Source organism: Brassica rapa, chromosome A02 (assembly GCF_000309985.2).
Source record: "Brassica rapa cultivar Chiifu-401-42 chromosome A02, CAAS_Brap_v3.01, whole genome shotgun sequence".
NCBI lineage: Eukaryota > Viridiplantae > Streptophyta > Magnoliopsida > Brassicales > Brassicaceae > Brassica > Brassica rapa.
This window is the reverse complement of record NC_024796.2, coordinates 22,294,742-22,438,920: the sequence shown is the minus strand read 5'-3', so window position 1 is coordinate 22,438,920 and position 144,179 is coordinate 22,294,742. Positions and strand designations below refer to the sequence as shown.

General features: G+C 34.1%; 10 protein-coding genes, 3 long non-coding RNA genes and 1 pseudogene across 35 annotated transcripts; 8 read left to right on the top strand and 6 right to left on the bottom strand.

Moving 5' to 3' along the window:
• Positions 1-6,500, top strand: part of LOC103853846 — a 7,402-nt pseudogene extending 902 nt beyond the window's left edge.
• Positions 6,501-11,930: 5,430 nt separating this feature from the next.
• LOC103853682 (protein NRT1/ PTR FAMILY 5.2) lies at positions 11,931-16,299 on the top strand. Of its 2 annotated transcripts, XM_009130592.3 has the most exons (5): positions 11,931-12,645; positions 12,742-12,959; positions 13,801-14,366; positions 14,587-14,985; positions 15,244-16,299. In XM_009130592.3, exons 1-5 carry the CDS (start codon positions 12,531-12,533, stop codon positions 15,707-15,709), a joined length of 1,764 nt encoding a protein of 587 aa, XP_009128840.1. In that variant the 5' UTR covers positions 11,931-12,530; the 3' UTR covers positions 15,710-16,299. The 2 variants fall into 2 exon arrangements, with proteins under 2 accessions (XP_009128840.1, XP_009128841.1); XM_009130593.3 differs by lacking the exons at positions 11,931-12,645; positions 12,742-12,959 and adding an exon at positions 13,005-13,712.
• A 6,838-nt stretch (positions 16,300-23,137) lies between these two features.
• Positions 23,138-26,730, top strand: LOC103853680 (protein NRT1/ PTR FAMILY 5.2). Its single transcript, XM_009130590.3, has 4 exons — positions 23,138-23,272; positions 23,370-23,587; positions 24,091-24,656; positions 25,493-26,730. Exons 1-4 carry the CDS (start codon positions 23,158-23,160, stop codon positions 26,349-26,351), a joined length of 1,758 nt encoding a protein of 585 aa, XP_009128838.1. The 5' UTR covers positions 23,138-23,157; the 3' UTR covers positions 26,352-26,730.
• LOC103853681 (transcription elongation factor 1 homolog) lies at positions 26,343-27,566 on the bottom strand. Its single transcript, XM_009130591.2, has 5 exons — positions 27,401-27,566; positions 27,062-27,186; positions 26,905-26,975; positions 26,788-26,809; positions 26,343-26,697 (listed from the first exon to the last, which is right to left on the bottom strand). Exons 2-5 carry the CDS (start codon positions 27,172-27,174, stop codon positions 26,526-26,528), a joined length of 378 nt encoding a protein of 125 aa, XP_009128839.1. The 5' UTR covers positions 27,175-27,186; positions 27,401-27,566; the 3' UTR covers positions 26,343-26,525.
• A 10,073-nt stretch (positions 27,567-37,639) lies between these two features.
• LOC103853679 (28 kDa heat- and acid-stable phosphoprotein) lies at positions 37,640-39,391 on the top strand. The gene is made up of 8 exons (XM_009130588.3): positions 37,640-37,903; positions 38,227-38,267; positions 38,370-38,450; positions 38,536-38,622; positions 38,716-38,750; positions 38,830-38,915; positions 39,008-39,073; positions 39,162-39,391. The coding sequence occupies exons 1-8, from the start codon at positions 37,837-37,839 to the stop codon at positions 39,194-39,196; spliced, it is 498 nt and encodes a 165-aa protein (XP_009128836.1). The 5' UTR covers positions 37,640-37,836; the 3' UTR covers positions 39,197-39,391.
• A 10,805-nt stretch (positions 39,392-50,196) lies between these two features.
• Positions 50,197-71,995, bottom strand: LOC103853675 (WUSCHEL-related homeobox 8). 16 transcript variants are annotated; one of them, XM_033284045.1, is made up of 8 exons: positions 67,756-71,995; positions 67,309-67,660; positions 66,694-67,221; positions 66,552-66,614; positions 66,351-66,410; positions 53,547-66,156; positions 52,820-53,419; positions 50,197-52,453 (listed from the first exon to the last, which is right to left on the bottom strand). In XM_033284045.1, the coding sequence occupies exons 6-8, from the start codon at positions 53,836-53,838 to the stop codon at positions 52,188-52,190; spliced, it is 1,158 nt and encodes a 385-aa protein (XP_033139936.1). In that variant the 5' UTR covers positions 53,839-66,156; positions 66,351-66,410; positions 66,552-66,614; positions 66,694-67,221; positions 67,309-67,660; positions 67,756-71,995; the 3' UTR covers positions 50,197-52,187. The 16 variants fall into 16 exon arrangements, with proteins under 16 accessions (XP_033139936.1, XP_033139937.1, XP_033139932.1 ...); XM_033284046.1 differs by having other exon boundaries at positions 66,492-66,614; positions 67,176-67,221; XM_033284041.1 differs by having other exon boundaries at positions 67,176-67,221.
• A 227-nt stretch (positions 71,996-72,222) lies between these two features.
• On the top strand, positions 72,223-84,853 carry LOC103853593 (protein FAR-RED ELONGATED HYPOCOTYL 3-like). The gene is made up of 3 exons (XM_033284016.1): positions 72,223-76,282; positions 76,479-83,520; positions 83,597-84,853. Exon 1 carries the CDS (start codon positions 72,292-72,294, stop codon positions 74,362-74,364), a length of 2,073 nt encoding a protein of 690 aa, XP_033139907.1. The 5' UTR covers positions 72,223-72,291; the 3' UTR covers positions 74,365-76,282; positions 76,479-83,520; positions 83,597-84,853.
• On the bottom strand, positions 78,644-98,877 carry LOC103853674 (protein FAR-RED ELONGATED HYPOCOTYL 3-like). 7 transcript variants are annotated; one of them, XM_033284022.1, is made up of 3 exons: positions 93,614-98,877; positions 93,377-93,531; positions 78,644-92,972 (listed from the first exon to the last, which is right to left on the bottom strand). In XM_033284022.1, exon 3 carries the CDS (start codon positions 88,548-88,550, stop codon positions 86,637-86,639), a length of 1,914 nt encoding a protein of 637 aa, XP_033139913.1. In that variant the 5' UTR covers positions 88,551-92,972; positions 93,377-93,531; positions 93,614-98,877; the 3' UTR covers positions 78,644-86,636. The 7 variants fall into 7 exon arrangements, 5 of the variants coding, with proteins under 5 accessions (XP_033139913.1, XP_033139910.1, XP_033139912.1 ...); XM_033284019.1 differs by having other exon boundaries at positions 78,644-93,531; positions 93,614-93,652; positions 93,753-98,877; XM_033284021.1 differs by having other exon boundaries at positions 78,644-93,468; positions 93,614-93,652; positions 93,753-98,877.
• Positions 98,878-99,209: 332 nt separating this feature from the next.
• On the bottom strand, positions 99,210-102,343 carry LOC103853673 (rac-like GTP-binding protein ARAC2). The gene is made up of 7 exons (XM_009130584.3): positions 101,516-102,343; positions 101,049-101,136; positions 100,822-100,931; positions 100,664-100,727; positions 99,781-99,845; positions 99,629-99,694; positions 99,210-99,521 (listed from the first exon to the last, which is right to left on the bottom strand). Exons 1-7 carry the CDS (start codon positions 101,612-101,614, stop codon positions 99,408-99,410), a joined length of 606 nt encoding a protein of 201 aa, XP_009128832.1. The 5' UTR covers positions 101,615-102,343; the 3' UTR covers positions 99,210-99,407.
• Positions 102,344-102,776: 433 nt separating this feature from the next.
• LOC117131997 lies at positions 102,777-103,403 on the bottom strand. Its single transcript, XM_033285277.1, has one exon. The coding sequence runs from the start codon at positions 103,401-103,403 to the stop codon at positions 102,777-102,779; it is 627 nt and encodes a 208-aa protein (XP_033141168.1).
• Positions 103,404-104,170: 767 nt separating this feature from the next.
• LOC117131737 lies at positions 104,171-111,114 on the top strand. Its single transcript, XR_004454967.1, has 2 exons — positions 104,171-108,751; positions 108,839-111,114. It is a non-coding gene; the product is annotated as an uncharacterized LOC117131737 (long non-coding RNA).
• A 5,246-nt stretch (positions 111,115-116,360) lies between these two features.
• LOC117131740 lies at positions 116,361-119,943 on the top strand. The gene is made up of 2 exons (XR_004454971.1): positions 116,361-117,050; positions 117,327-119,943. It is a non-coding gene; the product is annotated as an uncharacterized LOC117131740 (long non-coding RNA).
• A 2,650-nt stretch (positions 119,944-122,593) lies between these two features.
• LOC108870819 lies at positions 122,594-132,371 on the bottom strand. Its single transcript, XR_004454970.1, has 2 exons — positions 125,231-132,371; positions 122,594-124,772 (listed from the first exon to the last, which is right to left on the bottom strand). It is a non-coding gene; the product is annotated as an uncharacterized LOC108870819 (long non-coding RNA).
• A 250-nt stretch (positions 132,372-132,621) lies between these two features.
• On the top strand, positions 132,622-137,087 carry LOC103853672 (GDSL esterase/lipase At5g45960). Its single transcript, XM_009130583.3, has 5 exons — positions 132,622-132,992; positions 133,071-133,201; positions 134,713-134,946; positions 135,469-135,739; positions 136,718-137,087. The coding sequence occupies exons 1-5, from the start codon at positions 132,623-132,625 to the stop codon at positions 136,912-136,914; spliced, it is 1,203 nt and encodes a 400-aa protein (XP_009128831.3). The 5' UTR covers position 132,622; the 3' UTR covers positions 136,915-137,087.
• Positions 137,088-144,179: the final 7,092 nt, after the last annotated feature.

The following is a 144,179-nucleotide window of genomic DNA, read 5'->3' as shown; positions in this document are numbered from 1 at the left end:
AATAGTATTGATACTAGTATAAATTACTAAGATTAATAATTTACATAGATGTATATTTTTTACACATTTTTCAATCCATAATTGATTACCTTATCCTAGTATTAATTAATGTTTTATATCAAGTGTACGAGGCATTTGAGAGGATGGCCTACTACGGGATATCTAGCAACCTAGTGATTTATATGACAACCAAATTGCACCAAGGCACTGTCAAGTCGTCGAACAATGTTAACCAATTGGGTTGGGACTATCTTTCTCACTCCCATTTTGGGTGCTTACGTCGCAGACGCTCATCTCGGTCGCTACCTTACTTTCGTAATCTCGTCCGCTATCTATTTTTTTGGTATGTAATCTTCTGTTCTCTAACCAATAAAAACGAAAAATACAGAAAAAGCTAAATTAGTATATCAGAAAATAAATAAATAAAGGTAAACATAACATATTGGTCGTGACCACGTGAATCATGTGGTATGCTTAAAGATGTGAATCATGAATGTGATTTTAGTATGAGCATATACAGGAAAATAATAAACCTAGTGGTTAGAGTGTCTAAAAATTGTTAAAGTTTTTTAGACTGAGTTGTTGCAAAATTTGAGAAAGATTAAAGCACTGAAACAACCGGTTTAATATTTTTGTAATCACAGGGGATGTTGGTGTTAACTTTATCAGTATCCATACCGGGAATGAAACCACCTGAATGTTCTACGGCTAGTGCTGAAGACTGCGAAAAGGCTTCAGTTCTACAGTTAACCATTTTCTTTGGAGCGTTATACATATTAGCGGTTGGTACAGGCGGTACAAAACCTAACATATCAACAATAGGAGCTGATCAATTCGATGAGTCGGATCCAAAGGAGAAGATACAAAAAATCTCATTCTTCAATTGGTGGATGTTTAGTATTTTTTTTTGGTACTCTATTTGCCAACACTATTCTTGTATATGTTCAAGATAACGTAGGTTGGGGCTGGGGTTATGGGCTTCCAACTTTTGGACTTGCTATTTCCATTTCTGTTTTCTTGTTGGGCACTCCTTTTTACCGCCATAAACTCCACATGGGAAGCCCTTTCTTGAAGATGGCGGCTAGAGTCATTGTGGCTTCATTTCGCAAAGCTAGAGCAAAGATGCCGCATGATCACACACGCGAATTGCCTTCACTGGAATATGAGCGGAAAGGCACCTTTCCGATCCAATCCACTAAAAGTTTAAGGTAATGATTCTTAGTATATCCTCAGTATATCACCGTACAATTCGAGTCCGTTCTAAACATAGTGAGGTAAAACATTGACTTTAGGCCTCCAAAAGTTAAGAGTTAATATACATAAATACATGGCTCCAAAATTGTTAAACAACTAAATTGTCTAGAGACCTCAAATCACAGGAACAGTTCTACATATATAACTAACAATGTATTGCAGGTTTTTAGATAAAGCTTCACTCAAAACAGGAATTACCGGTCAGTGGAATCTTTGTACAACCACAGAAGTCGAAGAAACAAAACAAATGCTAAATATGCTACCTGTCATGTGCGTAACTTTTGTCCCAAGCGCGATGATCGCTCAAATCAACACTTTGTTTGTCAAACAAGGAACCACTCTAAACGCAAGGATCATCGGAAACTTCAGCATCCCGCCAGCGAGTATCTCCGCCTTCGTTACAGTCTCATTGCTCGTCTCCATTGTATTATATGATCGAGTCTTTGTCAAGATAGCCCGAAAGTTCACTGGGAATCCAAGGGGCATTACTTTGCTGCAACGAATGGGAACTGGTCTTATCTTCCACATGCTTGTCATGACCGTTGCATCTTTCACCGAAAGGTATTTTTAAGATGCAAAATAAAATGACTGTTTTGCATAAATATTTAGTTATAAGTACGGCTTACATAAACGGAATGATTCCATAGAAAAATGTAGTGTCACTAGCCATTCACAGGGCAATAGATGTATGAGATTATAACTATCTTTAGGTTAATTTAAATAAAAATAATTTCGATAATTTGAGGGATATGTGACCTATGTATGGTTATATAAATTTGGAGGTCAAGACAAATGTTTCTTAAAACCGACTATAGTAATCCATATTTTCTTGTCACACAGTTCTTTTATATGGCATATTTGTTACAGGTATAGACTCAAAGTCGCTGCTGATCATGGACTCATTCACCAAACGGGAGTAAAACTACCATTGACAATCTTCGTGTTGCTTCCTCAATTTGTGCTTATGGGTATGGCTGATGCATTCTTAGTAGTTGCAAAGCTCGAATTTTTCTACGATCAAGCTCCTGAGAGCATGAAAAGTCTTGGCACATCGTAATCGTTAACAAGTCTAGGGATCGGGAATTTCTTGAGTAGTTTCTTGTTGTCCACGGTTTCTAAGATAACAATAAAACGTGGAAGAGGATGGATTTTGAATAATCTTAACGAGTCTAGGTTGGATTATTATTACTTGTTCTTCGCGCTTATTAATTTTGTTAACTTCGTCTTGTTCTTGGTCGTGGTTAAGTTTTATGTTTATAGAGCTGAGGTTACTCATTCAGTGGATGTGAAAGAAGAGGAATCGAAGGTGATGGGTATCGAGGAGGATGAATGATATAAAATATTGTTCTTTTTAATACAGTTTTCTGGTTTCAGTTAATTTCAGTGATTATCTATTTAATTAACCCCATGTGCGTTTAACTCCGTACTATTACTAGGTGATTTTCCATTGATCATAGACAGATATAAATATTTTAAAATGTATAATATATAATAATTAACTAGTATTTTATTTTATTATTATGTTTTAAATCGTGTTGTAATTCATATGTATAAAAAATAGGATAAGAGTCATCTGATTTTGCTTACAATCAATTTGATCGATTTAATTACTTTTTAACTATATGAGATTTGCTTTCATGAGTCCAAATAAGCTAAAATCAAATTATAGCATTTAATTTGGTTAATTGTCTTGGATTCATAATATATTTTCGTAAAAAAATGAATAGTTTGATGTATATTATTTTTGAAAACCAAATAGAAAAGTGATGGCGGTTCGGAGTTGCATAAATGAACAAAATTGGTAATATTTTAAAAGTCTATGCATGTATATAAATATATATGACCAAACAAATCCTAATAATTTGTTAATATATTGTTTTCACTTGTTGATTAGTTTTAAGTTGTTTGTAATTTGCATGCATAGAAATAAATAAAAAATGATTTTAAGTAACAATATATCAGTGAGTTAATTGGACTTTGAGTAAAAGAATCATAATTCACTTATTCATTGTCTGGCGTGTATAGTATGTATTCATCTAAAATGAACCGCAACCTTTTTTTTGTTCCAGTTAAGTTAAAAATGGTTAATTTTTAATGCATTATTTTAGTATTAAGTTTTAGATTTATAAATATATTATTTTATTTTTAACTACAAATACCTATTTTTCTTAAACTAGGTTTTATGTATAAAAATATATACATATATTTTGAAATTTATAGATTCCATTTTTTTACCTCAAACAAAAATTCCTACCTTAGCCCGAACTAAAAAACCGGAATCCGATCCGAACCATTATAAAAAAATTATCCAAATGGGAGTTAAGAGCTTGCTACTTTGGGATTTGGATATGACCCGAACCGAACCGAAATCCGAACTAGAATCTGAATATCCAAAATTAGTTAAAATGTTAATGTTTTATATAGTTAAGGTAATTAAGATGTTTTAGAGTATTCGTTTAAAACATTGTAGTTTTTATATGTTATTTTGAATAATTTAGTTAGTTTAGGTAGTTTAATTGATTTTTAATTAAGTTTTTGAATTATTTATATATTTTGGGTATTTTTCACAAATTGTTTAGTTTTTTTTTTTAAACAAATTGTGGAAGCTTTCAGACATTAGTTATAATCCGATCCTAACCAAATTCAGAAGGAAACGAACCAAAGCAATATGATAATTAGCAAAACTCGAATGTGACTTATGAGCATAATACCGAAAATCAAAAAATCTGAACCCCAAATACCTAGGCCTACATTAAAAATCTAACATATATATATATATATTGAGTATACAATCAGTTTTTTGTTAGGAACCAGAACATATATGATTCCAAAATCCAGAGAGAACATAACCTAGGTTCACATATGGCTATTTTACTCGATCAAATACATAAATAATCTAACTTATTACTTATTTTTGGAATCAAAAGATATTTAAATCTCAGGCTTTTTTATTTTCTCGGGTTTTCCCGTATATTTGAGGTTTTAGTATATTTTGGTATTTGATATATTTAAATGTATTTTACTCTTCATTAAAAATGAGGGTAAAAGTGGTTAGTGTAAACATGAAAAGTGGTACTATGAATGTGCAAAAATTAAGATTTCTAATTTATTAAGGTAAAAATGTATAAGAAAATAAATAGAATATTATATAGCTACTGAATAAATTTAATTACATTTTAATCAATTAAAAATTTAATTTCATGTTATAATTAATATATATAGAGCATATGATTAGTTAAATGAACAGTAATTATATGATATATATAAAAGAAAAAATGTATTTATTTTTCTATATTTTAGCAACATCATTTATTAAAACTAATTATAATATGAACAAATTTTTTTAACTGGTTCTAATATGAACCAAATTATTATCAAGATAAAATACACAAAATAATTTTAATAATGTTAGTTAAGCCACATAAAATAAATATACACAACTAAAATCTCTCTTATTAGCGGTAAATAACATTCAATTAATTTATAACTTTTTAATCAAATTTAAAATAAAATATGCGCTGTCACGTAGGTATTAATGATCTAGAGAGATTATCACTTTTTGATGGAAATGTTGTATACCTATTTTTGTTTAGAGGCTTACAAAACTTCAGCACATAACAGGGGTGATCGTTGGACTGTAACTGTAGAAAATTTACTTTAAAATTTAGTTTGTAGAAATTTTTCATTTAGCTATAATGGATATAGCTTTAAAATTTATTGCTACAGAAATATATATATTTTTATTTTATTTTGTAACACACAGAGATATATTTTCTACAGCTAAGAAAATGGAGATTTAGAAAATAATTTTGTTATAGCCAATTTTTTTTCTGGCTTTTTTTGAGCAACCAATATAAAACATGATTGGTGACTTAAAAGCTACAAATTAAAACTAAAATCAGCCCTTAGTGCCCAACTAATCTCCAACATTTTTTAAGCCAAAGGAGACCTCATTTCCGCGTACAAAATCTTGGAGACTCAAAACAAATGATAGAAAGTAAAGGACGAAAATAAGATCATGGTTGAACCTGACTATTTGTTTTGGTGATTTGGCTGAGGTGTTTTTTCCAATAGAAAAAATAATGATGAAATTACTAATAAGGATTGTAATGGATTCTTCCCCTACCACTATTGCAACTTGGTTTGCTATTTCTGCTGGTTCAGCTTGAACCACCTCCCTATACGGTGGTGAATGCCTTGGTGATGGCTGCGGCAATTAGTCATGATGCGCCCGAATCAGAGGCAGAAACAAATCAAGAAAGCTTGGCTTATGAGTTTGGATTAAACGAGATGAGCTTGAGGAATTATGAAAAATATGTTTATAAGAATGTTTCAGCCCAAATAAAAAAATGCCCAACAAGAAAATACAAGTCGCGGGCTTATAATATATCAATCTGACGGTAATTCAGAGACCGTCGACCATGCAAAAGGACACAAACAGACGAAGAGTTTGGCGACCAAAAATTCTCAAATTCGGTCAAAGTCTTGGTCTTTGGTCTTTAGTCAAGTCTACAATATTTATGAGTTTTTAAGTTTCTAGGTTTTGACTAAACCTTTTGTATGCCAACCTTTTGTATGACTTGCCTATTATATAAAGGTCATTTGATCAATGAAATAAAATAAGTTTTGAGTGAATATTTTTAAAAACCTGTGAGAGAGATTCTCATGTTTGTTCCTTCGGGAACTTTTCGATCTTTGGTGGATTCCGAGATCAACTTACTTATCAAGTGAATTTCATTCTCATTTGTGGCGCCATTCTACCAACCAAAGGGTGTTCATTTGGTGTTTAAACAGTTCAGGTGTTGGGTTTCATATACTCATCATTGGTTCTGCATCAGACTTCATATGGAGGTTCCATCGCCTATCTTCTTGTTGAAACGTCGATAGCATCATGCATTGGGTTTAATATACCTCTTGATGGATCTAAACGACCCTTAGAAGCTTAAGATTATCCAAAATATTTCGGCTGAGTGATCCTTCAATTTTAGGGCGTATCATGTGGTATCAGAGCTACTCAACCGGTACTTGTCTGTTCATATTCTCATCTCTCCATCTTCTTCATCCATCTTCTACCTTTCATCTTCTTTTCTTTATAAAAAAAAGAGTTCTACGAAAAGCCAAGAGATCATCCCATCTGAAAGCTAAAGAAAGACATATTTGAGGGCAAATCTTTTTAAAGGAGGAGGGAATGATGCGCCCCAAATCAGAAGCATAAACAAATCAAAAAGGCTTGGCTTATGGGTTTGGATTAAACGACATGGGCTTGAAGATTTATGAAAAATATGTTTATGAACATGTTTCAGCCCAAAGAAAAAAAAGACCCAACAAGAAAATGCAAGTCATGGGCGTATAATATATCAATCTTACGGTACTTCACAGACCGTCACAATGCAAAAGACATGATCAGACAAAGAGTTTGGCAACCAAAAATTCCCAAATTCGGTCAAAGTCTTGGTCTTTGGTCTTTGGTCTTTGGTCTTTAATCAAGTGTACAATATTTATGAGTTAGTTTTTAAGTTTTAGGTTTTAACTAAACCTTTTGTATGCCAACCTTTTGTATGACTTGCCTATTTTATAAAAGCCATTTGATCAATGAAATAAAATAAGCTTTGAGTGAATATTTTTGGAAATCTGTGAGAGATTCTCATGTTTGTTCATTCGGAAAATTTTCGATATTTGGTAGATTCCGAGATCAACCGGCTTATCAAGTGAATTTTACCCTCATTTGTGGCGCCATTCTACCAACCAAAGGGTGCTCATTTGGTGTTTAAACAGTTCATGTGTTGAGTTTCATATACTCCTCATTGGTTTTGCATCAGACTTCATCCAGAGTTCCATCGCCTATCTTCTTGTTGGAACGTCGATAGCATCAGGCATTGGGTTTAATATACCTCTTGTTGGATCTACACGACCTTTAGAAGCTTAGGATTATCCAAAATAGTCCGGCTGAGTGATATTTTAGGGCGTATATGTGGTATCAGAGCCACACAACCGGTAATTGTTTGTTCATTTTCTCATCTTTCCATCTTCTTCATCCATTTTCTACCTTTCATCTTCTTTTCTTTATAAAAAAAAAGGAGTTCTACAAAAAGCCAAGAGATCATCCCATCTGAAAGCTAAAGAAAGACAGATTTGAGGGAAAATCTTTTAAAAGGAGGAGAGAATGATGCGCGCCAAATCAGAAGCAGAAACAAATCAAGAAGGCTTGGCTTATGGGTTTGGATTAAATGAGATGGGCTTGAGGAATTATGAAAAATATGTTTATGAACATGTTTCAGCCCAAAGAAAAAAAATACCCAACAAGAAAATACAAGTCACGGGCTTATAATATATCAATCTGACGGTAATTCAGAGACCCGTCGACCATGCAAAAAGACACGAGCAGACGAAGAGTTTGGCGACAAAAAATTCCCAAATTTGGTCAAAGTCTTAGTCTTTGGTCTTTAGTCAAGTCTATAATATTTATGAATTTTTAAGTTTCTAGGTTTTGACTAAACCTTTTGTATGCCAACCTTTTGTATGACTTGCCTATTATATAAAGGCCATTTGATCAATGAAATAAAATAAGCTTTGAGTGAATATTTTTGGAAATCTGTGAGAGAGATTCTCATGTTTGTTCCTTCGGGAACTTTTCGATCTTTGGTGGATTCCGAGATCAACCGGCTTATCAAGTGAATTTCATCGTCATTTGTGGCGCCATTCTACCAACCAAAGGGTGTTCATTTGGTGTTTAAACAGTTCATGTGTTGCGTTTCATATACTCCTCATTGGTTCTGCATCAGACTTCATCTGGAGGTTCCATCGCCTATCTTCTTGTTGGAACGTTGATAGCATCAGGCATTGGATTTAATATACCTCTTATTAGATCTACACGACCCTAGAAGCTTAGGATTATCCAAAATAGTCCGGCTGAGTGATCTTTCAATTTTAGGGTGTATCAAGTCACTTGTCACCTTAGTAACTTTTTCCTTAAATAGAGATGTACCATAGCATACATTAGGCTATGAATCTTTTAGCTGTATCTTTAATTTCAGTTGTACAGAAGATAATCTTCCCTAATGGCTTTTATATGCTTAGTTGCTTACCTATCGTTTGCTTCATTATCTTACGTTACTTGTTCCTCAAGAAACCAAAGAAGAGCTTCCTTATGACAAACTGGCCCCTTATCAGGATGCTTCCGAGCCTGCTCGCTCACCGGATCTATGATGTCATTGTGGAGCTTCTCGAGAACTCCAACTTGACATTTCAATTCAAGGGCCCATTGTTGGCTGGTATGGATATGCTGTTCAGTGTTCACCGTTGATCCCAGCTAATATTCACTATATATTACACTCAAACTTCTTGAATTACACCAAAGGCCCTGAGTTCAAAGAAGTCTTTGATGTTTTCAAAGATGTGTTGATCAACGTGGACTCTAAGGCTGAAGCTTTGGAAGAATTATAGAAAGGCTGCTCAAGTAACACTCAACCATCAGAGGTTTCCCAAACTTGATCAGTGAGTGTCACGAGAGGTTCAAGAACTGGCTTGTGCCTCTTTTCGATCATTTTGCAAAGCAAGGGAGGATAAATTAAGAAGCATATATAGTCTCTGAAGGACCCCTATGCTACCTTGTTATATGTATTTTATGATGCATGAGATGATGAACCTCTACCTGATATTACGTATTTATGAAAATGTATTGATAGAATCAACGCACAGTTGATTTAGTATTACGTACATAAATATTACTAGAGTTAAGTCCGCCTTACACGCAGACGAATGAACAAAAACAATAATATAATATTTTAAATTTAATATATAGGTTAAAAAATAGTTTACTCACAATTAAAAATAATATTAATCTTCAGTATTTGTTTTTCATTTTCTTGTTAGAAATCACATGCTTGTAAATTTTATTTTTCAATTAATGTAATTATTTAGATTTTTATTTTGTTCCATTTTATTATAAAATAAGTAAAATAAAAGATGAAAAAAATTCAGTAAACTAAAAATGCTCAAAAAATTACCACTTAAATTCAATACAAAAATCATTATATATTTCTCCATCTTATACATTTTGTTTAATATTTATTTTTATTTTGAAATGTTTTATTATATACTATGTTTGAATTATTATTATTATTATTTTATTTTTATTTTTTTTATTAAAATTGTTTAATGTTAAGAGCTTTCTGAGACTATTTTCATTTTAGAGGTGTAGATCTTTTGATACATTTTTCTTATTTTAAATCATACTGTTTAATTTCAACGTTTATTATTTTCTCAACTTTTTTAAAACATTTTCATACGAATATTGAATTTGTGCTTTGGAATTCACGACATAATATTTTTATTTATCACATTTATTTAGATATAATAACCTTTGATCTCTTGTTTATATCATGAGAATATTTCTTTTATCATTTGTTTACAATTTTGTTTGTCGTATGTTATTTTCTGTTTTTCAAAAATTGTTCTTGAAGTATTCATTTTGATTATGTATTATTTTTTGGTTATAGGGTTTCATAAATTTCTTGTTAATTTACGTTGGTTTGAGTTTAGTGAAAAAAATGCATCACATTTACTCATTTTTTATTTTTATTTCAAAGTATAGGAGTTTTAAAAAGATAGGGCTTTTAGAATATTTTCTTACCAAACTTGGATGAAACTTTACAATGGCGCTATACATATCTTTATATACATGAGCTCAAACAATCTTGGTCTTATCTTCTATGGACAGCCTGTCTTGTGACCAGTGTTCAAAAATACGGCCTACGCGGCCGCCTATACGGTCGGTATACGCTATGCGGCTATATAACGTACGGAATTCAATGTTCTAAAATACGCTATGCGCTCTCTATGCGGTAACATGGACATATGTATGCAGTTAAATGAATGCAGTTAAGAGTAATTGAACCCAGCACCTCTAGCACTAGTAATTTCTCTTAGAACCACTAGGCTAAAGTCACTTTTTATAAATATGTGGCCGCGAAAATACTTATTATCGTGTCAGCTGGAAGCTCATGCTTCTTTTGCTTGTGGTCAGGGCCGACACTGAACTGACGTCAAGATGAAGATCCTGAAGTTAAAAACTTTGCTCCAAACAGTTTTGCAATGTTTCCAACCTTTATAACTTGATGCATATAATATATATCAAAATACATTTGTTGTACACGCTTTTATTAGTTTTGCTTTTAAAAGAAGGTATTTACAGTTATAAATGTTTTGTGCCAGTGAAGTAATGGTTGAAAAATCTCTATACATATGTCATTTTAAAATAACATCCAACTTCTATATATAGTCAATACATATGTCCATGTTATATTCTAGACTAAATATTTTCTCTCTTAAAAATTTAGAAAACAATTTTTTTAGTCTACAAGCAAATGTTGTAGAGCAAGTATGCATTATACAAAATAATATATATTTAAAATCCATACACAAAAACATAAAAGTTGTTATAGGCATCTTTCTGACACATGCACACTCCACTATGAATAAGAATTAAAAAAAAAACAGTATTGTCATCAAACTTTATCACAAATCCACATTTGTACATCTATAATTATGAGTTGGACAATTAGTTAATTTGATACAATACCAAAGTAAGAATAATCGAAAAACAATTATACCACCGCATACTAATAAGTAAGACATAACAGATAACCAAATTCTTGAATCTTAAAACAAATTTCAACTCGAGCATTTAGTGAATATCAAATTAATTAATATCCCGCCCGTAGGGCGGGCCGACCCTAGTTACTCATATAAAAATGTTTTTACAACAAAACAAATCGATGATATGGCTATTGAGTTCAAAACAAAAGAATTTTAGTGTCATAGATAGTTACAACAAACCATGTTATTTCCTACAGCGGGAGTGTTTGGGACGGATTGCGATGTAACAAATGGATCGCATCCAATGATTCTTTTAGAGAAAAAAACATTTACTCACAAGAATTGAGAGCCACAAAAATTAAAAACCACAAGAAAGAGTTTACAAGACGAAGAACGAAGTGGAGGAAAATTAGCGAGTCAGCCTGTCCTACGAATGTACTAGGAAACATCGTATTACTGCTAATTATGTTAAAAGTTTTTATTAACATGTTTTATGTAATTTATGATTCATGTAATATGTTACGTTGATTTGATATCAATAAAGTTAAGATGTTCCCAGTCAAAGAAGCTGCCATATTCCTTCATGACATCTGGTGCACTGTCGCCTCTTCGCTGGTCCCTCCTCGCACCCTGACCTTCTCTTCCTTGCCTCTGAACCCATTTTTGACATTCTTTCAGGTTCTCTGTCTCAGATCGTTTCGGGAGAGATCCCATTTACTCCGAAAGTAAAAATGGTGGATCTTCTCCTAGTTTGCTCATCTACTAGGGAATCTATCTGATGTTCAGGCAGATTTGTCTATTGATCTCGGTGTTCTTTGTGTTGCCATTAGGATTTCTTCCAATTTCATATTTTAAATTGAAATGACCGTCGGTAACTCTCTTTGATCTCCTGAAAATATGGTTGCAACCAGGGCCAGTTTTGAAGGTATCCATACAAAATATTTGAATGAAACCATTATTTTGTGGAGCCCCTAGTTTTTAAAACATCATATTATTTATATACATTAATATTTATATAATTATATATAAATGTAAAGATAAAACAAAATTTAAGAATATAAAGTTATTATGTATAAAATTTATAGAAATAGAGTTTGTGGTATTACGATAAATAAATATAATCATAAACTAAAAAGTATTAAGTTCACAATGTATTCAAACTAAAATAAAATAAAATAAAAGTATTTAACAAAGATATCATCAAATTTTAAATGAAACTATTTATTTTTTGAATAGGGCCCTTGATTTTTCCGGATCGATTTTGGTTGCAGCGGGTGATCTGCCACTGGCAGAATTAAAATGATTAACGTTGTGCATGTTTTCTTTTTGCCACGTAACTGAATATGTTTATATATGTTACACATGTATCTAGCTATGTTCTCACGTGTTGGGCTAAAAATGTACTATTTTACCTTTGGACTTTACGAAACAAAGAAGTTGACAAAATAATATTAAGTGGAATCAGAACCTCTTCCCCATAAAATTTTAAAATGGAGTGTAGTCTATTAATTTTCTGAACTCTCTCGGAGTCGGACGATAGTATTAATTACGTCGGAAGGTTGGCATTGTGTAGTGCATCATTTTCGTTTTCTATATATTAGCTCTAGTCACCCAAACATCCATGTTAGAAAAACACAGAATCTACCTAACAAAAAGAGATCTAGAGAGAGAGAGAGGAAATGGCATTACAAGAGGAAGGAGATGATTACACAAAAGATGGAACTGTTGATCTTCGAGGCAATCCTGTCCGGAGATCCCAGAGAGGTCGTTGGAAAGCTTGTTCATTCGTCATTGGTATTATTATTATTTCCCTTAATTTTAGATATAATATATATATGCTTAATTACAATGTATATATATGGTTGATATTTGGAATGTTAAAATGTTTAGTGTACGAGATGTTTGAAAGAATGGCTTATTATGGGATATCGAGCAATCTAGTGATATTCATGACTACCAAGTTGCACCAAGGCACGGTCCAGTCCTCAAACAATGTAACCAATTGGGTTGGGACTATCTTTCTCACTCCCATCTTGGGTGCTTACGTCGCAGACGCTCATCTTGGTCGTTACCTAACTTTCGTAATTTCTTCCGCTATCTGTTTTCTGGTATGTAATATTTTATCCTCTAACATATAAAAGAAAGAATACAGAAAAACTAACTAATATATTCTTTGTGTGGTGTTATTTTAACCAGTTATTCTGGAATATCAGTAAATAGAATATTTAAACATTGGATCACTTCTCGGCACAACCGTATGAATCATTCCCGTTATCCTCCAAATATTAAAGAATTATTATATATATATATATATATATATATAAAAGTCATATGGCCCTCTAAATTGTCAATTTTTTTAAGCTCGGCCTAAAAATATTTATAGTTTATTAAATCTCAGATCTAGCTCTGTATAGACAACAAAATGGTTGTGATTACGTGAACCCTGTGGTATGCCCAGAAACATGAATCATGAATATGATTTTTTTTTTTTTTTTTGGAAGAATGTTAAATTTTATTCCTCAAAAAAACCTTGTTACAAAAGATGCTATCCTTATATCAAACTAGAGTTAAAACTCTGTGCAAAGACTCCTATAAAGATAATCAAAAGCTAGTCACACTCTAGTACCAAACCTGAGTTGCAAAGCATCTTTCATACCCTTTGCTCATTTAGCTCTCAACACACTAAGTTTATTTCTCACCCCCTTATCGGTCAACTTCTTCAACACAGATATAGGCATTAGCTTCTCCCCATGCCTAACTCTGTTTCGTTCTCTCCATATTTCATATATTGCAATGTGAAACGCATAACGGAAACAGAAAAGCCTCTTTCATGGCATATTAGTGGTTAGAGTGTCAAAATGGTTAAAGTTTCTTAGACTGTATTGTTGCTACGTTTGAGAAAGATTAAAGCACGGAAACAACCGGTTTACTGAACTTTCTGAATTACAGGGGATGTTGGTATTAACATTATCAGTATCTATACCGGGAATGAATCCACCAGAATGTTCTACGACTAGTGCTGAAGACTGCGAACAGGCTTCAGTTCTACAGTTAGCGCTTTTCTTTGGAGCGTTATACATATTAGCGTTTGGTACAGGCGGTACAAAACCTAACATATCAACAATAGGGGCCGATCAATTCGACGAGTGGGATCCAAAGGAGAAGATGCAAAAAATCTCATTCTTCAATTGGTGGATGTTTGGTATTTTCTTTGGTACTCTATTTGCTAACACTATTCTTATCTATGTTCAAGATAATGTAGGCTGGGGCTGGGGGTATGGGCTTCCAACTTTGGGACTTGCTATTTCCATTTCTGTTTTCTTGTTGGGCACTCCTTTTTACCGCCATAAACTCCCAACGGGAAGCCCTTTCTTGACGATGGCTCGAGTCATTGTGGCTTCATTTCGGAAAGCTAAAGCACCAACGCCCCGTGACCCAACACGCTTCCACGAACCGTCTTCACTGGAGTATGAGCGGAAAGGCACCTTTCCGATCCACTCCACTCAAAGTTTAAGGTAGTGATTTTAGTATATCCTAAGTATGTCATAATGTACAACTAGAGTCAGTTCTGGGGATAGCGAGATGAACTATTTGCTTGAAGTCTCCAATTTTTTAGAAGTTAATATACATACGAAATTACTAACCAAATATTTTGTTATGCTTTTTAATAAACGGTCTAAAACCCCTCAAAATCTCAGTACCGACTATACAAATGTAACTAATGGTGTTTTGCAGGTTTTTAGATAGAGCTTCACTAAAAACAGGAACAACCGGCCAGTGGGATCTTTGTACAACCACAGAAGTCGAAGAAACAAAACAAATGCTAAATATGCTACCTACCATGGGCATAACTTTTGTCCCAAGCGCTATGATCGCTCAAATTAACACTTTGTTTGTCAAACAAGGAACGACTCTAAACACAATGATTGTCGGAAACTTCAGCATCCCACCAGCGAGTCTCTCCGCCTTTGGGACAGTCTCTTTCCTCGTCTCCATTGTCATATATGATCGAGTCTTAGTCAAGATAGCCCAAAAATTAACCGGGAATCCAAGGGGCATTACTTTGCTTCAACGGATGGGAATTGGTCTTATCTTCTACATCATCGTCATGACCGTCGCATCTTTCACCGAAAGGTATTAAGATTTTAAATAAAATAATTACTTTGCATAAATCTTTCATAAGTAGGGCTTATATCAACTGAATTCACACGGCCTGACCCGAGTTTTAGAAAATCATAGACACTTCTATGTTAATTTTAAATCAAAAAATCTGGACAGTTTGAAGTCATGCAACCTATAATACGTCTTTAAAATCTAGAAGTGAAGTTAGATTTATATTTTCTTGTATTGATAGTGAACTTCACAGTTTCGTACTTGGCATATTTGTTACAGGTATAGACTCAAAGTCGCTGCTGATCATGGACTCATTCACCAAACGGGAGTAAAACTACCATTGACAATCTTCGTGCTGCTTCCTCAATTCGTGCTTATGGGTATTGCTGATGCTTTCTTAGTAGTTGCGAAGCTCGAATTTTTCTACGATCAAGCTCCTGAAAGCATGAAAAGTCTTGGCACATCGTATTCGCTAACAAGTCTAGGGATCGGGAATTTCTTGAGCAGTTTCTTGTTGTCCACTGTTTCTAAGATAACAATAAAACATGGAAGAGGATGGATTTTGAATAATCTTAACGAGTCTAGGTTGGATTATTATTACTTGTTCTTTGCGCTTCTTAATTTTGTTAACTTCGCCTTATTCTTGGTTGTGGTTAAGTTTTATGTTTATAGAGCTGAGGCTACTCATTCAGTGAATGTGAAAGAAGAGGAATCAAAGGTGGTGGGTATCAAGGAGGATGAATAATATAAAAATATTGTTCATTTATACAGTTTTCTGTTTACTTTTAGTTTCAGTACATTTACTTCATATTTTCATTATATATAGATGTGTTTAACAAGAAAATGGTAATTTAATTCTTGGAGTCTTTGAAATTCACACTTTTGTTCTCCAACTCTTCAGTATGACATAATATCAGAAGTGTGTAATTTTCTTGGACGTCTAAAACTCTACGTTACGCAGTAAACATGCATCATTAGTCTACTTTCCCCAAATCTAACCCTAATCATTTTAAGTTTTATGGGTAACATCTCTAGAAATTTAGGATCTAGTCGATGATTTGTTGTTTTAACTTTTAACCAACGAGGAGTTGGTCTATTGGCTATCTAAAATATAATTACAAATTTAAGAGGAAGAATCAAATTAAATGCAATCTCTCTTATTAAAACGAAATATTCTCTTTGGTTCAGTTTTTTTTTAAGTTTTTTAAATTAAATATATTCTTCTATATAGTTAAACTCACCTTTAATTAATTACTATTCATCTCTTTAATTTAACTATTGTTACTATTTTAATGTTTCAGTTGCTAATTATAGAAAAGCTTTAAGCCAATGGAAGAGACAAATAAATGTAAATTTGGAAAAGTTAGTGGAGGAGCTTAAGGAAAAGGTGGAGGGTCTATATTTGAATGACGATGTTACTTTAAAGAAAATACAGATGTTCTAAAGGAACTATCTACTGTTCTCAAGGCATAAAAGATGTTTTGGAGATAGAAAAGTATGGTTCTCTGGTTAAGGAAAGGTGATAAGAACCCAAAATACTTCCATGTGCTAGTGAAGCGAAGAAGAGCAAGGAATAGTATCACACAACTCCTAAATGAAAATGGAAATATGGTGGAGAATGTGGAAAGATTAGTAGCCATTGCTACTAGCTATTTCAGGAAAATAATTGAATCTTCTAACCCGAAGGATATAGTTGATGCGCTAGCAAAGGTCTCGATAACGATTATTGGGGCAATAAATGAGGCCCCTACAGCACCAGTAACTGAATGGGAGGTTAAATTAGCGCTTTTCGCTATGCACCCAATAAAAACCCCAGGACTAGATGGAATGACAGTCTTCTTCTACCAAAAATTTTGGAATATTGTTAAAGAAGACTTAACTCGTATGGTTAATCAGTTTCTTTTTGAAGGAACAATGGCGCATGGGTTAAATGATACCAATATCTGCCTAATCCCTAAGACGACTAAGCCGAATGAGATGAAAAAGTTTAGACGTATCAGTCTATGCTATAAAATAATATCTAAGGTTTTATGCCAAAGATTGAGAAAGGTTCTTCCACAACGGATATCTGAAATTTAGTCAGTTTTTGTTTCGGGAAGACAAATCACAGATAATATCAAGAGAGCTCAAGAGATGTTCCATATGCTGAGAACCAAGCCAGGGGGAAGAGTTAAGAGAACGGCTATAAAAACGGATATGAGTAAAGCATATGATAGGATGGAATGGTCATTCATTGAAGTTGTCATGCGGAAGACGGGTTTTTCAGAGATATGGATTGATTGGATTATAAGATGCATCACCTCGGTCAAGTACAATGTTCTTATGAATGGAGAACCAAGGGGAAATATTATCCAAGGAAGAGGTTTATGTCAAGGAGATCCTTTGTCTCTTTTCATATTTATTCTATACACGAAAGCGCTCGTGAGCCTTCTTTATCATGCAGAGAACCAAGGGAAGATAACAGGGATGCGAGTCGCACGCGCTAGCCCTCAGTATCACACCTTCTCTTTTCTGATGATAGCCTTTTCTTTTGTAAGGCACAGCCTCGTGAAAGCGAAGAAGTTATGAAAGTAGTCAGAAAATATGGGCAAGCATCAGGGCAATAAATCAACTTTGATAAATCCTCATTACTCTTTGATAAGAGGATTCCAGCAAATGATCGACAACTGATTAAAAACACACTTGATATCCAAAACGAAGGGGGAATGGACTCCTACTTAGGAATCCCAGAGGATATTAATGGCTCCAAGTGTAAGCTATTCGCTTTCTTAAAAGAAAAACTACTACACAGAGCGATGTTTTGGATTGGTAGATGGCTATCAAAAGGAAGAAAGGAATTTTTAATGAAATCTATTTTGATAGCTCTTCCGACGTATGTCATGTCCAGCTTCTTGCTTCCTTTGGAGATATGTGAGAACCTTACAGGTGCCATTGCACAATATTGGTGGAGCTCAAATCCACCAAACCGGGAAATTCATTGGGCTAAATAGGAAAATATGTGTGCACCTTGAGAGGAGGGGGGAATTGGTTTTTACCATGATCTATGAATTCAACTTAGCTCTTTTAGCGAAGCAACTTTGGCGTCTTGTTCAATTTCCAGATTCATTAATGGCGAGTGGGAAAATATTATCGCCTGAGTCTGTCTTTGCGAATTGGTGCAGTGTATAACTCATCTTATGTGTGGACGAGTATTAAAACGGCAAGGAAGCTATTACTTTTGGGTATCAGGAGCAAAGTGCACTCAGGATATGAAATTAATGTTAGGCAAGATCCATGGATTCCCTCAACTCTAGCAAGACCGGCTCAGTCCAGGGCCCCAATAGTACATCCAAAGATGATTGTCAGTAGTCTTATTAATTTTGAATCAAAGGAGTGGGATGCTCGAGTAGTGGAACAGTATGTAGACCAAGAGGACATATCGATGATTCAGAGTCTAGCCATAGGCCCTACTCATCGACGTGATACCTTTTGCTGGAGATACACCAAAACTGGTCAATATACAGTCAAATCTGAATATTGGATAGCTACAAATATACTGACAGATGTCGACGAAAAAGAAGTTCTAGAGCCCAGTATAACCAAATTTCAAGTCTTTGTTTGGAAACTGAATGCACCACAAAAGATTTGTCATCTTATATGGCAATTAATCTCATGACAGGTAGTGGTCACAAGGAATCTGGTACGTCGCAATATGCGATTGGATAACTACTGCCCAAGATGTGAAGAGCCAGAAGAAACTATTACTCATGCGATCTTCGAATGCTCACCGACCTTACAAGCATGAGCACTATCTTCAACACCATCAAGCTCTCAAACATTCCCTATTTCGAGTAACTACGCCAACATGGATTATCTATTTTTGAAGAAGAATAATATTTATGGAGCCATAAGATGATAGAGACCATTATCCTTGGATAATTTGGTATATTTGGAAGGCTAGAAATGATAAGCTATTCAGAGGTATAGATAGGGACCCATTGGAGCTTGTCAGATATGTAAAGAATGAGTGTGAGGCCTGGTACAATGCAAAGGATACTATACATGTTCCTCTACATGCACAAATTGTTGAAGAAACACAAGCCTTAAGTTTGGGTAATATTTGTATGTTGGATGGTTCACGGACCTTCACGGATCAATTCAGTGGAATTAGATGAGAGTGGAAGGATAACATGGGTCCAACTTATGGGGACACATAATTTAAGGAGGTGTGAGATAGCACTACACTCTAAACTGGAAGCGTTAAGATGGGCAATTGAGAATATGCTACAACACTCGACCTGTCAGAGATTTGGGACAGATTGCAATGATAGTAGGCCCACAAGTTTGGCCAAATTTTTCAACTCAGCTGGAGGTCATTCAAATTTTCCAGATGTGTTTTCCAGACTTAATCCAAAAGCGCAAAATGAAATTGATGATTCACTAGTTAAGAATATCCGTTCTTTTCATAGATCTTTTTACTTTATTGGTTGTTTTATTCATGTTTAGTTATCTAGATTACATCAAATTTGATTAGTAAAATAACTGTTTGTTACAAAAAAAATATATTATTATTTGGGCTTAGAAAACGTAGACAAACTATTTTAGAAATAAACATGTTTACATATTATGCAAATAAACTCCAATATCTCTCTTATTAAAACATAACTTTCTTTTTGGATTCAACTTTTCTTTTATAAATTTTTAAATTAAATATAATCTTCTACTATACAGTTAAACACACCTTTAATTTGACTATTGTTACTATTTGGGTTTAGAAACGTGTGCTAACTATTTTAGAAATAAACATGTTATAATAGTATGCAAATACACCCGAATATTACGTGAAAGCAGTGTGCAAATATGTTGGGTCCAATAGATTATGTCATATTTATGATATACGAGAGTTAACATTATGACATCTCCATTATTTAAAATCCAAATCAAAATAATCATGTTTGTTAAAAATATATATAATATCGATAGGGTTATAAAGTAATTGTTCACGTTCAAACGTTTTCAAAATTTAATAAAATTAGTAGTACTAAAATTTCCAAGTTAATCTTTTTTGTCCATCTGTCGACAATTATAATGCTATGAAAATACACACATAGTATGATTTTAACATTGGAACATAAGAGTATACATACATAATCTCTATTAAAATAACCGATAAATTATGTAATATTTTTTTTATTATGTAATAAACAAAAAATTCAAAACACTAGCTCATAACTTTGTGTTATAACTAAAAAACAACCTGCTTTTTCAAAGTGCAGGTCATGATATAGTTAGCAGAATTAAATTTGAAGATAATTTTTTCTTTAAAAAAAACGAGAGAGCAAGAGAGATAGGACCCTAGCAACCAAAGCCGCTGTCATCCCGACTTTTGCTCTGGCGGTTGATGCTTCTCACCGCTGCCGGAAGCAGTATCTCTTCCTCTCCTTTTACTTCTTTACGGTACTAATCTCGGTATCTCGACATCAGTGTTAGGAGCAGCTTCGGACCTGAGTTTTTGGAGTGATTCAGATGGGTTATTCTGTCGGATCTCGGTGCCCTAGTTCGAATGGAGATTAGATGGATGCAGGGCTTGTTGGTTTCACTCTGGTAGTCTTGAGCTTCTCTGTAGGGCTCGGTTACAGGTGAAGTTCGGTGGTCTTGGTCAGAAGAGAGAAACTCATGTTTATGGCTGTTTATAGGATGTCTAGGTTATGTTCATGTGTTAGTCTTTAGTTCTAGAGAAGCGGTTTTGAGTGGGTTTTTGGTGGTTGCGAGGTTGTGGTTCTTTTCTCTATCTCTCTTGTTTGTATGGCCGAATATTATGTCTTGTTCGATTGTATTTCAAATGTTTTAATATAATCCTTAGATAAAAAAGAGAATTTTTTTTATTATATATTTTCACACATATAATTCACACTTAAAACTTATAAACAAAAATATAAGCAAAATATTAACTAGTTACTATAATTTAGTTTTTTTATTAATATGCATCAGAAATTTAGCTATTACTCACTTAACCAGCTTTGGTTAGAAAATAAATTAAATATTTTTAACAATTTGAAAAGAAGTGTAAGAGAGTAACAAGTAACCAATGTAAACAAATAAAAATACATTTTCGGGTTCAATTATTTTTACTAGATAAAAATTTACAATAAATTAAAATAAAGCCTCAAGATAGTCGGTGGATATAATTCAATCAAAATTTTGACCATCTCTCATGTAATTTGCTATTTTCTCAAGAATATAAGAAATCTTTAATATAAGTGTAATTAACTTTGATATATTCTTCTAAAATAATATTTCTTTATATTTCAAATAAAAAAAATGTTATTTATTTCCCTAAATATAGAGGACAGAGTAGAGGTCTATATTTTATAGAAAGAAATAAAGATAGATTAATTAGAGTACTCTCAATCTAATAACGTCACTTACCTAGATATTTGAATCATTACATATATTTTGCTTATATTTGTTTATACCGTTTCCTTAATTATTTGGTGAATCCTCTTGTTTGGGTGTCTTGTTCTTCTGATCTAGATTATACTATGTGTCTGTAATATAGCCTTTGGTTTAAAAGGCTATGTTTCTTTCTCAAGAGAATTATGTTGATTCTGCGGGTTAATTAGACATATATTCTGGTGGCTTTATCTTTTGAGGGGTTCTTGTAACTCGCTAGCTATTTTATTCTGTAATTTCCTGTTTAATTATCATTGTTATGTGTTACAAAAAAATTTACCATCGTTATATTTTAGAGAAAAATGACGTGATTTTTATTTAGTTTAATGAAAGTAAGATTGGAGAAATATAAAAAAATAAATGTAGTAATATTTTTGAAATTTAATGTTATCATATCTGATCAAGTGTATGAGTGCACAACATCACTAGTTTTTAAGTTCCATAACATTTAAAAATAGAAAAATAACAAAAAGTAAAATGAAGACCTTCTGTCATATGAGACTTTGCTAAATCTGAGAAAGGCTGATTTTACATGTGTATATGTTGAACAAAAAGTTTTCATGCGCCATGCAAAAATAATAATGTCAAAAAAGTACATTTATAATAATTATTTTTATATTTTAACTTTAACAGTTTGAAAGAAATAAGATCATGAATGTTTTATTTTTTATTTATTTAATTTAAATATTTCAGTATGATTCTATTTAAATTTCAAAAGAGTTAAGATTAAATTTATAAAAATATATTTATATCATATTGTATTTAATGATTACTTATTTTAATATATTTCTTACCACCAAGTTTAAGTATATATATAGTGAAATATAAATTCTAATAAATATTGGATTTTTGTTTGTTTTAGTTAAGTACATTAAATTGGAAAAAAAATTGTACTTAATGAACTGATAAATTTAAATAAAATTTAATCGCTTAACAATTAAAAATTATTTGATTAGTATTGTTTTAGCTTTGTATTTCTTGATACACACTTACAATTAATTTTGGTAAAATATATATGGGTTATACAAAATGTGATATGTAAATTGATGTGAAAAATTATATTGGTAATTATAATATAGCTTATTTTTATTTTTGTGATAGAAAATATATATTTATTTAATGGTGAGATATAAGTTATTAGTTATTAATATATTTTAATATTTTCCAAAAAAATAAAGATGTTTAATGGTGATACAGGAATTAATAGTTATTACCATATTTAAAATAAATTACAAAATTTATTTGTATAAGGAAAATTTATACATGGCACAATTAAGTTGATATCATATTACATTTTGAATGTGGTGATAACACATATACAATTTACTTCACAAATAATGTTTAGGGAGGGTCAAAGACAAATTTGTTAGAGATTTTAGTATAGTTTTCTTCTTCTAATATATTAAAATATATTTTAAAGACTCATTCTGATCTCTAAGTGATAATGGTGCGCTGACACCTGTTAATAACATTTTATTGTATGTTTAGTCAAAATCATTTTATTGAGACTTTAGTATTTTCAATAGTACTTTTAGTAACATAATATTGACCAATGGTTGTTTCCAAATAACAATCCTGAATTAATTGTATAAGTTATGTGACTCATCAAGGGTTAATGATTACTCAGCAATTTATGTAAAGATTATGATTGTCCAAGTGTCTCATTCCCTCATTTCCTCTCTCTACATATACATATATAATACATGAGACCAAGTAACAACTCTCGAACAAAAAAAAGATAGAGACAGAGGGAGGGAGGAAATGACATTACAAGAGGTAGGAGATGATTACACAAAAGATGGAACTGTTGATCTTCGGGGCAATCCAGTCCGAAGATCCCAAAGAGGTCGTTGGAAAGCTTGTTCTTTCGTCATTGGTATGAATTATAATTTCCCTTATTTTTAGATATCTGTGTATTATATGATTAATTACAATGTATATGTGATTGATATTTTGGAATGTTAAATGTTTAGTGTACGAGATATTTGAAAGAATGGCTTATTATGGAATATCGAGCAATCTAGTAATATTCATGACTACCAAATTGCACCAAGGCACGGTCCAGTCGTCTAACAATGTGACCAATTGGGTTGGGACCAGTTGGCTAACTCCAATATTGGGTGCTTATATTGCCGATGCCCATCTCGGCCGCTACATTACTTTTGTCATCTCTTCCGCTATTTACTTCTTGGTACGTATAGCTTTTCTTGTTACGTGTACGTGTATAGTTTTGATTTTTTTTTTCTGAATTGATATATAGTTTTGATATTAAATAGTATAATTTATAGAATATACTATATTCCCCTATATTTTATCAAACAAACTAAATAATCCCCCACGAAACCTTCATAACCTACAGCATGAAACAAACGTGCAATGCTTGACTGTATGTAGTTGGATCGTAAAGATTTTGGTCAACAGTTGATCTTTTGAAAGATCAATACATAGTTTATTAAATTAATTTATATTTCATTCAAAAAAAAATGATTGTCACAATCAGTTTATTGTATTTTACCAAAAAGACATCCTATGAGGGTGAAACCATAACCAAAATTAAAAATAGTTGAATGATTAATGAATACACCGGTGACTTTAATAACGTCGTGCCGTCATGACCGGTTTATATAATCATCAATAAGATTACACCGGTTAACTTCAAATCAATTTAACCGTTTTTGTTTGTATCATTCCCAGGGAATGGCGTTGCTGACATTATCAGTATCTCTACCGGACCTTAGGCCACCGACATGTACGAAGACCAATGTTGAAGACTGCGAAAAGGCTTCGGTTTTACAATTAGCCGTTTTCTTTGGAGCGTTATACATATTAGCAATTGGTACAGGAGGCACCAAACCAAACATTTCTACAATAGGAGCAGATCAGTTCGATGTCTTTGACCCAAAGGAGAAGATTCATAAACATTCATTCTTCAATTGGTGGATGTTTAGTATCTTCTTTGGTACTCTCTTTGCCACAACCGTTCTTGTTTATGTTCAAGATAATGTAGGATGGGCCTTAGGTTATGGGCTTCCAACATTGGGACTTGCGATTTCCATTATCATATTCTTGGTAGGTACTCCGTTTTACCGCCATAAACGCCCCATGGGAAGCCCATTCACGAAGATGGCTAGAGTCATTGTGGCTTCACTTCGTAAAGCTCAAGCGCCTATGTCACGTGATCCCACATGCTTCCATGAGCTCCCTCTGTTGGAATATGAGAGCAAGAGAACATTCCTAATCCATCCTACAAGAAATCTAAGGTAACGAATGTGTATTTGGTCCGGTTCGGTTAGGACATTCATTTTGGATATTTATTTATTCGGTTGAATGTAGGCATGTATGTTCGGGTTTGAATCGGATTTTTGGGTTTACCCTTCCAGGTTCCATTTAGGTCTCATATATGTTTGTGTCTAATTTGTTTACTAATACTTTGGTTCATATATGATTTATAAATTTGCTTAAGATCTTTTTTGGATCCAAACTCATTTCGGATTCAAATAATGTCATATCATGTTTTAGATATCATATTAAAATAAATACTCCTTCCGTTTAAATTTAATTGCCGTTGCAGAGTAAATTTTTCGTTTCAAAATAAAAGTATCATTTTAAAATTTTAATACAAAATTATTTAATATTATTTTTTCAGTTTATTTTCTATTGGTTAAAATATTTAGGTGTATATATGTTTTTATTATGAAAATATACAAAATTAAATATTTTCTTAATTTGTGTGCATAAATCTAAAAAACAACTAAAATAAAAAGGAGGAAGTGTAAAATTAAGTATTCAAGTACTTATTTAGGATACCAACCTGGTTTTTTAAAGCATGTTTTCGGGTTTCTTTCGTATTTTCAAACTTTTGAGTTATTTAGGTTTGATCAATATAACAACACTTCTAGTTCAGATATATTTTTATATCACCTTACATAATCTATTTGGGTACTCTTAGAAGTCTAATCGGACATGGAAGTTTTTTTGTTCGAATTATTTTTGAACTTTGGGTTTCAGATTTTTTTTGCACAAGCCTAGTTGAATGAGTTTCTTTTTGTTTGGTTACATTCATTAGAGTAAAGATATAACTATATATGTGTTGCAGATTCTTAGACAGAGCTTCACTCAAGACCGGACCAACCAATAAATGGAGTCTCTGTACTACAACAGAAGTAGAAGAAACAAAACAAATGTTAAGAATGTTACCTGTCCTGTTCATAACGTTCGTCCCAAGCATGATGCTCGCTCAAGTCATCACTCTATTCGTCAAACAAGGAACCCTCCTCAACCGTCACATCACCAGCAACTTCAGCATCCCACCCGCAAGTCTCGTAGGGTTCACTACATTCTCCATGCTCGTCACCATAGTCATATACGACCAAATCTTTGTTAAGCTCGCCAGAAAACTAACCGGAAACCCAAGAGGCATCACATTGCTTCAACGAATGGGAATCGGTATCTTCCTCCACATCTTTATCATGATCATTGCATCAGTAACAGAACGGTATAGGCTCAAGGTCGCTGCTGACCATGGACTAGTCCACCAGACCGCTGTACCACTACCCTTGACCATTTTCGTGTTGCTGCCACAGTTTGTGCTAATGGGTTTGGCTGATACTTTCTTAGAAGTAGCTAAGCTTGAGTTTTTCTACGATCAAGCACCTGAGAGTATGAAAAGCCTCGGGACATCTTACATGACCACCAGTTTAGCAGCCGGGAACTTCATGAGCAGCTTCTTGCTTTCGACAGTGGCTCGGGTGACGAAGAACCAGGGAAGAGGATGGATTCTTAACAACTTGAATGAGTCGACGTTGGATCACTATTACATGCTCTTTGCGGTTATAAACTTGGTTAACTTCATCTTCTTCTTGATGGTGTCTAAGTTCTATGTGTACAGAGCTGAAATCACTGATTCAGCAAACGAAAAACAGGAGACAAAGGTTCTAGATAACAACAAGGAGTAAGGGAATGCATTCAGCTTCTTGATTTTGTTTTGTGTTTTACTAAATGTAACGATCACAAACTGGTCTTCTGTCTATCATACACTGAGAAAACAATACAGATTGTTCTTGTAATCTCCTCAGACAGATAGATACTAGAGTACAAAGGCAAGGACTTGCATGGTTTTTCGATAAAGATTAATCGTCTCGGTAGTTAAACTTCCTTTTGACAGACACACGGTCATCTTCATCATCTTGCTCTTCCTCTTCCTCTTCTTCATATACTTCTTCTTCTTCGGCTTCTTCTTCTTGCTCAACATCATCTTCCACAGTGTTAACCCTCTCACACTCGTCAATCCATTCGCTATAGCTGGCATCGCATATTCGAGCAAAGCAGATGATTTAGAAAAAAAGAGTGAAAGAACAAAAATAAGATACCGTTGCAACACATTGAACTTACATGTCTATAGCTTCACTCAAAGCTGCAAGAAACAAAACATGTAAAGTAAAAAACCAATTCTTGTACTGATAAAACAACAACAATGTCTTAAAAGAATTGAAAACATGAAAAAGAAACCTGTGATGGTGGTGCTAAAGCTTTCTTCACAGATTCTACAAGTTGCAATACCAATCATCTCCTTCATGTTACTGATTAAAAAAAAGCAGAGGAGTATTCAACATATACAGTTTAACAACAAGAGTTGAGTTCGTTAAAAGGTAAGAAAAAATCATACATTTGGCATTCGACACTAGAGCCGTGGTTGCAGAAAGGACAGCTAAAGACAGTGTCAAGCTTGTCCATACGCTTAGTAGTAGCAGGCTTCGCCCTTGACTTCCTCTTTCCCATTGCTTTAAGCACCTTTGGCCACAAAGCAGATAATCACAAAGAAGAAGAAAAATCAATACTTTATCATGAGGATACCTAATCTCAGAAGGATCAAAAGAAATCTCAGTAATTGCTGATTTTAACCTAATAGATAAACAAGTTACCCAGAAGAATTCGACGAATCTCAAAAGTTTGATACACAAATCTAAAGAATCGAAAAGCCCAATGAATCAAGAGATAGACAAACCTGTAACTCCGCAAGATCGATTCCTCGGGAAGAGCCAAATACGAAACCCTATAAGATAGTGCGACGAAGAGGTGTGATTTGGGGAAGAAAAATAAAAAGGGGATTGTTGCAACTTGATATTTTTCTAAAGACTCTCAGGAGCCAACGACACCGTTTTGTAAAGAAAAACATCTTATCCTTAATACAAATCACTTGGCGAATCAGAATCTGACACGTGGCAAAACTTAAAAAAAACTAAACAATCATTAAAAAAAAAACAGTTACTTAATCAATGAAAACTCCATGATGTCTATTTTAAAAAACTGTAACAATTTAAATCCTTAAATTTTTCTGATCAGTGAGGGGGCGACTGGTTTTTCCGCTACCACCCCGCAAACGCAGCTTTTGCGGTTGGTAGCGGTTGTCGGCGGTTTGTAACAATCACTCAAATCGCTCTAAACCGCTTCAAACCACTCTGAATCTCATAAATTCAAAAGCTGGCTCCAGCTAACGTTTACGGTTGCGGAAGGGTAAAAATTTTTTTTTTTTTTAAAATAATATATATACAAAAGTAAAAATATTTAATAAAACATTTAAAATTGAAATATGAAAATATTAAAATATATCTATTATATTTTAATTAATATTATAAAATTTTATAATAAAAACAATTTTAATAAATTTTAAAAAATTAAAATTATAACTTTCTAAATATAAATTTTATATTTATTATAATTTTATGATTTTTGATATTTTTATAATTATTTTAAATGTAAATATTGTTAATTTATTATTTGATTGTTACCGCATTTGGTAGTTAACCAGTCATAAGTCACCCGCAAACGCACCAATTTTTAACCGCAGTACCAGTCGTACAAAATTCTTAAAACCGTTAGAAACCGCAACCGCCCGCATCCACAAACTCCCGCAACCGCAACTGCAACTGCAACCGCTGCGTTTGAACCAGTCAGGCCCTAAGTACATGGAACAAACGGTTCCATCTTTTATATTTTAGTTAACTGATTTTCTAGTCTGTTGGCTACATTTTGTTTCCCAATCGGCTTTTCTTCTCATATTCTCAATCTTTTCATATCTTCATCACTTCGAAATTTTATATTCTTCTCAAAGTAATATTACCTTTTTTTTGTATGATTCTGATTGAAATTATTTTACTATATTAGTCATAGGAGGAGGAAAGGACAAGGAGGCTCCACAAAAAGATTTTAAAATCAGATCATGTGAATACTGAAGTAAATATCTCATCACTTTCCTTTCAAATATCAATGGAAAGTTTTCATGTTACTGAGTTTTTTTCTTCTTATTAATTAGTTTGTCATGGATATATGGAAGAAATAAAGGCTACCACTTGCTACTAAGGAACATGAAGATGTTATATCGGCAGTGCTGGGTAGAAGAAAATTGAAATAATATTGTCAACAGATATATTTTGCCTATTATAGTTGTAAATTGTTATAATTTTGCTGTATATATAATCCTCAGTTTTTTTTTTTTTTTTTTTTTTTTTTTTTTTTATAATCCTCAGTTTAATGACTATGCCAATATAAGTTAACATTCTTCATCATCTACTGACACCAAAAAAGTACTACGAGACAATCTATATGGTGTTAATACATTCTAAACCTAAAAATATAGTTTTAATACATTATACATGTTAAACAACTTATATAATTATAGTTTTAATACATTCATAAAAAAGATTAATATTTTTTATAATCAAAATATTCTCATGTATAACATGGGCTCAATACTAGTCTTATTATATAAAGTAGTGTTTTCTCTCATGTAAGACTGCCACGTCATTAAATATATAGCTCTGAGAATGATACGTGACTCCTTTGTCAAAGCGCTGCGTTTCATTTACTGTTATGTCATGGACTTTGTTTTTGGGCTTCATCTTTTACTTCATTCCAGTCCGATAGCAACTACTAAACGTTGGTCGTCTTCCTCGGCTGCACACCAAGTTTAGGGTTCATCCTTCTCTACGAACTCCGGCAACGACGACTTTTATATACTTTTGCTGACACTAACTATGGAGTCTCTGGAGATTGAGATGCTAAAATGGACATGTGGGATCTCTTTCTGGGTCTTTAATCGCAACATTTAGTTTTCCGACATAATTAATCGAAACGTTCTGAGTTACAGATTCGTCTCCTTTATTGTCTTCTTAAATCCATCAACCCACATTAACCACGATCTGACATTCAATGTATCTTTCTCTTCTCCTAATCGGTGTATCTACACCTATAAAAAATTTAGCCTTCTACTCTTGAAATCATCATCTGGTTCCTTAAAAACAACAAAAAAAACTTATTTATTGATAATTTATTTGTTATGAATATCATAAAACTTCCCTTGCCACAACTTTGATTGATAGGGCTTTGTGTTGATGATATCTATTTGGATGCTATTATCTGAAAGATCTACATGTATATCTTATGTCTTTCTCTGTGAATTATGTTATGTTTCAAATAAAAATATCTTACACCTTTGATTTCGTTTGTCAGTGATCTCGATGCCGTTTCTGATTACCGAACAAGCTATTGACTGACACTGTGAACGAAAGGCTGAAATCAGATTTTTGGGTTTGTGGAAATCTGATGGTCGATGTGTTAGATCGATTCAGTTATATTGTTTCCTTCATTATGTGTCTGATGAACCCAAGCCGTGTCTTGTTGTTCTGGAAGGCATGCAGAGTCTCGGCTCTTCCTTAAGAATTCATGTCTTCTCAGGAAATGCTCCAGATGATGATGTATACATGTGAAACCAGTAGAAAGCTAAGCTCTACATGGACCTTCACGCCCACCAAATGGCAGGTTTCATACTTTATGTCCTTTTTCTCTCATACTCTCTTATTGTGTAACTTTTATTGATTCGTCGATATCGTTTCTCTATAGTTAGATGAGTTCCAACAAGTTTTCCAATCTAGCTACGACAATGGTTTGAAAGACAAAACTCGAGACATGCATCCTGAGTTTACTTTCGCTATGGAGACTCATGTTGCGAAGATAGAGAAGTCTCACGAAGAAGCTGGCAAAGGAACTCTGAGATAGGTTCGCTTGGACGAAGATTATCAAGATGAGCTTGACCTTTTGTGGACTGAACCATCTAACTCTGAAAGGAAAAATTTTTCGAAAAATGGTGTAGAAGTAAATCAGCTTCTAGGACATAGAAGGACAATGAGTGCTACTGATGATATCGGTGCTTGGAACATTGCGTTTCTGATGATGGGGTACTCCAGAAAGCATCTGGTGAGCCAGTTCCAGACACCAATAGAGGAAGTGATGTTATGTTATGGAAGCACTCTGATGACTCTTATAAACCCTGTTTCTCATCTTCACGAACATGGGAACATATCAGAGAAATAAAACCTACAGTCTTTTGGAGTAAAAGTGTTTGGTTTGCTCAAGGAGTTCCAGTTCTTTTTTATCGTTTGGTTGGCTGTTAAGAACATATTGGCTACTGGAGACAGAATGAGAGCTTGGGGGTGTTGCAACAAGGTTGTGTGCTATGCGGAGAGCCTGATGAGACCCGTGATCACATCTCTTCGCCTGTCCGTACTCGTTTACTATTTGGGACAAGTTAGCAAACAGATTGAGTGGGAACAAGACTGATCCAGATTGGACAATCACTCTGCAGTTTGTGGCTGGGAATAACTTGCAGATTATGGACAAGATCCTACTCAAAATGGTGTTTCAGACATCCATCTATCACATCTGGAAAGAAAGAAATGGGAGGAGGCATCAGTCAGTGTTGATCAAGTAGTTCGTATTATTGACAAGGCGGTGCACAACAGAATAACGTCTCTCCCTTACAGGGCCGACCATAAGTACACATGCTTGATTGAGAGATGGTTTGTTGTCTCGGACAACACCTTGGTAGATTTTTTCACGATTTTGCCTTGTAAATCTTATAAAAGGGCACATTAGAGTCTTGTAAATGCTCATTCTTTTTACACTATCAATAAATTTCAAATTTCATCAAAAAAAATTCCAATTTTATAAACTTTTTTTTTATATTTTAAAAAATTCATGTTAGTTAAATAATTTTCTTAAGATATTAAAAATCAAATATCTTCTCTTTTAATAAAAAAGAAACTACGTGATTATAATTTTTGATAATTATACAGTTTTTATATTATAAATTCTTAATACTAATACTATTTGAATGCCTCCAAAATTAATATAAATAAACAATTGATTTTCCTATTTATAAAAAATATGTCTTTATAGGAAAACAATTCCCGTCGCTTCCTTAAAAAAGTTTGTTCTTCTTTGGATATATGCAAAATCAAAGTGAATACATGAGGTTTTGGGAAAATATCTTAAAAGAGTTGTTTCCTTATATTGAGATGGTTTTGATTGACGATGAGATCAGTTCATCATATTTTTCAACTTCTGCTAATTCTACAATTATAAAAATTCAAATTCCATCCTTCAATTCTATATAACTTCTAGCTTATATTCTTATTATTTCATAGAAGATTCGTATTCATGCGACAATTGAAGGTGATCACTTGGCTAAAAAGTTTAAGAATAAATTGGTAGAAGGTGAATCGAAAATAGTTAATGCATTTAAGTCAGTTTTTTTTTTGATGACCCTGGTATTCAGATGCCTTCGAGAGAGACACGACTAACGTCTAATGACCGTCCACCAGAATTTAGCTGGAGATCCCGCCGAAGACATCCAGAAGAGCTGGAGATCACCCTATTTTAATCCACGAGTGGCCACGCGTTGCTTGGACCAGAATTTTTCCATATTAGGGTCCAAAGGTCTTTCAGGACAATCACTACCATTTAAGTCAGTTCTTACACCGGTGATTTTTGAATTTTAGAAATAATTATCATGGCCTAGTTGAATATATTGCAAAAAAATATAACACTGCAACAAAAAAAAATATAAATAAAGCTTTAACTAAAATAACATAAAATACACGGACAAATAAGACTAAAACTAGTAAAATATTATTCAAAATTATTATATACTGGCTTCTTAAAAATATTTATGTCCGCGCATGAACGCGGATGAATCACCTAATGAATATTTATTAGAACGAAATATGTGTATATTAACATTTTATTTTTAAAAATGTGATATGACATAAAACTAATTGTGGCATGTAAACAATATTTTTTTATAAAAATTCATATTTTTGGAAGTATTTTAAGAATATGGTAGTGACTAGTACACATATAACTATTCAATAAGTTTTCTTTATAAGAATTCATATTTTTGGTAAAAAAATTGAAACACTTTCTTCGGGTTCGATAATTGGCTTGACCAGGGGAGACTCATCGACATTATGGGAGATGCAGGCACAATCTACTTTGGAGTACCTCGTAACGCTCGAGTTAGTGAGGTTGCGAGTGGGGGCAGTTGGAATATTTGGGGCCGACGCAGCAGGTTGTTTCCAGTGCTCCATCGGCGAATAACTGAGGAAACAATCCCCTGTTCTGATGGTGGCTTGGACTTAAGGTTATGGCGACACCCAAACAATCACTTTAAGGACCATTTCTCTGCTGCAGAGACTTGGCAACAAATCAGGGACAGGCGAGTGACAGTCCCTTGGAATAAAGTTGGTTGGTTCTCTCCGGGGATCCCTAGATACTGTTTTACTACTTGGCTAGCTGTGAAGAACCTGTTGTCTACTGGCGATAGAATGCGAAGCTGGGGAATACATCATCATTGCACTTTATGTGGGGAAAGAGATTAAACAAAAGATTTTTTCGCATGTCCGTACAGCTACACGGTATGGGATAATGTTGCAGCACGGTTGCTAGGGCAGTTGATGGACCCATAATGGTCTGCTACTCTGATGTCCATACAACGCACACGCTTCACTCCTCTGTATGCAGTGAGAATGGTGTTCCAGATGACTATATACATCATTTGGAGGGAGCGCAATGGGCGAAGGCACCAGAAACCTTGGTCAACAGCTGCTCAGTTAACGCGAAACATAGATAAAACTATGCACAACCGCATCTCTTCACTCAAGTATAGAGGTGATCACAAGTTCGAAAGGCTTATGCGACGGTGGTTTGAAGTGGCACCTTAGTATTTTTTGCAACATTTTACACTAGTTTCCTTTTGAACTTTAGCTTATATATTCATTAGCTAGTTTATTCTTTTGTAAATGCATATCCTTTTGATCAATAAATTTGAAATTTCATCAAAAGAAAAATTGAAACAAAATAATGATTAATAACTCATAAAACAAATTTATATATCACCATTAATTAAATTAAATTTATTAAAATTAAAAAAAAATCAATATTTTTGAAATATAGTAAAATATCTATTCTATTAAAACAGCAGTGTGACCCATTGATAAAAGGTTATGTCCAACTATTTATTTTTTAATATTAATAACAACTAACTTTTTTAATTTAAATGTTGTATAAACACTTTCTACATTAATTATGCAGGATCCACTACTCCCTTTTTTATTAAACAAGACCCACTATTCCCTAAAAACTCTCGACTAATAAAACCTACATGAGATAATATTGTGTACGTGGAACAGTTTTAAAATATATGCTTTTCCTATATGTAAAAAATCATATACGTATCAAAGGTGGGATTTACTTATAAATAAAATCAAACATGATTCAGAAACATTTATTTAACCAAACAAATCTGTTTTTTTTCAACATATTGTTGAAAACCTTACTTAAAACCCACCAAATTTGTAACTAATCAACCTTTAATAACTCTAAATGCATATAAATATTATCAATAAATATAATTTCAGTTATTTATATTTTAATTTTGACCGAACTGATCCGAAAAAATATTAGCTTCAACAATTTAGAAATTTGAGTAAATATTATCAATAAATATAAATATTAGCTTATAAAAATCTCGAAATGTTTTAAATATAAATATTATCAATATCAATAAATATTAGCTTACAAAAATATTTTATACTGAAATATATAAAATATGGTCTATATTAAATATGATAAACAGTCAAATGATAATTACCTAATGATAATATATTTATCTTTTCTTAGAAATATTATTGTTTAGATGTATATTGTTTTTGTTAGGAGAATATCATATATGAGTAAGTTTAAGATGTTTAGTTAAATTTTTAATGAATGGTCTAACATAGACTTATATATGGTAGATAAAAAAATATGACTCTATTTTAATAGAGTTGAAATTTTATATTTGTTGAAATTTTTTTGATGATATTGTACAAATGATATATTAATGAATTATTTTTGTTTATTTATTTAAAATGCAACATCAATATCAATACTATTAAAACAGGAACATGCCCTATTGATAATAGTTGAGTCCAATTAAAAATCATATACATCATCTAAATATAACTACAAATATAACTATAAAATATAACTGCTAACTTTTACGTTTGTGTACATGTGGAACCAAGCCCAACTGACGCTTTTAAATTTGAAGGATCCACATCTATATAAAACATAACTGCATTTACATCTATATCTCCGTAACTACTTTCTTATTGGTCAAGACAAATTTTGTAACTTCATGTCCAAAATTATCGGTGGCCACTTCATTCTAATTTTTATATTGTCCCACAGTTATATATTATATAACAATTATTCTTTCCTTTTGGGTTTTACCAACATTACATTTTCAATAATATCAGCATTTATCTGTTCTGTCATTTTAAAGAGTAAGTATATTTTATGTTAACTTCTTTTAGAAATTTAATTTTTATAATTTCTTTTGTAATCATATTTATATTTTTTAATCATATATATGTATAAATCTTAATCAAAATCTATTATATTTTATAAAATAATAGCAATTTAAAAGTTATAGAAACATAAAAAATAAAAAAATAAATGTAGAACATACAAATATGATTACAAAGAAACATGTATACATACATATAATTACAAAGAACCGAACATATAACTTTTTAGCTACTATTATTTTATAAAATAGATTTTGATTAAGATTTATACATATGATTACAAAAAAAAAACACAAATATAACTACAAAAAGAAACACTAATATAAAAATTAAATTAAAACAAAAAATGTACCCGCCCTTTCAAAGGGCGGGTGAAAATCTAGTACATATTTAAATAAATATGGTGATAAGTATTAGAAGGAAATATATGTAAATTACGATATTACAAAACGAGATAATGACCGTTCGATCTATAGATTAACACGATCTTTAAGTGCACCGTAATATAGCAACTACTAGAATCTATTCTATTAAAACACAAGTATGACCAATTGACATATGTTCAGTCTAATAATTGCTATGTTATCAAATCTAAAAAATAAAACATAATACTTTAAAACTGAATTGAAATTAAAACTGCATTTCCATAACTACCATCTATTGGTCAAACCATGTATTTTGTAACCTCCTTTCCATAATTATCGATGGCCACACCACTTCTTTCTAATATTTATATTAGGCAACTGTTATATAAATGATAATAATTATTCTTTTCTTTTGGGTTTATATCAAAATTAAGTTTGCTTACTTCCTTTCAACAGTATTCTATCAAAATTTTCTTTTGTGTGTTATTGGATAATCTGAACCTTTTTCTTTTTAGAATTTTAACCTTTTATTTTATTAATAGAACACATTATTTTATATAATTATGTATACAGTTACATTATTGACATATCTTTCTATAATTGTATGCTAATTATTCCTTATAATCTCAGTTAAAAAGTATAAAATTTAATTTTTATATCACAGACACTTTATATTTGTTAAGAAATACAAAATAAAAACACTTATTATAGTGTCATTTTTTCACCTTTAATATTACAAAAGAAAATATATACTATTTTCACCGACTATTAAAATATAATATTTAGTTATAATAAAATTTGGTATATTTAATTATTTTAACTAATTATAACTTACATCTCACCTAAAAATTAGGATTTATTCAACTAGACATTAATTTATTCAAATTTTAAATATTTTATATAAACATTAAGTTTATCAATTAACAAAGAGCAAGATGTTAAAATAGGTTTTAACGGTTTTAATAGAAATAAACATTCATATAAAATCATTTAGTTTAACGGGATTAAAATAGGTTATTCGATCAAAAATATTTATTAAATGTTATATCTATTCTATTAAAACAGCAGTGTGACCCATTGATAAAAAGCTATGTCCAACTTAAATTTTAATAATACATACTTTTTTAATATAACTGCAATGAAATATATATATATATATATTATGTAACCCCCCACTTAAAGTGCCTAATGATCGGCAACCACCACTTTTTGTAACTGTATCCATATATCTTATTTTTGTTATGTAACCACCATTATTTTTACTGTTTAAATCCCAACAATTTTTTCGATGATGTTCATGTATTTCATTTTTCCTAACATAATCCCAACTATTACTCGGATTCTTTATTTTAATTAATATTTTTTATTAAATATTTTTACTTTCACCCATAAATTTTTGAAAAATTATTGAAATTGTTTTTATTATAAAATTTTATAATATTAATTAAAATATAATAGATATATTTTAATATTTTTATAATTTCAATTTTAAAATTTTTATTAAACATTTTTACTTTTGTATATATATTGATTTAAAAAAAGAAAAAAAATTATTCTCCCGCAACCGCAAACGGTAGCTGGAGCCAGCTTTTGAATTTATGAGATTCGGAGCGGTTTGAAGCGGTTTAGAGCGATTTGAGTGATTGTTGCAAACTGCCGACAACCGCTACCAACCGCAAAAGCAGCGTTTGCGGGTGGTAGCGGAAAAACCAGTCGCACAATTAATAGAATTTATGGTACATTTGTATTTTAATATTTTTACATAATTTAAATGAATATCCATATTTGAACTGAACCCGTAATGATCCAAACTGAATCCGAACTAAAATTTATAAATATCCAAATAGGTTTTAATCTCTCATCTAAAGACCAATATCTGAATAGTCGGAATCGAACCTGAACTCTTATCCCTACATGTAGTATATAATATGAATATATGATCACAGATAAAAACATAAATATGATTACAAAAAAAATACATATATGATATAAGGAAAGACACAAATACATATGGAACTTGATTTATTTAATATACTTACAAAAATTATCTATTCTATTAAATTCATATCATACAAAAATATGATTCTACAAACACACAACCATATAAATTATATTAGACAAAAAAATTTAAAAACAAAACATATACCCGCCCTCTCGAGGGCGGGTCAAGATCTAGTCAATACTTAAAACACACAAAAGTGAGAGGCGCCTTTAGGGTTTTCGTCTGGTAGTGGTGTGACCGTAATAAAAAAGAGAAGACGAGATCCCCTCCTCCACTAATTTGAATCAACAAGACCCAATTCTCATTATCGAATCCGATTCCGTGTTTCCTTCTTTTACCAGTTTTTTTATCTCTTTTTCTCTTGCGGAATTTGAGTTTTGTGGAGACGATGGGAAGAGGCAAGTTCAAGGGGAAACCTACAGGCCAACGCCGATTCTCTAGTGCTGCTGAGATACGTAAGGTTTCGTTTTTGTGTTAGATAATCATTGGGTACACGAAAAGTTTAGGTTTTGATTTGCTGTTGCGTTGTTTCGTACCGAATGTTTGTGTTTGATAGATAGGGTTTGGTTAAGTTCTGCTACTCTCTTTGATGACTTGATTCACTTTTGCTTGGCTTTTGTAAAGTTTCTGGCTCGGAGGATCAATAGGATTGTCTTAATGTGTTCAATTGAATTTGACTCGGAGGATCCAGTTTTTTGGTGAATTTTGGGTTTATTTTCTAGGGATTTTATATATTTCAAGATTGATGTTATATGTTTTTCTTTTTGGTGTTATGCAGTTGCTGGCACTTCTGCTGCACGTCCTCGCTCGTTCAAGCAGGTACTTTTGTTGTTTTTTCTTACATGTTTTATACGTTTGTTTGTTTGTTTACGTGTGTTGTGAATGATTTGTTTTTTTTTTTCTGTGTGATGATATTATCAGAAAGAAGCTGAATATGAAGAAGATATCGAAGAGGAGTCTGAAGAGGAATCTGAAGAAGAAGAATCCGAAGATGAATCTGATGTGAGTGGAAACCTCCTTGTAATGTTATGTGGCCTTGTTCATCTATTATCATTGCTTTACAGTTTACCTTGTATAATAACATCAGGTGAAGAAGAAAGGACATGAAGCTCTAATCGAAGTTGATAACCCTAACAGAGCTAAGCCCAAGACCTTGAAAGCAAGAGACCTTGATGTAAGCTTATCTGTGTAATCACTTTCTGTGAGTCTCTTCATTTATATAAATATGCTTGTCTTAATAACTCTGTTCTTCCTATTTCTTGATTAGGCAAGTAAAACCACTGAACTCTCAAGGCGTGAAAGGTTTGTTCCTAGTACTGAACATTCAACATTTGTTATTGAATAGCTTCTTAGCAGTTCCATCTTATATGGTCTTCTGCAGGGAGGAGCTAGAGAAGCAGCGAGCTCATGAGCGATACATGAGGTTGCAGGAGCAAGGCAAAACCGAGCAAGCAAGAAAGGATTTAGGTAAAAAAACAATGGACCTCTTGTTCTCTTTCTTTGTTACCAGATGAGCCTATTGATTATCTTATCCCTTGTGTGCGTTTGTGTGTGTACAGATCGTTTGGCCCTGATTCGCCAACAGAGAGAAGAAGCTGCCAAGAAGCGAGAAGAGGAAAAAGCAGGTAAAACAAAACATTATTTGTTTTTAAAAATTCAGAGTCTATTCCTTACTGTTTCTGATCTTATTTTAATGTCTCACTTTTGTTGTAGCGAGAGACGCGAAGAAAGTCGATGCTCGCAAATGAGCCAAGTGTTCAAGCACATCGAAGAACTACCCTACTTTATAACTAAAACAAAACAAGACTCAGCGACTAAGATGTGTTGTTTTTTTACTTTTGTTCATTTTCAATTGGTAAACAGATACAGCCTTTGCCTATTTACTCCGTGTGGATCTTAATACATTTAAAAGTTATTAAAGTCTCTTAGACTCTTTAGCATCCGATTGAAAAACTATAAACAACATTGGCTCGATAATTCTTGCCTATCTCTTCCTTATGCACTATCTTCATTTTTTCATAATCCATTTCTTTCTCTTCTTTAAAATACTTTTTGTTCTTCTAAATGGTTTCCCAATTGATGCATACATATTTATTATCTGCTAGACCTGAGAATTTTACTGGAATCTAATCCGAAAATCTGATCCGAATCAGAACAAAAATAAAAAAATATTTGATTGAGTTCTGTATTCAAAATGTTTGGATATATGAAAAGCAAAATATTTAATTGGGTTTTGTATTTAATAAGTTTGGATATCTTAATGATACACCCTTAAATTGAAGGGTCACTCAGCCGGACTAGTTTGGATAATCCTAAGCTTAAGCTTCTAAGGGTCGTGTAGATTCAACAAAAAGGTATATTAAATCCAATGCCTGATGCAATCGACGTTCCAACGAGAAGATAGGCAATGGAACCTCCGAATGAAATCTGATGCAGAACCAATAAGGAGTATATGAAACTCAACACCTGAACTGTTTAAACACCAAATGAACACCAACAAATGAGGATGAAATTCACTTGATAAGCCGGTTGATCTCGAATCCACTAAAGATCGAAAAGTTCCCGAAGGAACAAACATGAGAATCTCTCTCACAGGTTTCTAAAAATATTCACTCAAAACTTATTTTATTTCATTGATCAAATGACCTTTATATAATAGCCAATGAATACAAAAGGTTGGCATTAGGTCTGGGCAAAATAACCGGAACCAAAGAACCGAACCGGAACCGAACTGAAATACTCGAAACCGGAACTGGACCAATACTCTCAAATACCCGAACGGTTCCTATATTCTTATATCCGAAATAACCGAACCGAAAACCGAATGGGTACCCGAATATATAAAAATATTAATTATATATACATATAACATAACTAAATATATATTTTTAATTTAAAATTCTATTAAAATCATCTGAAAATAGTTGAAGATAACTAAATTAATATAAAGTATTTGAACTACCCGAAAGTATCTGAAACTATCCAGATAGTTTTATCCGAAATATCCAAAGTAATCCGAAGTATCATAATTTTTTATCTAAATCATCCTAATTATTTGATATTTTACCCTAAATAACCGATATTTTATCCAAATTATCCGAATTACCCGAACTATCCGAACTATCCGAACCCGAACTAGATCCAAATGAAAACCAAACTTTTTCCGGATATTTTCTGGTCCCTACATTTACTATCCGAACCGAACCGAACCCGAAACTATCCGAACCGAACCAAACCAAAAATAGGTCAAGTACTAAATGGATACTTTAGCTCCTTTCCAAACTACCTGAAACCCGAAATACCCGAACCGAACCGACACCCGAAATGCCCAGGCCTAGTTGGCATACAAAAGGTTTAGTCAAAACCTAGAAACTTGAAAACTCATAAATATTGTAGACTTGACTAAAGACCAAAGACCAAGACTTTGAATTTGACCAAATTTGGGAATTTGTGATCGCAAAACTCTTCGGCTGATCGTGTCCTTTTGCATGATCGACAGTCTCTGAATTACCGTCAGATTGATAAATTATACGCCCATGATTTGTATTTTCTTGTTGGGCGTTTTTTCATTGGGCTGAAACATGTTTATAAACATATTTTTCATAAATCTTGAAACCCATCTCTTTTAACCCAGACCTATAAAGCTAAGCTTTCTTGATTTGTTTTTACTACTGATTCGGGGCGCATCATATCCGAACCTGATCGGATATATTCGAAATCCAATGCACAATCCGAAGTCATCTGAACATATATATACCTTAATCTAAACCTACATCTTTCATTATTCATTGTAGCCAAACTTTTGAAGTCGGTTAAGGTCCCTAATATTTACGATCTGAAAGCTAATCCAAAAGATATTCAAATTAATGAAAATGGACACTACAAAAAACTTACTCTCTTTGTCTTCTTCTCTATGGACGAGAGGGAAGAATCACATATGATTCATTTTCGAACATTTTTGTTTTTGTTTTTGTTTGAGTTAGGTGATTAAGGATCAGTGATACATGGATGCTTTTGAGTTTGTTTCATGATTTAAATTTATAATTTATAATTTTTGCATTTAAGCATTTTTTTAAGAACTATGTAACTTTGTAAAAATACAAAACCCGAATCCAATCCAAATTACGTACTCGAACCTGAACTACAAATATTCAAAACCTATCCGAAGTGTAAAAATACTTCAACGGGTTCTATATTTCTATACCAAAATATATGTACCCGAAATACTAATATGAACCTGAATGGGGTATCTAAACGTATACCCCTAATCAACTAATTAAATATCACACCATCTTCTGATTAGGAAACTTCTACATAGTGATTGATCACTCCTAAATGTTTATGTAAATATTTTGTATCCACTAGATTACCCATCGGCTTTGACGTTATTTCTTACACATGACATATATCTAATGCTATATTATATTTAGCTAATATTTATCTAGATTTTAGGTTATTTCATGTCCGATAAATTTGTGATGAAATATTTAAATGCATCTCATAATGTAATTTACTTTCGCATGCTTAGTCAATGAAAATTAATGGTAAGAATGTTAAAAAGTATTTAGACTTGTTTTCAATGCATGTTTGAGTGTAATTAACTAATGTAAATTGATATTAAATACATGATTAACATATGAATAGATGTCATGAAATGAATTGATTTACTTGTATGATTTTAAGTTGAAGAAGCTAGCTTGTTAGTTGATCATTTAATTGTTATAAAATCCACCTTTTTTGCTTAGACAACTAGCATATCTATTTTTGCTGTAAAAAAAAAACATTGACAACTTGCATTCTCTTTAATTTGAACACTCTAGGTTGGATTGACTCTTACTATAGCAACTCGAATTGTACTTTCAATTAAATTATCCTATTGACTTTTTATCTATCACGTCCCCTATTATGGATCAAAATTTGAAGTGGAGTTTGTCTATTGATCCATCATGCAGTTCTGCTCCAAAATCAAAGGACCATTTGTTCTTTGAATACTACTTCTGTTGGCAGCTTTGGTCAAGAGCGGCTTGACGACCTGCGCTAGTACCTCAAATAACCTTGAATAACTTGCTCATTCAGCTTCAGACATTAACTATAAATAGGTGTTGTAAAAGCTTAATTCTCCTATGTTGGCAAAGCAATAATATTTTTTTGGATGGAACGCAATAGTCGTTTCTATCGTCAGACTTTCAAGTCCATCGATGCAATATGTAATAATTTCAATCGCCTAATAAACAACCAGTTGGCAAGCTTTCGAGGTGATAATTCGGCTCTCTCTTCGACACTTATGAAACTATGTTGATACGCCCTGGATGCTAATGCAACTATGTTGATACGCCCTCGATGCTAATGCAACTATGTTGATACGCCCTGGATCGAGCATCAACCTCTTTGGTTCATGAACACGGTCCAAGGTGGCGTTCTTGTTTACCAGCACGACCAAACCGAGGTTTTCATGTCGGATCATGCCAGTCTTACAGCCCGTGTCATTCAATCTGATCATTCCGTCCATGTTGATCATAATTTCCCTTTGGATCATGCTGATCAGACCGTCCGTACTGACCCATCCGATCACCCCGACCATACCGCATGTGCTATCCATCATATTGACCCACAGACGTCCGTAATGGAGGTCAGTCTGGAACCACGACCTAGAGATGGATTTGATCGACCCACTTCACTTCTTTCCCAGCCAGTTCAACATTCTAAGACTGATAGTCAAGCCATATTCAACTTGAGACGAGAAGAATCCAAAGATGTTCACAGATTTTCTCTTATGGACATTTTGGTGCGTCATGCATATCCCGAAGGCTGTCCTGACGTCCTTGCTTCAGTACCCGACCCATTGATGGATTTCTCTCATCCATATTTCACTAAGGAATGGAAACTCAGATGTCTGAAGACTTGTCTCACACTAGTACACATCTTGGTCATGAAAATCAACCGGCGGGTCATGTGGAGTGTCCGGCGTGTGTGTTGATCGTCCCGTGTATGTCATATCCTTCCCATCATGGACCTGCACGACCTGAATGAACTTGAACAGGAGACGAACGAACATCTTGACTAGTCTTTTCCATTTTCCGTGCATTGACCAGATCTAGTCAAGTTTATATTTTCTATGTCTTGTTTTTACACATTTCTCTTAATTCTCTTTGACTAAGATTTCTATAAATATATAAACATTTCTCATAATCTCATAATCGATTTTTCCTTATTCTTTTTATTTTATACTCTTTGTTCTTTGCTTAGAACATTTTTAGTTTTCTTGGTGAGGTTAGCTCCAAGTTAAACTCCTCTTTCTTGTTGGACCGGTGCGTCACATCCGGCAACAGATCGAGTTTGCTTCCTTGTCGGACCTGTGCATATCAGGCGACAATCAAGCACCCTGGTAGTATCATTGGGCCATCCGCAACCCTTTGTGTCACCGTTCATCCCATCAGTTCTCGTTCCTTTCGGATCGAGTCCATATCTTTCCTTACATGTCGAGTATTCTTTCCTTAGGGCGCATCATAGGTCTCTTAACAACCTAGTTCTTGATTTGACCAATTCATAGTCTTGTTAAAACAACAAAATGATCTTCATGGTTCTATGTGAATCTATGTAGTTATCTTTGTGGGTTTGATTATTGTTGAAGGTGTGTTTTTCACCCCCATCAATGTCCGGCCCGACTTAATCTAAGGCCCATTCGCACGAAAAGCCCAAAAAATTAAAAGACAACAGATAGAAAGCAGTGACTCAACGGCGAGCCGAAGCCCATACTCAAGGCATGCATGCTGAACGGTCAACGAATACAGACGACAAAGTGATTCACATTTAATACTTTGGGACGAAGCGAGGTAAACCCACGTCACAGAGAATACATGACTTCACCTGATAAAGACCGAATATCTGACCTCATCAATAAGGACGACGAGCTGTTTTTTTGTCTTATCTGATCTACACAATGGCTATAAAAGAAGGCTTTTGCTGAACGAGCAAAGTATAGACTTTCCTTGAAGAGAGATAGACAGATTGTAGAGAGAGAGCTTAGCGAACCAGATCTTTATTTGTATCTCGAGCTCACCTCACATTTGTAACCTCTTTTTGACCTTGATTTACTTCTAATATAAAACCAAATTTCTGACCCACTATATTCTTAATCATTCATTAATTTTCATTTTGAACTCAACACTCAACCTTTGGTGCTTTTTGTGAGGATCGAACCTTGAAACTAACCTGATGCTCGTGACCAATGAGGTGTTGGCCTAGTGGTAAAGGAGTTTCTAGTAGGCACTTTGCCACTCGGATTCAATTCTTATTGAGAGAGATTATTTATAATGCTAGGATTAACGGCAAAGAGGTGAAACCACTATTAAAATCGGTGCTGCTGCTAAGTTGATATGATCGTTAAAGTTCTTGACATATGGCTTTCGGACCTTAATGTATATGGTTCTATTTGATCTTTATAAATATAGGTTGGCAATCCACTCAATGAGCCTTGCCCTTAAAAACCAATCCGACCTAGGTATGGAATAAACTTTTTTCTCTTCTTTTGCATTTATGAAACCAGTTACAAAAAAAACATATATGTATAAATAGATCCCCAAATTGTGAAACGAGATTGTGAGAACATATAACTCACTCTTTTACACCAAAGAAAACTAGTCCTTTTACGATTGTGAAATTGATTTCAGAATCCCAAATGCATGTTCATCATAACATAGTTTTCTTTGCGCTGCAAAATATTTGTATGGCTGACTTTTTCATAAATAGTTTACACTAGCTAGGTCTGTAAGTTCATAATTATGCATTTCTCGGTGAAATATCTCTTATACATTAAAAGAAAAGCATTACAACATTTTAAAGTCTCTAAAGATTTTTGGTGCGAGAAGGCTTTATCTCTCTTATTTATATCTCTAAAACTCCTCTCTAAAAAGAAATTTTTTTTATCTATCTTTTCGTTTGCTCCGGCGGTCTCCACTGTCGGAGGCTTTATTTTTATTCTGCTTATCTCCTTTGCTTTTCGGCGGTCTCATCTCCTCTACATGATATGTTGGCAGCCCTGAAACGATGAAGCAGAGCAGATTGGGGTTTAGATCTACTTCCGTAGGTTTGTCTTCGGCTACTGCTCGGTGGAGATTTGGTGTTGTAACGAGTGTAGATGGTGTGAGCTGTCGGAAAGTCAGCGTTTTGGGTCTCTGGAGGAATGTGATACGCCCTAAATTAGGGAAGGATCACTCAATCGGACTAAAGGGATATGAACTCCCCAAAAGGGAGAACTGATGGATTGAACGGTGACACAATGGGTTGCGGATGGCCCAATGATACTACCAGACTTCAGTTGGTGCTTGATATGACTCACAAGTCCACCAAAAGAAGGATTTTTAAACTTTGCCTGATATGACGAACAAGTCCAACGAAATAGATATTTGTTTACTTGGGATAACCTCACCAAGAAACGAAAAGTGTTCTACAAAGAACAAAGAGATAAACTCAAATAAAAGGAAAAATGAATCTTTATTTCGTGGCTTATAGACCCTATTTATAGGATTACAAGTTGTAGAAATCCAAAGAAGAATGTGCTAAAAACAAGTCATTGAAAATATAAACAAAGACTTGACTAAATAAAGTCTTTGACTGAAACTTGAACTGCCTCTTGATATAGCCACGACCAGGAATTTGAAAAATGAAGAATATTCTCCTGATATGGGCCAAGAAATGTCTCTTTAAGGCCTTGTCGAAATCCATCTTTTTTCCTTAGCCAATTTTTATCGGTTTCTCCATTTGGTCCAAACAAGTATGTTTTTGATTCTTTTGTGTAAACCATCAAGCCCAAGACTTTCTTGGACATTTAGAACATGAATAATCACCTTTGGCATGATTGAATTGGTCGTTGGTTCATCAGAAAGAAGGTTAGCTATTTCCAGCTTCTCGGGTGGTCTGAATTCGCGAGAACTGAAGATCTCCTGATTTGTAAATGGCATAACTGTCACATGTGAACTCTGTTTGATCTGATTCTTCTTCGAAAAGCTCCGTAATTGAGTTGAGAACATTCTCCAACTAACTTCATGCGTAGAAGCGCTGGGGTTTGGAAGATATGCGTCAAACAATGAACATATATCTTTACTGCTTCCCATGATCAAGCCATGCATGTCTATTTTGCCCGGTGCGGTATCCAAGGGTGCATCAGAATGGATCGGTGTTTTCAAGTTTCTCGATCTACTCATCCGTGAGCGGTGCAGGCGCGTGGTCGAGTGTGGGTGTCTTCTCTCTCCATATCTGGTATTGGAGAGGAGTTGTCCGGTATGGAGGATGGTGTCTTTCTCTCAGCGTCGAGTGGTGGATGCTTCCTCTGTTTTCGGTCAAGTTGGGCTTTGGGGTCTGTTCCAGAGGCGTGTGCGTCGCGGTGAAAGCTGCTGTGTAGTAGCTGTAGCTCTGACGTTCATCGTGTGCTGCTGTTGGTCTTAGCGTAGAATGGGCCGTCTATGACCTTGTTTCTGTTCTGCACCAGCAGCGACCCTGTCTTCTACCTCACCGTTCACGCCGCTTTAGATGTTGTTGCTTATACCATCTCCAATGGCTTATTCTATTTTTTACTCTAAAATAGAGTAACTCTATAATAGAGTTTGAATTTGCTCCAATGGTACTGTATTTTCGAGTAGAAAATAGAGTACGGACAAAAAAAAAACAAATTACTCTATATTTGGAGTAAACCTATTTTTCACTCTATTATAGAGTGAGAAATAGAGTACCATTGGAGCATTTTTTACTCTAAACTCTATTTTAAAGTAAAAAACAAAGTGGGATTGGAGATGCTCTTAGTCTGTGTTGACAGCTTTTCTTCCTCTCCATTTCTTTGGAATCCTTTGTGTTTCTCCTCCACTGCTGTGATTCCAGGGGAGCAAGTAGGAGCTAGCTTACGGTTCTCGTGGTTAGCATGAGGCGATGATCTAGGCTCTCCTTTGGGTCATTGGAGTGCCGGTTCTTCGAAGGAGACTCATGTTTAGATTGGTCATTCCAGCACCTTTGGCGGGTCACTTGGTCCTCACTGGTGGACTAATTTATAGTCTTGCTTGCAGGCTTGGAGGAGCTTCGTCTTTATGTGGCCTCACTGCAACCCATGTTCTGCTTAGGGTCGCATTACTTCCGAAGTCGATCCGAATAAATGTGACTCTGGCGATCTTGTTATGACAAGCCAGAAGGTGCACACATAGCTCTCCGGTGAAATATGAGGTTTGTAGCTTCTGGTTCCCGATCTCTTACTTCCAGTGGTGGTTTGGATGCTCGGGTTTTCAGTTGAATGGTGATTAACAAAGCTCTGTGGTGTCGGTATCAATCATTTGGAGCAGCGCTTTGGGGAAGCCGCAAATTATCAAACATGGTCTCATGTTACATCAAAGATACTCTTAACATTTGGCGATGTTCTTTTCTCAGTCCAGCTCTTTCTTCTTGTCTATCTTGTTAGCTAGTATTTCTAATTGTCCATTGTCTCCTAGATTTCCAGGTTGGTTTCCTTCTCCCCCTTCTGCGTTGTTTAGTTTTCTTTTTATTTTTCTGCTTCTAGTTATATGTGTACCTTCTGTCAAAATTAAAATTTTGGTATTAAATTTAACATTTACACCAAAAAAAAAGAAGAAATATGTTGGTCTACTAAACATATATTATATACTTCTCATTAAAACTAACCATAAATTAATTAACAATCAATAATTAATAGTTTCATACTTTCCTTAAATAAAAGCTACACAGTTACCAAAAGTAAATAAAATATATATTTGACAATTAATGATTTTAATAATAAAGATTTGATAACAGTTTTCATATCCTAAATTATTTTTGCTTAATTTTATATTATTAAAACAAATTAAATAATCATATTAACCATATAATAAAGTTTAGATTTTTCGTATATGTTATATTTTAAAATTTTAAAAATGAGTAAATTACAAAAAATGTTAAAAGTCTCACATTGAAAATTTTGTGATCAATGGTATAAATTTTTTGAAATTAAGAACTTAATATTTAATTTCAAAATTTGCATTGAATTTTCAAAAAGATTATAAATTATTAAAATATTAAAAATCCACATTAAAGGTTTTGTTATTAATGGTTTAAAACTTTTGTTAAAAAATAAAACTGACCATAAATCATATGATTAGAAAGTTTCATTTCATAGATATTCATATTGAAAATATAGTATATATGTATGTTAATATTATTTAAATTTAATTAAATACAATACAAAATAGAGAAAGTAATTGTTTAAATATATTTACCACAAAATGATTGTAAATAAGCAAAGTTATTTATTTAATCTATGTATTTTTGTCAGCTTAATTATACACGTAACGGTTAATAGTTTTTCAATTATTTAAGATATATATTTATTAATTTGTTTCCTAATATGTAAAAATGTTAAACAAATAATAATACTAAAAATAAGGAAAATTGCGATAAATACCACATTCATAGTACCACTTTTCGTGTTTACATTAACAACTTTTACCCTCACTTTAAACGAAGGGTAAAAGACATTTATACACATAGGATTGACTAATTTAGACTTAGGGTTTAGAGTTGAAGGGTGGGGTAGGATTTTTGGAATGTGAAATTTAGGATTCTAATATATATATATGAATAAATACTTAAACAAATATAAAAAAAATTAAAAAATACTTTCAAACATAATTTTCGATTCAAAAGTAAATTTTGCAAAAAGAAATTCGAAAAGACAATTAAAGAAATAAAATAAAAAAGTTCAAATTTGAGAAAGAATAATCCGGAAATATAAAAAAAAATTATTATTATTTGTTTTATTTAAAGTATTTTTGAAAATATCTCTTTAGTAGTGGTAAGGATGAATAATGACACCATGAAAGTGGTAAACATGAAATTCTTCCTAAAATAATGTGTATAAAAATATGCATCCCGCGCAAGGCGTAGATTTTAAACTAGTTTAGTAGTTAATTGCAATGGTAAAGGATCCTCAGGCGTGGCCAAGCTTTTCGACGATATTGGAGAGGATAGAGACGCTACAAATATGCTTCCCGGAATTCAACATCATTCACGTTCCACGAGCGCACAATCAGATTGCAGATTTCTTGGCTAAGACTGCTAGATCTTTTCATAGGGAGTTACATTTTATTGGTTGTTCTATTCCGGTTTGGTTACCCAGACCACCTCAAGTTTGAGTAATAGAATGGCCTTTTGACGTCAAAAAAAAAAAAAAAAACTAGTTTAGTAGTTTTTTGAGAAATTTTTATTTTTGAGTACTTTGGTAATTTAACACAACTATTAGTTTCATAAAAGAAAGATTAATAGATAACTTAAGACTTATTATTGGGTTCACCCCCTAGGGTGAACCTCTAGGTTCACCAACCAATAGGATTATATTATTTCAAATTTGATATCTTTTATAAAAGGAAACAAAATATTGTCAAATTATATTATGTTTTTAAAATAAAAAGATAAAAGAAAATAAAAATAGTAGTAATTACAAAAAAAATATTTTTAAGAAAAAACTAAACCTTAAATCCTAATCCCTAAACCCTAAATCTGAAACCTAAACCCTTGCGTAAACCCTAAACCCTTGGATAAATCATAAACTCTAAATCAAAAACACTAAACACTAAAACACTCAAGGGTTTAGGATTTTAGTGTTTTTGATTTATAGTTTTGATTTACCCAAGGGTTTAGGGTTTCGGGTTTAGGGTTTACCCAAGGGTTTAGGGTTTCGGATTTAGGGTTTAGGGATTAGGATTTAGGGTTTAGTGTTTTGCTGAAGACGTTAACAATATTTTTTTTAAAAAAATTTCTTTTCTTTTGTAACTACTATTTTTTTTTACTTTTTTATTTTAAAAACATAATATAACTTGACAATATTTTTTTTCTTTTTTAAAAAGATATCGAATTTGAAATAAAAAAATTCTATTGGTTGGTGAACCTAGGGGGTGAACCCAAGAATAACTTAATCCAAAGTAGATCAACTACAACATTTTGCTTACATAAATTGAATCTAAATTAATGTATTAAGTTAAGACAATATGTGCATATTTTACACGTATCTATGAAGATGGTGATCAGACAAGTTCATGAATAATGAACACATGTTCAAAGACATATGTGCTGAAAAAAAAAAGGTTCAAAGACATGTATTTTAGCTTATTGTTTTGGCATATAAGAATATTGTTTTAGACATCGTGTTTTAGGATTGTCATCTGCATACGTTAGGCATTTTATATCATTATAATTATGATTACATGAACTGCAGATTTAGCTATTTTCTCATATTGTTTACAAACTAACCGACCGACCAATCAATCTGCTAGTTCTGAGTTATTTATTTACTGTCTACCTTAATCATTACTGCTTTAGATCTATTGTGTGCCCTCGCTCGTTGTGGATTCGATTCTTAAGTACTACGATTGAACTTCTTATTTGAAATAGTAAAAGTCACACCTTAGGATAATTTGAGTAATGTCAATTTGTTCTACTTTATTATGGCCTTGTTGTGACTTAAACCCGAGAAAATCAAAAATTGCTTGGGAAGAATGATAATGATCCTTACAGCTTGGATAAAGAGGAGAAGGAGACAACATTGTTCTGAGATTTTGCGCAGAATCGAACATAACTTCCTCTCTTTGAATCATACAAAGGATGAAGATGTGATTCTATGGAAGGAAAGAAACATGTGGAATCATATAAGAACAACCAAAACAACGGTTCCATGGCACAATTGCCTCTGGTTCAGCTGCCCTACACCAAAGTATCAGTTCTGTACTTGGTTTGCTTTGCACGACCCTCTTTCCATGATGTGAAACCATTACTCAACGAACTGGAATGACATCGTCAATCTTTGTATCGCAGAAGAAGCTTGATAGAGTCTAACTCTTCCTCACCTGCTATGTCATACATGCAACCATCTACGCAATCTAGAGAGAAAGGAATGCTAGGAATCATGGAGATACCTCGACACCATGGGAAGTAGTCTTCCGGAACATTGGCAAACTTGTCAAGAATAGGATAATGTCGTTGAACTCTTCTCATGTGCTAAGGGATTTGCGACGGCTCATCAAGTATGGATTGGAGCAGTGACTTAGTTTAGTAACTGTTTTCACGAATTTCATAAATTAAGTCATGAAAAGTGGCTCATGCTGTAAAAAGTACATTTTCTTTTGAATAAAATTTAACATTTTATTCAAAAAAAAAATTACTATACCCAATGTAAAAAACAACTCAAAGAAGATTTTGGCGGACCATTTAAAAACAGTGAATATTTTTGAAATTCTAAGGAATGTTTTGTTTGTTGTTTAACTATATTCCAATAATTGAATCTACAGATCGGGAGAATAAGCTAATCCTAAAGTTCATCTTTAAAAAATCCAACGGGTCCTCATCGTCCTCATCTCATATTTTTCCCCATTAATAATTAATATACGTTACATTACAATAACATACCAAATAAGAAATTCCGAGAACAAAATAAACTAGAAATGCACAACTGACATTGACTGGATAACATTGGGAACAAACATTAAAAGCTGTAACTAAGTTCCAATTTTTAATTAAATCTTTTTCAAAGTCTTGAAAACACAAGGTAACCAAATAAAATTGAAGACATCTCCTTATTATATTAGATATTCGTCCTTAAACCCCAGATCTTCGATCTTCATTTTTAAAGCTGCAAAATCCAATACAACCCTTGAGTAATTAAAAACAAAAAAGACTCAAACCATATTTTTAAAAATAATTTTGCTTATCACACTAAAAACTTACAAGATAATAAACAGCACCGTTTTGGAGAGGTTGAAAAGTAACTCCAAATTCGTCTGTGAGAATAGGCTGCCCAAACGAGTTTATCAACATAGCGTTGTTTCCAAAAGCCTCTTTGACGTTGAATAGTCCTGCCGCCACATCGAAAGGCATGTCGTTGATGAACACCGTCAACCTCACTGGAGAAACATAATCTCCGATATCTCCACCACCGGATGATACTATTATTTCCCCGTGCACAAACAAACCCCATGAGTCTTTAATCGTCATCATATTGATCAATAAAAAACGTTTTAGGTAATTCATGTGTAGAAAAATATAAGCAATTTACTCTAGAGATATTCTGGAAATTAAACAGTACGTGGTCAAAACAAAAAGACCAAAACGTCATTTCCATAAAACACGTATGCATGCGTTACTCGGTCAAAAAGAAGATTAATTAGGATAGTTAAATAATATTTATTTACCATATATTTACGTATTTCGTTATGCAAAACATATGCATATACATATTTGAATAAACAATACTATAAAATATTTTTTTACCCATCATTTTTCTTGGGTTAAAAAACATTCCTTGAAAAAGAAATAATAATCGCTGGTATGTATGATTGATTGATTACCTTGTGATTGATTGATGGTTAATGGAACAGTAACAGGAACCGAATTAGGGAAATAACCATTTTCACCGCCGCCAAAGTCGATCTCCGGAATATTCATATTAAGGCCGTTACTAGTGCCGGCTAACTCCAACCTCTCCTCAGCTACCACCGGCACAACAAAACCACCAAAACCAAACCCTGATTGGGTCAAGCTTGGATTATTATCATCCGGATATAAAAAACTAGCCGGTTCAGTTATCACCAACTCATTGTTTTGACCCGGAAATAAACCGGTTTCATGGTTAACCAAACCAAAACAAGGATCAGTAGGATTATCATTAGGAGTAATGATTTTTTCCTTCCTGGTCTTGCTAGGGTTACAACCGAGCATTTTAGGGTTTTTTTTAAGAACACGTAGCTTATGTTTTGCCCGTGATTTCCGGTTCTGAAACCAGTAAAAAACATTTGCGTCTCCGATCTGACCGTATTCCTGAAGTCGAGTTCGGATCCTTTGAATCTCTTCTCTAGGTGGATTAACAATACCCGAATTGAATATTGATTCGAGTATCCGAATCTGCTCCGGTTTAGGATTCCATCTCGGTTTAGGATCCGGTACACGATCTGATTCACAGATCCATTTACAAATCATCATGCATGTCTTAACAAACATATACAACATCATATAGCTTGTTTCTAGTCATACGCGGTTAATTATATACATGAAAACAACAAAGTATAATTAAATAACCTGAGGAAAAAGGAGAAGGTGTGTTGCAATTAGAATAGGGCATGCTAGATGGAGTCTCCATGTCACGATGATGATGTTTGTTGCAGGGTTTGGATTTGAACATGCTAGGCCAGTTTTTGTTTGAGGAGGACATGATGATATTGGTGATATGATGATTATGAGAGAGGTATATATATATATATAGAGAGAGAGAGTTCTTAGCTAGGGTTGATCTATATAGGTTAAATGAGAATAACATAGCTACTCTCACGTTATATATAAGCCCCTTTACCAACTCTTCGGTGTGCATCATTCATAATTTAATGGGGAATAAAACGTAACTACAGAGAAAAATACAAAAAATAGCAAAACAATGAATATTGTACGTATTTGTCAAAAGGTAAGGAGATTTATTTATCGTTTCTTCAATAAGTTGAATATGGTATTATGTCTACGTTCGTTTCATTTTTTTATTTCAAACTACGTAATTCGGATTAGAAACACCCCTTGGAATGGATTTGGCTTTTATTGTTTCTTCAGTCAATTGTATTTTCTGATTATTAGATTTAAAAATCAATTGATATGGATTTTCCTGTACCAATTTCACAACTCAAATAATCAGAAATATTTGGTTTTTTATCTCTCTTTCTGTAGGCCTATTAGTGAGTGGTAATTTCTTAACCAAGTAAACTCATTTTTTCCAAAAATGAAACACGATGGATTTTTTTTCTAAAAAACGATGAATTTACTTTTGGATAATTTTGTACTTTATTTTCTTAGTTTATTAACACTGGTTGGTTATATAAGGGGACGGTGGGGGGTTTTGGATTGACTCGAGGGATCATAACTGTTCTACTCATTAAATATTTTGTTATCAAATAAGCGAAAATATAAAGACGGAAAATTATTTAATGATTGTTTATTATAGTTATGCTTAAAATGTAGTTAGATGAAAAACATAACTGATGAACAAAAAATAATCCTACAAAGGTAGTTTTATGGAAAATATTTTAGTAATTAAGAGGATAATAAATTATTTGTTTTAAGATTGTGAATTAGAAAGATACAAAATTGATATATGTACATTATGACTGAAATATTTTTGTAAGAAAGTACTGAAAGACTTTGAGCCAAATTTAGTTACCGGTTTTTTGGTATTTACCATATATTTTCACTTCAACAAAATTTTGAAAATGGTATTAATGGTTTTTTGTTGTTTTATCTCACTAAAAAATAATCATAAATTCCGTTACACACAATTTCGAAGGAACCCTAGAAAGCCTAAACATGAAAAATCCAGGGTTAAAAGAACATGAAAAATCAAACTGCAAAAAATTTCCGTTACACGTTTTTCCTCTTATCCATGTTCATACATCTTCATCTACCTTATTTAAGTGTAAGCAGTTTTTTTATACGTTAAATTATTAAAATAAAAATATGATTATTTATGTAAAGGCCATGGCGAAAGCACTACAAAAGAATAATGATAAAATTAAGATATATGTGGAAAAGAAGAGAATAACGGATTTGATATTATATTAACAAATTAATTTTAACAAGAAAATATTGTGAATTTCAAAATTTTCTGGTATACATCATCAGCTGGTTGAGTTCCAATTGTTAGAACTTATTTATTTGTTTCTAGTTGAATGATGTAAAGTCTATGTTAATAATGATTTTTAAAACATACTATATACTCTAAGTTGATTGATGCTGATCACATACACAAAACGAAAAAAAAAAAAAAACAACTACAAATTTCATCTATTATTTGAAAATTGTAATAGTCTATTATGATTCAAGAACCAGTACACCACCATCTAATATTAATGGTCTATTTATAGATTATGGACTTTTTCTCTATAATTTTTCCGACTATGAATAAATATATTAATTTAATATAATACTTTTAACACAAAACTCTTTTTTTGTTCAACTAACACAAAACTTAAAGTCATGATTTTACGGTACACTCCATTTAGAAGGTTTCGTAATACACTAGAGCTACAAACACAGAGTTGATGGTCGAATTTTCATGTAACCGGGCCTCGTGGTCTGTGGTCTGGTGGTTAAGAAACATCGGCTGAGGTGTCCGCCATCACGAATTCGAGCCCCGGCCATAGCGGATTTAACATGGTTTCCGTTTGGCTTCCAGAATCTCTTTCGTCAGTTCCGGTTGGACGCGGTGGAATAGCCGGACTAAATGAGAGGTCCGAATACCTTAATTATCAAAAAAAAAAAATCATTACCTGGAAAACCATCATTCCTAAATTTAGTTTAGAGAGATGATTAGTAATATGTTTAACTATGAAGTTTTCACGAATTTTTTTTATAAACAGTTATATTCCCTTGCACTACATAAATAATATAAAGTTTTATTTTTCTTTCATATTGTATTATTATGTCTATAGTTAAAAGTGTTGCGTAGCCCAGAATAATTATAAGCTGCAGAACCGATCGAGCCTCATCCTTACGGTAAGAAAAAAACGGAACTAGGTAACGTAGCTCCCTTCTCCGACTCTATTATAACCATAAAAATTAGAATGTTGCACTTGAGAAAAAAAAAAGTTACTCCATCTTAACATTTCAACAAAAAAAAAAGTTACTCCATCCCTCAGACGATAGATTTTTGTTGTAATGAAAAATTGAACTGCATCTAAAACAATAATCGAATTTCAACGTTCTGTCACATCGTAACCGTGCCTTATGACTAAGATGCAGAGAAAAGGAAGGTAAAATAAGACTATAAGAGTGACAATCATATAGTGAATGTAAATAGTTCATGTGGCTAAGCAACGAGTAGAGTGGGCATTATACATAGGGAGACAAACATATTTATATCTTTTTGACTTGACGCTATATAATTTTTACATTAACCATTCCTACACGCTTCTTATTTCTTATTTCTTCTTTCCTTCTTATTTACTTCTATATATATAAAACTCAGATTGCTTCTCTTTTAGGGTGTCCACCTAAGATTCCAGTTCACTAATTCGTGTATCTTAAAATCGTCATGTGTCCCGATCCTTAGAACACTTCGTTTCATTTAATTTGGTAAGCAATATTTATGGGCTTCGATTAGAATTGGATTTTATGTTTTGCTTAATAAAGCTCATTCACTACAAGAAAAAGAAGTGATAAGCGACAACCATATTAAACATAAGTTTATCGGAAACGAGTTTTTCCTATCATTTTTTGACAATCCTAATTTCATCGAAGTTTGGGTCTAGAAAATCACCATTTGTTGGAAAATTCTCGGTAAGTTACGATAACATATATTATCAAAAATTTCCATCGGAAAATCATCTGAATGTACCGATGACTTTTTGAGTAATCCACCTCCGATTAATTTCCGGCAACTGAAAATATTTATACAAAAAACAATTATTTTAACTAAATTATAACAAATATTAAAAATCTTCATATATTTCATTGCATAATAAATGTAAAAATTCAATAACAAAAAAACTCAAAAGGAAAGAACGGATCTCCTATTGGCAATAAATTTGATAAAATTGGTGGTGTATGATGCAACGGTGGTGATAGCGGATGAGAAGTGAGCAGAATGGAAGTAGTGGTAAACAGAGTTGTAGTGGTGGTCGTGCAAGCAGTTGCGGTGGCTGGATACAAAGAAAGAGGTAGGAGTTGTGGCAGCAGCGATGAAGAAGTTGCGGTAGCAGCGGTGAAGGAGTTGCGGCAGTGGCGGTGCAAGGAGTTGGGACAGAGGCCCGGCAGTGGCGGTGAAAGATGTGCGGAGTTGCGGTGGAACCATGAGTTTCACGGTGGTTCTTTTGCACAAGAAAGTAGATCTAAAAAGAAAAGAGAGAAAGATTAGGAAGAAGGAAAAGAAAGCTATGAAATTAAAGAGATAGTGCTGAAAACTCTTCTTCATCATTCGTTTGATATATAGATAAAAATAAAGACGATTAATAAAAAAATAGTTTTATGCTAAAACACAACCATTTTGTTCAGAATCTTTTTTCCATTACACGTTTCATTTTGATCAAACTAAAACAAAAAAAAATTATATATATTATCGATTGCAAAACTGTAAATATAATTAGATTGATAAATCTATTTAATCACCAAACCAAAAAACCTATTTATATGTCTTTGTTTTTAAGACTGGAGACAATAATTCAGTTATTCTAAAGCTCATTAACAAAAAAACAGTTGTAAATTAAATTATTTCTTACATAAAAATTTTAATGAACAAGACAAAAGACTATTTTGATCATATCTAACGTTTTCTTCTATTCGTGTAGCTTGCTTTCTTGAATATAATTATTCAGTTATGGAAATTAAATAATATTAGTACAAATAATTTTAGTTCGTTCATAATAAATAAAACAAAACAAAATTTTTAATTACCTACCGTAATATATTTGTGTAACCGGTTCATTGTATATTTAAGGTATATTTAAATTCATATGAAACCAAAACTTAATTTAAAATTATAGAAAACAACATAACCTCCATTAGTACATTTTAATATAGACTCAAATTTTTGTAAAATGAAACAACATGAAAACCATTTAAAGCGCTCACGTATATCAATACCACAACTTTATAACATAGAGACAACTATTTTTTTTTGGACAACATAAACAAGTATTGTAAACAAGAAAAATATATAATCTCTCCTGACCTAAAACTTTCTAAAAGACAAAAAATCATTATCACACATTTCTTGCAAATGAAATCTTAAAACACAAACCATAAAATTATACAAAAAATAATAATCTAGATCACAAGTAAAATATATCTCGCCCATAGGACGGGCTGATCCTAGTTTATTATATACGAGAGGGTTTACTGGGGGTATGACTATGTTACATATAATATAAATTACATATCAAATTTGCAATAATTTAAACTCAAAATTTTCTCTCTTTTTAATATCCAATCATATATATATGTGATGTTGAGCAAGACTGTGATTTTAATAAAGAGTTAACTAAGCTATAGTTATGATCCTAATACTCTTTTATCTTTACATGTTTGTGTTCTCAGAAGAATAAATTGTTAAACACAATTACACAACTGACTAAAACTGGTTTTCTTTTCCAGTCACTGAATTTACAATCAAGTTCTTACGTATGGTGTCTTAGAATCTATATGTAATCTTAGAATATATATTTGAAATAATTCTGCTTACGATGATGGTTTGATGACTGTTGTTGTCCACCATCAAACAATCTTCTTGTCATGAAAGTTAGCATCTATAGCTTTTTTAGGCAACCATCTACAACAAACTTATATACTTAAAACCAAATGGTGTACGGAACCAAATAAGATTATTGTATCTTTATATTCTCACTTGTTTTTCTTATTTTCTTAAAAATTATTTTTTCGACCTATAACAATGCCCATAAAACACTAAAAGCCTTAAGTTGGATGACCCATTTCCCCGGAGAGAGAATGTGAAAGCTTCAGTAACCATGCACTATATTTATCTGATTCAACAGCGGATCCGAACTCGGGTCTCTTAGAGATCCATGGACCGCCTTGTGCCATCGGACCACTAACGCGTGGTTAAAACCTTAAGTTCTATTGTAGAAATCTATGTTACGCATAACCAAGACCTGAATATTCCCTAAAGAGAGCATACATAGGATTAAAAGTTCATAGTTTACAAATATGTTATCAATGAGTAGATACATCAATACGATATTTAGATGTAAGATCAAGCATCATATATTAAAGCAATACTACACAAAACATACAGTTCTTATAAATTATTTTAAGAAAGATGTAACATCGTAAGATGTTATTATGAATTTAAAAAGTTAAAGAACTTAGGCCAAAAAACAAATTTAAAGAGTTAAAAATAAAAAACATACACTGTGTAAAAAGAGAAAATCCATAGTTTAGGCTCTCTGTTTTATTATATACTAGTGGTTTGTCCGCGCTTTGCACGGGATGTCAATTTTTATTATAAATTTTTGGTGTTGTATATTAATTTTTATATTGTAAATTAACTATTAGAAATGGTAATTGTGCTATAGTTTATTTTATTTATTTATTTAGTAATTTGTACTCATTGGAAAGTATCCCTAATTCTAGAGAACAGAGATTATGTGATGGGAAATGTGCAGGTTTCACCAATGAATTTGAGCTATAGTCTAATAACATGTATTTGGATTGTGTTTTTTCATGAAATGTAATTTGGTTTATTTATACAACATTACCCTTTTCCAGACACAAACCATACAGATAATATATTACTTATAATTAAGAATGATAGTTATTTTTTTTTGACCAAAAAGACGTAGTAAGTTTGAATGATACAGACGAAGAAGTCAATAAGTGTTTGGAGACGGGTTGTGTTGGGCGATTCTTAGCTCTTCTTAGTTTAAACCTTTAAGATTGGTCTGTAATATGTTCTCTTACTCCACCAAGTGTTTTGTTAACTACTGCTAGAAAAAATATAAGAATATATGTATTAAGACAATGTTCTATATATTTGTTGTCAAATGGTATATGTGAAGAGGCATACGAAATTTTGACATAAAAACAATGTTCTATATATTTGTTGTCAAATGGTATATGTGCTGAGTTAGGAGAAGTTGTTATTTATATATTTGTAAAAAGTGAGCTTGCTTGAGACATACGAAATTTTGACACAAAAACAAAGACCCTAACATAACGGGTGGGAATGAGTTGTAGTCCTATTTCATTATTATGCTAAATTTGAGAAACACTCCAGCGTAGCTGTAGTCGACATGAGGGTCATAGACTCCTTTGAGACTTTCCTCAATGCGTGTCTTCTTTACAGAGTGTCCATCCTCTATAACTGTTGGCTCATCCGTAGTCATTTCAGGATCAATAATAGGTCGAGCACGTAGTAGACCTGCCTCGCCTCTGTTTTCTTCAACCATACCATGACTATTGAACCTTCTACTGGTCAGAGAACACTGTTGTACACACCATGAGAAGGATTTGTTGTCATTACCATTAAAAATATGCTAGTCACATAAGGAGGATAAATACGTAAGTTGTTAGTTGTTGAATTGAAGTCACCTGGAGCGCAAAATTAGCTATTGCCAGGCGCTGGTGACAACTGAAAATGCGTGAGACAGGGAAAGACTGATGTTTGAAAGAGAAATTGAATTTCTAAAGCGGAAAGTGAACGTCCTGCCTACAATATCTGGAGGCCTTGTGGGAGGACCCTGACATGTGGGTCTTCAATGCCTACGTGTTGTATCAAAGTAAACAACGTCAAAAATCATGAGAAGATATACAGAGAGATAATGGGTTACTTGGTGACTGATACAATGACCAGTGACAATTTTGCAGCATAAATATTGGTCAATTTTGTCATCTCAGGGTCAAAAGCACCAAACACTGCAGAGTCAGGCCCATTAGAGACAGATCATAAAGGATCATAAGTTAACGTTAGTGTGCTAACCTGAGGCGGTGAATTTAGCACATAGTCATTAAGCTCTGATACTGTTATAGATTAAATCTTATTTGACATCTCCATATTTTTGTAAGAAGTAGAGGAACAACCTTACTCAATGTTACAGATCCTAGGTTAAGGAATGTGTCAGAGGCGCTAACTCCTAACCCTTTGACGTAACTCTGACTGGCTGTACTCATTCAGAAACATATGGCGTGGAAAAGAAACAAATGGCATGGCTTAATATGTGAAAGAGATTCCACTAAGAGAGATGCTCAAAGTACAGACGACGTGACGAGGAGCCCATAAAACTTGCTCTATTTGAATTTATTGCGTACATTCAAGCTTTACAAAACTAACTAATTAGAAGTTGCAAAGTGCCCAACAAAAAACAAAAAAAAAAGAAAACCAGAACATGAGTGTGAGGATATAAGTCCACCTCCTACTAATTTAAGGTTGATGTTCATCACTAAATAACCTCAGGCTCAACACTAGACGTTACTAATTTATTATAGAGAAGCATGGCAAGTCCGTCAAAAACACTAAGACAAACTGTGGTCTGTGGTGTCCCTGCATAGTGGAAGAGATGAAATGTAAAACATTTTGATATATTAAAACTAACATTTGTCTTAAAAAGGTTAACAAAATGAAAGTGATGTCATTGTTAACCTGTGACTTCTTATATTAGGCATAATACGTTGAGTGCTCTGGGTCTCTTCATTGTAAGTGGTTTTAATATCCCTCACTTCACCAACAATATCTGAAACCAAAAAGTTGTAGTAATGATAGTTTCATGTGGGATGAAAATTATTTCTCAGGAATGGCTGAGAAGAATCGAAAGCGAAACTATTAGGATAAGGATAACTATACGTTCCTAGTTCTATGGAGATTATGTTGATCTCCTATTATCTTAAGGCATTACGGTTGTATATATACTTTACCTTGATCATCAATAATACACAAGCTATTACATAATATTTCATGGTATCAGACGCTGGTAAATATAGACGTTTGATTGGGCGTCTCATCTATCTCACATTCACTCGACCAGAGCTCAACTACATAGTGCATATTCTCTCTCAGTTCATGCAGAAACCACGTCAGGAACACTGGCTTGCGGCTCTGCGAGTTGTTCGATATCTAAAGGGCAGTCCGGGACAAGGGATCTTTCTCAAGTCGGATTGTGATATGACCTTGACCGCGTACTGTGACTCCGACTGGTCTGCGTGTCCACTGACAAGACGGTCGTTGAGCGCATATGTGGTTCTCTTAGGTGACTCGTTAGTGTCATGGAAAACGAAGAAACAATGTACGGTATCACGTTCTTCTGCAGAAGCGGAGTACCGTTCGATGGCTGATGCTACTTGTGAGTTACAATGGATGAAACGTCTTCTTGCTCAGTTTGGTTTTGCTCATAGGCGACCAATGCGGTTATTTTGTGATAGCCAGTCTGCGATTCATATTGCGAAGAATCCAGTGTTTCATGAACGGACAAAGCATGTTGAGAATGATTGTCACAAGGTTCGTGATGCCGTTCAAGCGAAGATCCTTACTACTGAGCACATATCTACTAAAGAACAACCAGCAGATCTTCTTACTAAGTCATTGCCTACGCCTACTTTTCAGTATCTTCTTTTCAAGTTAGGCATTCAAGACATTTCATTGCCAACTTGAGGGGGAGTATTAGGATAAGGATAACTATACGTTCCTAGTTCTATGGAGATTATGTTGATCTCCTATTATCTTAAGGCATTACGGTTGTATATATACTTTACCTTGATCATCAATAATACACAAGCTATTACATAATATTTCAGAAACACACCTGGTAAATCTGTGTTCGTATTAGTCAATAATATGAGTTGTTCGTAATCACTAAACCTGAAAAACTCCACGTGGAGAGGGTTCATGGTTTCTGCTATCTTGTCAAGTTTTGGTATCTGCGTGAATCGAATAGCAACAGGGCTGTCAACAAATCTGAAGTTTTGGTTGTTTCTGGTGACATCAAAAACTCTCATCTCATAAAGAGATTCTTCCTTCAGAATTTGTTTGAAGGTATTGAGCAGTTAATGTTGGTAGACGCTTGGATAACCGTTGACTGTGAGCAGGTACAAAAGAGTACAAAATCAGTGAACGTTAAAGGAATAAATAAAATAAAAAGAAATCAGAAGTACCGTTTGAATTTGTTTTTCTATCTGGATGAGTCATCTAGATGAAAATGAGAGTTTTGTTTGTTTAGTCACTAAAAGTGCAATTCATTCAGATGGAACATCCGGATGACTTTTGAAAATTTAAGCTTAATTTTAAAGTCCATTCAGCTAAACCAATTTGGATCATTTGAATGGGGATTGTTCATTCAAAATAGTATAATGTCTATTATATCTCTAATGTAATTCACAAATTACAAACCTAAACATAATATCATTTTTGTCACATACAAAAACACGTTTGTCCGCGAAAACCTAAAAAGTATTTTTTTTCACACCAAAACCCCAAAAATGCATTTTTCCGCAAAATTGCAAAAACGTGTTTTCCCGTCAAAATTACAAAAACGTGTTTTTCCGCAAAAACCAAAAACGTGTTTTCATACCAAAAATCACAAAAAACATGTTTTCACGCCAACACCCCAAAACACATTTTTCCGCCAAAACACAAAAACATGTTTTCCCGCCAAAATTGCAAAAACGTATTTTTCCGCCAAAAAAAAAACGTGTTTTCCCGCTAAAACCGAAAATCTCGTTTTTCTGCCAAAACCGAAAAATCTCATTTCCCGCCAAACCCGAAAAATCTCATTTTCTCGCGAAAACCGCAAAAATATGTTTTCCCGCCAAAAATGTGTTTCCCCACCAAAACACGATTTCCCGCCAAAAACGTATTTTCCCGCCAAAACCGCAAAAACGCGTTTTCCCGCCAAAACCGCAAAAACGTGTTTTCCCGCCAAAACCATAAAAACGCGTTTTTCCGCCAAAACCGCAAAAACATGTTTTCTCGCCTAAACCGAAAAAAACAGGTTTTCCCGCCAAAACCGCAAAAACGCGTTTTCCCGCCAAAACCGCAAAAACGCGTTTTCCCGCCAATAATGAAAGATCTTGTTTTCTCGTCAAAACCGAAATTTTTTGTTTTCCCATGAAAATCACAAAAACGTGTTTCTGTCCAAAACCGCAAAAAATGTGTTTTTCCGCCAAAACCGCAAAAACGTGTTTTCTCGCCTTAACCGCAAAAACGTGTTTTCTCGCCTTAACCGAAAATTTATATTTTTCCGCGAAAACCAAAAAATCTCGTTTTTCCGCCAAAACCGAAAAATCTTGTTTTCCCGCCAAAACCAAAAATGTGTTTTCTCTCTTAAACCGAAAAATCTTTTTTTTTTCCCGCCCAAACCTCAAGAAGAAAATTCGTTAATTTTGAAATAATTCCAATGTAAATATATTAAACTAAATAATTAAATGTAATATAGTTAAAATTAATATCAAACATATGATTAAACCAACACAAGGATATTTTGGTAATTTGTTTACTAAACTCATTTGAATGAAAATGAAAATAAAGAAACAAACATAAAATTCATTTAGATGATTCATCTAGATGAGTATGTGGATGGACAAACAAACAATCACAAAAATCTTAATGGATCATCTGAATAGATCATTTTTTTTTTGTCACAAATCTGAATATCATACAAATGAATCATTTAGATGGAGATGACAAATGGTGAAACAAACAGCCCCGAGGTCATTGGAATGGAGGGATTTGGAGAGGGCTCTCAGTGAAGAACTGAAGATGCGGTTAAGAGGACTTTGGGTTTCCTCGATTCAATGGCATAATTACAGAACGTTGGTTTGGCAGAGTGTCCATAGCCTCCAAGAGTCGCATATTTTTTTAGATTAGATTTGGATTTTTGTGGACCTAAAATCAATACTAACGTGAAACAATCAGAAACTGGCAAAGCATTAACCAATGCATATATTAGTTACAGGCCAATTTAAAAACTAAAGCCCAGAAAACAAAACGAAATCGAAACACAACTTTAGATTATGGATGAGTACACGTGTCACAATTTGAGATATGCAATTCTGAGGTGGCTTGTTAGAAGGGAAACAATCCAATTTTATTGTTATACTAGGGTCGGCCCGCCCTACGGACGGGATGTGATTTTTAAAATAATTTCAACAGTTTGAGTATATGTTTAGTAAACAGTATTTGTGTTATTTTTTATATTTTTTCTGCATTCGTTTATTGAGTTATCTTTTGATTCAATTTGGAATATGATAAGTAGGTGATAATGTTTTGATTGTGATGGTGTTGTGAGTTGTCTGTGTTTGTTCGAGATGACATTACTTTTTTTGTTTCTGTAGAATATTAATGGAAGCGATGGACATGTTTTTTTTTTGGTTACGTATAATTGTTTTTGATATTAATATACGTAGCCTTTCATGTTTCTCTTCCTAAACAGAAACCTGGTAGGAGGAATAAAGTCATGAAGAAGTAATAATATTTTCATCACTTCGTTCTTGTCTTCTTGTGTGAATTAGTGGAATTTGCTTTGTAGAAGTTAAGAGTCTTCATTTTGTGACATACTTGTTTCACGGAGGTCTTTAGGATGATGCTGAACCCGTGGTTGATGGAATTTGTTGTTGCTATCAACCGCTTTAGTTTTTCTAGTTAGTTGGACACCATATGAATTTGGAAATCTGGATATTGAATTATTTGCGTGTTTAGTACTGTTTGTAAATCGTATTTGTGACTTAGTGCGTGAGAATAGAGCAATGATCTGTTGTTAATAGTGATTCTTACTAACATGAACGTGAATCACCGGAAGTGTCAGGATTGATAAACCATGAAAATTCCATTGTGTGTGATATACAACCACTGTCGTATGAATGTGTTTGCTTAGTTTTTGTCCATGTTCTTTTAAAAACTGGTGCATTTAATAATCACTATCAAATGTTAAATTTCTCAAAAAGAAGCAAATAATTTGTTAAAAATAAACTCTCTTCTCATTTCAAAAATATAGTTTTGAAGATCTATGTAGTCAAATACATATTACGCTCAAATTCTATCGACAAAAACAGGGAAAATGAAAAACATAAAGATTAATAAAATATGTAGCAACTTTCTGAACAAAGAACACCATGAATTCCTCAGTAGTGTTGACATTTAGCTTAGTGTGGCCAACTGAAAAGTATCATAAGCACCATCTATGTAGATTATGCAGGCATCAAGACCTAGGCCCTGTCACCATAAACATGTAATCTTGATCAACCTCAGATACATAATGTGAAGGGGACAGATGAATCAAGAACATAACCTTAAGTTAGTCTAGTGGCCAATGGACACGAATTGAATATGCAAGAAAAATAAAATGTGAAGCAACTTTCTGAACAAAGAACACCATGAATTCCTCAGTAGTGTGTTGATGAACTTACTCGGTAGTGTTTGTACTCCATGAATTCAGCCGCACAAAGAACACCATGAATTCCTGAACACTTGAGAAAACAAAGAGATCGATTAAACAGTGTATTTAAACTTGATTTAGAAAGAAAACTAAGCTAGGAATTACAAAGTACATGCTCATGGAGCTCTGTTCGGAACAGATTCATAGCTAAAAATGTGTAGTACAGATTTACATTAATTATTTCTTCAGTCTTCAGATCTTTCCGCTCAAATAGCCAAATATGGATTCGAAGTTTCTACGTGACAAATACAAACCAGAAGATTACCCATTGATAACTTACATTGTTATGGAAAATCAATTGTTATGGAGCTTACACTTTGAAAACCCCTAAAACTCAAGTTATGGAGCTGCCACGAAACCACCAGAAAATAAAGCAAATTTTTTTTGTTTTGAAAAAAAAACATTGCAAAATTCAATCAAAGAAAACAGAGAAAGTAGTCATAACAACACATATGAAAGAGAAAATATCCAAGGAAATATAGCTAATCATTGTGTAAATGTGACTGCAAACCCTGACTGATATCTTAGACCAAAACATTTCAAATGCAGAAACCCAGAAGAGTGATTTAAGTAAGTAGAAGACAATCTCAAGAAACATGATTAAAAAAACGCATTGCTCCTTTGAACAAAGGAAACTACTTTCACAAAGCTACAATGAACTGAAGAATCATTCTAATAACGTTTCCAGCTCCATTCACATATTAATAAACTAAGAGAGCCTTCCCTTATAACAATGGTCTAAATCATCCAACTCCATTCACAAACTCAAATGTGAAAAGATGATAAGGAAACTTACTTGATTCTATAAAACTTGAGACCCATTCTCTTACCACCATCCTGGCCTGCACACAAACGAAACAGTGTAAAAACAAATGAAGAGAGCAATCAAAAATCGAACCAAAGAATACAAATCCTCTTCATTAAATCACCTGGCAGAGGATTGAAGTAACCCAAGACCTCGATGTGCTTCCCGTCTCTCGGAGATCTGCTATCCGCCGCCATTACCCGAAAAAGGGTCGGTTCTTGCATCCTAGTCTCGATAATAGGAGCTGTACTACCATCTTTCTCTTCCGTTGACGAAACTCACAAAATGATAAAATCCGATCAATTCGATTTACCATGCAGCCATAGATAGAACCGTTTCAGATCGAACGAAGAAACTAGAAAGTCCCTCATCGCCGCCGCATCGAAGCCAGAGACGGTGTACATCGTCCCGGCGGCGAGTTTGGAACGGAATCGTGAAAGGCGGTTAGCATTGATGGTGACCTGCATCATTGTCGCCTGATACAGGAAGAAAAAAAAATTTAAAATTTAGGAAAAAAACGCAAACACGAAGAGGCTAATCGGAATAATATACTGATAATAAAAGAACTTACGTTGACGTCAATCAAGAGCATGTCGACCCACATCAATTCCCCATCGCGTTTGACATTTTTTGCCTCCCAGGACCGCAGAAGCCGAGCCTCAACGACGGAGGAGCACTTGCCGGACTTGAGGTCTGAGAAGAAAACTTTCGGAGCATACATGACAAAAACAAAGAAGAATCTATGTAGGAAAGCGTGGGTGCGTCGAGGATGAGAGGGGTGACCCCTATTTATACGCAATAATCGCACCACCTCTGAGGCGTAAGGATCGCATTGAAAACACATCGTGGAGGCACCAATCAATGGGATTAAAGGTAGATCCGTTTCTCTGCTGAAGGTATCAGGAACGTCATCTGAGTTTGGAGAAGACGACCGTCGGACCCTAATTCATGTGCCCGACCTCTTTCTCTCAATTAAACTGAAGCCCAATAACGAAATCTAAGCCCAACACGGATCTATTAAAATTTAAGTGATACGACGCGTTTTATAAAAAGCGGACAAGTGTCAGCCCCTCAGAGAACGAGTTTCCAGCTGGATGGCTTAGGAGAGAGGCAGACAATTTTATATATATATATATATACTTTACTTGTGATCTAGATTATTATTTTTGCATGATTTTGTAGTTTGTGTTATAAGTTTGCATTTCCAAGAGATGTGTATGATAATGTTTTTTTTTTGTCTTTTAGAAAGTTTTAGGTGAGAAGGAATTATATGTGATAAGATATATGTTGTTTGTGTTACAATAGCTGATTATATTGTTAAAAAAAATTAACTTTATGATACTATATATTAGTTAAATTTTATCTACTTTATTAAATTAATTGATATATCATGTGTGTTGAATTTGATGATAGTATATAAATGTCTTTTATCTGTAATTCAATAGAAACATCAGAATATTGAAATTGAAAAAAAAAGATGAAAGATGAATTCATTTTTTAAAAGATGTTTTATTTATGTTTATATAAAAGTTATATATAATAGTTATGTTATTATTATTTTATCGAATTATGTTATATTTTACATATGTCCAATTCAAGACCAATAAAATTTATTAATTATTGTGCCTATTCATTTGCCGAGTATTAATTTATTGACTCTTTACTATATATATGTTATTTGTTTTTTCATTATTTTATGTTGATATAATGAATATCCACGTTATCGGTTATGTTGCTAAACATTATTATCCGACTAAAGCAATAACTTCATTGATTGTACAATTTGTTAAGAAAATACATTTTAAACTGAAGCGAACATATAATTGAGTACAAATCAAAACCAATTGTTTCATGTTAAGAACATCTCCAAAATCAATTTCAAAACTTCAAATATGGAGTTTTACTTGCTCTAAAAGCAAGTTCAAAATTTTAAATTTTGATGTTTTGTACAGTGAAACTTCATATTTGAATTTATAATGTACAAAATCTCATATTTGAAGTTCCTTATGTTTAAGTCCTTGCAAGTATCTGTTTTTCAAATAACATTGTTACTTTTTGTTGTTATCACTTTAGTACTTCTAATTTTATTATCTGATACTATTTTTGTTGTCGTCGTTTCCTCTAGTTTATTGTAGCATGGCTGCGTTTGACTTTAAATCTGTGTTTGGTAAAGTTGTTTGTTTTTGATAGTATTAATTTTGTAAAAGTACGATACTGAACAATTACTTTCTGAGAAACAGAACGTGTGCCGGTTTAGTAGAAGAAAAACAACTCGCAGTCTCTTAAATTAGCATAAACATTAGAGGCAAACTGATAGGATACTAGAAGTCAAGCACGTGCTGAGGTGGCAAGTACGAGATCAGCTAGACGACGTCAACCAAAGGGCAAGAATCTCGCATGAAGGAGTCTCACGACTCATTTATTTTCTAGTTTTATTAATAAAAGAAGTGGTCTTCCTTAACTATAGGAACCAATCTTCATGTCACGTTTCCCATTTCATGTTTGTTAGGAGTTGGTGCTCCACTTTCCATTTCTTTGCTTCATGTACGCTTTGCTATTTATATGAATGAAAAACCTAAAAAGAGGTAGTCTAACTACCCAAAGAAAAGTGTGTGTTCTTAGTTTGTCCTTTGGCAAATTCTCTTTGATTTGAAGAGGGACCTTAATTGGTATCAAATCCATGTTTCTAGATCAACAATAGATATCTCTTGTCAAGGAACCTATCAATTGGTATCAGAGCATGTTTTGTTTTTGATCCGGACCACTTTGTGGTATCAAAAACTTAATATTTTTCCATCTTACTTGTTATCAGTATTCTCTATAAATCAATGATTATCAAGAAACCTTGACGAATGGCCATTCTACGGAATCAACGTTTATCGAGATCTATCCAGCTATTGTTCTTTTCATTGCTTTTTTTTTCACCATTTTCTACTCGGGTTTGTTGATCAAGTTCAACATCCTTTCTTTTGTATGGATTAATATCTATAATTCTTCCATTGTTTTCGATTTCAAAAAAAAAAAAAGGATTTTATATTTCTTTTTCACTCAAAAACAAAAACTCTTTTTATTCAAAAAAATTATTGTTAATAACGAACCATGGAGACAGCTTGGTCTTGGAAGCCGTAGTGCGTTGAAAAACATCACAACTAGAAGAATCAACCGGGGAGGAAGAGAATCAATTCAAGTGAAGTTTTCCTCAATGCACATGAACCTTGAGGACAAGGTTCTTTTAGACCACCGGGGTATTGATAGGATACTAGAAGTCAAGCACGTGCTGAGGTGGCAAGTACGAGATCAGCTAGACGACGTCAACCAAAGGGCAAGAATCTCGCATGAAGGAGTCTCACGACTCATTTATTTTCTAGTTTTATTAATAAAAGAAGTGGTCTTCCTTAACTATAGGAACCAATCTTCATGTCACGTTTCCCATTTCATGTTTGTTAGGAGTTGGTGCTCCACTTTCCATTTCTTTGCTTCATGTACGCTTTGCTATTTATATGAATGAAAAACCTAAAAAGAGGTAGTCTAACTACCCAAAGAAAAGTGTGTGTTCTTAGTTTGTCCTTTGGCAAATTCTCTTTGATTTGAAGAGGGACCTTAATTGGTATCAAATCCATGTTTCTAGATCAACAATAGATATCTCTTGGCAAGGGACCTATCACAAACTCTTTAGTGTGTGTGGGGTCTCTGTCTGTGCTGCTGTGTATCACAACTTTTTTACAATTCACATTTAATTAACAAAGCAGAAACGAAAGAATTATCAGATCTTCGGCGAAATTTGAGCCTTCCATAAGGTAACGTATCCCTTTAATCTGATATGAGTTTTGAAAATCTTCTTTTTAAACGAAAGATCTTCTTCTTCATTTCTGCTCATTTAGTGTGGTTATAGAAATTAAAAGTTCTTAATGTTTGATCTCAGATTGTCCAAATTATTCAAATTTGAGTTGGGATCTTGATAGGTCTCTGGTGAAGTAGCGTTTTGTTTACATTAACAATGAGGAAGGAGGCATCTCCTCTGGAGCCCCTAAACGTGAGTTCGAAAATCTCCTATGGGCTCTATCAACCACCTATGCCCCTCATTCATTAATGAGTCGCGAAATGTCGTTTATACCCTTCCGTGGGTGAAATAAAAAAATGGAAAAATCGAAAATTGAGGGAATCGGAGATGTCGGGTTGAGAGGAGGGGTTCTGGTTCTGGTTCGGCACAAATTTCGGTTTTGGTTATGGCGGGTTTATAGATTGGGCGGTTTGGTTATATGATTCTGATTCAATGTCAATTAAATAGATAAAAAATAAAATAAAACAAAAAATATGAAATTAAAGCGAGAAATCCCCATCGTGAGTCCGCCCCAAGCTCGATCGATTCCAGCTCGTCGAATTCATTCGCAGCTCCCGAGAAATCTCTCAGCTCCCCAGAAAGCTCGATCGTTGGATTCTCCGGCGAATGCAGGTTAGTTGTTCTCCTCCCCAAGCTGCATTGGATAAAAATTGTTTTTAGGGTGTGTAATTGGAAATGTGAATTAATTAAAGCATATGGTTGGTTGATTGATTTGAGTTGCCTCTATGGAATTGAGTTGAGTTGAGTTGAGTTGAGTTGAGGTTCTTGAGCTTATAGTACCTGAAACCTCAATTTGATATGTAGTTGAAGCATAACTTGGTAAAACTAGTAGAACTGATAATTGAAGTATAATACGTATAACTATAGATAACTAGATAACACTAGTATAACCGTGACTTGAATTTGTTGTTTTTGCAGGATACAATGTCGAAACACGTGAGCATACATTTCAAATTCAAAGATCGAGTCTATAGTGTAAACCATGAAGACAACAGTGGATGATATAACTTGGCAATGCTGCTGAAGAAAGGTTGTATAAGAAGTTGTCGTTGAATGAAAGGAATGTAAAACTGGTGCTGAGAGTACATGCCGATGGTGGTTGGATGTGAGGCAGAGCTAACTATTTGTGATGATGAAGATTTGTTTGTTTACCTAATAACAATTGATTAAAGACAACCGTAGACCAATAGTCTTTTGTTAGTGGAGGAGACGAGTGTATCAGATCAGTTAGAGGTGGTGTCAAGAGTGTGCAAAAGTTCTGTTGGTATGAATTACCAAGCATTGCAGGGAAATGATGATGAAGTCGGACCTAAAGCCCTGATTCTGTACGTAGAAAACGGGGAGGCAGATCAACAGAAGAAGCAGATAGAGGTAGAGAATGATGACGAAAGAAGACATGATGATTTTATGGAAACAGACGGTGAGACAGAAACCGCAGCTGAGACGGAAACTGCAGCTGAGACAGAAACCGCAGCTGAGACGGAAACTGCAGCTGAGACGGAAACTGCAGCTGAGACTGAAACTGCAGCTGAGACAGAAACCGCTCCTGAGAAGGACACCACAGCTAATATGGATGGCAGTGGTAATATGTATGTTGAGCAGCTACCTTTAGTAAAATGTAGTCAAGTTATAGAGGAATGGGGAGATGCTATGGGTCTGTACCTTCTGCAGGAATTTCCAAACAAGAGATCACTTCAAGAGGTGGTGGATAGAGCTGCATTTGGTTGCAGCTTTCGTTATGTTATTAAAAAATCTGATCGAAAACGGTTGGTGTTAAAATGTTGTGAAGCAAACTGTAAATGGGGATTGCGAGCTGCGAGGATTCGAGAGACGGAAATTTTTTCTATTAGGAGGTACTGGGGTGTGCATACATGCTCTCGGACTAATCAAAGTAATAGCTGCAACAGCAAGAGGAAAGGATCTGCAGAATTAGTTGCAACTTTTTTGAATGAGGAATATCCTGGAAAACTGATGACTCCTGTTCCGAGAGATATCATAGACTTAATTAAGTTAAGGCTGGGTGTATCGGTATCTTACTCCACAGCCTTGAGAGGGAAAAATCTAGCTATGCGTGAGTTGCGTGGTAATTCAGAAGACAGCTACAAGATGTTGCCTAGCTACTTGTACATGTTAGAGCAGGTTAATTCCGGAACAACAACAGAGGTGAAGTTGGATGAGGCAGGTAAGTTCAAGTACCTTTTCATAGCTTTAGGAGCTTGCATTGAAGGGTTTAAGGCCATGAGGAAAGTGATTCTTGTGGATGCTACATTTTTGAAGAACGGATATGGTGGGGTACTAGTATTTGCTAAAGCTCAAGATCCTAATCGTCACCATTATCCCCTCGCGTTTGCGGTACTTGACGGTGAGAATAATGCTAGTTGGACTTGGTTTTTCGAGATGCTCAAAACTGTTATACCGGACTCTTCTGAAATAGTTTTTATGAGCGATAGAAATCAGAGCCTCATCACTGCTGTAGCTAATGTGTATCCACAATCTCACCATGGCCATTGTATATGGCATCTACCTCAGAATGTGAGAAACCATGCTTGTAACACCATCAAAGCCGTAGTGCCATGGAGATTTATGGAGTTGGCTAGGTATTACACAGTGCCTGAGTTCGAGGCTGCTTATGCATCTTTTAAGGTGAGATATCCTTCAGCCTGCAAGTATTTGGAGGAGAACACTAACAGAGAAACATGGGCTAGGGTCTACTTTCCAGGTTGTAGATACAACTTGGACACTAGCAACAGTGTGGAGTCGATGAATAGCGCGTTTAGGGACGCAAGGAGGTATGCCTTGATACCATTGTTGGATACAATCATCAAAAAAATATCTGACTGGTTTAATGAACATCGGAAGGACGCCGTGTCTGGATCACTTGATACCAAACTGGTTCCTCTGGTTGAGATCCATTTGCACAACTTATGGGGCAAAGCTGAGAAAACGCCAGTGCGTGAGCTCAATAGTTATGATCTTGAGTACGAGGTTACCGACACTGACAATGGGAAGGTTTATTTGGTGAATTTGATAGCGAAGTCGTGTAGCTGCAAGGTATTTGATTATGAAAAGTATCCTTGTCTTCACGGACTTGCTGCTTACTTATATTTCCTTGAGGTTCCTGCTGCTAATGGTCGTCGACGTGAGGTCAACATAGAGTATCATCAGTTGTGCTCAAAGTATTACTGGACAGAACTTTGGGCAATGGCTTATTACAGGACCATTTATTCTGTGCCGGACAAGTCTGAATGGATTGTACCAGATCACATGAAAGAGCTCCAGATCATACCTCCGAAAAAGCTGACAAGGAAGGGAAGGAAAAAGGTTAATAGGAATCCATGAGTTGGAGAACGGCGTAAAAGGACACAAAACATAAGGCGAGCGAGGACAAATTTTGGTTTTAATTGGCTGTTGTTTGGAATGCGTTCTAATCCTCCAAGTGAAACAAACTAAATCTTGGAATGTTGCTTTTGCTATGTTGCTTTTGCTATGTTGAACTTGGAATGTTGTTGTTGTTAATTTTAATCGGGTTTGGACAACTACTGAGAACCTTGGTATAACTAAGTATAATTGTTCCTGAATATACCCGAATTTGGTTTTTTATATATCCAATAAATGATATAAATTCTCCATCTTCTCTCTCTCTCTCTTCACTCACTTTTCTCTCTCGAGACTCTTCTGCTTACTTTCTGAGGACAAAATATCGAAGATGCAAGGAGATGGTTCGGGTTCGTCGAGGAGAAGGGAAAATTCTGCAAGAAAATTATGTTTATGTTGCTTAGATGCCGAAATAAGACAAGCTTGGACAGACAAGAACCCGGGGCGACGATTTTATGGCTGTTCGCGTTATAAGGTATCCCAGCTGATGATAGAAATTGTGATCCAAGATTGAAAAATAAAGAAATTATTTACAATGGAATTTTTGGCAGGAGAAAAATGGATGCAACTACTTCAAATGGTTTGATGTAGAGGATGGTACAGAATGGCAAAAAATGGCTTTGATTGAAGCCCGAGATGAGATCCAAGAGAAGAGTAGGGTGATCGAGCAATTAAACCAAACCATTGCAGAACTCACAATTAATTTGGAGAGGATCCAACAAGAAGAGGAAATCGTTAGAGACTTTCAAAATCTCTATGTTTAATGGTGTGAGAAAGTTTTATTCTAAGTTTACTTACTTATGTTTCCCTGTATTGGAACCTATGTATTTTCTAAGTTTGTGCACTGTCGAACTTATGTTGCAACTATGGAAAACCACGGAAAACTAGTAAAACAAGGTGTTACTATGATCGTAAATAACAGATATTTACTTGACATCATCCCCTCTAATCCAACACAAAATTGTTAATGCACAAACACATTCACTTCACTACTCCCCTAATTCATCAACAGAAACTCCTCCTGAAATTATATTAGTGAAAAAAACTAAACTAATTCATCGTCAACACATTTTCTATTATGCATTGTATAGTCTTTCCAAGTTCATTTTCTTAACAAGAACAGCTTACAAAGGACTATTCTACAATTTTCCTGCTTTCGAAAATATTCTTGCAATTATCAGTTAAACTTGAATGGTAATAAGGGAAAATAACAAGTAAAACCTTCTTAACCAATTTAAATTATACGTAAAACTAAAAAATGTTGAAATCATGAAAAATAGAACTATGAAGAAATTTGGTAACACCTGAAACTTCAGTATAACTATGAGCAAATATTTTGGGGGGGGAAACTAAAAAAAATTTCGCGCCTAATCGATAATATTCCAAAAATCTCAATTATTTCGGTCAAAAAGTAGACTCCCTCTCTGCTCTCCGTCTCGTCTCGTCTACTGTGCTCTGTCTCACTTTAGTCAATTATTTCTCTCTCTCTCTCTCCTCTGAGACAAATCCTCTCCTCTCTCACCTGAAATAGATAAGACTTACTCTCTTCTCATCTCGTTGATATCTACCGACCTCCCTTCCTCATCTTATCTACTCCACTCCTCCTCCTCCTCACACTCCTCACACTCTTCCCTCCCTCATCTTATCTATTTCAAAATTCCCTCTACTGACGATGACTCACCCGTACCAAGAGATGAAGGACATGAAGAAACACAAGAAACACTACGACATGTTAGGCTACATTTGCGATGCCCAGTATGGAATTCCTACCCGTTGTCCATGTGGCGGTGAAATCAAGACAGATGTTTCTCCAAATCCTAAGTATCGCCACGATTTCGATACCTTGCCTGGGAGTAGGTACTTCACCTGCAAGAATTATGAGGTAATTTCCTTCTTTGTAGAACTAAGTTAAACTTAGTTATACTCTGGGTATAAACTAATTTAATTAAACTTAGTGAGACTTAGTTATACTGAGTGAAACCTAGTTATACTCTGGGTAAAACTGTTTTAATCCTACTAAGTGAAACCTAGTTATACTCTGGGTAAAACTGAGTTATACTATGCGTGAAACTGTGTAGGACGATGGGATGCACTTTCGTCAGCCATGGGCTTTTGGTGTTGAGGATGAAGTGAGGCGCCTAAGGATGGAGGTGAATGACATGGCTGAAGAGATTGCTAAGCTTAAGAGGATTATAACCTCTACCTCTCGTCCATGAGATTCTCAAATCTCAAGTTCTTACTATGGATGTGCTAAAAATAAGAACTTTGCTTTGTATTCCCTATCTATTTCCAGTTTCGGTTACAAGTCTTTTTTTTTGTTCTGTTAAGACTTGTATAAGTACTACTAGGTTTGTTCTGTTAAGTCTTTGAATCTTATCTAATGTTAGACTTATTATGTGGTTATGTTAAGAACTTTGTTTGTCTTGAGTGTTGGCTTAGTGGATTTCATTTCAATTGGTATTATGTCATATAATTATCATTCACCTAAAACGAGACAAATCTAATAACAATATTACAACACTAATATAACATAACAACTTAGTCATAACATAGTTAAAGTTGTAAATCCACATCACAATCAAGATAAACATTCAGACTTCGTTAGTCTTTAACAAAAAAAAAAACGATTTAACATAAAACATCCACAGACTTTGTTTCACTCAACTCCACTCGACTTCACTTGGTTTTCTGTTTTTTGCCTTTCCCCACAGACTTCTGGGTTTTCTTTCTTTTGCCTTTCCCTTGTGATTCTGCTTCTTCAACCTCTACTACTTTGCCTTGTGCTTCCTTGACAAACTCCTCAAGCGGGGCCAATCTCCCATCCAGCTGGTCAACTTTCTTGTCAATTTTCCTCATCAGTTTCATTGTTTTTTTCAGCATATTCATAACATCTCCCAGCTGAATCGACTGCTCACCTACCTGTACTCCATCCCCTGTTGCATCTTCAATTGGTTCTGGCTGTTTTTCACGCCCAGCTACATCTTCGTCGAACATGTCTTTAAAAAAAACCTTCTGCCCTGCATCCAGACACTTCTCCCAACTGTCCACAGCTATATCAGATTGATCAACATCGTCTTCATCTTCCATAATCTCATCCAAAAGGCTATCTTCTCGTGAAGTTTTGGTGGGGATGATGCTGTCAATATCCTGTCACACACATAAATAATTTTAAAACTTAGCAATTTCTAATGTCTAAAAAGAAAATAAGTACTACCTTACTTCTACCACAGTTCTACTTTATTCCTACCCTAGTTCCCTTTCTAGTACTACAATACTTCTACCACAGTTTCACTTTATTCCTACCCTAGTTCCACCACAGTTCACAGGAAGACTTACAGTTGTGTTACCCAGTTCCTTGTTTATCACAGAAAGTGACACCCCTGTCATTCCATTTTGTTTAAAGTAGGACTTGCACATCCTCGGACAGTCGCGCCCAGCTCCAACCAGAGTCTCTCTGAACGCTATTCCTAGCTTCGGAATTGCCTCGAATGCAAGAAGCTGTTACACACAACATTTTTGCATTAGTAAACAACAATGCTGTCAGACTGGTTTAATGGGATTTTGCATACCTCTAATGGAACACAGAAACCTGGTAGCGGCCATAATGTTTTCTCTTTCACCTCCCCTCCAAAATGCTTCATTGTGTGAGAGATCTCCTTCAGCATGTAATCATAGGAAAATCTCCCCCATGGAAAGGACTTGCAGTACTCAAGATCATCCACTGCTCTCTGGAACACCTCCAATACATCATTAGCCTTGTGTCCAACCTTCGCTTGCGCACAAACAACCGAAGCTAAGAAGAATAGAACCGCCATCTTCAGTCTGTCTTTGTGGGGTCCCATGTTCACCAGCTTCTTCTTAACATCCTCTAACCTTCTCGGTTCTCCTTCCTTGAAATGACGATCAACGAACCTCGTCCCACCAAGCTCTTTATAGCCGAGAGGATAGTTCTGGCAGAATAGCCCAGATATCAAACCATGTTCCCTCAGCCCGTAACGGATTGGAACCCCATTCACAATAAACCACACTTCTCTCAGCTTCTCGATACCAGCAGTACGCAACAACAACATCCACATTCCCTGAACCCTGTGGTTAGTCTCTATCTTCATGTGGAAAATGTGTCTGAATTGAGGATGCTCTGTGAACCAGCTCATCTCGGCGTTAGACAGCTTGGGTTTCAGATTTTTTAGCGTCTTAATCGCGCTAGCTATCATACACCTTGTCCCTAGCTTTATTTTTTTTTTGTACTCGGTTGGCTTGAAGAACATGCTGGTTGGTTTGATTGCCTCGATTGCCACATTTTCATTCAAACCCTACAAGTTATACCAAAGTATTCACCATGTTATACCAAAGTATTCACCACGTTATACCTAAGTTATATCCAAGTCATACTAAAGTTATATCCAAGTTAGCTATATCCAAGTTATATCCAAGTTATATCCAAATTATATCCAAGTTATATCCGTTTACACAATTTCAGTTTACCTCTACCAAAACTAACATGTTATTCCTATACTTCCCCTAGTATTACTAGCATTAACACACTCAATTGAAAATTTGTTACATTTGTTACCTCTGGTTCAGTTGGATTTCCGGGTTCAGGTGGATTCTCATTGTCGTCTACATTTGGTAACTCTTCTCGGTCATTTTCTTCTTCAGAACCTTCATTCTCATTATCCTTTCCTTCTCCGTCTCCATTTCCTTCTCTGTCACCATTTCCTTCTCCATAACCTTCAGTATCTCCGTCTCCATTTCCTTCTCTGTCACCATTTCCTTCTCCAGAACCTTCAGTATCTTCCTTCTCATCTGCTTCTTCTTGTTCTTCTTCACCATCTTCATTCTCCTGGCTAGAATCATCGGAACGGTCGTCATGATCATTCTCTTCCTCTCCAGAACCGGCTTTCTGATTCTCTTCATCTCCAGAAGAAGGTGTTTCCTCATTCTCTTCTTCTTCAGGTTCAGTCCCTATCGCCGGAGTTGCTGGAGGAGCTGGAGGAGATGGGCCAGCAGGACCTTTGTTCATTGTCGCCGGAGCAGTTTCTAAAGCCACATCACTCGCCTCCGTTATCTCTGCCGTACTCTCCCTCGCGTCCTCACTCGTCTTCTCCGCCGAGACATCCGTCGTCTTCTCCGTCGAGACATCCGTCGTCTTCTCCGTCGAGACATCCGTCGTCTTCTCCGTCGAGACATCCGTCGTCTTCTCCGTCGAGACATCCGTCGTCACCTCCGTCGAGACATCCGTCGTCTTCTCCCTCTAGTCAACAATCTCCGTCGTCTTTGCCGTTCCCGTCGATTCAACATTCTCCGTCGTCGTCTTCTCAATATTATCGGAGGTCGTCTTTACAAACTTCACTTTCCGAACCTCTTCCTTCGTTGGATTATCCTTCCTCTTACCCCCTCCTCTCGTTTCGACCACCATATCGTAATCGTTGTTGGCTCCTCTGAACTCACCGATTGATTTTCAAAACTAGAGTTTCTTCTCGTTTAAAGTGGAGTGAAAAGAGGGGGGAGAAATGGGAGTCGAATGAATTAATCAATTGGAGGATTTAGGGAAATTGTAAAGGGTTTGATAAAACCGACAGATTTGGTTTGGTTTCGAAGGATGGGTTTGGTTTTGAGGGATTGGTTTGGTTTCCAGGGATTGGTTAAACGGTTCAACGATTTGGTTCAATTGAATTGACTATACATTCGGGTCGGGTCCTCGCGGATGGGTTATACACTGGTACAACTTGTAAATCCTTCATTTATTCCAGGGTTTTTTGTCATTTCCGCATTTTTCGATTTTAAAAATAAATATTTATCTTTCTGTTAATAGGGGTGTCTTTCTGAGATTGCCTTTTTACATTTGGGGGCTTGAGAGGAGATGCCTCTGTTCAATTATCCTTTTTTTTTCTTCGTTCGTTTTCTCTGATCGAGGTGCTTTTAATCCTTTTTCTTACTTTTTTTTCCAGCCAGTTCAGGAACCAGTATTGTTCATAACTTGACTCATAACTTGACTCTTAATTTATATGTATAAACTGTTTTTTTTCCTTGAAACAGGGCTTATGAATAAACTACTTTTGATAGTACTGAATTTGATTTTGTCTAACGGTTCATGTGGATAGTCAATAAATTCCTAATTGGCTGGTTTTAGTGTCGGATGCAACTAATGCCTATAACAATTGACAGGTTAGTGCTCTCTCTATAAATCCCCTAGACAATGAAGTAATATATTGATAGTTAAGTTGTGATTTTGCTGTTGTAGACTTTATGAAATTGATCAAGAAATGGCATTGCTTCCTTCTGAATCTTCCATTGTTATATTTACTCTGTCACTTAACGGATTGTAACGTGAATCAATATGTTAGCTCATTCAAACTCTGATATATTTATGTGCAAATCTGAGAAAAATCAATGAATAAAAGCAATGTTATAGGATACATTTCGCTCACAATGAACAAAACAAAGCACTTCCTTCACGCACACATATATCCTTTTATACAAAGAATCATATACTTGAGGATATCTACAACACTGATTAGAGATTCTAAAATAATGGAACTCGTTTTCAGGTTTAGGCAAGGATATAAGCTAATCTCGCTTGGGTCGAGGAGCTTTCGAGGAACTTCTTCTTTTGTGGTCGGAAAGATAACGGAGGATTGGTGAAGTGGATCGTCGGAACAGAGGATTGATCACATTCCTGCCCTCTAAAACTCCAGAAGCCGCAGTTCGGCGGTGGTGCTGCAGTCATCGTCTTTGAAGTCAGCAAGAAGAGAGAAGTTCGCCACTATACTCTGCGAAAGGTTTTGGTGTCAATAAGATTGTGAGGCACAAAGTGATGAATTTCACAAAGACAAACTAAGCTATTTATAGCTCCAGAATCACCGACTGAAAGAAAATGGGAGATGCAAATATGCAATGAATGTGATACCGTGGAAGGAGTGGGGGAAATGGAGTTAATTGAGACCTTAATGACAATGATTGAACGCAGAAGGGATCCGTAACGGAGGAGAAGAATCTCACACAAAACAACGCGAAAGAAGCTCGACCAAAAGATCCCTCTCCATTCAACTCCATTGTCGGTTTAGGTAGATCGAAGAGAGTCATCACCTCTGGTGCCCCCAAATGTGATAATCCAATCTCTATTAGACACCCTAATAAACAGAAAAATAAATAATTTGTTTTTAATTCGGAAAATAACGAAATGACATAAAACCCTGGGAATAGTTGAAGTATTTACAAGTTATACCAGGGTATAACCCATCCGCCCGACCCGACCCGTTTGAATGGGTAAATCAATTGAACCGAATCGTCTAACCGTGTAACCAAACAAACCAATCCCTGAAAACTCTCCCAAACCAAAGCTGTCGGTTTTAGCAAACCCTCTCAATGTATTTGACCGAAATCCCCCACCCCAATTTCGAATTTTTTTTTTCATTTCGAGTTCCTCATTCTTTCCTCACGAAAAAGAACCCTAGTTTCCAAAATCGAGCTTGATTCGGTGAGAATCGGAGATAGAATCCGGTGATATCTTCCGATTGCGATGGTGGTCGAAACGCGACGGGGTAAGAGGAAGGAGAATCCAACAGAGGAAGAGGGTCCGAGAGTGAAGTTTGCAAAGACGGGCTCCGGAGAAAATGTGGAGAAGACGACGGAGGAGGGTGAAACGAGGGCGGTGGAGATTGTTGAATCGACGGCAAAGACGACGGATGAATCGACGGCAAAGACGACGGATGTCTCGATGGAGATGAATCAGACGACGGATGGCTCGACGGAGAAGACGAGAAAGGACTCGTCTGAGAATACGGCGGAGATGACTGAGCCGTTTAATGTGGTTGCAGAAGCTGCTCCGACGACACTGAACAAAGGTCCTGGAGATGAAGAGAATGAGGAAACCGCTTCTGGAGATGAAGAGAATGAGGAAACCGCTTCTGGAGATGAAGAGAATGAGGAAACCGCTTCTGGAGATGAAGTGAATGAGAAAACCGCTTCTGGAGATGAAGTGAATGAGAGTTCTGAAGAAGAACAAGAAAACCCAGATGGAGAGAACGAGAGTTCTAACCAGGACCATGAAGATTCTGAAGAAGAACAAGCAAATGGAGAAGGAGAAGAGGAAGCAAACGAGAATGGGAATCCACCTGAACCTCAGGTAACAAATTAACAATGAGTTTGAATAAGAAATGATTCGGGAGAGGTAGTAAATCGAATGGGTTAACGTTATGTTAGTAATACTAGGAGAACTATTGGAAAAACTGTCAGTTTTGGTATTACTTAAGTTTGCGTTAGTATAACTTGAGTATAACTTGAGTATAACTTGAGTATAACTTGGGTATAACTTGAGTATAACTTTAGTATAACGTTTGTATAAGTTGGATATAACTTGGATATAACTTGCAGGATTTGGATGAAAATGAGGCACCCGAGGCAATCAAACCAACCAATATGTTCTTCAAGCCATCTGAGTACCGGAAAAAAATAAAGCTAGGGACGAGGTGCATGATAACTAGTGCGATTAAGACGCTACGCAATCTGAAACCGAAGCTATCTAACGCGGAGTGGAACTGGTTCACGGAGCATCCTCAATTCAGACACATTTTCCACATGAAAAGCGAGAACAACCACAGGGTTCAGGGTATGTGGATGTTGTTGCTGCGTACTGCCGGTAGCGAGAGGCGGAGAGAAGTGTGGTTCATTGTGAATGGCGTTGCCATCCGTTATGGGCTGAGGGAACACGGTTTGATATCTGGGCTATTCTGCCACAACTATCCTCTCGGCTACAAAAAGCTTGGTGGGACGAAGTTCGTTGATCGACATTTCAAGGAAGGAGAACTTAGAAGGTTGGAGGATGTTAAGGAGAAGCTCGTGAACATGGGACCCCACAAAGACAGACTGAAGATGGCGGTTCTATTCTTCTTAGCTTCTGTTGTTTGCGCGCAAACGAAGGTTGGACACAAGGCTAATCCTGTGTTGGAGGTGTTCCAGAGAGCAGTGGATGATCTTGACTTGTGTAAGTCCTTTCCATGGGGGAGATTCTCTTATGATTACATGCTGAAGGAGATCTCTCACACAATGAAGCATTTTGGAGGGGTGGTGAAAGAGGGTACATTATGGCCGCTTCCGGGTTTCTGTGTTCCACTAGAGGTATGCAAAATTCCATTATTGACTTGATTGCTATTGTTATTTACTGATGGTATTTTATAAATGTTATGTATAACAGCTTCTTGCATTCGAGGCAATTCCTAAGCTAGGATTGGCGTTCAGAGAACCTGTTGAAGAAGCTGATGTCAACTGCCCGAGGATGTGCAAGTCCTCAGTCAAACGAAATGGAATGACAGGGGTGTCACTTTCGGCGATAAATAAGGAATTGTCTAACACAACCGTAAGTTAACCTGTAAACTAAAGTAGAACAAGAGTAATACTGTGGTAGAACTAGAGTAATATGGTGGTAGGATTAAAGTAAAACTAGGGTGAACTAAGGTAGGACTAGATAATGGAACTATATGGTTGAACTAAGGTAGGACTAGATAATGGAACTATATGGTTGAACTAAGGTAGGACTAGTAACGGAACAATGGTCTCACTTAGTTGCTAAGATTCAAAAATAATTATGTTTGTGATAGGATATCGACAGTATCATCCCCACCAGAACTCCACAAGAAGAAATGCTCTTGGATGACATTTTGGAAGATGAAGACGATGTTGATGAATCTGATATAGCTGTGGACAGTTGGGAGAAGTGTCTGGAAGGCTATAAGGTCTTTTTTCAAGACATGCACGACGAGGATGTAGCTGCGCGCCAAAATCAGGCAGAAGCGAGTGAACCTGCAGGAGGGGATGGAATAGAAGCAGGTGAGCAGTCCATTCAACTGGGAGATGTTATGAAGTTGGTGAAAAGAACGTTGAAACTGATGAGGACAGTTGACAAGAAGGTTGACCAATTGGATGGGAGATTGGCCCCGCTTGAGGAGTTTGTCAAGGAGGCACAAGCTAAAGCAGTAGAAGAAGAAGCACCAGCACAAGAGAAAGCGAAGAAACAAAAACGCAGGAAGAAGTGAAGCAGAGATGCCTCACTTGCTTGGTGTGTTAGAACTTTGTTTTTATGTTTTTTATGAAGTAGACAAACGATGTTTTTTGATGTGTTTCTTGTTTGTGATGTGGATTTATAACTTTTAACTATGTTATCAAATCTTTGTTGTGGATGCTTTTACTTTTATTGTGTTGGTCGAGTGAGAGTCTAGGAGATTACCAATTGATAAAGTCTAGGAAATTAGTTTAAGAGAGAGTACACATCATTGGAAATGTGTAGGAAATTAGTTTTTTAGAATAATGGTTGATGATGAAAGTTTAAACATAGAGTACCAATTGATAAACATAAGAGTGCTTAGCATAACATAAGTTTGAACACATAAACTTACACAAGTCTTAACAAGAGTCGTCTCTCTTAACAAACAAAGACTTGTGTTAACCGAAATAAGATAAATAGATAGTTAGGAAAGACAAAGTTTTTAGCACATGAACTCAGAACTTGCGAGGTTGAGAAACTCATGGACGGGAGGTCGAGGTAATGAGCCTCTTAAGCTTAGCAATCTCTTCAGCCAACTCTTTCACCTCTCCCCTTAGGCGCTCCACTTCTTGCTGAACACCAAAAGCCCATGGCTGACGAAAGTGCAACCCATCGTCCTGCACAGTTTCAACCAGAGTGGAAGTCAGTTTCACCATAACACAGTTTCACTTAGAGTATAACACAGTTTCACCCATAGATATCCAGAATATAACACAGTTTCACTTAGAGTATAACACAGTTTCATCCATAGTATAAACTCAGTTTATCTCAGTTTCCCTTAGTTGGAGAAAAATTACCTCATAATTCTTGCAGGTGAAGTACCTACTCCCAGGCAAGGTATCGAAATCTGATTTGTACTTCGGAGTTGGAGAAACATTCGTCATTATTTCACCACCGCATGGGCAACGGGTGGGAATTCCATATTGGGCATCGGCAACGAACCCTAACATGTCGTAGTGTTTCTTCAGCTTCTTCATCTCCTTCATCTCTTCATACGGATGAGTCATGTTCAGTAAAAGGGAAAGAGTAAAACCGTGAATCTTCAGAGAATATAGAAAGAAAATGGATAAAGAGAAGGTGTATGAATGGTGAGAGAGAGTTGAAATAGAGAGTGGTGGGGAAGTGAAAAAGTGTTTGGGAAAAGGATAGGAAAAGACGAGACACAGGTAAAAGAGCAGAGGGGGAATCTACTTTTTGACCAAAATAATTGGAAATTTTGGCTTTTCTCGTTTAGGCGCGAAATTTTTTTTATTCTCCCTCCAATATATTTGCTCTTAGTTATACTGAAGTTTCTGGTGTTACCAATTTTCATCATAGTTCTACTTTTCGTGATTTCAACATTTTTTAGTTTTACGTATAATTTTAATTTGTAAAGAAAGTTCTACTTGTCATTTTTCTGCATTATCATGTAAGCATAAATGATTAGTGCAATAATATATTTTAAATCATGAAAACTATAGAATACTTCTTTATAAGCTGATCTTATTAACAAAGTGCTCTTTGAAAGACTATATACGATGATATATTTTTCATAAAACAATGAGTTTTCTTATTTGGAGGTTCGCAAATATTTGTTATCTTCACTAATGTATTTTGAGAAGCATTATCTGCTATATAATTTTTGGTGACTGTGTTTCTATTAAGACTTATGTAGTTAGAAATTTTCGGTTTATGCCGATTTCTATCATAGTTACACCTAGTTATACTAGTTTTCCGCGGTTTTCCAATATATCACTTATACATAACTGCCAAAACGCTTAAACAGAGGTTGCAAAACAAACGAGAAAACAAACACTTAAACTTAGATAATACATGGTTAGATCGCTTAAACATAGAATTCTTCAAACTTTCAAACTTTCGAGTCTATGCCACAAAAGATATACTTAGTTTTACCAATATTTTCAAAAGCAACACAAGAGCAATAAAATCCAAACCAGAAGATCTAGTTTGATTCACTGAGATTACTACTACACATTCCAAACAACAGCCAACTGAAACCGAAATTTTGCCTTCGTCGCCTTATGTTTTGTGTCCTTTTACGTCGTTCACCAACAGATGGATTCCTCTTATTCTTTTTTCTTCCCTTCCTCTTGAGGCGATCCGGAGGTATGATCTGAAGCTCTCTGATGTGATCTGGTACATTCCAATCACACTTGTCCGGCACAGAATAAATGGTCTTGTAATAAGCCAATGCCTAAAGTTCCGTCCAGTAATATTTCGAGCACAACTCATGATACTCTATCTTCACATCACGTCGACGACCAGGAGCAGCTTCAACCTCAAGGAAATATAAGTAAGCAGCAAGTCCGTGCAGACAAGGATACTTTTCATAATCATACACCTTGCAGCTACAGCTTTTCTCTATCAAGTTGACAACATAATTCTTCCCGTTTTCAGTGTCGGTTACCTCGTACTCAAGCTCATAACTATTAAGCTCACGCACTGGTGTTTTCTCAGCTGTGCTCCATAGGTTATGCAAGTGAATCTCGACAAGAGGAACCAGTTTGGTATCAATCGACCCAGCCGCAGAGTCTTTCCGATGTTCATTGAACCAGTCTGAAAACTTTTTGATGATTGTATCCAACAATGGTAATAAAGCATACCTCCTGGCGTCCTTAAAGACGCTGTTCATTGACTCCACACTGTTGCTAGTGTCCAAGTTGTATCTCACACTTGGGAAATAAACCCGAGCCCATGTGCATTTATCCGTATGCTCCTCCAAATACTTGTATGCTGGAGGAAATCTCACCTTAAAAGATGCGTAAGCATACTCGAACTCAGCCACCGTGTAACACCTAGCCAACTCCATAAATCTCCATGCGACTACGGCTTTGGTTGTGTTACAAGCATGCCCTCTCACATTCTGAGACAAATGCCATATACAATGGCCATGGTGAGATTGTGGAAACACATTAGCTACAGCTGCGATTAGGCTCTGGTTTCTATCACTCATAAATACTAATTCAGAAGAGTCTGGTATAGCAGTTTTGAGCATCTCGAAAAACCATGTCCAACTAGCATTATTCTCACCGTCGAGTACACCAAACGCAAGCGGATAATGGTGACGATTAGGATCTTGAGCTTTAGCAAATACTAGTACACCACCATATCCATTCTTCAGAAATGTGGCATCGACAACTATCACCTTCCTCATGGCTGCAAAACCTTCAATACAAGCTCCCAGAGCTACGAAGAGGTACTTGAACTTATTTGCTTCATCCAACTTCACCCCTGTTTTTGTTCCCGGATTGACCTGCTCTAACATATACAAGTAGCTATATAGCATCTTGTAGCTCTCTTCAGAACCACCACGCAACTCAGAAATAGCTAAATTTTTCCCTCTCAAGGCTGTGGAGTAGGATATTGTTACACCAAGTTTTAACTTTATAAGATCCATGATATCTTTCGGAACAGGAGTACTTAGTTTTCCAGGATATTCCTCATTCAGAAAAGTCGCCACTAATTCTGCTGAGCCTTTCCTCTTGATGTTGCTGCTTTTACTTTGATTAGACCGAGAGCATGTATGCACACCTGTGTACCTCCTAACTGAAAAAATTTCAGTCTCTGAAATCTTTGCAGCTCGTAAACTCCACTTACAAGTTGCTTCACAACATTTTAACACCAATCGTCTCTGGTCCGACTTTTTGATAACATAACGAAAGCATTCACCAAATGCAGCTCTATCGACCACCTCTTGAAGTGCTTTCTTACTTGGAAACTCCTGAAGCTTATACAGACCCAAACCGTCTTCCCAAGCCTCTATAACCTGACTACCTTTTTTTATAGGTGGCTGCTCAATATACTTATCTGCAGCCATACCCGTCTCACCTGCGGTGTTCGTCTCTGCTGCGGTGTCCGTCTCAGCTGCTGCTGCTGTGTCCGTTTCAGCTGCGGTGTCCGTTTCAGCTGCGGTGTCTGTCTCTGCTGCGGTGTCTGTCTCTGCTGCAGTGTCTGTCTCTGCTGCAGTGTCCGTATCCATAAAATCATTCTCTGCATCTATCGGATCCTTCTGTTGATTTGCTTCACCATTTTCTACATACAGAGTTATGGCCTTCGGTCCGATTTCATCATAAACATCATCATCTCCCTGCAACACTTCGTAGTTCATACCAAATGAACTTCTGCCCACTCTCGACACCTTCTCTAACTGATCTGCTCTACTCGTTTCCTCCACTAACTGATCTGCTCGATTTTATTTTCTTTTAATTTAAAATTTTTTTTTCCAGATATCCAATTGAAATTGATTCGGTTTCAATTGAACTGAATTAATAAAACCCTGACCGAAACCCACACCAAACCCAAACCGAAACCCAGACCGACCGAAATCCCCCCCAATTTCGAATTTTCTTTTTTTAATTTTTTTAATTTTTTTTCCACTTTTCAGGGGCATTCCCGTCATTTCACGCCCACTTAATGAAAAAGGGGCATAGGAGATTATGGAGCCCATAGGAGATTCTGCTTTGTGCTGTTGGGGGCACCAGAGGTTCGGAGCCAACTTCTGGTGTGCCCCCAAATATGAAATGCCAAATCTCCTATGAGCTCCTAAAGTCTCCTATACCCCTATTTCATAATTCTTTTTTTGATCATAATCCAAACTTCCAAATTAAATCTTTCTCGGTCATCAAAACTAAACCCTAACCCCCCCCCCCCTATGGATTAGTGAACCCATGGGCAAATATTTAAATTCTATATTTTTTCAAATTCAAAAAAAAAAATTTTAAAATTGTTTTTAATCATATTTTGATGATTTTTCGAAAATATAGAAAAAGACGTTTTTGGATTTTTTAAATATTTTTATCAAATTCTATAAATCAAATAAAAAATATTAACGTTTCCATTTTAATTTTATGATTTTTCGTTTGACATATAAAATTAAAAGAAAAAAGGGTCCTTTTGAGATTGTGGTATGAGATATAGGGGTATGAGAGGATTTGTCTCGATCGAAGAAGACGATTGGTCTCTTAATCGAGCTGGGCTACCATCATCTTTCACAAAACTAAATAACGTAGAGAAAGCCCAAAAATTGTAAAGAAGAAAGCCCATATTAAATCGAAACAACACAACGATAAACTCATTTAAAAAAGATACACGTGTCACACACAAAAGAGCCGACTTTCTTAGCTGGACGCTGAGGTGGCAGCACCAGGAGTGAGCAAACTGTATTTTATATATAAAGATAGATAGATATAGATAGATGTATTAATTACTTATTCCATTAACGTGTATATATTAATAACTTAATCCTAATGGTAATTTTGAAATGGAATAATGAAGTAAAGATGAAGAAGGTATGTTTGATTAGATGAACTATGCCTTTTAGAAACTCAAAGACAATTACCATTAGAGAGAACCTTACTCTGACATAGTTACTTCTCTCTGGATGTCGTAATGATAATTATATTGATGCATATATTCATGGTAAAGTTTACTAAATGATTTTTTTGTTTCAGTTCTTTTATTGTAAAATTATTTGATTATGTGAAGGTACACAACTTTCATTCCTTCTTACATCTATATTATTAAAAGAGAAGTACCCATTAAAAAATATTCCTAAGTTTTCTAACTTATTTACATTTCCATGCCACTAAGAAATTAAATTAAACTACATATTTTAATGCTTGTCTTTTCTAATTAAATTAATGAGTTTTTCTTAATCAAATTTAAACTTAATGTCATTAAATGATCCTACTTATTTTAATGCTTATATTTTCTAGTTCAATTAATCAGTTTTTCTTAATCAAATTTAAACTTAATATCATTAAATGAACATAATACATGATATTTAACGTAGCTTATTACGGATGAGTACGGCCCAATAATGAACTTGAATTTTATTTTTACGAAAACGTGAATCACTTGACGTATGTAATATTTAAAATATATTAACTACAATATAACAAATGCATATAACCTTCCTATACTTTAGTTTGAAATGATCATGCTCAAGTTTTATATAGTCAACTTACATCATGCATCGATCGATGTACAATATTCAAACCACCTATAGTTTTCGTTTTCGTTATAGGATGTATCAACCAACCAATCATCCTATTGATTTTCTAAGGTTTATAAAAAAAGAAATCAATAAATACAAACTCAAAATCCAATATCTTCTATTAATCAAAACAAAATATCTTCAATGTCGTATCTTTAATGTACCTATTAAATATAGAAATTGTAACCATAATTACACTAATTATAAGAATAAATTTGATTACAACCAATTGATCTTTTACTTCGGTAATTGATTTGCTTGCAGAAGAGGAAACAATAAATTTAAAATTTGTAAGAATATAAAGATATAGATATTCCAACCAATTGCCTATATTTGCGTATGATTTTCGCATAATAAAATTCAAATTGAACATTGAAAAAGATAGAGAGATTTTTTTTAATCTTTTACCGACACAAAACTTAAACAAAATGAAGAGTTAAATGTAAATTTTTTGTTACACTTCCCGAAAAAACGGTTACAATATGGGCTTTTATAAAATGGTCTTTTAACATATTAATGTTATGGACATTTAATAATTATCTTGACGAAAAACAGAGAATATAAATAATTTATTATTAATAAAATTATGAAATTATTTATAATTTGATGACAACATCGCCCTTTTTTATATGTTAAATTTTTCATAGAAGTTTAAAAATCACTGTATTTTCTTTAAACATGTATAACTAATTTATAATCTTTTATGCCATACTAAGTCATAATATAATATTTCTTCATATTTTACATTAATAACCATTGTTTTTATATATCGTCTACAATTTTCTAATTACGTATGTTTGTTCTATTTTTATATGATATCGAATATTCGTCATAAATAAATGGTTTAAGATGCCAAAAACCGAAAACATCATTTAGTTAAATAAATAACCAAAAACCGAAAATTCATATCCGCGCTGGCGCGCGGATCAGGGTCTAGTGTTTATTTATTTCACAGTATCACTTATTATTAACTTTTCTCAGCATATACATAATGTGTTTGAGTGTCCCAAAACAGACTTTTCTTTAATAAATTGATCCGTAAAATTAAATTATATCATCGGTTTTCGTTAAAAGAAATTGTATCTCCCATTCTTGTACTTCTATTTTTCTAATTACCTTAAAATTTTGAACATACACGCCTATGCATTTATACAATAGCAAAAATATTTGCAGTTGACTATTTTGAAAACTGATACACTTTGAGAATCAGGAAAGGATGCACGACGAACTAATTTTCTGGATTCACCAATTAGGGAAACTTAAAAGTGTTAAAGACGTTTAAGAGAGTCATATCAAGCCTTTCAGTTTCTTTCAAGATGATTGTTTAAGTGACATGTGATATGTTTACATGAGATATTAATATGTATGCAAATTATATTGACGAACTGATCAGTTTATTTTATGTGACATATGTCAGAGTGCAAAAATACAGTTTCTTTTATAAAATAGTGATTGTTGTTAGTCTTCGATCATTTACTTGGCCATTTCGAAGCCATAATTTCTATAGTGATAATCTTCAATGGTCATATCAATCTCGGCTTGAGTATTCATCAAGAATGGACTCTACTGAAGTACTTGTTCACCAATAAGTTCTCCAGCAATTATAACAAACCTCAATTACTTGGAAAAGGACTTGTTCCACATGCTAACACCACCGTATTCCCTGGTCCAAACACAACAATGTGTGCTGAAACAGGAGAAACTTTCAGAAGAGCCAAAATAGCTCCGCCTTTACCGCTTTCTAGAACTTGAGCAAACGTGATCCAAATTTTTTGAAGGTCCTGATTCTGATCGAACTGAGCTCCTGGACCAATAGCGAATCCGAAGAACATTGTTGGTGGTATTGTGTAAACTGGGAACTGACTTCCCAATGATTCTCCTGCTAGAACTTTTTTCTTTTTTAACTTGGAGACTGTTTTCTTCTATTTTTTGTATCTTTGAATTCGGCAGTTCTTGGTAGTATGGCTCTATCATGTTAGATTTAAAACCAAAGAGTAAACTTTCTGGATTATAAACTTAAAACAATCTCTGTTTTGCATTGGTTTTTTCACATTTTCTTGTTGGACGAAAGATATATTACAAAGTTGTACACCTTTGGTAACTTGTTTTGGCATTTCAGAACATGATCAGTCTTCTTGCAGTCATCCACGGTTAACAAAATATTTAGAAGCTTTTAAGGTTTTTTTCTTTTCTTTTTGCACATGTACATCATGAAATCTCAGAATCAAAGGTGATTTTCATACCTTGGAATACAAAATCTGATACAATTTTCGCTCTTTAGCTCCGAGAGCTGTCATCTCCCCGAAAACATTTGCTTCAACTTTATCTTGTTGGTTCTGCAATGCAAAACAAGAAAGGAATAAGATAATATTTACTCCACCAAATATGACAAATTAAAATATTGTATCCATATTCATATAGCTGGACGATTGACTCGCCTGGATCTCCCTTAGAACCTTAACACAATTCATGTTTTTGTCAGACTCAATTTCTCAAGGACATCTGAGACTCTGAGTGTTGTTGTCCAGCCAAAATCTGCAACTTGTTATTGAGAAATCAACCAATTAGCATAGCACAAACAAACTAACAATTAAATCAAGATGTAGAAACGAAAGCACGTTGATGTAAATCATCTTACACAAATCATTTCTCGAATCCAGCGGAAAGAAAAATTGCTAAAAGGTTACAAAATTTTCAAAAGGGAAAACAATTGAAAGTAAGATGCACAAACAATCCTTTAAGGAAAATCCATTGCTCTGAATCATCTTAGTCAAATCAATTTAAAAATAAATACTCAGACCATGAAAGACAAAAAAATCCAAGTAAACCCACCATCCTAGCTGATGATGGCAACAAAATACAGAGAAACTAACAAAATCAGATGTCATATTTTAGTTTTATAATATAAACAGAGAGTAAACCGTTTAACCACATAGTACCTTCTTTATGCTCTTCTTTCTTTGATGTTCTTCCTCTTCGTCATCAACCCATAAGTAACGTTGTCCTCATAATCATCATCATCGTCCGTTATCTGTTGAACAGCTTTGTTAGTTAACCATGACACATCATGCGAAACGAATTTTTAATGGTTGATCTGCATATTAAACATTGGACGATCATGAACTGAATTACAAAGCAAAAAACAAAAACTGAAGAAGAATTATAAAGGTGCACACCTTTATTTCATAGCTGTGCTCAGAATGGAGTTCGTCAGCCTGTGGAAGAAAAAACGATCTGGTTAACTTTAAAAGCATTCTCAAGAACTAAATAAATAAAATCTAACGTTGGTGATGAATTCTTGGTCCTGAATCTCACCCTCGGTTTATGTAGTTAGGTTAAGGGAGAAGATGAAGAGGGTTCAATATGTTATCACTCCTAAACTGCACAATAATGGGGCTTTTGGAAGTTATGGTGGGCTGTGAAAATTCTATCTGTCTTGAAGCCACCGTTAGAGATGTCGATATGGTGTCGCCAATAAACAGAGAAACTGGAGACCTGCAGCTGTATTTTTCTGTTGAATCCTTTCGTTATTGCACTAAATAATGGAGCTTTATGGGTCACAATTATGGTTAATTAACATTACAGAGGATAAGCTAAATAGGTGAAAGCGGCTAGGTTTCTCCAAGGAAAAGGAAGAATACGAAGTTTATCAATTGGCGACAAAACTGATAGGGATCACCAAAAATTTGGGCTAAAGATGTGGGCTTAGACGGAAACTATTTTAAAGTAGCTAAGATGTAACTGAAGTAATTTTCACGTGTTGAAGAATAGATATCAGGGCATAACATAATAATGTGATTGGTGTGAATTAATTTGTTGATGTGGCATAGCTAAACATTGAGCATTAGCAACTTTTGCTACAAATAAACCAGGTATAACAAAAAATCTCCACCAGAAAAAGTGAAATTAATTCTCCCCTTATCAACCTGCAATGTAACATTCGTCCATATATAGATTTGAACTCGTATATAGTTAGTCATCTATAAATATAAAAACTACACCGTCTAAACATTTAAAAAACTAAAAATGTGAAATAAAGAGGCAAACTTAATAGGCATGTGGTTTCAGGTTTTCGGCTAGTTTTGGTTAGCTTGATCAGTTTGGTTATTTTTGGTTTAAAACTTTTATATTTTTTTGGAAAACTGAATTTAACCTACTTGCGAACCGAGCCAATTTTTTCGAAACCTTACGGAACTGAACTGAAATCAACTTGTTTCTGAACAGAAAACTTAAAATTTTGGTTCTGTTTGGTTTGTGTCTAAATCCTAGGGCTAACCTATAAGTGCACTTCCATTTTGCTAGAATAGTTTATTGTATTACAAACATATAGATATAATATATATATACTGACTTCAGGCACATTTTTTGGACGAACTTAACTCGTTTCCAACTCAAATTCCCGGCGGCTCCGCTCTAAAAATTCGTCATCGTTCTCTTGGTGTGATTTAAGATATGGACCAGCCGATTATATAAAGATGGGAAATGAGAAATAAAAATGGTTGTCGAATATTTTTGTCAGTTTAGTAGATGAAAAATGGTCAAAGTTGTTAACTTGAAGAAAATGAAGAAGGAAGAATCAAAGACAAAGACAGCAAAAGAGAAATGGAAAGCAGATTTACCTACAACATCTAAGTGAGCACTTCAAGAAAGCTATATTGAACACTTTGATGTTGTAGGGAAAAGAATTGTGTTTGAGGAAAAAGAAATATCATCTACGACATTAAAGTGGACGATTTGAGAAACCTGCATTCGAGCACTGTTCACTACAGTCCAAAAGTTCAAAGTTCAGAATTCAAAATAGAGCTGTTGGAACCTTATCTCTTTAGAGCTGTTGGAGCCTTACTTCTTTTTCCTCTTCCTATTTCTTTAATGTTTATTGTCTTATGTATTTGGCTATAAAAGCCCTATTTGTACACATATTCTAACTTAAGTAAGTTAGGGGAAGTTTTCCTTCTCCTTCATAATCTAAAGTATTCTTGGTTATGAAACTCTAATCTTGGTTACTTAATCTCTCAATCTCTTATACTCTCAATCTCTCTAATCTCTTTAATCTCTTGTTTCTAAATCACTTACACTCTCTTTCATCAGATTCTCCCTTTCATTAGTTCAATACTCATTTCACCCTAAAGGGTTTGTTCTTCATTCACACAACAAGAGACTCTAAAAATCTCACATGGTATCAGAGCCAGGTTCTTCTGAACCTGGTTGAAGCTTCCGCAAATCCATCACAAGCCAAGGCTCATCTCGAGTCCAAGCCATAGAAGATATGTCCAGCTGGTTCTATCTCTTCAAGAAAAAGATGTCTGAAGCCATGGTGGTTTCTCATGGCCACTCCTCTTCTATCCAGTCTATTAAAGGTGTGTCTCAACTCTGTTCCAAGATGAAACCCTTCAAGAAGAAAGCTTCCATCTTATTCCTGAAGTTGGAGACTTGGAGCTGTGAAGAAAGGTGGAACCTTTTGTGTTGTGGTGTCAGGGAGGAGGTTATATGAACACAAGGAGAAAGTGTTGGGTGACGATCCAGCTCTCTTATCCACTAGATTCGTGGCCTGTTACCAAGGAGGCTCAAGAAACCAGCTTAGGATCCTTGGTTGTAAGCTAATCCAAACCTTCTTGATATGAGCTTGTGATTGTATCTTGTTGTTGTGCTGTGATTCAATTTGTGGGTACTGTGATATAAAATGCTATATTATATTGTCTAGTTCTATTTCTGGATGCTTAAAGAGTCTTGTTTGATGTCTGAAAAATAAAATGCTTTCCCCGGTTCTATAATGATTGTGTTAGGATGTTAGATGTATTTAAATCATGTTTGCTTTCATTGATCGAATCTGATTAAGGTATGACATTGTCTGGTGTTGATTGATGATTATATTGCTTAGCCTCAGTTCTAAATGAATGGTTGTTAGGATGATAGATTGTTTTGTCTAATCATGTTGTATTCATGAATTAGAAACTGATTAAAGTTATTGCATATTTTCATCTTGTTGCTGCCTTGGGGTTGATATATTTAGACTCAAGTCTAAGATGTGGTTAAGGCAGTGTGGTTGCTTAAATGCTTTGTATTGAATCCTGATAAGATCATGCTTAGTGTTCAGTGAAAGTTGCTTGCAGAGATTAGAACTTGATCATGACTTGATTCTATCTATTGCAATGCTTATGACATTGGTGATCGAACTTGATGATTAGTCAATGATTGATCCCAATGCTCATGTCTTATCCTTGCTGGAGTTTGAGTGATGTTTCAGGTTCATAAGAGATGTTCATTTTTCATCATTAAACCAAGACAAAGAGGAAATTTTTTCCCAGGTTGTTCAGAGTCTACACAAGATGTATATTCGTGAATCTTGGAGAGTTGCTCTCGTTAATGGTGTATCTTCGTGGATGAGTTGCCCACAGCCTATGCATCAGAACCTATACAAAAATGTATATTCATGAGCATAGAGAGGAAAGTACACACATTGAGGAGAAAAAAAGTTGGTGGCAGCTACCCGTGGATTTTGGTATCCACATTGCCTAAATTTCAGAGCCTACACAAGATGTGTATATTCCTGAGTGTAGGAAGGAAGTTAGCACACTGAAAGAAGAATGGAAAGCTTCTAATGAAGTAAAGGCATTGAAGCTACAGGCAAGGTGGTGAATCGGGGGCTTAAGCGCAAATCTTAAGCTGTTGTGCTCCTGGTTTCAAAATTCATTGAAGCTCACATAAAGCTCGGACTCATAATCATCCAAGCTTGAGGAGGGGATTCAGTGAGCTACCATCAAGACCTCTTGGATGCGCAATGACCAGTTCCTCAGTGCCATTGCAAGCCATTCATGACGTTTCACAGCCGGTTGTTTGAAGAAGAAGGCCACTCATCAAGACTGCCTCTTATATTGGGTGATTGAAGAAGTGGCTGAGAAGTCTATTCAACTAGGGTTGGTGTCGATTGAAGGCTGGTGCATTGGTGTATTAAGTGGGAGATTCAAGTGTCAAGACTGAAGAAGATTGACACTCCTCACTAGCCGGATCAAGAAGCTTCCAAGTGCTCACCATCAAGTTTGGTCTTTCTCTATACTCAGTCTCAAGCTTGAAGGGGAGTGTTGATGACCGAGCAGCTATGATCCAAGCATGAAGCAAGCAAGCGTTCATCATCAATCGTGGAACTTCCATATACGCGGTCTCAAGCTTGAGGGGGAGTGTGAATGGGCTTGTGTGATAAAAGAAAGAGCCTTTAGTGGTGATTCAAGAAGAAGAGCCAACCGGTTTGGGTAGCGTTGATGAAGAAAGAAGAAACTATCCGCACAACCTTCTATCAAGTTGGCAACTCAAAGAAAAAATCAACCAAAGCTCAGCAAAATGATGTATCAGGGTACCTTACTTAGAGACTCAATGAGAAAGAGCTAGGATGTGGTCTTACCTGATAGAGATGGCAAGAAGCCATGAGAGAAGGGAAGACACAAGCCGGTTTCAAGATGAGATCCAAGAAGAGTTGGTGATGTGCAATATAGTGAAAATCAACATTGCATCACGTTAATAGGCCATGATCCAGGGTCTTTGTATCCATCACATTGATACTAAGACACAAAGATCCACTGGCCAATCCATAGGTCTTTGAATCTCTACTCTTTTTTCCTCATCAAAGTTTTGTTCCAAATTGTTTTCTTTGATGAGGTTTTTAATGAGGGAGTTTTTCAAGGTTCCAAGCTTTCCCAAAGATCTCATATGGTCAAATTTGAAGGAGAGTGTTAACTTGAAAAAAATGAAGAAGGAAAAATCAAAGACAAAGACAACAAAAGAGAAATGGAAAGCAGATTTAGCTACAACATCAAAGTGAGCACTTCAAGAAAGCTATATTGAACACTTTGATGTTGTAGGGAAAAGAACAACGTTTGAGGAAAAAGACATATCACCTACGGTATCAAAGTGGGCGATTTGAGAAACCTGCATTGAGCACTTTGGTGTTGTAGAGATTCACGAGTACTGTTCACTACATTCAAAAAGTTCAAAGTTCAAAATTCAAAATAGACCTTTTGAAACATTATCTCTTTAGAGCTGTTGGAGCCTTATCTATTTGTCCTCTTCATATTTCTTTAATGTTTATTGTCTTATGTATTTGGCCATAAAAGCTCTCATTGTACATATATTTTAACTTAAGTGAGTTAGGGAGAGTTTCCCTTCTCCTTCATAATTTAAAGTATTCTTGGTTATGAAACTCTAATCTTGGTTACTTAATCTCTCAATCTCTTGTACTCTCAATCTCTCTAATCTCTTTAATTTCTTGTTTCTAAAGCACTTATACTCTCTTTCATCAGATTCTCTTTTTCATCAATTCAAGATTCATTTCACTGTAAAGGGTTTGTTCTTCACTCAGACAATAAGAGACTCTAAAAATCTCACAGTAACATGAGATGAAGAATCAAATCAAAAGATCATACGCAGCTTACATATGAGCTCCTAGTTTCTACTTTGATCATTGGAGTTTATGGTTGAAGTATTGATCGTATCCTCCTCAGCCTTGGTTAAGCTAGGTTCCATGGCCTTTTCATGGTGGCTTCTCTTTGTTGAAGCTAATACGTATCTTGCGGTTCATCAGCTTAGAAGCATCTGAAGCTTCCATAACAGAGGCTGGTTTCTCTAATCCTTCACCTTGAATTCACCACCAATCATCTTGATTATCATCATAACTCCATGACCATAGATAGTCCACATAACAGAGATTCTTAGGCCAGCTTGACAAAAAAAGAAAATTAATTCCGTGCCACAAAGACGACAGATATCACAAATGGACGAAAAGAGATTAAATCCGATACAAATTGGAAAAGCAAATCCTATAATAAAAATTCATAGAATGATACGCAAGAGAGAAGAGAGAGATAACATATGACATACAACTGTGTATGGGTAATGAATCTCTTTTTGTCACTACAAATATAACAAAAAAACAAGTGAAATACATGTGTATATATATAAGTTTTATTTAAATGGTGAATATTAGAAGAAAAAGCATGTTCTTGATCTTTTGGTCCTCAATGGCTTTATCTTCTTCTTTGCCTTTGGAGGCCTCAACGCTACCCGGATCGCTGTATCAAACACTGCCTTCACATTCTATTACATTTTGACAAAGGAAAAAAAACTTTTGAGCTTACGTAATTTACTCTATTTATTTCAACCTAATGTTAAATATCTGAATATACTCATATAAAATTATATACCTGCTGGGTTTTGGAGCTGCATTCTAAGTACTTGATGGCTCCAATCATCTTTCTTAATTCCTCTCCCTGTTACTCGAATTCATTAATAATATTACACTCTCAGTTATGACTTCGTAACATATAGACATATATATTTTTCTTTATAAGGATACCTGGGCAGTTGTTATTGAAGCTGCTCCTGGATGATCTTTCAAGAACTGTTTGTCATCCCTCAAATCTGTATTTTACATTTATCCCACCAACAAAATATACTTTACTGATTAAAGATTAGATAAACTAAAGGAAATTTATAATGTATAAAACCTAACTGGGCTATTGCTTATAAGCCACATTAATAACCCTAGTGGGCTATCAGTTACGGCCTTAGTATTTTCCTGCTATCTTGGTGCAGTATATGTTTATAAGCTACATAAACAAGAAACTGTAGAAATGAAAAAGAATATGCAGAATATATTGGAATAAGTAAATTAAAAACCAAGGATACATAGGTACAACCGTACAAGCCTATAGAACAGATCAGATGATGAATATTTAACATACTTTTTTCATTATAATTTATTTTTTATTAGAATTGAAAAAGGATATAAATAGAAGTTGACAAAAAGGATATAAATAGAAATCATTTTTATTTTGTAAGAAATTAATTTCACAATAAAAGCAAACATTAAAACTATTGCATGGTTATGAAATGTTTCGTTTTATGATTGACAGACTTATTTAAGCACATGTTAATAAATACTCTTAGAAACCAATAAGAGTATAAGACCATATCTGATGACTCTACTTTTTACTTTAAAATAGATTAATTTTTATAATAAAATTGAGTTATATTCCAATGATACTATATTTTAAAGTGAAAAATAGAATAATGAACAAAAAATAAATAACTTACTCTATATATAGAATAAACTTATTTTTTACTCTATTATAGAATGAAGAATATATTACAATTGAAATATTTTTACTCTAAACTCTACTTTATATTGAAAAATAAAATGGGTTTCGAGATGTCCTAAAGGGAAAACGTTTTATTACCTAACTTGGTTCCGACAAGTACAATCGGGATGCTAGACGCATAATGTTTCAGCTCCGGAAGCCACTATTAATCAATAAGTTAATATAATTAATCTCGACAACAAATAAAACTGTTCTATTATCATTTTCAAAAATCATATGCAAATTTTAAAAGCTACCTTTTTGTAAATGTTCTCGTAACTGGCCTTGCTAATTAGGGAAAATGACAATAAAAACACATCTGCTCCTCTGTAACTCAAAGGCCGAAGCCTGTTATAATCTTCCTGCCCTAATAATTCCACATTGATACTAATTACCAAAACTAATATTCATTTTTTTTAGCAAATTTTTTTTGAGCAAAAATAATAATCATATTTATCAATTTTAATACAAAATAACTATTTACCAGCGGTATCCCACAGACCGAGGTTGACAGTACTTCCATCAACCACCACATTCGCACTGAAATTGTCAAAAACTGTCGGAACGTAATCCTGTGATAAATTATATATAAAATAATTTATATCCCAAACATATAAGTACATAGGAACGATGCTAATTTTAAGGAAATGGATAGAAAAAATACAATAGTTTAGCTTTGGTTTCGGATATATTTACATTCCCTTCTACTTAATTCTGTAAAAAAAATATAATTATACATCAAGATTGTTTTCTTTGGTACGTCAACATAAAAACAAAGACATGGTATGAGAATACTCTTCATGAATATGTACCAGCAGTAATTAGCATAAAAATGTGGAATTCGTAAAAGCCAGTAAAAATCTTCAAGAGACTAACATAAAAATTATAACATCAGATTGAAAGTATATATGGGAACAACAAATTGTTAAAAATAAAAAATAAATTATTTACCGTAGGAAAAGTATTGCTGGTATATGAAATCAGCATACAAGTCTTCCCCACAGCTCCATCTCCGACCGTCACACACTTGATGAATCTCGCTGTGCTCATTTTCTTTTCTTCTAGCTTCAATTTCTTTTATTTCTCTGTTTATGAATTAGGTGTGTTTTTGGTTTTTATGTTCAGAAGAGAAGAGAAGTGGTGGTTCTTAAGAAGCCTTTTGTGATGATTATAGTTGTTTATTGGTGAAGAGGACGACTCTGATTATTGTTAATTATTATTTGCTTATTGGTAAAGGAAGAAATTTTAAGCAAAACGTACCAAAATAACCGAACTAATACCGAATCAAGGAGCTTTGTAGATAAAATGGTTTTATATATCCTCAAATAAAGTAAACAAAGTAAACCAAACAAACTCTAACAGTAGACACATAATCTTCATAAGTTTCAAATGTATCAAGATTACAGTTTTAAATAGTTAAATGATATTATTATATAATTTATTCATTTTTTTATCTGATTTTTGGAACCAAATGAACAAACTTAATCAGAATGACTTTCAATGGAATCAAACCAGGAAAAAACGAAAAGAACTAAAGAATATATAATTTTCTAAATTTATATATATATATACATATATATATATATATATATATATATAAAAAAACTAATGAACTAGAATGATGAGGAATTGAGTATTTCTTTTACTTCAAGTGCAAGATCTTGTCGTCAGCGAAAGTGATATGTAGCCATTTGTGTTGGTTGTGAGTGGATTTTTATGTGTTGGAGAAGGAACTCTCACCTTACTTTCTATAAGTCTTAATTTTAATAAAAATATTTTGTATCTACGTTTATGTTTGTCTTACTTGATCAGATATTAACAACTTTGGATATTGATAGGATTGACTTAAATATTACGATTTGGATTATATTTAAACCGTGTACAAAAAACTTTACATTCAGTTATATATATATATATATATATATATATATTAAGATCTTGTGTTCTAATAATTTTACTTCTTTTTCTTCGTACCCAGACGGAAGTACTTTGTTTTTTTTTTTGCTAAAATTTGGTGCATATATTATAAAGGAGGCAAAAGCATACATAATGTGAGAATATTACAATGCTCTAGTGGATAAAGTTAGTAAATTCATTCTGAGCCCCACATGGTTCTTGGTCTCGAGAGAGAGTAGCCCAAAGAAAAACATGGGCTTAGGAGCTTTTGCAGTAGAAGAAATAAAGCCCAGAATCAAAATATTCGTTGTCTTCCTCAATGAAGTAATCGAAAGGTCTCACGGTAGAGAGAACCAGAGTTGCATGCAGGCACTCGATTCCATTGGGTCAGTTTCACGGAGCGATGAGATACGGTTTTGACGGTGGAGGAGATGGTTGAGAATATAGCTTCCTGCGACTTGAAGTGAGATCGGTGGAGCCTATTGTTGCGCTCACGCCATAGTTCATGAATCAGCGTTTGCCAGGATAGGATTGTGAGATAGCGCAACCGGTTATCACCAGTGTAACGGATCAGACCTTGCAAAGTATCATCCCAATCGTCTGAGATAATGGCAAACTGAAGTTTCGCAGCAAGGTTTCTCCAAATTCCAGAGGAGAAGGAGCAACAGAAATAAATGTGATTTCTGCTCTCTGGAAGTAGGTTACACAGAAGACAGAGAGGATCCGTCTGCAATCCCCAAGACAGTAACCTATCACGAGTGGGGCACCTATTGAGTACAAACATCCAAGTAAGTGTCTTACACTTTGGAATTCCTTTTTTCAGCCAAACCACATGATGCCACGGAACCAAAGGCTTTGATTCCCTTATGTAGTTGTAGACTTTAGCTGACACGAATTTGTTGTTGGTTGCAGGAGTGGTACCCAGTCTGCTCCATTCCGGCATGTCCTCATGTTCTGAGAGAGATACAGTTGATAGAAAAATCTGGACTTGCTCCATCTCCTGAGATCTTGCCGGACCTATATCCCAAGTTTCTCCAACCCACAGCGAAGCTAGAGATGAAGAGAGGGGAATACCATACTGTCTCGGTCCATTATGACCAACAAATATATATGTATATGGTATATCTAAAAATTTGTTGAAATTTGTTGAAAGTACTTTGTTGAAATTTTAATTACGGGCATACATCAAATATATATGTATATGGTATATCTAAAAATTTATTTATTTTTACGCCTACAGATTAGACGTATGCTTGTGATTTTATGTAAATCATCTATTCCTAAACAAAGACCAGAGGCGGATCCACACGTTGGTGCTAGGGGGTGTCTAACTGACACATGTGAAATATGATTATCTCCTATATATTAATAGTAGAACATTACAACATGTATTCGTAGTTACATGTCATCATTAAAACGATTATTAGAATTTTTAGAAAAATAAGTTGTTTCATATAAATATATATTATATTTTTTATTAAACTAACTATCAAATTGATTAGTAATATACAATAAAATATTCTCAATTATTTCTTTAAATAAAATCTTTTCACTTTTTTGTTTAATTTTATATTATTAAAAGAAATTAATCAATCACATTAAGCATATAATAAAAAAAATTAGATTTTTTCTTATATGTTATATTTTGAATTTTTAAAAACGATTATAAATTACTAAAAATAGTAAAAATCTCACACTAAAATTTTTGTGATCAATGATTTAATTGTTTTTGTTCAATCAAGATAAAAATGATCATAAATCATATGAATATGACGTCTCATTAATAAATATTCATATTATATATATATATATATATTAATATCATTAAAATTAAATTATATACTATAAAATATGTTAAATTAAATTTTCATTGAAAAGTTATTGAGATATTACTATTTTAATTTTGAAATTCGTATTAAAAGTTTTCACATTAAAACTTTCGTGATTAACATATTAATTTTTTGTTACAACAAATACAAAAATGTTAATAAAATTATATGAGTAGGAAGTGTCAATAATAAATATTTATATAAAAATATACTATATATATGTCAATATAACTAAAGTTTAATTATATACCATATAATTTAAATAAAATGATTGTTTTGACTTATTTACCAAAAACATGATTGTAAAAAAACAAAAGGTATTGGTTTTGATTTATGTGCTTACTATAATGTATATACTGTTATGTATACAAATTATTTTTTAAATAGGTGGTTTCTAATATGTTTTTGATCCTGACAATCCAAGAAATACACTTCTTCAAATCGAAGTGATTTTTCGAAGTATTTTTTTGGAACTATATATATATATTTCATTCAGACAAAATTATTTTGTCTTGATTTTTGTTCCTAAAAAGCTTTTAATAAATTATCATGACAAGATTTCAATCACCTCCTTTTGAGTTTGTTTGAAGAATGAGATATTTGATCATTTGTCTAATATATATTTCTTCCTAATATCCTATCTAGCTATTATAATTTTAAGAATGATAGATTTGAAAAATTTATTATAAATTAATGGTTTATCATTTAATAAATTAAACAATTCTTAGGTATACACATATTTTACATATAATAGAATAGTAAAGTATTATATATTTTTATCGGTATACTCTTAAGTAACTAAAAATCAAAAGCGTAGATTAATAAAATAAGTAATTTTTTTTGTTGTTCCAGAATTAAATGATTTTTTTATATTCCGAATCTGCACTTATATTATATAACAGCTTGATATAATTGATTTGAACACTAACCTGTGAATAGAGTTTACCGGTGATTTTTTTCAAAAATTTGATTCTTAGATATGTATCTGGAGTGGAAGTAATTTTTACAAATGTCTATCATTTTAAATTGACACTTATGTAATTCACCGAATTCACAAAAGAAGTAAAAAAAATAAAAAATTCATATCAGTAAAACAGAAACGAGAACGAAAGCACAATTTTAAAGTGGTAAAAAATGAAATCTCTTATAGAGAGTCAATAATAAAGAAATCGAGAGCATAAAACCTAATCTTCTTTCGTCATCTTACAATCGATGTTGTTTATCTGCTTTTAGTGATTTGTGTCAGGCGCAAAAATTAATTTTCTTTTGTGCATATGAAGTCTTAAAAATAATTAAACTGAGCTTCAATTCGTTTAACTCTTCAACAATGATGATACATTTAAGATACCAAAAATTATATTCGTCATTTTACAATCAATAAAGGTTGTAGTGTTGCAAAATGTTAAAACTATTTAATGAACAAACATTAATATAAAAAATTACTCTGCGCATGCGCGGGTTATCATCTAGTTCTTTATTTGATTTAATGCGGAACAAATTTATACTATATATCTCTGTAATAAAAGGAATGAGAAGAAATAGAAAAGAAAAAAATATTCTTTATGAATGGTAAAATTTGTTAGGAATATTAAGGAATTGATATTACGTGTATACACACACTACCACAATCGAATGGTATGTCAATCTAGCACTTTAGGATCAAATCGACAGAGACCAATGGTTACACTTTATCTTTATGGGATCAATATAAAGCTAAAACAATAAGGAGGTTTCAAGACTAAGGTATCAAAACAAGCAAGCAACAGATTGGTTTAAAGTTTTCAAATGATTAAGAATTTTAGCCTAGGGTGGGTTGATCGGGTGTTAAACAAGCGTGAACCAAACAATTATTTAAGTTCAATTTAGCACTAGCCTAGAACTCGGATCACTTAAGATAGATCAGCCCACTGTCGTGGTGCTTCACCTTTTGTCAATCGATATCAGTACGTAAACTGTTTTTTGGACTGAGACGCGATGACAAACAGTAAGATCAAGTCCGATATGTTCACAAAACACCCTAACATCTACTTTCACTAGTTAGGGATGCAATGCTCATTCGTTCAATGTCTATCAACCTATAACAATTTTGATGAATAGATTAAAACTGTGAAAAGATGCTAAATGACCAGTTTAACACAAGCAGTAAGTGTTGCAATAAATGAAAACAATCAATTTATAACTTATTCATGTTTAGCCCACAGATCAAACACCCTAGACTAAGCAAGTTGACTACTCAGCCATGAAGCAAGAAAACACATAGATTGAAACTGAATAATACATCACTGCAATTATAAAAGAAATAGAGTAGGGTTCAGGGGGTTCTTCGCTAAGGCGAGAGAAATATCTTTCTCCTATCACAAAGTATGAACTCGCAAATGGAACTCTAGGGTCTGGTTTCTTCTTCAAAAACTAGCGTCAAAATAAATTGAAAGAGAAAAAAAAAGATATATGGAAACCACATGCGGCTAGGAGAAAAATATGGGATGATTAGGGCAAATCCCAAAATAACTTGTAGTTTTCTTAAAAATCTATGTCGCTGGAACAGTCACTCGGGTGCTCCGCTCGATCGGGAACAGCCATCAGACTCTTATGCGTGAAAATCACCAAATTGCAATCTTTTATTCTAACTGGTCCATCTTCCATCCAAAGCAACTCCAGACCTGAAGTGACTCGAAAAAGACTAGGAAAACTCGATAAAGACTTGAGAACCAATCAGAAAACATATATACAAGATGTCAAAAACACCATATATCAGGAAAAATTGTTCATTTTCATTCATTAGTCACCATTCATAGCCTTAACTATTTTAGAGCATCAACATTGGCCGAGCCTCTCACAGTAATGAAAATATTAATATTTAGTTATGCAACTATTTTTCATTTTTCCTTTAAATAATTAAACTAATAGAAAAATGACATGTGTAGAGTTTGTTTCTCAAACATGCATAAAAGTATCTCAATAAAAAGACTCTCTATCATCTCTCTCTTACTTGTAAACTAATTTTCTTTAGTTTAATTGTTTGAAATCATGGGAGAGACTCCCACTAATGGTTCTCTTAGACTATATAAAATGGTTTTTGTGGGAACCGAAATTCGCACCGTCGATTTCCGTAATCGGAGGAAAGTCAAGAAACCCTAACTTTCTCTGAGGTCCCGGATTCTCTGCAGGAGCCAACGACAAGTGACCAAATGAATGCAGAAAATATGAAAAGATAGCAAAACGAATTTATAGAAAAGGTAGATCTAATTTCAAATCTGCGTAAAAGCGTTGGGATCATTACAATAGATTATAAAAGCTTCGGCCGCAATAGCTGTCAGCGAATTACCTAGTTCTAGCAACCTGAAACTTTAAACCTAGTTGAGTCACAGCTCGATAACAGAAGACGAAAAATATACGAAAAAGGTTTTGATTGATTTCGGACTGAACCTTATGAAAGGCTGCCTACGTACCCCTTTCGAGGATCAAACCGAAGATAGTTTGATTGAAAGAGTAGAACAAGAGATCGACTCGCCTTAGCTAGTTCGTCTAGTAATCGAGTGCTAGTCATAGAAACAAAACATGTCGAGAATAATACCTAACGTTTCTAAGTGCAGAGAGTTCTAAGAGTAAAAAGAATTGTGTATTTGCCTCTTCAACCTCGACGTCCTTATATACTCCTCCTAGAGGCGCTTTGCTCTTTCCCTTTCTGCCATTGGTCGAGTTTATCGCTTCGCAGAAATATTCCATTTTCCTTCGATCTTCATGTTTATCTTTGGGAACTTCACATTTATCCTCCGAACTGGACATTTATCTTCTCCTGCAGAATAAAAGATAAACCGTCATAACCATTGGGCTTGAGTGGGCCTTTAGCCGCGTTATGGACCCTTTCGGGCCATTTTCCGACTTAAGCATTTTTACGATTTATCGAAAGAGCGCTTCCGAAACGACGTCGATTCCGAAGAAAGTTCGAATTTCTCGTATAGTGGAGGCAGTTCAAGGTGTTTAGTTAACCATTTCCATTTTATACGATCAATTCAGATTACATACGAGACAACGAGTTCTTGCGGTTTTTAAATCGTAAAGTTCCAATTGTGATTACGACTGAGATGAAACAAAAGCAAGTTTGATTCGATCTCGAAGGAGAGAGCTACGAGGACGGGATGAAGATAGATTAGTTGATCCAAATCGCCGAACGGGCGAGTTAGACTGCTTGCTCGGTCCAACTCGCCTGTGCGGCAAGATTTCTCGTATAATTTTGATTTTTATATGAAACAAGCTTTATAAATCCGGAAATGGTTTCAAGACTTTGGCTAATCGCCGAGTTTCAGTTTGATATTTGTACATGTTTTCTATACGCATGATTGCGACAAGAAATGTTGTATAGTCTTTGAGATTATGTTCATGATCATCTGGATATCTTGCTAGCGTTTAGATTATCGTTAGACTTCTAGATTGTCGTTTGCCTTTTTGGGACGATTTTAGTGTGGCATCGTATTGCCTAAATATTTTTCTGCCTATTGCTGCGACAGTTTGCTTTGACAAAAGCGATTTCTTGATGACGAGGAAAAAGTTTTTGAAGTTTGGGAGTATACGAGTATAGTATACGTATCTACTTCCCTTTTTTTACGAAAAAACTGGTTGAACCGATACTTTGAATGGTTATGTACGTTTCTTATTGATACTTTGAAGGGTTATGTACGTTTCTTATTCTGAGGATTGGAATGATCGACAATACGGGTCGATTTAAAGATGATTTTGGGACTGTGATTTGGTTGTTTTCAGGCTGACGACTTGGAATGTGTCGGTTTTAAGAAAATTGCTAGAAATAAATCGGTTTTAATGTAGATCATCTCTTTTGGCGAGTAATCCCACAGATGGAGGATTGGAATGATCGACAATACGGGTCGATTTAAAGATGATTTTGGGACTGTGATTTGGTTGTTTTCAGGCTGACGACTTGGAATGTGTCGGTTTTAAGAAAATTGCTAGAAATAAATCGGTTTTAATGTAGATCATCTCTTTTGGCGAGTAATCCCACAGATGGAGGATCTTCAATTTGCGTGGATACTATGGTATATTCGGAAAGGAAGGAATGATTAAGTTTTTAGTAATTTGGATATGGATCCTCGAGATACGCTCAAATTGGCAGAAACAAAATCAACACTCTGGGCTGAGGCACAAATACCAAAGGAAAACAAGAGAGTATTACCAGTCGAGCTTACAACCCTTCCTTCGATCCCAAGAAGATGGTGTTTCACAGATGGCTCTTGGAAGGAGAATGATATCTTCTCAGGACAAGGTTGGCTAAGCACCTTAGAAGATTTTTTTGTTGGGCTGTTGGGGGCGACGAATGTTCGGGCTTGTCTAACTCCTCTGCATGCGGAGATAGAAGATTTTTTATATTGGCAATGGAATGTATGAAAAATTTACGTCAATTTCAGGTTACGTTTCAATGAATTGTTCTCAATTGGTGAAGATGGTTTCGGAACCAGAAGAATGACTAGCTTTTGCAAATTATTTGGAAGATATCAAGACCCTGAGAGAAAGTTTCATTAGATCAGAGATTATCTATGTACCAAGGAAGCAAAATTCAAAGGCGGATAGTCTAGCACGCAGTGTTAGAAAACAACTGTCTTTCGTCGTTCACATGGATCAGGATCTCCCGGAGTGGTTCACAGAGTCAATATGAGTCTGTATTTGCTGACAAAAAAAAATGAAACAAGATTCTGTCCCGCCCTTGGAAAGGGCGGGATTAATTGTGATTGCAAAAATATACTTAATAAAAATTAGAATTTTATGTACTTTTGTATTTATATATAATTTATTTTTTTATTTAGTTATATAATTTATTTTAATTATTATTGGATATAACCCATAAAACTATTTGAGATATAATCCAAAATTATAAAAATATTAGAGACATTTGGAATATTTATTGTGTTTCACCCAAATATTCAAACCAAAGTAGTTTTTGTTAAATTTAGATATTTGGTATTAATTTTTTTGATGTCATTTGTTATTTTTAAATATTAAAGATGAGGGCACCATGGCTATTCATCGACTTTTCACTGCTGCCGTTTCTGTTCAAACTCAATCCGACGATGATTTCAAGGTTTTCGAAACGATCAAAACTAACTTAATCTCCAAATAAGGGAGAGATATCGTAAATCCGATTGTATTAGATCCTAATTTAAAGGCAAACCAGAAAGTGTAGTTTAGTACTTTGGAACAACCATGAAGGAAGAGAACCAAGAACAAATAAAAAACCAGAGATATATATGATCTCATTCAGAAAACAGAAGTCAGATTGGATTAATTCGACAGACTAAGCACATCTAAAATCAGTGAATAGAATGAAATCCCTAAAAGTCAATTAAAAAGATGAAATCGCTAAAAGTCATTTAAAAAAGATGAAATCGCTTAACATGACATGATTCGGATGAGAAGCAACACAACAAATATTGAAATCTAATGTTAAAAATGGAAGTTCTTTCTCAAAGAATTGATGTGAGAGAAGAGAAAGAAGTTATGTAAGTGGTTTATAATTGTATACAAAAATTAAGATATGATTGTCCAAAACCAAAAGACTATAATGCCTTTAATGAAGGGCAAAAAATCCTTTGAAAACACGATGGCAAAATAAGTAATATTCCAGGTAAGAGTAGAGACAATTGTTAGCAATGATCATGTTTTAATTATATTGATTATAGTAGAAAAAATGAGTTTTTTTCTGTGTCCAAATCAAATGAAACAAGTCTCTATTTATAGAATATGAAAAATAATTAATTTTGATATAAAAACAATTTTTCTAAAATAAAATTTTAAGCGATAATTGATCTCAAATAATTGAGAAGAAAAAACAAATCAAAGATTTCACTGGCTAATGGTTTAGTGACACATGACTTTTAGGGGGACCATTTTACCTCATCTTCTGCGATTCAACAATGTTGAATTTTTCAACCATAATGAATATAGTTGGATTCAATCTCCTTTTCAATATACCATTGCACTTTTTTACTATTCAATTAAAAGATTCAATAAGCCATTATAAGATTATGCACAATGGTTCTCTTTATTCAACAGCATCTTTTTAACATTTTAAAATCCACATCACATTTTCTTTTCCACGTAATTATCTAATATTTAATTTTTAAAACATTTATGTGTCCAAATTAATTGAACCAAGTCTCTATTTATAGAGCATAAAAATCATGAATTATGATGTAAATAACTTTAAAAAAGAAGAAATATTAACTACAACATATTTTATTTGAAACAAATAGGATGAAAAAATATTACTAAACTCAACAACCAACTAGAAATTAAAAATTATATTGATGTTTCAAAGAAATAGAATTTCCAACTCTTCACTTTCCTTTTGAAAGCGTGAAAGACACATATTGAGTTTAATTGGTCCATATCTTTTACATGGATCTCACTTTCATGTTTTCAGTTAGTTGAATAGATTCAACAAGAATTAATCCACGTTTTTTTCTTTCAACATTACCATTGTAACCATTTAACATTTGGAAAAAAAAATTCAACTAGTCCATTGCACATAATCTAAATAGTCTTAGAACATATTTATGAAGTAATCCCTTTTTGCTTGTTAACTACTTTATCTTCCTCTCTATTTTTCGGTAAGTATAGAGTGGGGTTTAAGATGTTCTTAGGTACTTAAAGAACAATAACTTGGTTCAAGCCTTTTTTTCTGTTGTACCATCTTACATATGTTCGAACCCATTCTCTGCACCACTTTCCTTTTATTTCAATGATTTTGGGTCAAAATTCCAGTTTGAGTCCGAAGCCCAGTTTTCAACATATAAGACATTGTCCAACCTATAATTTTTATCTAAATACCAAAATATGTTATTTTCCCCATATTTGTATATTCCTTAAAACCTGTTCTCTTTTCTCTTTTTTTTTAATGACAGTAAATAATGTCAGTAACTGATTAAGAGTTAAACGTTTTATTTATTGTAGTTCTGAATATATATAAATTCTAGTTGAATATTAATTTCTATGACTCAAGACAGAAAATTTTAATATTTCATATACTAATATTTTATGGCAGTTTATTTTATAAATAATTGATTTACTATAGTTTAAATAATTATTTATTTATATAGAATTAATATTAATAAATTTTGGCTCAGATAAAAAAACATGAGTCAGCCACTAAGATAGTATCTTACGTAAATAACTTCAAATATAAGTTAGCATTGGAGGTATCAATACTATTAAAAGGGAAGGAGTCTAAAAAAATATACCTATAAAAGTTGTTTGAACCCTTTCATTTAATTCATTATTTTTTGGTCTTACCTTAAATTTATACTAACAATATGTTACCATATATATTTTCTAACAATAATTTAGTCAATTCTTTTATTTATTTAAATCTCACTCCTAAATCCTAATCATTACTATTACTATATTTATCATTTTGATTTTTAATCATAAAAGCATTGAAACTAATATTTTATATTATCATTTTTATCATATAATATATGATTTAAAGCAAGATAAATTACAAGACATATATGTGTACATTCTAACTTCCTCTTTCGTTTATAATAAAGTAATCATATCATATATAAACTTTCCCACTAAAATCTTATATCATGTACTAAACTTTCAACCGTCTATAGTTTGATAATATTTTCATATTTAAAAATGATTTTTCTGAATATTCATGTTACCTTCACAAAAATGAAGAAATTCATTGGTTCTATTAAAGCTAACATGACTTCACGATATCAGTATTGATTATTCAAGATTTTGAAAATTATTTGTTTAGATATTATACTTTTATATACTTTTCACTTAAAACGAATCAATACTATTAAAAAGGAAAGGATTTTTAAAAAATCTAATATAAAAAAGTTGTTGGAGTTATGTATAACTATTTATTATTTTTCTGATAATACATTAATCATTCTAAACATATAATATTTTAAATATTTTTGACAGATCTTAATATCATTTCTTATGATACCTTTACTCAGAAAAATATTTCATCAACCATGTTTTTGTACAATAACGTTAAAAATCTATATCAAAAGGTTGTTGGACCTGATATGGACGTAATGGGTCCACATCTGTTCGGGTATTTAAGGTCCTAAAAGAATTTGAAATATATGAAAAATCTGAAAAATATTTGAAATACGAAAAATATTTGAAACTCCAAACAAATACCAAAAAAATTCAAATACCTAAAAATTTAAAATCTTATTCAAAATCTGACACGATGAACTGGAAAATACCCAAAATTTTATCCAAATATCCAATTTTTTTTTTAATTTGAAAAATTTACCTGAAATCAAAACTCTAATCGTAAACTAAAAACTTAAAAACAATATCCATAATACCGGAAACATATTCGAAATATCCAAATATACCTAATAAACACATATTTATGATCAGGTCTAGGGTAAGACCCGGACTCAAACAAAGACCTGCGGGTCAAAAAACACAATAGGTTATCTTCTCTGGACCTGAACTAACCTATAATTTTGGGTCGGTTTAGTTTGTTTTTTTTATCCGGATATAATTCTCATGTCGAAAAGAAACTTACGTAAAATTGTACATATAAAATCTCAAATAAACTAATTTGTAGATTATATAGCTGTTAAAAATTATGTTTTTCGATATAATAAAATTTTGTATTATAATATAATCCAACAACTCCGCGCTTTCTAAGCGCGGGTCAAAATCTAGTACTGCTTAAAACACAAGTTTTGGATTAAATGATTGATTGTTTTTCATTTGTTGATAAAGGCATCTCCAATAATTTCTTTCATTTTGAAGGGGGTCCACCCTTAAAATAAGGGGATGAAAGGGTAGTTTTCCAATGGTGATCCTCGAATCTTTTCACTTAAATTATTCTAGTTTTATATTTAAATTTCAACTAGATTTTGACTCGCGCTTCGAAAGCGCCGGTTCCGTTTGGTTATAAACAAAGTTTGATATGAATTAATATTCTATGATTTTTAAATTATTATGTTATAAAGTCGTATTATATCCAATAAGGAAATTTGTTAAAAGTTATAAAATTTATGAATTAGTTTATCTGAGATTTTGTATGTACCCTCTTATGAACTTTCTCTTAGGCATAGGCATTTTTCTCGGATCCAAAAAGCTGAACCGAAACCAACACGGAAATATATGATCGGGTCCAACATCGAGTAAACTACACATTGGTTTTTTTTGGACTCGCAGACCTTTGTTCGAGTCGGGTACCCAAAGTACTTGAATATTTTTTATATATTATGTATACTTGGGTATTTCAGATTCTTTTGATTATTATAGAAATTTTTAAGTTTTAGATTCGGATTTTTCGGTTATAGTTTCGGGTTTGGGTAAAATTTCAAATTATATTTCGGGGATTCGAATAAAACTTTGGATATTTTTGGTTCTTCAGATAAAATTTTGGTTTTTGGGTATTTGAATATTTTCAGATATTTGTTTAGATTTTTGTGTTTTGACTTTTTCAGGATTTCAAGTACATTAAGTCTTTTCGGGCCCTAATTACCGAACTGATCCGAACCTATTTTGTACCAAAATTACATATATTTTATAGATATTTGAATTATAGACTCGAAACAAACCGGATCCAAAAGAACATATACAAACCCAATATAGACCTACATTATTGCATAACAACCATAATGTTAAGTGATAAAATATTTTAGAGAAGAAGTGTATCACATGAAATATTTTACAAAAGCTAATTTTTTGTTATATTTAAATACTATTTTATTTTTATTAGTGTTAATCTATTATAAAATTTATCTATTTTCTTTTAATTTAGATTTGAAGTTAATTTTATAATAATATTTGTTTATTCATTTATTTATTTATAGCCGAAGTCCTAGTTTGGTATAAATTATTCAAATAGTTTTGAGAAGAAGCTATGGTGTTCGTTGGTTGAATTTTTAATTTTGAGATTTGAAGACTATGTTTTTTTTTGTAACTCGATTTGAAGAACATGTTCTAGGTTGTTTATTGCTGTTTCTTAATGATGTAGGTCAAAGAAGAAAAACCAAAAATTATAGAGCTTTTTGGCTGGGGATAGAAGTCATTGCTATCATATATAGAAATGGTATTTATTTGACGATGTGTAATACTATTAAATGTATATGATCGGTTTTATTTGATATGATATTATACTATTAAATGTATATGAATTTCATGGAAACATAAGTAATTGCTGCGGTGATCAATATACTTAGAAAATGTAATTATTTAATGTGTTATACTATTAATATGAATCGATAACAGCTTTAATATTATGGTATAGTTAACACTACCATATAGTTAGAGATAATTAGGAAAATATTATGTGAGACCAAAAATATTGTTAGTTAATAAAAGGGTGCAGTAACATTTTATAGGTAGATTTTTTAAAACTTCTTTCCTTTTAATAGTATAGATAGATATTTTTGTTTTTCATTTGAAAATTGGGAAAATTGTTTTTTTAGAGCAAAAAAATGGTAATTATGTCCCTTTATACTAATCTATACTAGTTTATGTCCCATTAGACTAATTTTTTTCAAAATGGCAGTAATGCCCTTAAAATTGTAATTTTTTATTCCTTTTTCGTTTTTTAATTTTTTTAAAAAAAATTGATTTTATTTTTCAAAATATAAAAGTGAATATTCCCAAATATTTTGTTTCCATATTTTTAGGAACTGATTTCTTATCCGTAGAATACAACTAATATGTAGAAATCGGTTTCTACAGTTTTTTAGAATTATAGTAATGTTTAGATTTTGATTTCTACATGTTTTAGATTTATAGTAAATCTGTAGAAGTCGGTTTCTACGTGTTTTAGATTTATATTAATGTGTAGATTTTGATTTCTAAAGATTTTAGAACGATAGGTTAAGCGCGGAATGTGTATTCTAAATATTTTTAGAATACTCCTATTTACGTAGATCACGTATTCTAAACATTATAGATTCAATGAAAAAAGTGGATTTCGTTTTCTACTTCGTAGAATGTAACTTTTTTAAAACTGGAAAAAATATCACTAAGTTCATATAGGTATTTTATCAAAAGTTACTATTTTCAAATTTTTTTTGTTTGTAAAACTATTTATTAAATTTATTTTCAAAAATATTAAAGGGTGTTATAGGAAAATATGAAACAAAATATAGATTAGTCTAAAGGGACATAGTTACCATTTTTTTGCTCTAAAAAAAACAGTTTTCCCTTGAAAATTTATTAAATGCTTCACGCGGAATGAGTTTGCAACTACTACATATTTCTACTAGAATATAATTCTAAAAAACATGAATTTGCAATATCCAAACAACAAAGACCCAAAAGACCAAAACTGAAATGGACAATGGTCCAACAAATATCCAAGACCAATTAAAGACAAACAACTCAATTTTCTTTTCTCCCTCCTCTTCCTTGTCTGCTTTGTGGACTATGTGAAGCTTCTTTTCTTCATCGACAGCTATGTTGGTTTTGCGAATTTGGCGGGTGGGGTTTGAGGTTGCGATGGTGTCTCTCTATTGCGGCTCTGTGGAGGTCTGCTGTTCCACTTCCTTTTCAGGCGGTTTCTTGCCCAGGCGGAGGCTCCTGTTCCCTAAGGTCTTCTCGGAGGTCTTCTGTGCCGGTGTTGACGAGGGCATCCCTAGGCGGTGGTTTTCTGTGCCGTAAGGCCTTGTCGGTGGTTTTCTCAGGCGACGGTGGTCATGGAGTTTCTAGCGGCTATGTTTTGGATGCTTTAGTGCGTCTGTTTATCTAGGATTTCTGGCTCCGGTTTGTTCCAGGTCTATCTGGTTTAACCGAGTTGTTCATTTAAGGTTTCTTCTGATTCATTTGGTTAAGGGTTTCTTTGCGTAGCCCATAAAGGATTTTGACTAGGCCCATGTCAACACCAAAAAAACACAAAATTTTCAATCTATGCACCAACAGTTTCAAAAAAAACTTTGATGTTATTTGTTAAATACTGGAGTTGTTAAATACTGGCGGTCATGTATCATCATAGGCTTTAACTCTACGGTTTTAATTTCGGAAAAGGTCATACTTTTTGTTAGTGGTTTCAGATCTGGGCTTAAGAGGGGAATCGATGGTCTGGTTTCGGTTCTGGTGTGCTTTGGCTCGGTGCTAGATTCGCTAGGTGGTGGGATCGTCGGCTTCTGTGCGGTAGTGGTGTGATGTTCAAGCCGGTTCTAGAGCCATTGAAGGTTAGTGGTCAAGCTCGAGCCTATGTCTTCCCCGTTTGTGACCACTCCGAGGATGACTGGTAACTTGTGTCTCTTAAGTCTCTGTCCGTTGAAAGAGGCTTTGTAGAGAAGACAGTTGTGGTGGTAGCTGGAGCTTAGTCGAATTGATTTTATGTGCTTCTTTTTGTGTTCTCTGCTAGTCTGGGTCTCTTTGTTGAGGAGTGTCTCCAAATCTTTTTCTTAGTTTCAGGTGAGGTTTTGGTTTGGAGAGTTGGGTTAAGAGATGAGTCTGGCGCCATATGTCAGGTCGAGGACCTGTTGACGGTGCGGCATAGCTGAAGGGGCATTGCAGGTGCTTTCGCTGACGTCGTTTCTAGCCTTCTTCAACTCTAGCTCTTTTGTTGCTCACCGTTGCTTTGGAGATTTCAATTCTCGGTTGGGTAAACAACTGGGTGTATGCGTGGGCATGTTCAAGTGCTTCTATTCCGACTTTGGATTCTCTTCTCCATTGTTGAATTCTCAGGTAGTGCTTTTAAGGTTATGGCTTTCTCTACATGGTTCTGGCTTTGCTTGAAGAGGTTTGTGGCTATGGTTTTTTTCTTCAACGGTGAAGCGTCCCGAGGTCCCTTGTGATGCTTTTGACTTCTCCTCGGTGAAAAGGTTTGGTTATGAGGCATGTTTCGTTGCTCTGCTGTGAATTCTAGCAGATGGACATTTTCTATCTCTCGGGTTGATTGTCTTGCAGTCCTTGTGTTGTTGGTCAATCCTAATCGGACGCCTGTCCTCGTATTGTTTGGATGTGCCTTTGAAGCCTCCGGTAGTCTAAGGTCCTTGGTATTTGTCTTCTTCTTTGTCTTAGAACATTCAGTTTCTTAGGTCATCAAGTTTTGTTATGAACAACCACAAATTAAGCAAGAAGACAATAGAGAACAAAACATATTGAGGCAAATACCCGTTTAGGGTTTACTATTATTGTGTGAATGAATAATCTTACAAACCCTTAGATCAATATTAATAGCATCTTCAAAACCCGATTTCCTTTATCCTTTAGGAATACATACTTATATAAAAAAAATTTTGGGCTTTTGGGTCTTTGTTGTTTGGATATTGCAAATTCATGTTTGTTGCATTTACGTAGCAACAAATTGAATTGTTGCTATTAATGTCATATAATTGCAACAATTTTTTATAACAATTTTGTTGTAAATTTACAACGTATTTGTGCAACATTAATAATGACAAATCATTGATACGTTAAATATATAGCAAATAATATAACAAATTATTGCAATTTAATAGTATTAATGCAACAAGACATTTATAAAATATTTTGGTATAAGTAGACGTATGGATGCAACTTAAATTGTTATAAAAATTTCTATATAAATTGTAGCGAATGTTGTTTTAATTTTTTCGATGCAATTTATTTTGAACTATATATTTGGTGCAAATATTTAGTGAGGAAAGTTATCATGGTTAACAATTAATATTTCAATAGATCATTATGTTTTATTGGTTGTTCTATTCCGGTCTGGCTTCCCAGACCACCTCAAGTTTGAGTAATAGAAGAGCCGTTTGCTGTCAAAAAAAAAACAATTAATATTTCAATAAAATTAATAGATTGTTAAATGTGTTGCAGTATTTTGTTATAAAAATATTAGATGGATTGTTTTTTACAGTAAATATATTTGATAACACAAAAGCCAAATAACTAACTTTATTAAATAAACTTAAATATGAGAAAGTTAAACAACGCATCAGCAATGATAATTTGAAAGCTAAAAAACATAACAAAAACTTAGAAAAATAACTAAACCACAACTGAGACTTAATTGTTGACACTTGTGGACAAAAGATAGCAGCCAGCTCGTGTTTATGAGGTTCCAGCCCGTTTCGATCAGACATTCGACTCTTAGAAGCTTTTTTTATTTTCCTTAGCTTTGTCTGTTTCCCAGTAGGAAACCAAATCTTTGTAGAAATCATCAGGGATCCAATATGGCTGCTTACCTCTTTCTTTCACTCGGCTAATCATATCTATCCGCTTTGTTGCAGCACATTTGCAAAACATCTTTCGCACCTCAGATTCAATCAAATGATTCCAAGAGAACTTGCTCTGAGAATGTATTATAAAAGAAAAGTTAGAGTGCTATAGATTAGACTAAAACTATATTTGCCATCCGGAGATGAGTTGCTCCTTGGTTGGGCTGCTCCTTGATTATGACCCTCATGTTCCACAATGATCCATTCACTTTGGAAGGACTAAGAACACATAAGACATTCATTGGTTGGGGTGCTCCTGTATTATGACCCTCATTTGCCATCTAGAGATGAGTTGCTTTCAAAGAACTACGTGAAGTTTACAGAATTATTAACAGCACTGTGTATATATATAAATATGAAAACAATAAAATCTAAACCTCTTGCTATTGGATAATCCATATCTTTTTAGCATAATATTCTCTAAACAAACTAAAGTCAAGCGGTAAATGAAATATAAGGTGGAAACAACATTTTACTAAAAAGTAAAAAAAAACAATTTTGAAACACCACTAAAAAGAAAAATATTCTAGTAGTTGCAAACTCATTCCGCGTGAAGCATTTAATAAATTTTCAAGGGAAAACTGTTTTTTTTTAGAGCAAAAAAATGGTAACTATGTCCCTTTAGACTAATCTATATTTTGTTTCATATTTTCCTATAACACCCTTTAATATTTTTGAAAATAAATTTAATAAATAGTTACAAACAAAAAAAATTTGAAAATAGTAACTTTTGATAAAATACCTATATGAACTTAGTGATATTTTTTCCAGTTTTAAAAAAGTTACATTCTACGAAGTAGAAAACGAAATCCACTTTTTTCATTGAATCTACAATGTTTAGAATACGTGATCTACGTAAATAGGAGTATTCTAAAAATATTTAGAATACACATTCCGCGCTTAACCTATCGTTCTAAAATCTTTAGAAATCAAAATCTACACATTAATATAAATCTAAAACACGTAGAAACCGACTTCTACAGATTTACTATAAATCTAAAACATGTAGAAATCAAAATCTAAACATTACTATAATTCTAAAAAACTGTAGAAACCGATTTCTACATATTAGCTTCACATAATCCAAACAACTCAATTTTCTTTTCTCCCTCCTCTTCCTTGTCTGCTTTGTGGACTATGTGAAGCTTCTTTTCTTCATCGACAGCTATGTTGGTTTTGCGAATTTGGCGGGTGGGGTTTGAGGTTGCGATGGTGTCTCTCTATTGCGGCTCTGTGGAGGTCTGCTGTTCCACTTCCTTTTCAGGCGGTTTCTTGCCCAGGCGGAGGCTCCTGTTCCCTAAGGTCTTCTCGGAGGTCTTCTGTGCCGGTGTTGACGAGGGCATCCCTAGGCGGTGGTTTTCTGTGCCGTAAGGCCTTGTCGGTGGTTTTCTCAGGCGACGGTGGTCATGGAGTTTCTAGCGGCTATGTTTTGGATGCTTTAGTGCGTCTGTTTATCTAGGATTTCTGGCTCCGGTTTGTTCCAGGTCTATCTGGTTTAACCGAGTTGTTCATTTAAGGTTTCTTCTGATTCATTTGGTTAAGGGTTTCTTTGCGTAGCCCATAAAGGATTTTGACTAGGCCCATGTCAACACCAAAAAAACACAAAATTTTCAATCTATGCACCAACAGTTTCAAAAAAAACTTTGATGTTATTTGTTAAATACTGGAGTTGTTAAATACTGGCGGTCATGTATCATCATAGGCTTTAACTCTACGGTTTTAATTTCGGAAAAGGTCATACTTTTTGTTAGTGGTTTCAGATCTGGGCTTAAGAGGGGAATCGATGGTCTGGTTTCGGTTCTGGTGTGCTTTGGCTCGGTGCTAGATTCGCTAGGTGGTGGGATCGTCGGCTTCTGTGCGGTAGTGGTGTGATGTTCAAGCCGGTTCTAGAGCCATTGAAGGTTAGTGGTCAAGCTCGAGCCTATGTCTTCCCCGTTTGTGACCACTCCGAGGATGACTGGTAACTTGTGTCTCTTAAGTCTCTGTCCGTTGAAAGAGGCTTTGTAGAGAAGACAATTGTGGTGGTAGCTGGAGCTTAGTCGAATTGATTTTATGTGCTTCTTTTTGTGTTCTCTGCTAGTCTGGGTCTCTTTGTTGAGGAGTGTCTCCAAATCTTTTTCTTAGTTTCAGGTGAGGTTTTGGTTTGGAGAGTTGGGTTAAGAGATGAGTCTGGCGCCATATGTCAGGTCAAGGACCTGTTGACGGTGCGGCATAGCTGAAGGGGCATTGCAGGTGCTTTCGCTGACGTCGTTTCTAGCCTTCTTCAACTCTAGCTCTTTTGTTGCTCACCGTTGCTTTGGAGATTTCAATTCTCGGTTGGGTAAACAACTGGGTGTATGCGTGGGCATGTTCAAGTGCTTCTATTCCGACTTTGGATTCTCTTCTCCATTGTTGAATTCTCAGGTAGTGCTTTTAAGGTTATGGCTTTCTCTACATGGTTCTGGCTTTGCTTGAAGAGGTTTGTGGCTATGGTTTTTTTCTTCAACGGTGAAGCGTCCCGAGGTCCCTTGTGATGCTTTTGACTTCTCCTCGGTGAAAAGGTTTGGTTATGAGGCATGTTTCGTTGCTCTGCTGTGAATTCTAGCAGATGGACATTTTCTATCTCTCGGGTTGATTGTCTTGCAGTCCTTGTGTTGTTGGTCAATCCTAATCGGACGCCTGTCCTCGTATTGTTTGGATGTGCCTTTGAAGCCTCCGGTAGTCTAAGGTCCTTGGTATTTGTCTTCTTCTTTGTCTTAGAACATTCAGTTTCTTAGGTCATCAAGTTTTGTTATGAACAACCACAAATTAAGCAAGAAGACAATAGAGAACAAAACATATTGAGGCAAATACCCGTTTAGGGTTTACTATTATTGTGTGAATGAATAATCTTACAAACCCTTAGATCAATATTAATAGCATCTTCAAAACCCGATTTCCTTTATCCTTTAGGAATACATACTTATATAAAAAAAATTTTTTTTCCTAAACCTAAAAGGACTTCGTCCGACCCACGAGTGCTGGGCTTTTAATAGTACACAGAGATTTAAGTCACACAGATCCAACAAGTTTAGTATTTCAATGGTTTTTTAGTTGCCTGTGTGTGGGTTCTAGCTTCCTTTCTTTGGGATTTAACTGCTGATGATATTTCCTTGTTCATTCAGCTTATGTATTAGTCTTTGTATACCAACCCTTGAATGAATTTCAATCCATTGTGACAAAAAAAAAGTTTTTCAAATTAAAACCACTGTTTGTTTCAAATTTCCGTAGCTCCACCCCGACTATGCTCAGAGGGTCCTTTACACTTTTCAAACGAATACTTGGTGGTTATTGATATCTTTTGTTTTTATTGATTTAGTCATCCATTTAGTATGCATATTGATCATTTAGATTAGCATTTAGACAACATTAGATTGAATTTCCATGCATATGTCCCTATTAGATCGTAAAATTCCAACTTGGTGAATTTGGAGCATATAAAGCTGATTTAAGGCAAAAAGAGTGACTTTGGTCATGAAACGAACTGGAGCCTAAATGTCAGAGTGGCATGAACTTCAAGAAAATGAAAATATGTGGATTCTGAATCGGGAAGACGCAGCAGTGTCGTGTAACCGATGCAAGCAAAAGTCATCCGCAAGCCGTGCCAAGAACCACAACGGTCTTTTCCAGCGGCATGTGTACATGTTCCCTAGCCAGCTGGATGCTCACAGCGGCTCTTTGCAGCGGCCTCCATACATATCAAAAGCCAGCCGGATGCTCACAGCCGCCTTCTGCAGCGGCAGTCTGCAGCGGCTTGTGTACATTTCAAAAGCCAACTGCGACACTTAAAAAAAGTTGCAACTATGTTTTTACCAATTTTTATCCAAATTATCTTGTGTCAATCCATGCTAATTGGGTTGACCCAGCTAATTTTAGTAACCTATATATACTATTTTAGGAAAAACCCTAGATCTATCTCATTTTCTCTCAAGACTTTGTTTAATCTTAGAAAAGCTTGAACTTTTTTATCATTTAATGAAGTATATCATCTTGTATTATGTTTATCTTACTCATTAACATGATTAGCCTTAAACCCTACATGTGTTTAAGACTTCTCATGGAGATTAGTGAGTTGTCACCTTGTGGTTCATGGATTAAGTGGATTAGGGTGATTGGTAGATATTTAGGATGTTTTTTGCCTGATTAGCATTGGTTTATGCTTGTTAGGTGTTCTTAAAACTAGATTATTAACGACTTCTTCCCAATAATTTTCACTCTGATTTTTGTCGGATCAAACTAGGCTAGGTTTATTGATGGTATGATAGTTGATTAGGGTTTATAGATGATCGGCCAGCTAACTGGCTTCCTTCGATTTGACAGTTGAGTGGGTTGAAGGGTTGATTGGATTCTCTGAGGTTGCGGAATGGCCTTAGGTTAACCTCTCTCAGGTTCTGGATTTGACACAATAGTCAACTAGAGAGTTTGTTGATTTTTTTGGGTTCACAAACCTCACAATCAATTTATTTAGAGAACAATTCAATTACCAGAAATGAAATGAGATTAAGATAAAAAATGATGATTAAAATTGAGAATGAATTTATGCAGATTCTTAATAGAATAAAAGACAAGAAAACAAGTAGATATGTTGCATGACAAACATAGAAAACACAAACTCAAAAAAAGACATAATTAAATTAGCTATTATAGGACCCATCTGAGTAAATAAAGGTGGTTGGCGTAATGGTGGTTTGGCCAAATATCTCTTTTTCACTTTACTGGTTCTGGACAAGGAAAGCAATCTTCTCAGTTAATTTCTTGGACTTTGATCTCGTAATGGACCCAACAAATATTGAAAATGGTCTTTTTTCTGGTCATTAGAATTCTTTTGGGCTGAGAGAGAAACATCTTAATTTTGGGTATGATCCATATCATCTTCTCCATAATCACTTGGTAGTTGCATCCACTTAGACTCATCATGAGGTTCCTAAGGTTGTCTCCTCCTTGATTGCATCGTCCTCTTCTCCTTTGAAAGGATTTGTCCTCAAATCCAAGTGATCTTCATGAAGAGGAGCCAAGTCAGACACATTGAAAGATGAATTCACTGAATACTTACCTTGAAGATCAATCTTGTATGCATTGTTGTTGATTCGCTCAAGGATGTTGAAGGGGCCATCTCTTCTTTTCATCAGTTTAGACTGTCTTTCAATTGGAAATGTCCTTCCTGAGATACATCCACACCAAATCTCCAGAGTTAAAGATCAGTTCACGCCTTCCTTTGCTGACATACTCCTCATACTGCCTTGTCATTTCTTCATTATTTTCCTTAACCTTTTTATGCAAAGACACAACAAACTCAGCTTTCTGCTGCCATCAAGGTTACCTTGTTCTTTCAAAGGCAGAGAAATCATATCCAAAGGACTCAAAGGACTAAACCCATAAACAATATGAAATGGAAAAAACTTAGTAGCCCTTTGAATACAATGGTTGTATGCAAATTCAACATGAGGTAAACAATCTTTCCAAATTTTAAGATTTTTTTAATGATTTCACGCAAAAGAGTAGACAAAGATCTATTTACTACTTCAGTCCGTCCATCAGTTTGTGGAGACAAGTAGTAGAAAATTACTATTTGGTTCCAAGTTTAGCCCACAATGTTTTCTAAAAATGATTTAAAAACTTAGTATCTCTCTATCAATTTTGTGACCGATTATGAAATGAGTCATCTTAGAAAACCTATCAACCAAAACAAAGTTAGAATGATGGAAAAGGCAGAAGCATGTACATACTTTTGGTTTAGTTTGTGGTCTTGGCTTAATTGCAAGTAGCACACTCATTACACAAATTTTCCACATCTTTTCTCATTCTCGACCAGTAGAAGTGCTTTTGCAAACTCTTCAAAGTTTTGTCAATGCTAAAGTGATGCATCAATCCTCCTTCATGTGCTTCTCTAACAAATAAATCTCTCATAGAACAGTTAGGAACACACAGTCTTGATTCATATAACAAAAATGTATCATTCTTGAAATGTTTCTCTACAGCAAATTTATCATAATTAAAATATATTTCTTTAAAATCAGGATCAGTTTCCTAGTATGACTTAATCTGTTCAAAACTAAGAAGTTGAGTTTCCAAAATATAGAGAAGAGTGTATCTACGAGAAAGGGCATTAGAACCACATTCTCCTTACCTTGTTTTTACTGAATGACATAAGGGAATATTTCCAGAAACTCCACCCATTTGGCATGTATATTTTTGAGCTTTTGTTGACCCTTCGGGTATTTCAAGGATTCATGATCGGTATGAATTACAAATTCTTTGACCCAGAGATAGTGTTGCTAAGTTTGGGGTGCACAGATCAGAGCATGGAGCTCTTTGTCAAATGTTGGATAGTTCAGAGTTCCACCTACAAGCTTCTCACTGAAATAAGCAATGGGTTTCTTTTCCTGCATTAGAACTGCTCCAATACCTACACCTGAAGCATCATACTCTATTTCTAAAGTTTTCACAAAACCAGGAAGCATAAGAAGTGGTGCATTAGTCAACTTTCCTTTTAGCAGATTGAAGGCTTCTTCTTGAGCTGAACCCCAAGTGAATCCTATATTTTTCTTGATCACTTATGTGAGAAGTGCAGCAATGGTGCTAAAATCTTTCACAAATCTCCTGTAGAATCTAGCTAAACCATGAAAGCTTCTTACTACTCCCATGGTTTTAGGAGTTAGCTAGTCTTTTATGAGATTCACTTTCTTTTCATCCACATGTATGCCCTGAGAAGTCACAACAAAACCTAAAAAAACAAGGTTATATGTTCCAAAAGAGCAATTTTAGAGTTAGCAAACAAGACTTCTTTCCTTGGGACATCTAAAACCTTTCTCAAATGTTCAACATGATCAGACAAGTTTTTACTGTAAATTAAGATGTCATCAAACTAAACCATGACAAACAACCCTATGTAAGACCTCAGAACATGATTCATTAGTCTCATGAAAGTGCTAGGGGCGTTTGTTAGACCAAAAGGCATCACAAGCCATTCATACAAGTCATGTTTTGTTTTAAAAACAGTTTTTCATTCATCTCCCTCTTTCATTCTAATCTGATGATACACATTTTTCAAATCAGTTTTAGAAAAATAGCAGGATTCATGAAGTTCATCTAGCATTTCATCAAGACGAGACACGAGATGTATGTTCTTTACCGTGATATTATTGATGGCTCGATAGTCTATTCTCCATGTTCCATCCTTCTTCAGAACAAGTAGTACATGAACATCATAAGGACCGATACTCTATCTTATGTGTCCTTTCTCCATAAGTTCAGTAACTTGTCTTTGAAGCTCCAAGGTTTCTATAGGGTTGGAACGATAGGGTGGTCTGTTTGGCAAAGAAGCTTCTGGAACAAAGTCAATCTGATGTGCTATGCCACGGATTGGAGGCAGACCTTGCACATTTTCGTCTGCAAAGACATCACTATACTCTTGCAAAATGAAATCAAACTCACTCAGAATAGCATGTGCAATGTCAGAAGATGAGGTTAGTGTTCTCTTGTAAACAAACAAAATCATAGTCTGTTGAGCATTCATGTTTCTCTTCACCTCAACATTTTTTATAAAGAAATTGGAGTTCCCTACCTTATGGTCCTTGTCGGCCTCTCCTTTTCTTTTCAGTTGGACATGGTCAAGGTGAATTTCATGAGGTTATAGTGGGACTAAAGTGATCTCCTCCATGTTGTTGAATTCTTGTATCTCTAGACGGTCCTGAACATCTCTGTTCAAGCCTCGCTGAAAACCTTAATCATGAGAGTTTCCATCTCCTGAAAATAGTCTTCAACACTCTTAGTTCTCTGTGTCACCCTTCTGAGGGTCTTGTGAAGATCTCTGCCATAGTGACTTGGAACAAACCTAGTTTTCATGAGGGTCTTCATCTCATACTATGAAGTAACTAGTGCAATTCCACTATGTCTTCGCTTATGCATAATTTGTTCCCACCAGTTGAATGTGTATTCACTAAACTCAGTTGCATCAAACTTCACTTTCTTCTCTTCAGTGTAGTTTTGGCACTCAAAAACTAACTCCATCTTCCTTTCCCATTCCATGTAAGCATTAGGGTCATTATGACCAAGGAAATGTGGGATTCTCAGCTTGATGTTACCCAGGTTGTTATCTTTTTTGTTTGTGGGTTATAGTTCCTTCTTGATCTAACATCACTCTTTCCCGAAGATGAATAAGCATCATCTGAATCATCCGCTCTGGTTTCTCTTTTGGTTCTTCTTGTAGGTCGATCAGTAGCTATGTTTCTAGGCCGTCTAGTACCATAGAATAAATCATTAGCTTCATCTTCTCTTCTTTTTAGATTATCCTGAACATGCTTGGTAATTTCAGCTAGCATGGTTCCTGCAAAAATCAACAAACTTTAGTAAATCACATAACTCTCTCTTTCTCTCTCTCACGATTTCCTTTTGTTCTCTCGAAATTTTATGGTGAAGGTGACTCAAAATTTTGTAACCAACTCAATCAAGTGAAAGTACAGAAACTCAAAGCTCCAAAGAGAAAAAAAAAGATAGATAGATTGCAAGATTTTGGATGAGCAAGTGATTTTACCAAACTTTAGTCTGATTTCTCCTAGGCTAAACTTGATTTCTCCTAGGGATATTATGATTTTTCTTTCTTTTCAAATCAGATTTGGCTCACTTGCAAACAAATAGACATAAAAGATATTGATAAGAATAGAAAAATGTAGAAATAAGAGATGAATTTCGAAATTCCCAAAGAACAGAACTTGAAATCCCAGAAAGCTGCAGACTGATAGATTAGAGATTGAAATTGAACTCATAACTGGTTGATCAACAGAGTGGTTGCTCTGATACCACGTAATGACTTCTTCCCAAGAATTTATACTCTGGTTTTGTTGGACCTAACAGAGACATGTTGATTGATGTTTTAATGGTTGATTAAGATTGATAGATGATCGGCCAGCTAACTAGCTTCCTCCGATTTGATGGTTGAATGGGTGGAAGGATTCATTGGATTTTTTGAGGTTTCATAATGGCCTCAGGTTAACCTCTTTCAGGTTCTCTGGATTTGACATACCAGTCAACTAGAGAGTTTGTTGATTGTTTTGGGTTCACACACCTCACAATCAGGTTGTTCAGAGAACAATTGAATCACCAAAGAAGGAATTTGTTTAAGATAAAAATGATGATTAAAATTTAGAATGAGTTTACACATACTCTTAATAGAAAGAAAAGACAAAAAAACAAGTAGATAGGTTGCATGATAAACATAGAAAACACAAACTCAGAAAAAAGACATATTTAAACTAGCTGTTGTAGGAGACAACTAGGTAAATGAAAGTGGTTGGCATTGATGGTGGTTTGGACAAATTGCTCTTCTTCACTTTCCTGGCTGTGAACAAGGCAAGCAATCTTCTCAATCAATTTATGGGACTTTAATCTCGTAATGGGTCCAACAGATATTGCAAATGGATCTTCTTTCTGGTCACTAGACTTCTTTTGGACTGAGAGAGACACAACTTTATTTTGGGTCTGTTCCATATCATCTTCTTCATAGTCACTTGGTAGTTACATCCACTCAGGCTCATCATCAGGTTCATCTAAGGTTGGCTCATTGATGTGCTCAAATTACCCCAAGAGCAACTCTCTCAAATAAGAGATCGATTGCAGTACTTAAGGATCGTATCCACAAAGACTCGATATCTCACACAATAGACTTGAGTTTCAGATCAAGCTAGGTCAAATAATATATAAAGCAATAAATAACAGGAGAGTAAATAGATGAGTTTTTTTGTTGATTGAATAGGGGTTGTTAGACTTAGGGTTTCATTCAGGTTATCATAACTCAATATATAGATGCTAAAGATTGATCCTATAACTCGATTTCTAATGAAAAAGATGACCGGCTGTCGCCGTGAGTCTAATTTATTGACTAAGTCCAATGTCTCAGCTGACATTTGTTAACACGAATCGAGCATTGATCGATGCTATTGAGTTAGCGTCGATCGATGCTTCCTTAGGCAAGCGTTATCGAACAGATCGATTGGATTCACTAGTCCTACTAAATCAGCTGCCACATGTTTCTAGCAATTCTAGCTCAAGAGAATCTATTTTAATGCAGAACCTACTATTGTAGTTGTCCACAATCCTAAGTTCAGGGTTCTACTTAGCTACTCTAGACACAAGAATTAATAATAATTCTAATGAAGGATATATTATGAATTCACCCTACTAGTTCTACAATTTTGGCTAATCCATCAATACCCTAATTAATCCCTAAACCTTGCAGGTGATCTACTTAAACATGATAGTTGTCATGGAAAATCGTAAAATGAATAGATAAATAGAATAAATAGAAATCAATAATAAAACTAAAGGAGTTTCAGGATGATTTTGAAGGAGTTCATCTTTTCTCTCCTAACCTAAGACTAAGAACAAATAATATAATAAAGCTTAGAAAGCGTGTAGAGTGTGTAACTGTCAACAATGGATTAGAAAACACATAAATAAGATTTTAGTTCGTTTAGGGGTATTCTAGTAATATCTGGTGACATCTGGGCCCAAGTCGGTAAAAAAATATGTTATTCCCGTCTTCTGACATCAGTGTCGATCGACACAAAGTCTGTGTCGTCGATCGGCATTCCTTCATATCTTCGACAACTTCTTCTCACGAGGCAGACATACCACTCTTCAGTAAATCGAGCATAACTTTAGATCTAACCGTTAGATGGACCTTAAACCGATGGCATTGGAAAGATAACTTAAATCTCTATCGTATGGGAAAATAGCAGCTAAATCTCATCATTCGAAGGTCTCCATCCATAGCTAAACTTCTGACGCGTCTGTGCAGTTCTACACCTCAAATAGTTTCATAATCACCAAGGTTCTCAACGTACCTAAACCTTTTAGTAATTTTTAATCAAAAGATTTGTTTAAAAGTTATTTAGTAAGAAGTAGATATTATTTTTTTATGCTGGATAATTATGTTATTACAACTATGAGAAATTTTACAGACGATTCTACAACCGACGATTTTACAGCCGATAATTCTACCTGTCGTATGAGGATTCACGCCTGACTGCATCACCTGAGCCGTCCTATGGGATCTATGCTTGACGGTACTCCTTGCGCCATGCTGCAGATCTCTTGTAAGCCTTTTCTCCTTTAATTCGCATAATTTCGTCTTCTCCGGAAATTGAAACTCAGACTTCTTGGTGTATAAGCATTAATGTACGGCTCTGGGTCCCCTCATACAAAATTAGTAGCTGTACTATAAATTTAAAAGAAATTAATAAACACCCGCAATTTACAACATTTAATGTAGCATTACAACATTTAAAGCTTTCACCTAAATAATACAGATACAAGTTGTTGCATTTCACTAATCGATCCATGTGATAATTCATGGAAATAGATAGTTTCTGATTTAGCAGTTTTTTTTTTACGGTAACAGGGCAGTTTCTATTTTCGTGTTATCAGTACTCTTTCCTTAAACTAAACTTTGTTTTGTGAATTTTTTGGTTGAGTAAAAGGAAATATATCTTCAAGAAATTAGTACTACTATCATAATTATTTGATGGGACTACTTCCATTTCTGTTCGGTTCTTGATTACATTTTCCTTTTGAAATATAGAAAATAGAATCCTTACAATGTATTCTGTGGATCGTTTGGTTTGAATCGAACCTTCGGTTCAGAATCAGTTTTGGATATAAATTAAGTTAGATGTAGTATACATTTTAGTAATTTGAGACTGAACAGAAATAAAGCTCTTGTGAGGAAGACGAAGTTGAGAGAATTTGGAATGTATTGAATAGTTTATATTAAGTAAAATGTCAATGTACAAGTGATTATATACAACTAGGGGGGGGGGGGGGGGGGGGTGTAATTATGTGGTCACTTATATTCGTTAAAAATATTATTCGGTGTTTTTATTATGTTATGTAGTAGTGATATGTTAATATATTTTGTTTTTGTTTTTTCAATAATGTGTTTTGTGTGTACAGTACTTGTTAGTAGTGAAGTGGGTCTCTAATGTAAAAATATATTGAATTTCAATAACTTTGCATTTATGCATTTGTTGATTCTAAGATTAACGGTTTCAGCATCAAAATTATCTTTATTTTTCATATTTTTTATATTATAACTTTTAAGATATTTTTTGCCTTCTTCCCATATTTTGACATTGAGTCGTCAACATTTATGTATTTTGTTTACCTTTCTGGTATGCGGTTTTTCTCACAATCACCGAAAAAGACTCACCTCTTGTTGTTCTTTATCGCCTTCTTCACTTTGAGATTTCTGGTTCCTGAGCAAATTTACTAGACTATTAGTGTTGTTATAATATTTAAACTAAATCTTAACCCGTGCCTCCGCACGGGTATTTATTTTTAATTTTTGTAAACGTTTAAAAATTAAATACATACATTATTGTACTAATTAAATTAGAAGATGCTAATTAATTAAATATAACTGAGTTAGTTTTATTATTCTGAAAAATTTAAACCATGTTGATCAATTTAATTTTTAATAAACCAATAAATTAATCTGACTATTTTATAGTTTTTTATAGATTGCAAAATTAAATTTTTTATTTTTTAAATAAATGAATGATTGCATATCTTCTAAATTTATTAGGTAGTTAAATATTAGGCAATTTCTTAACAATTTTTATGGAAGTTGATATTTATAAGGTGGTGGCATAGGTATGTAATATTTGTGGAAAAATAAGGATTAAGATTTATTTGTACTTCAGTTTTAATAGTTTAGATTTGTGTAATAATGATGTCTTTATGTATCAATTTTTTGTTTTTTTAAATTAGTTTCTTGTGTAATATTCTTGTTGTATAATTCTAGTTTTATAATATTATAAATCTTTTTAAAAAAAATTTTATTTAATTTTAGGTGTTAAATTTGAATTTTTAAAAAATACATGTGAAATATTTATGATAAATAAAATGAAAAGGATAAATAAAAAATGCTTAAGAATAATAAATATGATGTTTAATTAATTATAATGACCTAAATGCAAATAAAAAGATGAAACTTCAAATTTAAAGTTTTGAGTAGTGAAGATTTGAAGTTTTTTTTTGCAGAGCAAAAAACTCTATATTTGAAATTATAGAATTTTTTTTGGAAATGCTCTTATAAATAACATTGGGTATTTTATTATATTATGTGCTTACACTTGAAGGTATCAACCAAACTTCTCATTTGTCTCCATTCCAAACGTTCACAAATGAGAAGTCATCACACGCATTCTTCTTTTTCCTTATCTTTCATCTTCTTGTTCCTATTCTTCAATATCTTCTCACTCTCCACACCAAAACTCGAACCCTTAAAACCTAGTCCACTCGGATCATACCATCAACGTAAACAACCAGTCTCAGCTATTCTGGTTTTTGGAGATTCAACCGTGGATCCTGGCAATAACAACTACATCGAAACAGCATTCAAATGCAACTTTCCACCTTATGGGCTCGATTTCAAAAACAGCATTCCCACCGGTAGATTTTGTAATGGTCGACTGGTGACAGATTTCATCGGTTAGTATTCATATACTATTTATTTGTTTTACTGAAATATCGTGATTGTATAGTGAATCTCTAATATCATATGTACAGGTTCATACATCGGGGTGAAGGAATTTGTGCCAGCATATTTGGACCCAAATCTTGGAATAAATGACTTAATGAGTGGAGTTAGCTTTGCTTCAGCTGGTTCTGGATTTGATCCCCTCACTCCAACCATTGGTGTTAGTATCCAGTCTCTTCTCTTTCTATTTATTTTATTTTAGAACACAATTAAAGAAGAAACGATATTTATTATATATGCGTCTTTATGGTACTATAAGTCTATAACCATTTGGTGCTAATGAGACTTCCAAACGGAGATATATTACGTTTCAAACCTAGATCTAAGATAAATTACGTTTTCGAAGGACTATAAATTTAGGATAATCAATGATGTATAATTATTCAACTTTCTTTATTGTATATGAAATATTACATTCTTCTACATTCGAGGATATATATTTCTATATATCATATGAACAAAACCAATCATTGAATTGTTGGGCCAATTTCATTTAATTCTAAGATGTAAAAAAAGTTGTAAAACCTCATAAATTTTTTTATGTAAGAAAAGCTAATGTTTATTCACGGGCCGGTAGGTTCGAGAATGCGACAAAGAAAACTGAAACTAATAAACTAAGAAACACCATCTTAAATCACTCATTATTGAACGACAAAAAGATAGCGACTTTTGGCATTTTTAGCTAAGTGCGTGTGTATATTTTATAACCATAGGATACCAATTATCCAAAATTATCGCGAGTAGACTCGTTGAAGCCAAATAAAGCGAGTTTTAATTTTGGCCCTCGGCTCTCGTGATTTATTGATCACCTTTAAGTCTTTTCATCTTCACATAGGAGTTCTATCTATGGCCAGGTCCAGTTGTTATTTTGAGAACTAACCATTAAGAAATCAGTTATACATCTAGCCGTTTTAGCCTTTTTATGTTTAACGTAGAATCTTTTTTTCTTTAAAATAATATAACAATTTGAAAATTTATTAGTATTATTATTTAAAATACGATAAAATATACCAATTTAAAATTTTCATTGCAAGTAAAATTGCTAATTAATAATTATAGTTATTTGGACCCTGATTCTGCCATTATTTATTCCAACTCAAGGATTATATGCCAAATTTTTGCCCAAAAAAACTCAAGAATTATATAAGTGTACAGCTAAAAAAAATTATATAGTTTGTAGTTATAACATTTATGTGAAAATTAAAATACTAAGATTTTAAAAATTCAAATTATAGTAAGAACTTCAGTTATTAAGTCGGTGTTTATTATTTAATGCTTATTGTTATGATACATATATATTGCCTCCTTCACTGTGATATATTATTCCATAAAGAAAATATTTAATTTCAATCTATCAGTAGTTAAAAGCAATATTGATGATTTGATATATCCAATATTTATACTATTAGTAATACTTTCATATAACTGATGATTGATGTAATAATGTTCAAACGAACAACATGAGTATTTGCATGTAGATGCATTGTCTAAACACAAAATTTGCATTAAGATGCATGGTCTGAACACAAAAAACGAATAGAACCATATTAAAATAAGGGTTCTAAAAGGTGAAAGTGATATTTATATTTCAGATATTTTTCTTTTGCTTATCAATCTATTTTTAAATAATTAATATATTGTGTATTGTTGCTTTCATTGGTGGGGCGGTAGAACGTGATAGACATACCAACTCAACTGGAGCATTTCAGAGAATACAAAAGAAAATTGGAGAGCAAAATCGGAAAACAAAATATGGAAAAACACATAAAAGAAGCTATATTTTGTGTTAGTGCAGGAACCAACGATTTCGTTATAAACTATTTTACAATTCCAATTCGAAGGAAAAGTTTCACTATTGAAGCTTATCAGCATTTCGTTACTTACAATCTCAAGCAATTTATCCAGGTAATTATATTTTTATTTTTTTGTAAATGTTTTCAATTGTGGATGTTAATATCGAAATTTTTTTAGTTGTAATAATAATTTGTAGATTATGGCTATACAAAAAAATATAACTTAATTTTGAGTGGTATATCGGTATATGTTTGATTTATAATTAAATAAAAGACATCTTGTGGTATTATAAAATGTCAGTAATTAAACAAGAAATATCTCACCATTGTTTTCATAAAATGTCAAAATATTACAAATACTAGGTTTATGAGAGGTAAGTAAAAGTTTAGTTAGGATTCTAAAAATCAAAATCCCTTCCCAAATAGTTATGCAATCTTTCCTGAATCTAAAATTAGTAACACTTTTGGAATATTTCGCACCTTACTAAATTTTTATGTGTTTTTCCATATTTTGTTTTCCGATTTTGTTTGGACTTTGTTTTTGTTTGGACTTTGGACATCGACCGGTTTAGTTTGATTCTACTACATTTCTTATGATATATACCTTTTATATTGATGGTTATATAACGGTTAGGATCTATGGCATGAAGGAGCAAGGATAATAACGGTGGCAGGTTTGCCACCAATTGGGTGTTTACCAATTGTTATAACTGTGTTCTCCGGCGAACCTTTGACCAACCGTCGTTGCATTGACCGTTTTTCCACCGTGGCCATAAACTACAATTTTTACTTACAAAAAGAATTGGACCTCATGCAAACAAGTTTAGCCCATCTTGGGTCCAAGATCTTTTACCTCGACGTCTACAACCCAGTCTATGAAATCATTCTTGATCATCGAAGATTCGGTAAGCAAGCACATCAACCAATTAATAATCTGGATACAGTTTTTGGGATAAACAAGATAATAAATCCAAGATAGAAAATAGACTGCAATTTAAGAAATTTGAAAATAGTATTTTTCTATCAAATTTTCAGGCTTAAGAGTTTATGTTTTGGGTTTTTATTTTGATGCAAGTTTTAGGATTTATGAATTTGAAGAATTGATGTTAATTTCCGTTGATATTGAGTTCTTCTTTTTTTTTTTTTTGACGTCAAAAGACTATTCTATTACTCAAACTTGAGGTGGTCTGGGTAACCAAACCGGAATAGAATTGAGTTCTTCTTTTAAAAGAAATACTAGATTTTGACCCGCGCTTTCAAAGCGCGGGTTTATTTTTGTTTTTTTCTTCAATTGATAAATATTTAGTAAATGTCACATTTTCATATATTTGTGTTTTATTTTATAAAAGACTTAAAAATTTTATCTTTATTTATCGTATTTCATTTTAAATGACTATTTATGTTAAAAAAATTAAACTTTATTTTTTTAATGAATTAAGTTGATATAACTCTGATAAATTAATTTTATTGTGGGGTTAATATTTTAATTAAAAATTATATACTTTTAATAAAGATTTATACTTTTCAATAAAAAAATTCAATTATTTTTATGAATGCTTAAATTATATTAAGAAAAGAAAAAATAATAATTAAGAATAGTTGAAAAAAAATTATTTGAACTTGGACTCAATGGCCCAAAGAAAAAAAAAAGTGAGAATTGAATCTGATTTTTTAATAGGTCCAAATGGCCCAAGAGAGATTTGATTTGGGCTGGATCCAAAAATAATGACCCAATATAGATTTGTTATTAATATTACTTAATTACCCTTAATGAAACATGTAATGTTAGTGAAGGAAACATGCCCCTAAGGTAATTATGACAATAGGATCCTGCTTTAATAGTATAGATATATACAATATTTATATATATTTGTATGTTATAGGGTTTGAAGAAGTGAGCAGGGGATGTTGTGGAATTGGTTACTTAGAGGCATCGGTCTTGTGCAATCCAAAGTCATATGTGTGTCCTAATACATCTGCTTATGTCTTTTTTGATTCCATCCATCCAAGCGAGAAGACTTACTTTATTCTCTTTAAGGCACTCCGACCAATTATTGATTCCTTTCTCGGTTCTTTCTAAAAATTATAATTAGTTAATAGTTAATACATCTGATTATCACTATTAGCTAACTGATCAGTTGAGCTTAAATATTTTGATAAGTATTCTTGTATCATGTTTGGTGATGAAATGTAGTGTTGGTTTATGTAAGAATAATACAAATTGAAATCAAATGAAATTTATGTGTTACTAGATGTGTGTTTCTTTTGTTCCGTTAGTCATAAAAACTAATTAAAAGAACCAAATCAAATTTATAACGAAAACAAACCTATATTACATCAACAAACAAATTGTTAAACAAAATATAGTTGAATTATTAAAAATATATATCTCTTGATCAATTTGTTTTGTAGTTATACAGCCCGAGTATGCAAATTCAATGGCACACACTAAGATTTATAATTAAATAAAATTAAAGTGAGATATTTTATCAGTTATGATATTCGCCACATATTTATTATCTAGCCAAAAACATAGATATCAATACCATTAAAAGATGATCATTCCCAAATTATACTTTTAATGAAAATTTTAGTTTTTTCAAAAATACTCTTATTTTTATAATGTTAATAAAATTTATTAATGATATTTAAGTATTTTGGTTATGGGCTTACAGTTACACCTAAATAGATCTATAAATAATGGGCTTATATATATATTTAACATACATACTAACTTTAAATTTAATATAAGTATAAATGTATTATGAACTATAAATAAATTAAGAAACATGAAAATATTATTTTCTTAAATTTTCATATCAATATTCAAAATAGATCATTTGAATATTATATATATTTTCAATACAAACCAAAATCCTATATCCTACACCATATATCATATACATATTTGAATATCATTTTTCCATGTATAATATCATTTTATACATAATATTGATATGTAATTTTAAATTACGACTGTTCAAGAATATTTTAAAAACTATCTTAAAATCAATTTTTAAATCTAAAATAAAAACACAAACTTATTATAGGTTATTAATAACGAAAATAAACTAATATTGTCATATCGTTGGATAGGGATAGATGGCATTTTACAAAGAATGGAAAGTATACGGTTAAATCAGGATATCAGATAGAACGAGATTACCCAGACAAGGAAAAATCACCTTAATGTTTGGACCTACAGTTGATTCATTGAAGGCTTACTGTTGGAAAATACGGTGTCCTCCTAAATTGAAAAATTTTCTATGGAATTGGTAACAGGATGTATAACAGTCAAGAGGAATCTGAAAGCGCGAGGAATACAAGGGGATATATGTTGTGCACGATGTGGAACGGATGAAGAATCGATTAACCATGTGTTTTTTGAATGTTCTCCAGCACTTCAGGTATGGGCTCTATCCAAGATACCATCAAACCCATCTACTTTCCCAACATGCTCTCTCTTTACAAATATGAATCATCTTTTCTGGAGAGTTACACCACAGATGGATGATCATCAATTTGCGTAGATTCTTTGGTATATTTGAAAAGGAAGGAATAATAAAGTTTTTAGTAATCTGGACATGGATCCTAGGGATACACTCAAATTGGCAGAAACAGAGTCAACACTTTGGGCTGCGGCACAAATATTGAATGAAAACAGGGTAGTATCATCGGCTGAGGTTATGACTATCCCATCTATCACAAGAAGATGGTGTTTGACAGATGGTTCCTAGAAGGAGAATGATATTTTTTCCGGACAAAGCTGGTGTAGTACTTTAGAAGGTTTTGATGCCCTGTTGGAGGCAAGTAATGTTCGGGCTTGTTTAACTCCTCTGCAAGCGGAGATGGAAGCATTAATATGGGCAATGGAATGTATAAAGCACTTACGTTAATTTCAGGTTATGTTTGCAACAGATTGTTCTCAATTGGTGAAGATGGTTTCGGAACCAGAAGAATTGCCAGCATTTGCAAGTTATTTGGAAGATATTAGCATCCTGAAAGGAAGTTTCATACGATCAGAGATCATCTATGTACCAAGGACGCAAAATTCAATGGCGGATCGCCTAGCACGTAGTGTCAGGAAGCAATCATCTTTCGTCGTTCACATGGATCAAGATCTCCCGGTGTGGGCCACAAGGTCCATATGAGTCTGTATAAGTAGATGACAAAAAAAATTGTCATATCAATAAGTTTTTTTATATTATCATTTTTTTATTTAGATAACATAATAAATTTTTATCAAATTCTAAGGAATCACTAATTTATGTAATATTAAAAATATGTGAGTACTTTAATCAATTTTTTTTTTTAAAATACTATCATATATTTTGTAATCGGATCAATGGTATCAGATCGCAGATTAATAGTGAGTTTTTGGGTTTTTACCGGGTTATATCGGATTTTTAATTAACGAATTTTTCATTAAATCCAAACCGGATTATACACAATGTATCGGGTATACAGGTTCAACCATGAATATAGGTCATATATGAAACCAAATCTTAAAACTCAAACATTATTATATAACAACTACCATATTTCGAACAAATACCATATTTTGAAGAGAAAAAAAACAAATGATAAAAACCTAAAAAACTCAATTGTTATGGTCCGAAACAAAAATAATGGTAATTTGTAAATCAGTTTTCGATTAATAAATGAAAAACAAACAAATCCGCGTTTTCTAAGCGCGGGTCAAAATCTAGTAATATCTTTTAGTCTAATTTAATTAGAACCACATTCTTTATACACTATGGTAATAATATGAACTTGTATAATATTCTAAACAAACTTCTAGCATCTTACAAATCATTCAAAAAAGTTTAATCATTCCAGAAAACTTTGAAAGTTTGTTATAGCTTCCTTAATCATGGTATAACATCTACTAATCTAATCCAATTACAACACATTTTTTATTCACTATGATAATAATACAAACTTGTAACATATTCTAAACATTATTTGATTGGCCAAGTTGGGTTGGTTCTGGTTGGTGTTATTTCCCTTTGGAGCTCCCTATATTTCGGCATGTTTACCAGGTTTCATGAGCTTCTTGATTAGAAACGAAGGGTCTACGTTTCCATATAATGTCACTTTCCTTTGCTTTGTGTCAATCGTTGTCTTGAAAACGTATGTTTAAGTACCGAAAATAACTTAGCCTTAGTCAATCTATATAACAAACTCATTTGGCAAATCTGTTCAAAAATGTAGAAGGTGCGATCTTTTTGTTTTGTTTTCTAACTTCTCTTACCTTCAATCTTCCTCAATAAACAAACATACACGTTTATTAATGTTCAATAAACAAACATCATGTTTATTATTTATATTGTTAGCAAGAATAGTATATAACGAGACTGAGCTTGTGAAAGGAAGTGGTCTTTCGTGTCTGATCAGCTAGCCTCGGCTGAGGCTGGTGTACTTCCGCCACCGATGTTCATTTTCTCGACTCTATTTTTATTGCTATGAGGGCGAGAGGGGCGAGATGGTAATAAGGAGGGTGGAGAAATAGAGATGCATGAGATTTAGATTCTAGTCCAGCAAAGTTTTTGAAGAAGGATAATAAATATTAGGATAAGAGGAATAAAAGAAACGCTGCGTTTTGACTGAGGCGATATTTTGGCGATTCTGAGGGCGATTTCGAAATCAAGGTTTCCGATGGATTCGGCTGTTTCGCCGGGCTCATCTGAACCTCCGGAGAGTGATCGGAAGGAGCAGGATGTGAGGGATGGGTCTGTGGAAGGTTCTGAAGAAGCGAAAGGGGTGATGGTGGTAGATCTGAAGAAAGGGAATCCAAGCTGGGTTTCAGTGGCGCAGGATAAGAGAAGTTTGAAGAAATACGAGGTTGAGATAACACCGACGAATGGTAAGCACAAGGTGGTGATTCCGGAAGATATTCTTTCTGATTCGACTCCTTTATGGGAAGATTTTGTTGTTGGGAAATTTTTGGATATTGCGCCTCATATAGCCAAGGTTCATATGGTGGTGAACAAGATATGGAGTTATGGAGAAGCTAAGGCTAAGATTGAGGTGTATGATGTCAATGCTAATACGATGAGATTCAAGATAACAAGTCAGAAAGCTCGGGAGAAGGTTATAAAAAGGGGTATGTGGAATATAGCTGGAGTACCAATGGTGGTGAAGAAATGGACTCCAAAAACTGAGGAAGAAAAACAAGAGGAAGAAGCTATACCGATGTGGGTTCATCTGAGAAAGGTTCCACTGCATATGTTTTCATGGGAGGCATTAAGTTTTATGACTAGTGCTGTGGGATTTCCGGTGCGTCTTCATCCATAGACCATTGCGTGTTCAAATTTTGAAGAGGCAAAGGTCTTTGTGAATGTTGATGTATCAAAGAGCTTGCCTAAGGAGATAGATTTTACTTTGGAGGGGAAGGAATTCACAGCAGAGTTCTACTATCCGTGGTTACCATCTAGATGTAACTGCTGTGAGAAATGGGGTCACACAGAGAAGGTTTGTGTAATGAAGAAGAGAGGTAAACAGCAAGGGGAATGTGAAGTAAGAGAAGGTAACATAAATATTGGAGGAGCAGGAGGGAGTGTTGAGAAAGTAGGGGAAAAGGATGATGAGTCACAGAATCGGGAAGGAAGGACATTGAGAAGGAAAAGTATTGAGACATCAGAAAATAAAGTAGTGAAAGAAGATACAACAAGTAAAGAGGATAATAGTAATACTTGGGCGCTGGTGTCTCCGGATAAGATTGGAAGGGTTCAATCAACTCCACAAAGAGAACCAGGTGGAGTTCAGATTTCAGCTTCGAAGTACTCGTGTTAAGTCTTGATGAAGCAGAGGAAGGTGAAATTCTACAACTGGAGGGGCATGAGGGAGGAGAACAAGCAAGAGAGGAAATCGAGAATATTGAGGTATTGGAGAGTAATCTATTAGAAGATGAGATACTAAGATCCAAAGAGAAAGACAAGTCAGTAATGTCAAAAGGGGGGAAGAGAGTTCAGAAGACTAAAGCTCCGGAGGTTCATCCAAAGGGGAAAAGGTCTTCTAGACGCAATCTCTAAAATGGCGAGTTTTTTCTGGAATGTGCGCGGCTTTAACAAATCTTTGAAACATTCCGTTGTTGGTGACTGGCTAAGCAATAAAGAGATGAAGTTTGGATGTATTTTGGAAACTAGAGTGAAGGAAAGGAAAGCAGAGAAGATATTGAGTTCTGTATTCAAGGGTTGGTCTTCTATTACTAACTATGAAGATAGTAGTGGAGGAAGAATCTGGCTTATTTGGAGAGATGATGTAAGAATTACTCCAGTTTATAAGACGGATCAACTAGTTACCTGTCTAGTGGAGTTGCAAGGGGAGGAGGGTTTTTACTACACATGTATATATGCGAGTAATCAGATGGAAGAAAGAAGAGTGTTATGGGAAGATCTTGCTCATCATCATAACTCTCCCAGATTTAAAAGTAAAGCTTGGATGATTATGGGAGATTTTAACGAGATACTAGAAGGATCGGAGAGTTCAAATTTCGTAACTACGGGGAGGATTCCGAGTGGTATGAGAGAGTTTCAGGAAGTGGTATTACAATGCCAACTTACGGATATGGCGTATCAAGGGCCACGCTTTACGTGGTGTAATAAAAGAGAAGAAGGAGTCATCTGCAGAAAGTTGGATAGAGTACTGATTAATGAAGAAGCTTTACATCGTTTCAGGTCTGCATATGCGGTATTTGAGCCGGGTGGTTGCTCAGATCACATGAGGTGTAAGGTTCATCTTTATCCACCAGTTGAGAAGATAAGGAAGCCTTTTAAGTATGTTAATGCGTTAGGAAACATCCCTGGATTTCTTTCAATGGTTCAAGGTTACTGGGATTCGACAGAGGTCTTGTTTCATTCAACCTCGGCAATGTTCAGATTCTCAAAAAAACTGAAAGGATTAAAACCGTTGATTCGTGAGATGGGAAGAGAGAAGATTGGTAATCTAACCAAAAGAACTAAGGAGGCTTGGGAGGTTCTCTGTATCAAGCAGGGTGCTACTTTAGCATCTCCCAGTGATGTTGCTATTCAAGAAGAGGCTGAGGCATATGGAGAATGGCTGCAGGTGGCGAGTCTTGAAGACGATTTTTTGAAGCAGAAAGCTAAATTGCATTGGTTAGACGTGGGGGACCAGAATAACAAGACGTTCCACAGAGCCATTAAATCTAGACAAGCTCAGAACATGATTAGAGAAATCAGGTGTTCAAATGGGAGAGTTGTTTCTACACATCTGGAGATAAAACAGGAAGCAGAAAATTTCTTTTCGGAATTCCTTAACCAAAAACCTGAGACCTATGAAGGAGCTTCAGAGGAAGACCTGCAAGAGTTGCTTACATTTAGATGTACATCAGAGGATTTTCGACTATTAGAAGCTGATGTATCTGAAGAAGAAATCCGCAAGGTTCTCTTTGCTATGCCAAACAACAAATCTCCGGGGCCAGACGGTTATCCATGCGAGTTTTTCAAAACAACATGGTCAGTGTTATCTAGAGATTTCACTACTGCAGTCCAATCAGTCTTCAGGTTTGGATTCTTACCTAAAGGAGTTAACTCAACTATCCTTGCATTTATTCCTAAAAAGGTTGACTCGCTGGAGATGAGAGATTATCGACCGATAGCGTGCTGCAATGTTCTTTATAAGGTTGTTTCGAAGATTTTGGCTAACAGATTGAAGCGGCTACTCCCAAGAATCATTTCGGAGAATCAATCTGCGTTTGTGGAAGGCAGACTTCTAATGGAGAATGTTCTATTGGCGTCAGAGTTAGTGAAAGATTATCATAAAGAGACGGTTTCACCAAGATGTCTGATGAAAATAGACATTGCTAAAGCGTTTGATTCCGTGCAATGGGAGTTTGTGTTGAGGAGTTTGAGTGCACTGGGGTTTCCTGAGAAGTTTATCCATATGATCAAGCTATGCATCACAAGCCCGTCTTTCTCTGTGCAAGTGAATGGGGACCTTGTTGGCTATTTTCAGAGTTCGAGAGGGCTGCGCCAAGGGTGTTCTCTGTCCCCTTATCTTTTTGTCTTATGTATGAATGTGTTATCAAGGAGATTTGATAGAGCGGTGGCAGAAAGGAAGTTTAAATTTCATCCGGGATGTCAAAGTCTCTCTCTCACGCACCTTTGCTTCGCTGATGATCTGATGGTTTTTGTGGAAGGCTCTAAGCGATCCATAGAAGGAGCTCTCTCTGTTTTTGATGCACTTGAAACGTGGTCGGGGTTACGGATAAGCTTAGAGAAATCCACGATTTATATGGCGGGAGTTCAGGAGGATGAGAAAAGAAGTATATTAAGGAATTTTCCTTTTGCTGAAGGGGAGTTACCTGTGAGGTACTTAGGTCTG

Excerpts from the sequence above, each read along its gene's own strand:
- LOC117131997 (XM_033285277.1), bottom strand. The coding sequence starts at position 103,403 with ATGCCGGAATGGAGCAGACTGGGTACCACTCCTGCAACCAACAACAAA.
- LOC103853674 (XM_033284020.1), bottom strand. The coding sequence starts at position 88,550 with ATGAACTACGAAGTGTTGCAGGGAGATGATGATGTTTATGATGAAATC.
- LOC103853673 (XM_009130584.3), bottom strand. The coding sequence starts at position 101,614 with ATGAGCACAGCGAGATTCATCAAGTGTGTGACGGTCGGAGATGGAGCT. Across the intron at positions 99,695-99,780 it reads CTTCAATAACAACTGCCCAG|GGAGAGGAATTAAGAAAGAT; the intron begins GTATCCTTATAA and ends TTCGAGTAACAG. Across the intron at positions 99,522-99,628 it reads GCAGCTCCAAAACCCAGCAG|AATGTGAAGGCAGTGTTTGA; the intron begins GTATATAATTTT and ends AAAATGTAATAG.
- LOC103853593 (XM_033284016.1), top strand. The coding sequence starts at position 72,292 with ATGAATTACCAAGCATTGCAGGGAAATGATGATGAAGTCGGACCTAAA.
- LOC103853680 (XM_009130590.3), top strand. The coding sequence starts at position 23,158 with ATGACATTACAAGAGGTAGGAGATGATTACACAAAAGATGGAACTGTT. Across the intron at positions 23,588-24,090 it reads CTTCCGCTATTTACTTCTTG|GGAATGGCGTTGCTGACATT; the intron begins GTACGTATAGCT and ends TATCATTCCCAG. Across the intron at positions 24,657-25,492 it reads CATCCTACAAGAAATCTAAG|ATTCTTAGACAGAGCTTCAC; the intron begins GTAACGAATGTG and ends TATGTGTTGCAG.
- LOC103853672 (XM_009130583.3), top strand. The coding sequence starts at position 132,623 with ATGTGCTTACACTTGAAGGTATCAACCAAACTTCTCATTTGTCTCCAT. Across the intron at positions 133,202-134,712 it reads CCCTCACTCCAACCATTGGT|AACGTGATAGACATACCAAC; the intron begins GTTAGTATCCAG and ends GTGGGGCGGTAG. Across the intron at positions 134,947-135,468 it reads ATCTCAAGCAATTTATCCAG|GATCTATGGCATGAAGGAGC; the intron begins GTAATTATATTT and ends TATAACGGTTAG.
- LOC103853675 (XM_033284035.1), bottom strand. The coding sequence starts at position 53,838 with ATGATGCACACCGAAGAGTTGGTAAAGGGGCTTATATATAACGTGAGA. Across the intron at positions 53,420-53,546 it reads ACCTTCTCCTTTTTCCTCAG|ATCGTGTACCGGATCCTAAA; the intron begins GTTATTTAATTA and ends TCTGTGAATCAG. Across the intron at positions 52,454-52,819 it reads AACCATCAATCAATCACAAG|ACTCATGGGGTTTGTTTGTG; the intron begins GTAATCAATCAA and ends TGACGATTAAAG.
- LOC103853681 (XM_009130591.2), bottom strand. The coding sequence starts at position 27,174 with ATGGGAAAGAGGAAGTCAAGGGCGAAGCCTGCTACTACTAAGCGTATG. Across the intron at positions 26,976-27,061 it reads TCTAGTGTCGAATGCCAAAT|TAACATGAAGGAGATGATTG; the intron begins GTATGATTTTTT and ends TTTTTTAATCAG. Across the intron at positions 26,698-26,787 it reads TTGAGTGAAGCTATAGACAT|CTATAGCGAATGGATTGACG; the intron begins GTAAGTTCAATG and ends ATGCGATGCCAG.
- LOC103853679 (XM_009130588.3), top strand. The coding sequence starts at position 37,837 with ATGGGAAGAGGCAAGTTCAAGGGGAAACCTACAGGCCAACGCCGATTC. Across the intron at positions 37,904-38,226 it reads CTCTAGTGCTGCTGAGATAC|TTGCTGGCACTTCTGCTGCA; the intron begins GTAAGGTTTCGT and ends GGTGTTATGCAG. Across the intron at positions 38,623-38,715 it reads TGAAAGCAAGAGACCTTGAT|GCAAGTAAAACCACTGAACT; the intron begins GTAAGCTTATCT and ends TTTCTTGATTAG.
- LOC103853682 (XM_009130592.3), top strand. The coding sequence starts at position 12,531 with ATGGCATTACAAGAGGAAGGAGATGATTACACAAAAGATGGAACTGTT. Across the intron at positions 12,960-13,800 it reads CTTCCGCTATCTGTTTTCTG|GGGATGTTGGTATTAACATT; the intron begins GTATGTAATATT and ends TCTGAATTACAG. Across the intron at positions 14,986-15,243 it reads GTCGCATCTTTCACCGAAAG|GTATAGACTCAAAGTCGCTG; the intron begins GTATTAAGATTT and ends TATTTGTTACAG.